The sequence below is a fragment of the Hyaena hyaena genome, unplaced genomic scaffold, assembly GCF_003009895.1.
Source record: "Hyaena hyaena isolate Hyena2069 unplaced genomic scaffold, ASM300989v1 scaffold_665, whole genome shotgun sequence".
Lineage (NCBI taxonomy): Eukaryota > Metazoa > Chordata > Mammalia > Carnivora > Hyaenidae > Hyaena > Hyaena hyaena.
The window spans coordinates 674-144,852 of NW_024081300.1; the positions used below are offsets into that span (position 1 = coordinate 674).

Here is a 144,179-nt window from a genome sequence, read left to right on the forward strand (position 1 = left end):
TTACCTCTGAGACTGAATTTGGAAGAACTCTTCCAATCACTGCTTATATACCTAACCCGTGGTCTTCTATCAACTTAAAAGGCCATGTCAGAACTCGGAAGGTGATAATTTTGCATGGCTGGCTACATACGATCCTACAGAAGATAGAAAGGGTTGGGCACAGGCTTCAGCCAGAACCTTTTTAGCTTCGGTTGGAGTAGCAGACCTTGAAAAAGCAATTCACAATCTTTCTATAGTTATCTCTACCACTCTCAGTGCTTCTATCTGAGCTTTTGAACATCAACAAACCCAAATAGGCAGCCTTGCTGAAATAGCCCTACAAAAATTCCAGAGCCCTTAACCTCCTCACTGCTCAGCAGAGAGGAACCCATGCCTTACTTGGAGACGAATGTTGTTTTTATGCCAGTAACTCAGGGAAAATAAACACAAGATCTAAAAATAATGAAGGAAAATATCCAGTTGCTAGTAGTAGTTGGCCAGGCTCCTGGAACTTGGGACATTTTTGATCAATTAAATACAGCAGGTGAGGAAGCTTGTTGAAAAGTGCATTTCAATCAATAGCTATTACTGGGTTTTTGGTCCTTAGATTACTTTTTTAATTAAATTTCTACTGTTTGGCATTAGTCAAAAAATGCCTTAGTCCCAAATGTATGTACAAAATAAAATTATTTTCCTTCCAAAGACTTTTTCTAGAGTTCAAGGGACAGTGGGAACTAAACTGTCCTCTTCAGAGGGACATAGCTGAAAATTTTCATTTTCAATCCTCCTGTTGTTCAAGAGAGGTGACTAAAATCCTACATCATTGTCCTCCTCCATGGGACAAGATTCCTGAAAATGGTCCTCCTCAGCTTAATGGGAGAAGACACCTGAGCACTACCTTCCTAAGCTCCATGGGACACGGCATACAATCTACCTAGGATCCAATTACACTAAAAAAGAAGAAAAGAATGAAAGAATAAGAGAACAAGAGAACGAAAGAATGAAAGAACAAAAGAAAGAGAGAAAGAAAAGACAGACAGAAAGAAACATGCATGGAATAATTGACCAGAGGTGTTTTCTGAAAAAGATCTTGAGCAAAAGGAGGAAATGTGAAAGAATTTCAATCTAAAATGGAACCAGAGGACATAAAAATGAGAAATCTCATGCACGCATCCTTAGGAAAACGAAACTTAAAGACTGAGAGACTGATTTAAACACCACCTACCCCAAACCTTCAACAGACTCGCCTGTAGCTGCCATAGTCTGTGTGCCCTGAATTACAATGCCTCTGCTCTTCCCAAATACACGCATCTCTTGGACAATTTTGAGCTTGCCTCAGTTTACCTCTTTATTGAGGTCAACAACTGTACCGTGTTTCTTTTCTAACTCATGGAAAATATGTTGAAATTGTGAGTCTAAATAATTCATCTTTAGGGGGAAAACACGATCCTGCCACTTACCCAAAAGCACTGAGGTAAGACAGGGCATGGGGATGTATTCATCCGAAGAATGCTGGTGTTTGAACAAGGACAGAAAATAAGCATAATACGCTGCTGTAATCAGAAGAAAAATTAGTCTCTGGAATCATTTTGTGACTAGCAGGCTTACGAGCCCCTAACTAGCTCTGTCATTTTGAGCGTTACTCATAACTCAAGCAGAGGGTTTGACAGCCCATATTCTTATGGGAGAGAAGGTGGTCCTGGTGACAGGTAGGAATATCAACTGCTTATCCCATTCTAAAAGGGCCATGTAGGGATGTAGTAATATTTTATAGAAAAGGAAAATTTTAATTTAATTTCATATTGAGATTTATTTGGTCAGTTCAAAATATTTCTTGACCCCTCAAAGAAAATATCAACCTTTGGGTTGGCAATCAGTATTCTGAATTCAAGTTGACTGAGAAGAAAATAGGAATATAATGTATATATTGTATTATGAAATGATAAACAGATTCCTACGTACTAAAATATCCAGAAAGTTCTGGGTAAGCTATCATGGCTGATAATAAGACCCTATCTACCAGTTAAAATAAACTGCAATCATTCATTTATTAATTCAGTAGGCAATTACTGAGCACCCACTATGTGCCAAGAATTGTTTCATGCCATCGTTTCTACGGCAATTACAAGTGAATAAGGCAAAGGTGAATCACCACCTTCATAAGGCTAACACTCTGGTAAAAGGAGCAAAGTGTGAGACAGGTAATAAACAGGTAAAAACAGATGAATAAGAAATGGAAAAGAGTGGTAAAAGCTATGATTAAAAACAGAACAAAGGATGAGATACAGAGTGATTGTGAGATGTAGGCAAAGAAACCCAGTTCTGATGGGATGGTCCTGGAAGACCTCTTGAAGAAAGTGACATTTAAGCTGTGGTAGTCATGGAAAGGTCTTGGCCAAAAGCATTATAAGGTGAAGGAAAACCAAATGCAAAAACCCAGAATCAGTTTGGTGTGTTGAGGAGACAGAAAGAAAGCCAGTGAGTGAGCGTGTGGGAAAAATGGTGTGAGCATGAGTGGTTCATGTTCTGCCTCAAGGCTTGGTGAGGAGCTGGGATGTCACTCGAAATGTGTTGGGTGCTACTAGAATTCTTAAACAGAAAAGCAATGTGATCCATATATTATACAGATATAAAATTTATATATTATATATTATATACTTAACATATATAATATTGTATATTATATTCATATGTATAATTTACATTATATATATATAAAATATAATACACATGTGATTTTTTTAAAGAAGCTCCATACTCCCCATGGAGCACCATGTGAGGCTTGACCACACAACCTTGAGATCAAGACCTGAGCTGAGACCAAGTCTGACACTTTACTGAGTAAGTCAACCAGGTGCCCCAGGTTCAATTTCTATTTGAAAAACCTTGCTCTAGCTGGTGTGTGGTGGGCATATTATTGTAAGGTAAGAGGGGAGGTGGGGTCACCCATTGGGTAGACACTGTGGTCATCTTATAAGAGATGCTGGCTCCTTGAACTAGAACGTAGCCATGAAGAAGGAAAGAAGTAAGCCTCAAAATCCTGTAGGGTTTTTTAATTTTTAAGGTGGATTTATTTTTGAAAGATGGAGCACAAGAGGGAGAGGGTCAAAGAGAGAGGGAGACACAGAATCTGAAGCAGGCTCCAGGCACCAAGCTGTCAGCACAGAGCCCAAAGCAGGGCTCGAACCCGTGAACTGTGAGATCATGACCTGAGCCAATGTCCAATGCTCAACCGACATTGTAGTTCGTATGTTAAGCTTTTAAGGCACTATTCTGATACTGTTTGTTGACTTTTTGACTCTTCAGGTAGACTATTGTATATTTTAACAGCTACCATTTATAAAGGATCCCATGTTGCTCTGGGCTTTACACACACTGAATTCTTATAAAAATTTCATCCCAAGCTCATGTGTGAGGAGGTTCACTAACTCCCCAAGGCCACAAAGCCGGTGAAGGTCATGGTAAGAGTTACCTAAGTCTGTCTGATTCTGAGCAAGGCACAACTCAGCCAATATGTTATAATGTCTTAATTTAACCTACCCTAGGGGCAGAGTTAGCCCAGGGAAATTAAGGTACAAGAGTTTCATCAATGGTTCTTAAAAGGAGAAAGGCAATAAAACTACCAGGAAGGGAAACCCTAGTGCAGATTCCTGGGCCCTGTCCTGAGAAGGCAGAATCAGAATCTCTAGGTTTGGGGGCTGGGGCTGTGAATTTGAAAAGTGCTCCCAAGTGACACTTATTAAAATCTGCAAAGTAGGTACTCATTCAACACGTATTTGTTGACCGAATAACTCCTGATCCAGAGGAAATATAGACCCACCTTGGATGGGACCAAGCATAGTCTCAGCCAGCCCCCTCAAATCCACTTGGAAATTCATAGTGAGATTAATACAATGGTAATGATGTGAAATACTCAGGCTTTCTGGAGACTTTCTATTTTAAATAATCACTCTTGATGAGGAGGCACTAAATTCAGTTGGCTTCCAAGCTGAGGAAGTATAGGCCACGCACCTGGTAAGCATCATATATTTTAAAGGCAAAACAATCTTTTTAAAAACTTATTTTGAGCTTTCAGCTGTTTCAGAAAACACAAAGGAGGCAGGCCTTACTCATAAAACCAACCTACCTATTAGACAGGATATACACAGTACCTACGGCCCACAACACTTTTAGGGGCTTGCAAAAATGCTTTCATTTCTTTTAAAACCAGAAGATAAACATGAACATATTCTGGCCTGGATTATATTCAATTTTTACAGATGCGGTTGTAAAATATAACTTTTAATTTTTTTTTAAATCAAGAAGCAGCCATGAAGACAACAGTGCTTAGGGCACGCAGAAGTCACAATGTGACCCCACTCACTCACAGAGTGCTGGGCCCAGGTGACAGACACCTTACCTGGCACGCATTGTATAGGAGCTGATGCTCAAACTTCTTGATCCCAAGAATGTTCTGGAACATCTCGTAGAGTTGCTCCTTGCTCAGAATCAGCTCAGAGGCTGCACTGGCTGTCATCCGGGCCTGCTGCTTCCTGGGGTCCTCTTCCCCACGGTAGATGGCATCAAACTTGGCCATCCAGGAGCTCAGCACAGTCTCCTTGCTGAGGCCATCAATCTCGGGCAGGCTGCGCACCCGCTTCTCAATGTGTTTCTTGAAGACCTCCCTGGAATCATTGGCAGAGCAGCCCCCACTCTGCACCATGCGGGCCACGCGGTCACTCTTCAGGAACACCTGAGCAAGAACAGGGACAGGAAAGATATCAGGGACTTAGTCATGGAAATGCCCGTCTCCTGAGGCCCAGGGCTGGGCTCACTGCCATTCTGGGTACCACGGGAGGGACTCAGAGAAGTCACTTATGCATGGTTTTTTTTTTTTTTTTTTTTGGCCAAATGTGGAAAAGAAAAGTAACAATAGTACTTACGAGGTTGTTAAAATGATTAAATCGGGTGGTAATATCATGAGAGGTAGATATAGTATATAGACTGTGCTCAAACTGCCTGAGTTCTTTCTCTGGTACCTAATGGCTGCGTTTCTTTCATCAAGTTAATCTCTTGGTACCTCAGTGTTTTCATCTATAAGATGGGATAATAGCAGTCTATGTCAGAGGTGGGTTTTTTTTTTTAAGTTTATTTATTTTGAAAGAGAGAAAGAACACAAGCAGGGGAGGGGCAGAGACAGAGGGAGAGAAAGAGAATCCCAAGCAGACTCTGCCTGTCAGCAAGAAGCCCAGTGCAGGGCTTGAACTCATGAACCGTGAGATCATGACCTGAGCCGAAAGGGAGAGTCGGATACTTAACTGAGCTACCCAGGTGCCCCTACATCATAAGTACTTCTAAGGGAGAATTAAATGGATTAATATATGATAACCACTTTAAAAAGTGGACCAGAGTAATGCCAGATGGCTTGTTATTATGGTTATTATTATTTTTTTGACTTTTTAAATTGAAGTATAGTCAACACATGATGTTACATTCATTTCGGGCATATAACACAGTGATTTGACAAGTTTGTATGCTATGCTATGCTCACCACAGTGTAGCTACCATCTGTCTGTATAAATGCTATTACAATACCATTGACTATATTCCCTATGTTCTGCTTTTTATCTTAGGACTTATTCACCTCATAACTGGAAGCTTGTATCTCCCACTCCCCTTCACCCCTTTTGCCCGTGACCCCACCTCCCTCCCCTCTGGCAGTCATCAGTTGGTTCTCTGTATGTATGAGTCCATTTCTGCTTTTTGTTTATTTATTCATTTGTTTGGGTTCTGAGACTCCACATATAAGTGAGATCATATAGTATTTGTCATGTTCTATCGGATGTATTTCACTTAGCATAATAGCCTCCATGTTGTAGCAAATAGCAAGATCTCATTCTTTTTTATGCCTGGGTAATATTCTCGTGTGTGTGTGTGTGTATACACCCACATACATGTCTGTTATCCACTCATCTCTGGATGGACACCTAGGTTGCTTCCATACCTTGGCTACTGGGGGTGCATATATCTTTTCAAATTAGTATTTTGCTTTCTTCGGTAAATACCCAGTACAGGAATTACTGGATCATATGGTAATTCTATTTTTAATTTTTTGTGGAACCTCCACACTGTTTTCCAGAGTGCTTCAATTTACATTCCGACCAACAGTGCATGAGCTTTCCTCTTTCTCCACATCCTCACCAACTCTTGCAAGTCAGGGTGTCTCAGCATGCTCCAGCAGGGGGTGCCCTAGCGGGGTGAGTAGAGCCGAGGTGAGGTTCTGGGTGGGGAGCCCTGAGGCAGTTCATGCAGGGTGTGCACAGGGGAGCCCCCTAGCATAGGAGGGGGATCTGGGGCTGAAGCAGGTGCGGGCCACGAGGTCGCGGGTAACTGTGCGATGGGGGTGCTCTAGCTCAAACTACCCAAAGCCAAAGTGCTGTCCACTTGGTCTATTCTGGTGTGCTCGGCACCTGTGTCACCTTGTCACAGCAGCTAGAGCTACAGTGAGCTCCAACCAGGTGTGCACAGGACTGGGGCCTGGCAGGGGGTGGGGGGCAGGTTGGGGCTGGGGGGACTAGGGCCCCCAGGCTTGCTGAGGCCAGACCCTGCTCCTGTCACATGGAGGGAATATACACTGTGCTGCCCACCAGCCTTGAGAACCCAGAGAGAATTCCAGCAACTCCCATGCCAGCTGCCTGGTGCGTTCGAAGGCTGGTCCCTTTGTATTCTACTTGCTCTTTTGTTTTCCTAGTTGCTCTTTTAAATTGTAGCTTTTTTCTGTGCCGCAGGGGTGGTGAATCTGCTCCGGGTCCCTCAATACTATCCGTTCTGACTGCAATTGGGGGCCTTGGGGGTGTGGGTCCCCTCCATCACCCTGCCCCCATCTCCTACTGTTGTCTGTGTGTTCTTTTCAGTTTTTGTCATGCAGAAGCTATTCGGTCAGCCCTCAGTTCTTCTTCAGGAGGAATTGTTCCATAAATGGATGCAGATTTGAGTTGTCTTCATGGAGGAGGGGAGTTCAGGGTCTTCCCAGGTCACCACCGTGGACGGGAACCCCACCATGGTGGTTGTTATTATATACAAGGTACCTGCCATGATGTCTGACACTTACACTTTAACCATGATTTAGATCCCATTTTATCCTCTCAATGATACTCACTTAAAACCAAACAAGTATTGGGTGAATTTCAGGTCTCCCTTCTTAAAATGTAAACTCCATCAGGACTGGACCTGTCTTGTTCCCCACAACATCACTCATCTCTGACACAGAGCCGGGCACTTTAGAAGTGAACGAATGAAGAAGGTAGGCATTATATTCAGTCTATTGTGTAGACCAAAAAACCAAGACTCCAGAGAGGGATAGGAGCTTGTTCTCGCTAACTCAAACTGGTTGATTATAAAGGGGTGTTTCTTTCCTCTTTTTTTTTTTTTTTTTTTTAACTTCACTCTGGTTCCTTCCTTCCCTAGGGGTCTCCCCTGCCTGGTGAAAGGCCCTTGGTTATTTTGCTGGGGTTGGCTGGGTCCTGGTACCAAAGCATCCATGAAGAACAGTTTACCTCTGTGCCAGTACCCACCGTTTGGAAATGGACACAAGCTACGTGGTTCTGGGGTGTAAAACAAGGTGGTGAGGCTGTCGCTTCATAGCCATAAAGAGGGAACATCTGATACTTGTGAGCTGTGTACCGGTCACACTTAAGAAGGTGCACAACTAACCTTCAAAAGGCAGAACCGATGTTGGCTTCCCTGTTGGGACTTTGGGAAATGCCCTCGTTCGCCAGGAAACGACATTGCTTCGGGGACATATCACTGCCTCCTGCTTCTTTACAAAGCCTTCCTCGGGGAGGAGAGATGTCAGGAACGTGGTCTCCACCTACCGCCAACGTAATGAACCCATTTAGAAAGAAAAAGGGCTAAGAGCTTGCTTCACAGGCAAGGGATGTGGCCTGCTCCTCTGTGCCTGGGAACCGGTACTCAGTGGAGATCTTAGAGTTCATTTAAAAATCAATCAAAGAGGAAAAGCTTCAGCTAAATCCTCAGGCCTTATGAGCCTTAATGAACTAAAGAATTTACCTGAAAATCTATAATGTTTAATGCAGATAGTTTCTCTGTCTACCTAACACACTGTGTCTCAGTTACAGGTCTGCGTCTCAAAGTACGTCAAAGTTTTAAGGCAAAGGGAGGAAGTTTCTGGAGTATAGTATTGAGGCAGGAGCTGTAAACCATAGTCCAGGCCAGTGGACCTACTACTAACTTGCTGTGTGATCTTGGGTCAGTCACCTCCCTTCTCTGGGTCTCCAATGTCTTATCTGTACATAGAACTGAATTGAAAAATTTGGAGGTTGCCCTTCCAGCTGTAATGTTTATACTCTTCTTCATGATCACGTTCGTTCTTTCTCTGGGTGCCCACTGTGCCAGGCACCAGCAACAGTGGTGAGCAAAACAGATGCAGATCCAGCCTTCATGCCTCCATGACGCCACTCTTTAATAATGCCACAGAAATACTGTAACCTGGGACAAGTGTTTTCAAGAGGATGGACGTGGGACCACATGTGTCTACTGCCGGGAATATATTCCAGCAGGGAGTCAGGAAAGCCTTCCTGGAGGAAAACTCCTTTGAGATGGCATAGGAATGATGGGTTCAAAAAAGAGAGTGAAAAGGGTATTTCAGAGCGTAGGAACAGTAAGTGTAAAGAGCCCGAGTGTCTGAGGAAGTGGGGAGAGCCACCGTGGCTGGGTCTGCCTTGGGGCAGGTTCCATGTAAGTGGCAGTGAGGAGAGGGGTAAGACCAGGGGCAAGAAGCAGCCAGATGGAGGAAGGCATGGAGGCCACGTTAAGGATACTGGTCTTTATCTGAAGGGCGCTGAGTAGCTATTGAAGGTTTTAAGCAGGGACATGGCATGATCAAATCCACAGTCTCTGGCTTTAATGGGGCAAACCAATCTGAAGGGGGCCAAGAGAACAAGCAGTCAACCAGATGGGGTGCACTTACCGAAGCACCAGTGGGGTGCAAAGGGGTTAATTCTTTGTGGTCAGCTCTAACGAATATCAGAGGTACCTTACAACATTCAATCAACAATGCAGCCATACTCTCTTCCCATCTGTCCAGACCAGTGTCCCAAAACCCGGGGCAGGCCTCCGTTATAAGCTCTGAGCACCATGTTCCTTTCCTCCAAAACCCTTCTAGAATGGCCTTTTATCTCTGTGACTGATTAATATCTGAGCTCCAGCTAGACTATAAGTCTCAGGAAGGCAGGAGTTTTAGCTGTTTTTTTCCCATTCTTTTTCTGAGCGCCTAACACAGTGCCTGGCACATAGTTGATGCTGTGTTGAATGAGTGAATGAGCAACAGCAACAAAGTAGAGTCTCAAGGCAGAGAGCCTGTTGAGATTATATCTGGATGGGAGCATGGAGGTAAAGGGAAAATAAGGAAGCACAATACACTGGTCTCTTAAAACAACGGACTGAGGCTAGATTTTCCATGAGGCATGACAACAGGGGTGAGAAATGACAATGTTGGGGCACGTGGGTGGCTCAGTCGGTTAAGCTTCTGACTTTGGCTCAGGTCATAATCTCATGGTTCGTGGGTTCGAGTCCCGTGTCGGGCTCTGTGTTGACAGCTCAGAGCCTGGAGCCTGCTTCCAATTCTGTGTCCTCCCTCTCTCTCCGCCTCTCCCCTGCTTGTGCTGTGTTTCGCTCTCTCAAAAATAAATAAAAATTGAAAAAAAAGAAATGATGATGTTGGCACATTGTTCTGAGCTGGCATCTATAACTGGCTGGGTGACCCCTAGATCCTGCACACAATCATCTGCTTCATGTAGTCCCTTCCTTTGTATAAAGGAGCCCCTCAGTAAATATTTGCTGAACTGCCAGTGGATGACCTTAGACAAGTCACTTAACTTCTAGAAACCTCACTGTCCTTTGCTGTCCCATGGGGTTAATTCAGCCACTCTTCTCTGACACACTGAAAGGACTTTGAAAGCAGAGGGCTCCATCTGTCCAGATGTAAGAAATGACTGCCAGGCCCCGGATTGAGGGGAGATGAGTGGAATGTCAGGAGTGTGAAAAAGGAGACCGGACACCAAGGAGACAACAAAGATGAAATGCCAAACAGGAGGCAAGGCAGCCACGGGGAGAAAAGGCGGAGGCAAAAAACTCATTTTCCAGGCACATCATCTGTCTTGGCCTCTCAGCCTGTCAGAAGGGAAGTGTCAGAAGGGGCTGGACCAGCCTTGCCATACAGTGAGTGAACAGAGTCCCTGAGTACCAGTGTGCTTGAGTGTCTCTAAAATCGCCCTGGGCAGCTGGGTGGCTCAGTCGGTTAAGCGTCCGACTTTGGCTCAGGTCATGATCTCGTGGTTCGTGGGTTCAAGCCCCGCGTCGGGTTCTGTGCTGACAGCTCAGAGTCTGGAGCCTGTTTCAGATGCTGTGTCTCCTTCACTCTCTGCCCCTCCCCCGCTCATGCTCTGTCTCTGTCAAAATAAATAAAACTATTAAAAAAAATTTTAAATAAATAAATAAATAAAAACAAAATCACTCCAAGAGCCCATTTGTACTGGGAGCTCTAGCTGGTGTTTTTGTTTCTGGTTTTGTTTTTTGGTGACTGTCGCAAGAGACTTCAACCGCAGGCTCAGTTCGGTGCGACACATCCATAAATCCTTCCTGCTCCTCTGCCAGCTTCCCAGACAGGTCATAATGGGAGATGGAAGATAAACAAATAAATACAGAACGGTGAAGGGCAGTCAATTCAGTGACTCGACCTCATCCATCAGTCCTTCCCTCCACCGCCAGAGGCAAGCAACGTCAAGGTTGTTTCAGGAGCACACACGCGCTTCAGGTCTTAACGACTGTACAGGGCACGGGGTTAGGCTGGCCCAGCTCCCACTTGCAGATCCTTTCCTGCTCCACAAAAGCCTGTCATTCCAACATAAATAAGAAAAATATCTACACATTAGAGTAAATAAGGTTTAAAAACACCCACAATCCACTGCGGCCTGATTGCTACTAACAAATGCCACACAGGTACTGGGAGGAGTGGACCATAGCGTCAGACAGCTCTGGATTCGAGTCTCAACTCTACCAGTTGCTGTTTTGGTTACCTGAGCAAGTTACTCAATCTTTCTGAGTTTTGGCTGCCCCGTCTTTCAAATGGGAATCCTAACAACCTTCCCGAGTATGATTGGGATAAGGATTCACTGAAACACTGCATGTGAATAGGTCAGCACGGGGTCTGTAACGATGCTTATTACATTCACTAAGAAATGTCCTAAGAGTTAGCTGTTATTTTTCAATAGAGTATCACGTAGCCATGGAAAAAGATATGATTTTTTCATTAGCATCAAAAGGTGTCCTGACAGACTGTTAAAGTAGATAATTCCAATGGGAGAGGTAAGGTGAAGCTGGGGGATAGGAGTATGACCCTGGACTGAGAACAGGATACATAGTAAAACTGATGAGAATATGTCATAAGCGTAAGTTCTGCAGAGGTAGGAAAGAAATTAAAACCCACTGTGCTAAATGATACAAATGGGTTACTACTATTTTATAATAGTTCTCCTGATAATCTTAAAAAAAATTTTTTTATTATGTTTATTTTGAGAGAGAAAGAGAGAGACAGAGTGTGAGCAGGGGAGGGGCAAAGAGAGAGGGAGACAGAATCCAAAGAAGGTTCCAGGCTCTGAGCTGTCAGTATAGAGAGCGACATGGGGTTCAAACTCACGAATGCAAGATCATGACCTGAGCCAAAGTCGGACGCTCAACCGACTGAGCCACCCAGGCACCCCCTCCTGATCATCTCAATTTAGAAATTAAATAGCTATCTTTATGTGTGTAGACACATTAAAAATACCTGAAAAGATACATACCAATATTTAATAGTGATTGTCTAGCACGATGGAATTATAGGTGCTTTTCCAACCATGTGATTTAGGGTTTTTTCTACATGGTCTATTTTTATAATTTGTATATTATATAGTTACCTTTTTCATATTCTGTTTTACTTTGTGATCACTTAAAACACCTCTTCCTACATGGAAAACTTACATCAGTTACCTTCACTGAGACAAGGAGCACGTTAGTTTCTAAAATAAAATGTACCTTTGGATCTGAAAGGTATCTTTCACCAAAAAGTAAAAGATGCTGGGGCAAACTTTGGAAGCAGATCTGGGCCCCACACCCATGGCAGGTAGCAGTAGCTTAGCTGCAAAAGCAGCTCCATTTCCTAGGTCTATACCCTGGAACCCCACCTCGACTTTGTCACCCCCAACCCCTACCTCATGCTCAGTCCCTGAAACTAGGAAGTGGATTGATTCTACCAACTTTCAATTCTCCCCTACTGTTTCTATGCAGCGGATGTGTGCTGTCCACCACCCTCCCCTCCAACCTTAATATATTTATGACATTACTGTCCAGGTGCCAGATTTAGGGTGAGGGTGTGTGCGTGTGTGTGTGTGTGTGTGTGTGTGTGTGTGTGTAATTTAATCCTGACAATAACTGTGTAGGGAGATGCTAGAACAGGTAAAGTACCTGAAGCTCAGACTTGGCTGAGGTGCCCCAGCCAGTGCGCAGAGGGACCAGAATTCAATGCACATCTTTCAGACACAAAACATCCTCTGAACCACTCTGACCTCCGCCACCTCCTTCCTTGCTCTGTGTTACCCTCAAAACAAATGTCTTTATAATGGGTAGTTACTCTTCTCCCATGGATATATATCTCTTTGAAGGCCACCGAAGAGTTACAGTGGTTTTTGCTTATTGGAAAATGGAGCTTCATTTCAGAGAAATAGCCAGATATGACCTGACTTCCACTTTTCTTAGATTTAAAAAAAAAGGTCCACCATAGAGCATAGAGACTGAATACAGTGCATCACCCAGTGTTGAGGACATTTGTAGTTTATGCCTGCCCCCCATCCTTCCCTCCTGGTAACAGTCCCTCAGTCTGAGAATGTCTGTGCCACCACACATGGCCTCAGTGGGGCTGTGAGGCATGGGAGCATGTCCTTCCTTAGCCATGTGGCAGGTTGGAACCCGAGGTTACCCAGTCAGACTTCCCCTTGTGGGTTTCAGCTTCAGAGGGGGATGGCACAAGAATGGAATGGGGTTGGCAGAGATTCAGACCAATGAGGGGGTGTCCACTATAAGGCCACCCAGCTTCCTGATATTGAGCGGTTGGGGTTCCCTCTTTTCTGTAGCTTGGTTATTTCCTTTAATGACTCTTGCTGCTGTGGTTATTACTGCTGCACTGTTATACAATCATCATCATCATCATCATCATCCCTTAATGTAACCAGTTAAATTTGTTGCTAGCAAATGTAAAATTGTTTTCTTTTTTAATGTTTATTTATTTTGAGAGAGAGAGAAAGAGAGAGTGCGTGCAAGCAGGGGAGGGGCAGAGAGAAAGGGAGAAAGGGAAGCCCCAGCAGGCTCTGTGCTGTCAGTGCAGAGCGTTAATGTGGGGCTTGAACTCACAAACCATGGGATCATGACCTGAGCTGAAGTCGAGTCAGACACCTAACCAACTGAGCCACCCAGGCACCCCCAAAATTCTGTCCTCTACAACAGTCATAGCTAGATTGGCAAAAAGCAACCAGGACTTTGTTAGAGACTGGCTAAGAACAAAACAAAACAAAACAAAACAAAGCAAAATAAAGCAAAACATAAAACAAAACAAACTCAATCGGAGCAGTTTTCACTGGCTGAAGCCCAGGTATCTAAAATGGGTGTGTGTCTGCGTCTCCCGCCTCAAACTACATCTCCACCTCCCACCAAACACCCATGTTTCCCTCCAGGGAGGCTCTGAGTGACAGACGTTTTGTAACATTTTTCCATCCACTTCTTTTCTCGGATGCCAGGACCGGCATGCAAGAGAACCGAAATGAAGCACAGTGAGAGGGCTTCCAGCGTAGACGTTTGTCGTAAAAGCTCTGAGAATTAGGGAAGGTGTGTGGGTTACGGAGAACTGGGTGTGCTCTCTGATGTCTCAGGGCCACAGCTGTGGGAAGGGGACAGAGCTGCCCAGTTGGATCTCCTAGATCTCGGAGCAAGCACCCACTTCAGCACCCAGCTCTCAAAGCTGGAATGGAAGAGATTATAGGATTAATCTGCTGCCCTGCCTGATCGGTTTTGACGATCAGAGCCGCCAGGAAAGGATAAAATAAACCTGCACGCTCTCAAGAGCCAGGGGGAACCCTGCTGTCCCTTTACCCTGGCCCAGCTCAGGTCACAGGCCTGAACGGCTTGATGCTAATGCTGGGGAGTGGGCTTCAGACTGGGCTGGAGGTGCACAGATGGAAAAAGGTCACAGCCTACCCACTCCTTTTATCTAAATTTTTTTTTTCTTTACTACTCTAGTATGCTGAAAAGCCATTACTGCTTTAGCAAAACAAGGCCGACGACCAAAATGACTTATTCTAGTGGAGTCTTCTCGGAGCTTTTTGAGGAAAAGTTGTTTTTTCCGCATGTCATTACCATTGGCAAACTGGGATATGAAGGTGTGGTATGGTGGGGTGGAGTGTGTGTGTGTGTGTGTGTGTGTGAAAGAGAGAGAGAGAGAGAGATTGAGATTGAGATCGAGATTGAATGGGGATTTAGAAGGATATCTATTGGTTTTGCTTGCAGAGCATACATTCCAACCTTCTTCCTCTGGTAAAAAGCACCCTCATTTCTCAATGACAAATCACTGCACTTTCCCTCTAGATGGTTCACTCTAGGTGGCTGAGCCTGCTCATGGGCTCCAGAGGTGGATCTGTCAGATCACAGATCCCATGGTCTAGCTGAGCCTCCATCCATTGTGATTGGCTCCAGAAAGGACACACGATCCATGTGAGCCCAACCAAGTCACCTGGGGCCTTTTGCTGGGGGCTCTCAGCAAAGAGGTATTGTCTTTGCTGATGTGGTTGCCAAGCTGGTAGGGCATGACGGGAAGCTGCCAGAATCCTCCACATGCAGAGAACCTGCCTAAGAATAAAGCCGACACAGGGAAGAACAAAGCCGAGGTCTGGGGGAAAGATACCCATCGTGCTGGGATCTTTGGAGTCTCTGGATCCAGCCACAGCTGAAACCGAGTCTATCCTAGACTTTTAAGTTGCTTCAGCAAATAAATCTCGTTTTGGGCTTAAGCCAGTTTGACCTAGGCATCCGTCATTTGTAATCCAAAGAGTCTTGACCAATACGGATACTGACAGGAAAGCAATCGGATTCTGGAGTACAGTGGAGAAAGAAATGCTAGCTTCTCCTCTGCCCCAGAGTGAAGGGAGAGGGAGAAAGGGAAGAGTAATGAACTGGGAACTCTCCCAAGGAAAGTGTTCATCTTGATCCCTTGATGAGTGACCTTTGTTTCAGTGGATTAGACTTCGTGGGAACGTGCATCTCAAGACTCTCGAAACTTTACTAATGAATACAGTAAATAATTAATACCCTATATTACTTCTGTTACTCAAATCTTAATATTAACTACTCCGTGATTTCTCAATGCCTGTTAGTCTCAGACTAAAAAGAAGCTCTTTCAAATAAACTAGTTACTCTAGAAAAAAAAATCAGCATCACTATAGATTTAATGACAATTTCCAGACTCATTAGCACAGTGATCACTATTAATTTTCAAAGTTCATTAATAGAAAGAAATGGCATTTTCTTTTAATTTATGTCATTAGTCAAATGGGTTTTCTAATTAAGACTTGCAATTACAAATTTACAAACTGGTGAATAACTCTAAACATGGAGAATTATTGATAAGGGTCTGCCTGGTCTGAACTGGCTTTCAGAACTTGAAAACAAAAGGGGGTAGAATTAATTTCATTCCCTGGCATTTTCGCAACAAAATATTTTGTTAAATAGATTTAAGATATTCATTGCCATACCATCATCATGGTGCTGAATCTCATTTCCACATTCCATTGAATTCAACTGATATACTGCATCACATAAGATAGAGAAGTCTGACACTTACTGGCAATAATGAATACTATGTGTAAAAGGAAATATAAAAGCTTAAATTTAACAAATATAAAAATGAAGCAGACTTCTAAAACAAATCCAAACAGAAATTTCATTGAGAAAATGTGTAAAATGAGTCTGTGACTGGACCCAGCAAACATCACAGACACAAAGGCTGTTTGCTATTAAACACTAATTAGCAAACCAATCAATAATATTTGCACAAAATCTAATTGCAGTCTTGCTCTACTCTTGTCATAAACAAAGCCAAGTACCTGAGCACGTGGGAAGGAGTTCGACTGAATCAATCAACTAACACTTTTAAAGCATCTACTGAGGACTGGAGACCCCGATGGGCAGAAGCATGTGTGTGGAACACAGAGAAGCAGAAGCACCAAAGTTTCTATTTGGAAATAATCTGCTACCTAATAATTAAAAACAGAAAGGAAAGAAGGAAGGAAATCCGTGAAGCAATCCCAGGGGGAAAGAAATCAGAGTTTGGTGGATTCAACTTATTTTAGTTTATTGTTATTACCTTGAATTGCATATGGCAGGATGCTATCCATTTTTCAAGGCTTAGCAGTTGGTTTCTAATGGTTTTAACCCAGCCTTGACAATGGGTATAACATTTGGGGCATACGATTCCAAATACAGAGACTATCTGGTTCATATAAAAATAAATTGGTATAAAGTAAAATGTCTTTTAAAGACCATATGATAACTTTTTAAAAATATGCACATCAGGCAAACACTGCCTATAGGAAGGGATGGTGTATCCAACCCACTAATAATGTATAAACAATAGCCAATGTCCACCTTATGGAAGAATAATTATAAATTTTAAATATACTAGTGGAATTAAATAAATCTTTGGGGTCTACAGGTGAAAATTCTGTTGTGATGTATATTCAGGAGATGTTTTCTCCCTTATAGGTTTTCTCTTAAGAACAGTACTGAGTTTTGGATGGGGTTCTAACTTACAGAAAAGAACTCACAGCACCGTTTTAATAGAAAGAACAAGGAAGCTAGTGAAGGCACCATCTAAGGAGGTGTTAACATCCTTTAGGAAGGGGTGGAGTTGGTGGAATAAAGCTCCCAACTCAGTTCAAGTCTTAAGTTGTGGCACTATAACAGCTGTGCGAATTTGAGTAACTGACCTAACCTCTCTCTGCCTCAGTTGCTTCACTGGTAAAATGGGAATATCAAGACCTAACTCACGAGACTGTTGTAAAGACTAAATGACATCATATGTAAAGCAGGCAATGTGTGGAGTGTTTTGCAAATAATATCTCAGTAAACAATTGGCTTTGATTTAGTTTTCCCAAACAAAATGATGTTATTTCTAAAAATTGTAACCAATCATCAACCCATTTGCCTCGGGAGGGATGGTCCTATAGGAGGCCAAGGCTGCTGTTCCCACTGAACAGGAGTCTGGAAATTCTGGGCTTTAGGCTTGAGCGGTCTTAACCTTCTTCTGCATGGTCACTCTTACCTCATAGTAACTCTGGACGGCGTTCATGAAGGCTTCGTCCGCCACAATCTGGGTTTCCCCGTTGAGGAAAGCCTGAAACCGGTCTTTGACTGTTTGCAGCTGCTGTTTGCTGATCTGTAAGGAATGGAGAAAGAGGGAACAGTGAGGACTTGTTCTACACAACGATTGTGATTACTTTCCGTGGAAGATGCCAGTCCCATTGGTGTGCTAGAGCTGGTGTGTATGGATGCACGCGAGCTGACTGTTACATGTGCAGGAATCTTGTGAGGTGGTTGTTAACTAAAAACAACATAAATTACAGTTAAAAAATTGTATCAAAAACGAAGGCAATGCATACTCAAAATTCAGTGCTTCCTGATCATTTTACCATTACCTGTGCTTTTGAGGTTACTAACCTCTATTGTATTTGCAGGGTGGAAATGATAGATAATGGGCGCTACCATACACCTCTTCCCAACTCAACATTCGGTAACATCTTTTTGGAAGCTAGATATGAGCCAGGATGGGAACATTTATACCATGGAAACTGGAAAACACTGTAAGTCAGGTGTTCTTGGTTTGTTGTTGTTTTTGTTTTGTTTTGTTTTCCATGAGAGATGGTTGTTGTTAAACACACCACCACACAGGCACCTCAGGGAGTCTGAAATACCTTGCTTTACAAATCTGTAGTCATCAAAACAGTATGGTATTAGCATAACGACAGACAGAGACCAACAGAACAAAACTGAGAACCCAGAGATCAACTCATGAATATACAGGCAACGACAAGTGACAAGCACACTCAATGGGCAAAGGACAACCTCCTCAATAAATGATGTTGGAAACACCAGATATTCATACACAAGAGAAGGATATTGGACCCTCTATCTTACACCGCTCACAAAAATTAACGTTAAGTGAATTAAAGACTTAAATGTAAGTCCCGAAACTGTAAAACGATTAGAAGAAAACATAGGGATAAAGCTTCTTGACATGGGTTTTAGCAATGCATTTTTGGATAGGACACCAAAGCAACAACAGCAAAAGTCAACAAGTGGAGCTACAATAGGCTAAATATCTTCTGCAGAGCAAAAGAAACAATCAGCAAAACGAGAAGGCAATTTATGGAATGTGAGAGAATATTTGCAAACCATCTACAGGATAAGGGGTTAATATCCAAAATATATAACAAACTCATAAAATAGCACAAACCCCACAAATGATCCATTGAAAAAATGGGCAGAGGACTTGATTAAACATTTTTCCAAAGAAGACATACAAATGACCAACAGGTACTTGAAAGGGTATTCAACATCACCTATCAGGGAAGTGTAAATCAAAGCCACTATATCTCATCACCTCACACCTGTTTGAATGGTTATCATAAAAAAAAAATTAACAACTATTGGCAAGGGTGTAGAGAAAATGGAACCCTTCTTCCATACTGTTGATGAGAATGTAAACTGGTACAGCCACTATGGAAAATAATATGGAGTTTCCCCAAAAAATTAAAAATAGAAGTGCTATATGATCCGGCAATTCCCTTTCTGGGTATACAGCCCAAGGACACAGATGTGGAAACAACCTAAGTGATCGCTGATGTATGCACCCACACACACACACCCACACACACACCAATGGACCAAGAGGGTATTATGCTAAATGAAATAAGGCAGACAGAGACAGACAAGTACTGCATGCTCTCACCTATATGTGGAATCTGAAAAACGTTGAGCTCAAAGAAATAGAGAGTGGTTGCCAGGGTCTGAGGGGTGGGAGAAATGGGAAGATGCTGACCAAGGCATACAAACTTCCAACTCTAAGATATAAGTTCTGGAGATTTAATGCACAGCGTGGTGACTATCATTAACAGTACTGTATTATATACTTGAGAGTTGTTAAGAGTAGATTCCATAGCCCTTTATTCTAAAAACTTGTTAGCTATGGTTAAATTTGTTAGATAATATATCTCCTTCTGGTGTTTGTTCATCGATGTTTCCCCAGGGCCAACTTAGTTCCTTACACAAGACAGGTACTTGTAAGCGCTTGTTGCATAAATGAACGCAGCGCATGAAAGATAAATTCTCTTTGAATATCCTTTAATCAGTTCTAATTTATATGAAAAGAAAGCCAGCTAAAAGCTTTACTGTTTTTACTATTATTTATAAAAAGTTATACTTCATAAACTGATAATGGGATCCTGTGTCTAACTGTTGTAGAAGAAAGAGTGAGGAAGATCATTCTGGTCCCGGCTCCATCAACCATTGTGTCATCTTGGAAAAGTCACTTACATCCTCGGAATTGGCCAGAGACTTAAAAGCCCTTCTGGAATAAGGCTGGTTTAATAAATAAATGTTACATCATCCTCAATTATCTCACTTGGAAAATGGTGATAATTCTATTGAGGGCCCTGGCATAGTAATAGCTACTTGATAACATGAATTCTTTTTTAAAATAATGAGTTTCTGTATTCATTCATTCAAAACATTTTTTTAATTTATTTTAAGTAATCTCTACACCCAATGTGGGGTTTGCTCACAACCCAAGATCAAGAGTCACATGCTCCACCAACTGAGCCAGCCAGGCACCCCAGTTTCTATATACATTTAAAGTGCTTTCATCATTAGAATCAATTTAAGTCTTGCTATAGAAAATAACGTTTAGAGCTATAGGAGACTGAAGCCTGGCTTGAGTTTTGATTCAATCAGGAAACAAAGAGTCGAGTTTTGAGAATGGACTGAGTTGGGACCTGGAGGGCTTTAGCTAATTTTGGAACTTTGGAAAAAGTGAGACTAGTGAAGTTAGGGACAGACAGAAAAGAAGTGGGTTTTTAACAGATTGATATTTTTCACGTCCTAGAGCACCACTGTTCGAGGTGAGCCACGTGTATAATTTTACATTTTCCAGAAGTCTTATTTTAAAAAGTACAAAGAAATAAGCGAAATAAATATTAATACACTCTGTTGAAGCCAATATGTCAAAAATATTATTTCAACATATAATCATCATGTAAATGATTAATGAGATATTTTACATTCTCTCTTTATACAGTATCTCTGAAATCTGGTGGTATTTTATGCCCACAGTATATCTCAATTCAGAATCACCAAACTGCAGGTGTTCAATAGTCACATGTGGCTGGTGGCCACCGCTCTGGATGGCCAGGCCTAGAGCATGGAATGAACTCACTGCTCAGCCGCGTAGGCTTTCCTGGTCTGACCCAGGATACCAGGATCCAAGGACACTGGTATCGCTGGAGTTGCACAGAAAAATCATGGTTATTTGTATGCATTTGAAAACATTTCAATTGAATTATTGGGCACCAGTTGACTTTCACATAAAAATGACACCATAACATAAATTTCTATCAAGTAGGCCAGCCTTCACCGGCCTAAGCCACAAATCCTCATAGTAGAGTATAATACCAACCAAGGCATCTCACGGAATTTACATTCAGAATTTCTTCCAACACTGGGTCAATACCAATAACTCTGCATGATCTTGGGGGTGGGATGGGGTGAGGTAACGGAGGAGGAGAGGGAATGGCCACCATCACTCCTTGCTTTTGCCTTCAGTCTCAAGTGACGGAAATAAAAGGAGGCACACACCCTGTGAAGGATGAAGATCGATTGTTGACCCAAGCCAAATCCATTATCACTCTAACCTTTGTTAAATAAGCAGAGTACTCAGTTCTTCCAAAAAGATTTACAGAGCATCTATTACCTGCCTGGTCCTACCACACATCCTGAGGTTTCTGTGGTCAGCAAAACAATTCAGCCTCTGATCTCAGAGGCCGGGCCTGAGCAATGGGGAATTCAAGAAAATAAGGGATTGTTCTCAGGGACGCCGTAGTCAAGATAGAGAGGAAAACACATACAAAACAACAACAACAACCCCACAAAAGTATGTTTTAGGATTTCAGAGGGAAGAGATTACAGAATATAAAATGCTTAAAAGGAGAGGGCCTTCAGGCACATTAACATGAGTCAGATTCAGAGAACATCCAACATGAAGTCCCATAAAACATCCCTCACTTCCCTGCATACCTCAAGCTCTCACTGAGAGAGTCAGGGGCACAGATTCTAGAAGCAGAACTATGCTTATGTCTGGGTTTTGATGCCGACCCGTCCAAGTTCACTATTTTTCCTCATTACTAATTAAACAAGCAAATCATGTGTTTAGTTCCCTCACTCACTGTGCCTCACTGGGCAAATGACTAAGCTCTCAACACCTCAGTTTTTTCATCTGTAGAACAGGGCCAATGCTGGCCTCATAGGATTGTTGTGAAGTTCATCTGGAGGTAAGTGATATATTCACTGCGGAACCTACTAGAGCATGAATGACCAGTAAACCAGTAGCTGTTGTGATGATTAATTCTCAGCTTTGAGCCTTTACACATACTGTTTCCTCGAAAACCTATGCCTCTGGGAAAATTCCAGATGTATCTTCGAAATGCAGCCCACATGCTCCTTCCCAGACTTCACTGGATGGCAGTAGCTACTTTCTCAGTACTTTGTTCATCGTCCTGAGGGTACATGTGTCATACCCTCACAAAGTAGAAGTTTATTTAGATGCCAGGGCTCAGAGGCAGGGTCAGGAGTCAGGATTTGAGAACACAGACTTGGGGTCAAAGGGATGTGGGCTCAAATCCTAGTGATAATATTCATTTCCAAGGGTAATCTTGGGCAAACTGATTTCCCTAAGCCTCAGCTCTTCATGTATAAAATAGGGATTCTAAGTCTTACTCCCAGGATTGCTGGAAATATAAAAAGAACAAAGGACGATGTGCCTAAGGAGCTTAGCACACTGCCTAGCACAAAAAATAAGAATCGAATGATACAGGGCAGACCAGAAACTAAATGCGCTTGAGGCCTCTTGTCAGCTGCTAGCTTTGTTTTGTCTCACTCTGCTCACCATTTACTCTGCTCCAGCCATACTGGCCTCTGTTCTTCTCAAGTATGCCCCACGTTTCTTCCCTGAGAGTCTTTGCATTTGCCATTCCCCCTGTCTGGGATGTTTTTCCCTTGATCTTCCCATAGCTGCCACCTACTGACCTTTAGGGTGCAGCCTAGCTAGCATCTCAAAGGAAAGTTTTCCCTGACCACCCTGTCTACACTAGTGCTGCCCTAAGCTGATGTCTGTCACATTGCTGTGGACCCTATGCCTTCACAGCCATTATTATAGTCAGCATTTATCTTCTCTAAGTTTATTTAATTGAATTTTAACATGCACATGGAAGAATGTATATCATAACCACAGAGCCTGAGAAATCTCCACAAGGTGAACTTTCTAATAGACCCGATTCTCCTGATCAAGATAAAGAACATTATCTGGACCCCAGAAGCTCCTGCAAAGTCCCCCCAGAAGTACCCCCAAATCATGGCCCCTCTCCAAAGGGTACCAGTAGCCTGACTTCTATCATCATAGATTTGTTTTGCCTGTTTTTGAACTTGAGGTCAGTGCCATCGTGCATTATGAGATTTTGCCGTGTGGCTGGGGGTAGCAATAGCTTGCTCGTCCTCATTGCTGAGTATTCCATTTTATGACTCTAGCATTATTTATTTACTCTCCTGCTGAGGGACATTTGGGTCTTCTTTCCTTTTTTTAAACTCGTGCTTGCTTTTCATTACCTATCTCCCCATAAGAACACAGGCTTCATGTGCACAAGAATCACATCCATCTTGTTGACGGCCGTGCTTCTCATGCCTGGCACATAATGGGCACTAGCCAAATATTTGTTGAGTGAATATATGAACTTATCAAGTGTTTAATGTATACCAGGCACCATGTTAGGCACTGCGGATGCTAAATGACCAAAGCTCCATCTTAGCTCTCAGTTCTCTTTCACTGTGCTCAGGGATCCCATATTCACCTTTTACTCCTCAGCATCCTTTGGCCAACTGTTATGAGTGAATGCAAACCTCCCTTAGGAGCTCACATAAATCACCAATCTGTGGGTTTATCTCTGGTTTAAAGTTAACTGATCTAGATAGGACTGAACATGGAAGGTGACCTTGCACGAACACACTGACATAACTGGCAGACGGTACAACACTAAACAGACAAAACAGACTTCAATGGGCCGCTTACACACAGAACTCTCTCTCCTAAAATAGAAGTCCATCTAAAAGCACTCAATATGTATAGAAACCACTTGTGCATCAGATCAGAATTCGGAAGTGAAGTAATGAGTTCCAAGGGCCAAAAACCTGAAAACATGAAAGGTAATTATTGCAGAGGACAGAGCTGTAGCAGGCTTTGCTGGCGCTACTGAAGCATTCTTGGTTCACCTCATTAGGCAAGGCCTGAAAATTCCCACTGCGTTTCAGGCAGCTCGTAATTTACTGCTCATTCTGGAGAAGCACGATATGGGCTACACCGGGAAGAGAAACCGGCGTGTCCTAAGGACTGGTCTCAGGAGAGGCAAGGCCGAAGTCAGAGCAAGCACAGACCAAATCCTGGCATTGCGACAAGTCCTAGGGCAAGTAGGTGACTTTGGCTTTCTCCTCTACAAACAGGAGATCTTATCTGCCTTACAGGGTTTTTTTTGGTGAGACCATATATACAAGACGGATAGCATGGTTTCTGGCATAGAGTAGAATTCGGTTAATAAAAACCATCAGGTATTATTGTTATGATTCAGTTTTGCCTTTCTGCCTTCATCAATCTTTTATGTTCTTCGATGCTTTTTTTCCCTCTCTTTACTCAGTCTTTTGAAGTTACTTTTTCATGGTGTCCTTCATTCCCTCTTCTTGGTCCTTCCATTGTAGAGGCTGAAAAGCCAAGTACTCTTAGGCCATCTCCCAGCTCTACGTAGACTTGCAGCAGGGACAGAAAACCATTTGGGGTCCTCTGGAAAAGCTTTTGAATAAAATCCTCACATAAAGGAACCTACCTGCTGATATAACCCTTTCCTTGGGTCAAGGGCGTCATAGAGATACTGGCCCTTATATTTCTGAAGACTTGAGCAAATGTTTAGAAACACCTCTCTCTGCCCTTCTTGTCATGTGAGAAAAAATGAGTCTTAATTTTTGTTGTTGTTCAAATCATGGTGTGCTTTCTCTTTCTTGCAGCCAAATGCTTTCCCAATGGATACCTGAGGCTTCTTCTAGGCCTGAAAGAAAGGATTCTTACTAAGGTGCTTATTGCTTACTATGCTTCCTATCACAGCAGCAAGTGTATTATAAAAGAGAGAGAAGCAATATTTACCCTGAAAGAATGGATCTAAAATGGTAGCATTCTAAGCATAGCAATAGGTAATAGAAAAGTTGTTTTGGGGTGTAAGGAGATCTTCCATTTATACACATAACTGAAGTCCTTCTCTAACATATAAGGTAAGTATTGAATATTACAATCTAATAACAAGAGCTATGCTTTTTTTTTTTTTGAAACCTGAAGTCTAGTTGACACACAATGTTATTTTAATTTTTTTAATGTTTATTTTTGAAAGAGAGAGACAGGGAGAGAGAGGGTGAGCAGGGGAGCGGCAGAGAGAGGGAGACACAGAATCCAAAGCAGGCTCCAGGCTCTGAGCTGTCAGCATACAGCCCGACACAGGGCACGAACTCAAGAACTGTGAGATCATGACTAGAGCTGAAGTTGAACGCTTAAATGACTGAGCCACCCAGGTGCCCAACACACAATGTTATTTTAGTTTCAAGTGTACAACGCAGTGGTTCAACAACTCAAAATCCGATGCTATGCTCAGCTCAGATGTAACTGCCTTCTGTCAGCACACAATACTATTACACTATCATTGACTATATTCCCTGTGCTGTACCTTTCATCCCTGTGATTTCTTCATTCTGTGACTGAAAGCCCATATCTCTTACTTCCTTTCACCTATTTTGCCCATCCCCCCAGTCCCCTCCCCTCTGGCAGCCACCAGTTTGTCCTTTCTATGGGTCTGTTTTTACTTCTGAAATTTATTCGTTCATTGTTTTTAGATTCCACACATAAGTGAAATCATATGGTATTTGTCTTTCTCTGTGTGTCCTTTCTTTTTAAGAAAGAAATCATTATTTGGGGGAAAAGTAGTTGTTTTTTTTTTAAGTTTATTTATTTCTTTTGAGAGAGAGCAAGAGAGAGCAGAGGAGAGGCAGAGAGAGAGAATCTCAAGCAGGCTCTGCACTGTTAGCATGGAGCCTGCCTCGGGGCTTGAATCCATGAACTGTGAGATCATGACCAGAACCGAATGCAAGATTCAGATGCTTAACCAAAGGAGTTACTCAAGCACCACAAAGAAAATAGACTTTAAAACTCTAATTCATTATAGAAGGCTAACAGGAATGTCAAGTCAATAAGCACTTTAAAAGCCGTAAGTTAGCCTAGAGAGATGAGAACAATATTTATTTAATTTCCTTTCTTTGAAGGTTATCAAAATTTATCTTGGTCCATTGATTTTATTAAAAAATAAAATATCTTCTTCCCACAACCAGATTATTGTCTGCCTTAAGTAAAGTCTTGATTCTAGGAAATGTAGAAGTTGTTATCATCCTAACCAAATATTTACTTATTTACATAAAATTCTTCTCACCTTGTATATTATGTGTATTTACATTATGCATTCTGAAAAAGGTGTTTTAAGTGAATTTCATTTATTTGGCTTGAGAAAAAAAAATCCTTCAAAAGACTTCATCATAGGACATTATCACTGAGTAATTCTGAAATGGAAGTTGAAGGGGTACAAATACTAACGGGAGAAGAAGTACAATGAGCTGGAACCTGGGACTTCTCTTCACAACATGGTTGCCAATTCCACCCTTCAAATAACACCCTGTCCATATACCAACTGTACTATGATTGACGTTATGTTTTGCCTTGAACACATAGCAAGTCATTTCATTTGTTTGTTTGTTTTTTTATTTTGGGGGGTGGGGAGAGGCAGAGGGAGAGAGAGAGAGAATCCCAAGCAGAGCATGGAGCCTGATGCAAGGCTAGATCCCCTAACCCTGGTATCATGACCTGAGCCAAAATCAAGAGTTGGATGTTAAACTGACTAAGCCACCCAGGTGACTTTTTTTTTAAACTGCATTTTTTTAAACTGAAACTTGTTCTGAGCAATGGTATCTGTGAAATCATAGGCTTTATGTGCTATTCATAGTTAAAATAGATTGGTACTATCATCTTGCATACACCTACCACATTTTAGGAAGTGCTTCTTTAGAAAAGATTTAAACATCTACTATAAAAGTTCTTGCTCATTAAAAGCATTTTTTGGAATGGCAGCCGCTATATATCATTAAGTTGTTACTACTTTTCTCTTTTTTTATAATTATTTTTTTAAAAAATTTTAATGTTTTTATTTATTTATGAGAGAGAGAGAGAGACAGCACAAGCAGGGGAGGGTCAGAGAGAGAGGGAGACACAGAATCTGAAGAAGACTCCAGGCTCTGAGCTGTCAGCACAGAGTCCGATGCGGGGCTCAAACCCACGAACCATGAGATTGTGACCTAAGCCAAAGTTGGACGCTCAACCGACTGAGCCACTCAGGCACCCCATTGTTACTACTTTGGGGGCACCTGGGTGGCTCAGTCAGTAAAGTGTCCGACTTCAGCTCAGGTCATGATCTCATGGTTTGGGGGTTCAGCCTTGTGTCGGACTGTGTGCTGACAGCTCAGAGCCTGGAGCCTGCTTCAGATTCTGTGTCTCACTCACTCTCTGCCCCTCCTATGCTTGCGCATGCACTCTCTCTCTCAAAAATAAACAAATATTAAAATTTTTTTAAAAAATAAAAAGAATTAAAACTAACTCTGAATTTTTAAACCATTACATAATAGAAAGGCCAACTAGCCATGTTATTCCTAAAGACCAATTTGTTCTGGAGAGAAAGAACAAAGGGTTCTGTGACCTAAGGGAAAGTGACCTTGCAGATAACATTAAACACTGGTTAAGCTGGGATTCTCTCAGAAAAACAATTACTTAGCAGAAGAGGAAAAAACATTAAGAAAACTGAATATAGAAACGGGGTCAGGCTAACAGTAAAATTGGAGACGGAGTGAGAGGAGAAAAAAGGAGAAAGAAAGGAATAAGAGATGCTCTACACACACCTCAGAGTGTCTGAAAAGTTGGACCGCATATCCTACCACTGAATGAAACACATACAGGTTTTTATTCTTAAGTTAATTTATTTTGAGAGAGTAAGCATGCGACCAGGGGAGGGGCAGAGAGAGAGAGGGAGAGAGAGAATCTCAAGCAGGTTCCACACTGTTAGCACAGAGCCCAACTGGCTCTTGATCTCCTGAACTGTGAGATCATGACCTGGGCCCAAATCACGAGATGGACGCCTAACTGACTGAGCCACCCAGGTGCTGTACCACATGTGGTTTTCAAAAACATAAGAATATACTTTTCTGATTTGGAGGCACTTGGGCAATATTCATCTAGATTCTTCTGACAGATGGTCAAACATAGAGCTATAGGTCCAAAGTCCTCATTAGGAATTCTTCTAATTGTGGGGTACATGGATGGCTCATAAGGTTAAGCTTCCCACTTAGGCTAAGGTCATGATCACATGGTCATGAGTTTGAGCCCTGTGTCAGTCTCTGTGCTGACAGCTCGGAGCCTGGAGCCTGCTTTGGATTCTGTCTCCCTCTCTCTCTGCCCCTCCCCCATTCAAGCTCTGTTTCTCGGTCTCTCAAAAATAAATAAAAGTTAAAAAATTAAAAAAAAAAAAAGAATTCTAGTTGCTACAAATCTCATTTTGGCTTCAAGTCTCTTTACACTCCTAAAATTTATTGAAGGCTACAAAGATTTTCTGTATATGCAAGTTATATCATTGATATGTACTTAATAGATATTAAAACGGAAGTATGAAGCATTTATTAATTCCTTAAAATAATAAACTCATTATGTGCTAACCTAAATAACCTGTTTTATGAAAATAACTGTATTTCCCAGAACAAATATCAATGAAATGAATGGCACCATTTCATAGTATTACAATCTTCTTCAGAGATTAATAGAAGGCTACTGGAATCTCATCTCTGTTTCTACATTCAATCTGTTGTGATGTGCTGTTTTGGTTGAAGTATGTGAAAAAGATCTAGCCCCCCACAAATCTGTTGCTGGAAAAGGGAGAAATAGTTTAATAAACATTCAGATAGATGTGGAGAATCTTCTTTGATATCATACCAATGTTCAACCAGTGGTATTTTCTCAAAGGTTAGTTGTAGTGTGAAATTGGAAACTACAGTTGTAAACTTTTTGTATTCTATTACATTAAAATTCACCGGTCTTTCCTACTTTTCGAAAGAATCTTTTACCCATGGATGCTTTTTTTTAAAAATACCACACATTGGTTACATGGAAAATACTAGTTCGTTAAGTTATGCAAATATTCCAACTACCAACACACTTCATTAAACAATATATAAAAAAATCATATTACTGAGGGGCGCCTGGATGGCTCAGTCGGTTGAGCATCTGACTCTTGATGTTGGCTTGGGTCATGATCCCAGGGTCATGGGATCAAATCACCCATTAGGCTCTGCAGTGAGTATGGAGCCTGATTAGGATTCTCTTTCTCTCTCCCTCCCTCTGCCTCTCCTTCTGACTTGCTTGTTCTCTCTTTCTCTCTCAAAAAAACCCAAAAAACCCGTATTACTTAAAATCACCACTGGTATCACAAAAAAAAAGTTTTGGGTGTCGGAAAACTGTCAAGCTTATAGCGATGGACTGAAAGCTCAAACTTTATCATCAGCAAAAACTACTGTCAGCTATTTTTCCTGAAGTAACAAGCTCCCTTCCTTCATTTTCCAGAAAATACCTGCAAAATGCCTAAGTATGAATAACCTCGGTTTGTCTATCAGGTGTTCCAGTAAAAGTGACATTGCATTAAACCAATAACTGACTCGTTCAGTGGGGAGCCAGTAACACAAATATCTTTTCACAAGATGCTCACTGGCCTTCATGACATAGCCAAAGTGCTTGATTGATATTTACCATTTCATTCTACTAATGTGAAGAGAGTGGGTACTCTGGGTCAAAACTTAATGCGGGTAATAATTTCTACAGCTTTCTCCTGAAGAATATTCAGTGAACCTGGGAGTTTTTAAACAGTGACCTCCTGGCTATGAGGAGGACAAGATGAGTGTGGTCCGGCACTAATGCCCTGATCTGTGCCAAGGCCCCAGCCGTTTTACTCACCGCTGCTTTTGCATCATTAGTGCAAATGTCAGTACAATTGGGAAGAAAACAATAGTGTCTTAGGATTATTAGGAAAATCATTCTAGCGGGTTATGGACCGCACTGCGGGAACCATCATGAATCAATGAATCAATGAATCGATGAACCTGACAGCCATTAATACCGCAAGGCAGCTGGCCAGGAGGAGAGTGGTACAGTCTGATCTTGGAGAAGTAGGTGCGGTGCCCTGTGTGCCAAAGTGTGGAGTCTGGGTTTAATTCAAAGCAGGATGGGAAACCGCAGAAGTGTTTCAGGCAAGGGAGTGACATGATTTGAAAGCGTGCAGCATCAGGGAGCAGTAATGAGTTCTCAGGCTCATTGCCGAATCAGGATGATGCTTCATGCAGGCTGTGACATCTGAGGAGATGAGGATTGTGAATGTCTAGCATCTCAGTTGGCAGAGACAGATCACCAGGAGAAGAGGAAGAGTCAGGGCAAGTGGGAGAAGGGATGAGAAGGGCCTTCCGGGATGGGAGTAAAAAACGAATGAAGAAAGACAGATGAGAAAATGTGGGGCCTGGTGAAGGGGAAGCAGTAAGAGTTTCTTCTGTCAATTTATAATTTAGACTCTGCTGATGAAGAAAAAGAAGATGGAGAATAAGAAAGAGGCTTAGAGGCTGCTCTCACTATAAGCACTGGGCATGTACAACAGTGCTGTCCAAAAATAGAGTCACAACAACCTATTGCAAATGAAACAGCAGATCGTTTCATTTGGCTGGAGCCCAGATTAAAAAAGACTAGCACAGCAACATATGAAATCACTAAACACCGTTCTGAATCTTACGAGGTTTAAAAGTGAACTTATCAGTAGCAATGATTTCCAGAGAAGAAGCTGAAGAAATACGAATGCAGTCCTATGTGTAGGTAATGGTAGATTCTCCAATGTACCACCCCACAAACTGAAACTAGACCTTCACTGAAGCTGATTTAGATTAAGACCCTTGCTCCATCAGTCATGAACAGAGAGAGAAGGTATCATTGACCAACAATCTACTCTTCAGGCTGCTGGGATGTTTGGAACGATGTGCAGCCTTTACTTAACGGGTTCTGACAGCCTCCATTCGTGATGCAGAATTGCAGAGGAAAAAAATAGGGCAAAGCCAGAAGGTGCTCCGCAGCTGGGAAATAACTAAAAACACAAGCATAAAGCCTAACATAAACGACGGACTTGAGTTAATAATAATGTACCACCATGGATAGGCTCATCGATTGTAACAAATGTACCGTGCAACACAAGATGTTAATAACAGGGGAGACTTGCAGGCAGGGGGATACGAAGGATGTGGAAATGGTCTTATACTTTAACTCGATTTTTCTATAAACCTAAAACTAAGCTCCAAAAAATAAAGTATACTCATTAAACGCATACACTCACACGCACATGGAAACAGATTTTCTGTAAAGGAACTCAAACACAGCAGTGCACACAATGCAGACCTAAGCTGGCACAAGGGAGAACAGAAAATCCCACCAACTGAAGCTTGTCATAGAATCCAGAAGCAGAAAAGAAAATAAAGCCACTGGTGTTTTTGATTTGCAGCACCTCGTGGCCAGATGAACCCGCTGGGTTGTACAAAGGCTTCGGGGACCTTTTCTGCAACCACAAATGAGTGCTGGCTTATTAAAATGAAATTTGTCGGGGCGCCTGGATGGCTCAGTCAGTTAAGTGTCCAACTTTGGCTCAGGTCATGATCTCATGGTTCGTGGGTTCAAGCCCCACATCAGGCTCTGTGCTGACAGCTAGCTCAGAGCCTGGAGCCTGCTTCAGATTCTTTGTCTCCCTCTCTTTCTGACCCTCCCCTGCTCATGCTGTCTCTGTCTCTGTCTCTCTCTCTCTCTGAAATAAATAAAAAACATTTAAAAAAATAAATAAAATGAAATTTGTCACTGACTTGATTCCCTTCCACGAGATTTTGTGTTACTGATGTTTTAAAGGCATGAGTGACTTAATTACCCCTACTGCATCTGAGGGAGACACAGTTTTGGTTCCTTTTGGAAGCAACCGAGAGGGCGAACTTCCCTCACGCTGAGTCACATCACTAGTCCTATCAAAGTACAGGCAGTGTTTATTTCACGCCTTGGTGAGCACGTGGGTAGACTGCATGGAATATTACTGAAACCTCTTTGAAGAAAGCTCCTTTTTTCTCCCTGTAATATTTGTCTGCAATCAGGGAACAATACGTTTTTATGTTGTGTCTAGAATATTGCCCCTTTGGCTGGTTAACCACAATTTGATTTTCATTTTTCTTCAAGTCTTCACAATTCCACTTAGGCCTTCATCTTTTGGAGCTATGAGGGTCACTTTTCCCTTTACTTGCTTCAGTGGCCTAAGCCTTAGCTGTCTATCAAAATGCTGTGTAGACATCAACTCCTTCTGATGGCTCCTTCCAGATCCTGAGCTAGACCCCCTTTCTCTGAACACCCCCATCCCCTGCCTCTTGGCATTTATTATAAATATTAATATAAACCAAGAACTCTTACGTCTGTTCTTCCTACAAGACTGTTAAAGAGAGGAACCTTCTTTTTTTAAAATCACTGAACTCTGGTCATATTAGCAGCCAAGAGACTCAATAAATTTGTGGGCCCAGCCTTTGTATCAGCATTGCCAAGGATGCTTGTAAAAACTATTGATGCCTGTGGCCCCACAAACCCCCTCACTCAGGACATCTGGGGGTAGAGGTCCCAGTATATATAAGTTTAGAAACTTCATGAACATCTCTGTTGCAAGCCAAAGTTGAGAGCCCCTGTAAGAAATACCACATCCTGAACGAACGGAAGTGTGGTGTATTTTTATATAGGATTAAAAGCTTTTCCTAGCGTCTTTCACATGGATTGACGAGTCCTCAACTTGATGGGAAAGAGAAATGAGATTTTTCTATGCAGTTCCAGAAGACGAAACAGCATCAGATTAAAAGCATAGGAAAGCCGATGTAGGAGCAACATGAGGGCAGATTTTCTATTATTTGGAACTTACGGGAAATGGCGTAGATTGCCCTTTGACACAGAGTTTCTTGTCACTGAGAGCATCTGGCTATTCAGAAGGGATTCATCATTGAACTAAGAGTTGGAGTATGTGGCTACCACAGCCCCTTGCACACACAGTTTATGGTACTTTACTCTACAGAGGCATTTCCCAATCTCAGAAATGTATACTTGGCAGAAATGAGGGGTTGTTAATTTTAATGATAAATAAACCAATAGCTTTGAATTTCCTCCTGGGAAAGCTGCTGTGATGTGCTAGTAAAGGTGAAACAACTAGATCTGTGTGTCCGTGTAGGGGAGGGAAGAAGAGCCCTGATATGTAACATTTGATGGTTTCCATGATATAAATATTCCCACCACGATGGATCTCAGGCTACCAATGTGACATGATGTGGCTCAAAACATTCCCGGAAATGTAACATTTGGTGTTGAGAATCAGTTCAAGCACACCACCGAAAAGCTGCCCTCTCTTCCTCCTTCTCTCCTATGTTTCCCTCATTTCTCCTCCTTCCTGCCTCTTCATCTTTTATCATTATATAATTCATGCTTGGGAAGAATCTGAAGTCGAGATGCCAAGAAAATTCATCTCACTCTTTTAAAATCTACAATTTTAACCAGCAGTAGCACTGCTAGGAACTTACCCAAGGATACAGGAGTGCTGATGCATAGGGGCACATGTATCCCAATGCTCATAGCAGCACTCTCAACCATAGCCAAAACATGGAAAGAACCTAAGTGTCCATCCACGGACGAACGGATCAAGAAGATGTGGTTTATCTATACGATGAAATACTACATGGCAATGAGAAAGAATGAAATCTGGCCATGTGTAGCAACATGGATGGACCTTGAGGGTGTTATGCTGAGCGAAATAAGTCAGGCAGAGAAGGACAGATACCATATGTTTGCACATATAGGTGGATTAGGAGGAAGCTAACAGAGGACCATGAGGGAGAAGAAGGGGGAAAATAGTGGGGGAGAGGGAGGGAGGCAAACCATGAGAGACTCTTGAATGCTGAGAATAAACTGAGGGCTGATGGTAGTGTGGGAGAGATGAAGGTGGGTGATGGGCATTGAGGAGGGCACTTGTTGGATGAGAACTGGGTGTTATATGGAAACCAACTTGACAATAAACTGTTTAAGAAAAAAATAAAATAAAATAAAGTCTACAATTTTTATTTGAATCACAAGCAATGGGAAATACTCATTCAGGGACAAACTATCTCCAGGGAGAGTGTTAGTATATTCCTGCAAGGCTTTACATCCCATCTCCCACTTCAATTTTAATGTTAACCTCAAATAAAAGTCATCTCCTCCAAGAAGCTGCCTCTGAAGATCCAGATAAAGCTCTAAACACCCATGGCTCCTTAAAATTGCAATTCTCCCCACCCTTGCATTTATTTGTCAGAAGTACATCTTCCCCACTATGAAGATTTGCCCAGAAGGGCTAGAATTGAGTCTGTTCTATTCATGACTGAGTTTCCTGCTCTAGCCTGATACCTAGCAGCTTCTTCAGTATTTGTGAGATAAGTGAACATATCATAAAATGCATCTGTATATATTTTTTTAAAAGCATCGGTGGGAAACAAAGAACACTGTGTGTTCCTCCCTGCTCCCCTTCCACCTTTGAGCTATGCGACTTTGGGCATATTACCTAATTCCTCCAAGTTTGCCTGTCTTCAAGTGGGGATATTGATTCTTACACCTTGGGTTCTCAGAGATGAAACTAGATACTTTATTAAGAAAAATCAGGGGCGCCTGGGTGGCTTAGTCGGTTAAGCGTCCGACTTTCGCTTAGGTCATGATCTCATGGTTTGTGGGTTCGAGCCCCGCATCAGGCTCTGTGCTGACTGCCAGCTGAGAGCCTGGAGCCTATTTCAGAGTCTATATCTCCCTCTCTCTCTGACCCTCCCCTGCTCACGCTCTCTCTCTCTCTCTCTCCTAGAAATAAATAAAAATTAAAAAAGAAAAATATAAAAAAAAAAAAAAAGAAAAATCATCTGAGGCACCTGGGTGGCTCAGTGAGTCGAGTGTCTGACTCTTAATTTCAGCTCAGGTCATGAGATCAAGTCATGTGGAGGGACCCACGCTGAGCATGGAGCCTGCCTGGGATTCTCTACCTCTCCCTCTGTCCCTCCCCTGCTTGTGGTCACTCTCTTTCTTTCTCTCTAAGAAAAAAAAAAAAGAAAAGAAAAAATCTTCTAAAATTTGGAAATAAAGGCAAAAAGTAACTGTATCATATTTTTGTTTGTTGTCATGTAGGACACTGTCTGACAAACCTATCCAAAGGTCCTCCCCACGTTCCCGCACATTCTGCAGAAGTCCAAGTCTGATTTACTTGTTTCTATTCATCAGGACCCAGACTCTGTGCAGTTAGAGATTAATTTGTAGAATATGGTAAGCTGAAAACTATGTCTGTCTGGTCAAAAAAGATAACTTCAAAGCTACCCAGCTTTATTGACCTATAGGACACTAATTAGTTTTGAATGTAACTTCATAAACTTATTTTAGCGCTTCTTTACTGGCCAACCAAATAAATCTCTCATCCCCTAATGCTCTTTGAACCAGCTTTTCTATCTCACTGGCAATTTCAGTAATAAGTTAAATAAATCTTTGATACATGTTCATTACGTATTTATATTTGAGTCATGTTCTTAGCTTCTGGAAAAATATACTTTGACAATACATAAGGACTTATCATAGAACTTGACAGTTAAGGGCTACACAGTAAGTGTTAGTCCCAATCCTCATCTCCAGGATTCAGTTTCTACATGTATAAAAAGAAAAAGTTTGGGGTGGGTGCCTGCGTGGCTCAGTCAGTTAACTGACTGATTCTTGATTTGGGTTCAGGTCATGATCTTACTGTTCACGGGTTTGAGTTCTACGTTGGGCTCTGAGCTGACAGTGTGGAGCCTGCTTGGGATTCTCTCTCTTCACTTCTCTCTGCTCCTTCCCTATTCATGCTCATGCTCTCTCTCTTTCTCTCTCTAATTAAATAAATAAACTTAAAAAATTACTAAAAGAAAAAGTTGGGCTGATGCATATCAGGGTCCAGTCTACTTCACGGTATGAGTCTGGCCGCTGATGTCAGTGGGACCCATTGGAGCCAGACAAAGGAGATGCAGAAGATGGATTTCCTGTGGGTGACAGGACAGGACAGAGGCTATTGTAGCCTCAGAAAACTTATAACAAGGAGGCGCATCTCAGGGCTGACTTCTCAGTCTCTCTGGGGTATGTTTCCTGCCCTGCGGGCTCACAGCAGACAAAACCACCAGCCCTTTTCAGCAGAGTTGACCTGCTGCCAAACGTAACAGCATCAAATCTGCAGGCACCCTGGGGGTGTGTCAATTTGGCAATTTACATTAAATGAATAAATTCCTTCAAAGACTACTAAAATGCTAAAGGTCCGTGAAGAAGAATTAGGTTACCTAAATAGCCATATATCCAATAAAGAAATTCAGCTCCTAATTTAAAAATTTCCTACAAAGAAAATTCCAGGCCCAGATGGCTTCCCTGGTCAATTTTACCAAACATTTAAGAAAACATACAGGTGGCAAACAAACTTGGAAAACAGGAGAAGAGGAAATACTTCCCAACTCATTTTACGAGGCCAGCATTACCCTACCACAAATACGGGACAAAGATGGTACAAGAAAAAGTCCAATATCCCTCACAACTACTGACACAAAAACCATTTAGGGAATTTAAATAAATCAATTCAAATAATGTATATAGGAGAATAATACATCACGACCAAGTAGGTTTTTCCCAGGAATGAAAGGTTGATTTAACAGGTGAAAATGAATCAATACAATTCATTATATTAATAACCGAAATATGTAGCCTTTTCACAAAGAACTTAGTATGTCTCCGCTCATTCCGTTCATATTTTATGTTCTGAAATGTTCCATGGATTTTTTTCATAAAATTTGTATATATCTTTTGTTGGATTAATCCCTAGATCATTTATACCATTTTGTTAATTCCAGAACTCATCTTTCCCCATATTTCAACTCTTTCAAATCAGACGGTCTCTTAGAGACATTATCTTACAAACGATAACAAAAATAACTGTTTATAGTCAATAGTTCATTAAACTTACTGGTGTCTTTTATCAACTAAAACAAAATACCAGGCCCTTAGATTTTGGAAATTCATACTAAAATATTTATGGATATAATGATGTCATGTGTCTGGGATTAGCTTCAAAATAATTCAGTAGGGAGGCATGAGGAAGATAGATAAACCGTGACATGACGATTAATAAGATCGGTAATGAGTACATGAAGTTTCATTACACTACCCTCTCTACCTTACTATATAGTTGCCATTTCCATAGTTTAGAAACAGTTTTTGTTTCTTGGGTTTTTTTAAAGTTAGGGCATGGTCTAACTCTGGTGGTAGTAGGGGTTGGGGCCAGGACAGAGAATGTCAGTGACCAGAGCTATCTGGAACAATGTAACTTCCCCACCATGATACTGCTGACTCTCAATCTCCTAACACCATGAGTCTCACTTGATTGTACTGTACTTTGAATTTTTTTTTTAATAGTTTATTTATTTTTGAGACAGAGAGTGACAGAGCATGAGTGGGGGAGGGTCAGAGAGAGAGAGGGAGACACAGGATCCGAAACAGGCTCCAGGCTCTGAGCTGTCAGCACAGAGCCTGATGCGGGGCTCAAACCCACAAACCGTGAGATCTGACCTGAGCCAAAGTCGGACACTTAACCAACTGAGCAACCCAGGCACCTGACTTTGAACACTTTTAAAAAGCTGGGTTTTGAATGTCACACACCTTAAGCCTGGCTTTTGCCATCCAGCAGTTTCTTGGGTTGAGAGCAAGGTAGCTTTCTTACAGATCTTCAGTTCATAATGCAGTTCACTTGCTTCTTAAGAGGAAGATCTTTGGCCAACCCCGAAAGGGACAGAACCCAGAGAAAGAGTGCAGCGTGATGCCACCAGCTTCCCACCTCGCATACCCTTGTGTATGGTTAACCCACCCTTGGGGGTGGTTAAGTTGATGACAACACTATTAGCACAATGAGTAGAAAAATGGCAGAAAAAAATGGCCATTCTTATTCCTCAGCAGCCTTATTATAAGGTAAAAACAAAGATCAGCTCCTCAAATTTATCAAGCCATCAGCCCTCCCCAATGTAAAATTAGAAGAAAAATATTGGATATATAAACAATCATTACCAACACTAAACCATGCTTTATAAACACAGTCTTGAGAAATTAGCTCATGATCCCTTGAAGCCATCACAGTGAGCAAGACATAGAAAAACTAAGCATCTAGAATATAAAGACAAACTCTCAAAATAAAATAAACTGATGTTATGGAGAGAGCAATTTGAAAGCAAAAAAATTGTTTTAGAAATGATTCTTTTATTGTGTGATGTCAGGATGCATCCATATACTTAACGTACCTATTAGATAATCTCTTTAAAAATTGGAAACAATTTTTATAAACATGATTAATCAGTTTTCAGAGGTTTTGAAATACAAGTTTTTGTAAGTTTTAACAAAATAGTTTAAACAAAGTTTTTAAAAAATACAATGATACAACATGTGTAGAAGAACAAAAGACTGGCATTGGAAAAGACAGCAATTTACTAACTGGATTTTAACAAAAATCTTTGCATACTTGGTGGACAAAACTGAAACACAGATATCTTGTTATCTTGATATCTCTGTTAGCACAGAGCCTGATGCAGGGCTTGAACTCATGAACGGTGAGATCATGACCTGAGCCAAAGTCGTACACTTAACTGACTGAGCCACCCAGGCACCCATGGATTTCAAATGCAGTCAGTTATGCTATTTTTCTCACTTGGATCTAAGATTCTTCTGAAGAATCTTTGCCAGGTATGACCAAGTAGTGGAAAAAACTCAGAGCTGGGCCGTTGAGTTACCAGGCCAAACACATGAACAAACATTTTCAAAAATATTGAAGCATGGGGCTCCTAGGTGGCTCAGTGGGTTAACCAACCGACTTTAGCTCAGGTTATGATCTTGTGGTTCAAGAGTTCCAGCCCTGCATCAGGCTCTCTGCTGTCTGCTCAGAGCCTGCTTCAGGTCCTCTATCTCTGTCTCTTTCTCTCTCCCCCTCTTTCTCTCTCTCAAATAAATACTTAAAAAAATTAAGAAATAACATTAATTTTAATAATCTTTTCATGGGATCCAAAATACTTTTGTTCCATTAATAAACATAACAAAATCAAACATTATTTCACCTTTGGTTCATTCTTCTTAATTTATTCCTTATATATACATTTTATTATGTACATAGTATACTAGTATAGTACAGTATATAGTATACTAGTATACTTATTAATAAATAAGTACAAAGGGGAAGTGTCCTTGAAATGTTTTACTGATGGGTATGTGTTAAAAACTTTTTTGAAGATCATGGATAGAGTGTTCAAGAGTCTTCATTTTGGAATCAGACAGTTTGAATTTGAATTCTGGGTCCATTGCCCACTAGCTATGTGGCCTTTGAACAAAATCTTGGCTTCTCTAAGCCTCAGTTTGTCTCTACAATAGACAGGAATAGTCTCTCCATCAGGATTGCTGTAAACACTAAAGGGGAAAATGTACAACGTTGTAGTTCCCTCCTCGGCACACAGAGGGAACACCCAAGTGTGAGGTGCTCTCAACACCATGATCGCCACAGTCATCACCACAAAGTAACTGAGCTGTCTGGTCAAACCATCCACGTTATGCTCTAAATAATAAAACTCAAGTAACCTTCAGTGTGTCTTTGAGGGAATATCACAGTTGTATAAGAAATCCCATAACTTATTTTGGCAGTTTTATTAAAGGCACGGCTGCTCAACTAGGTCAGGTGTCCCTCAAGGCTCACTTGAATGACATGGGGTGTAGCACGCACAGTCAACTCCGAAATAACTGAAGGGCAGAGAATGTGATACCTTTCCTCACTAGTTAGCTCCTATAATTTGTTTACAAAGTTTGCAAATGAAAAATAAGAGGCCCTCGGAAGAAATCAGACAAGGCACTGCCCTTCTCACCATACATATTCTTTCCCCTGCTTCTTCTCGGGTTCTGCTTATGCAGCTGCATCACAGTGTCCATCTCCCTAGGTTTCCTTAGATGAGGACAAACTGAACAAAGAGGAAGTTGAGATAAGTATGCACTTTATGGTGCATATACCTTGCAAGCTGGTGACTCATGGAAAATTACTCATTTCTCCAGGTCCACTCAAACAAGATTCATGTATTTTAAAGACCTAGAAGAATGACCTGGAAGACCCATACAGCTGCATTTTCAAATTCTGCCAAGCCCTTAATGTGTACTGTAGTCCCTGCTCTAGCTCCTGATTCAATGACATGACTTGTTGCTAAAGAGACTTTCCTGCAGACATGGCCTCTCCTACATAACAAGGTTATTAGTGGCCTTTCAATCAGCTGACTTGTTTATTTGAATAATCTGCTGTCTCACTCCTCTGTGTGCTCAACCAGAGAGCTAATGAATACAGGCAAAATAAATCTCCTCTTACAAAGGGAAGCTGGATTTCACTCAGATATTTTTCCAAGAAGCCTTCAAAGGTAAATTCTATTGAATTTCAAATTTGAAAGGCTAGTGGCATCGGGTATTTTTCACTGATCTTAAATAGGATGCAAAGAGGAAATAAGTTCAGGTTGTAATATTGATTGGGCTACCTATTCAATCCTCATGATTTGGGAGTGATTTCAATTGATGAGAGAATAATTTCTCAAGACTTCTGCTGAGAACAGGACTCACTTTGGAATGGCTGGTTTTACAGAGCAGACTGTGGTGGTTTAAAGCACAGGTCTGGGCTCCAGACAGAACAGCTCTACAGTTCCCAGCTATGTTATCCTGGACAAATTAATAAACTCTCAGCTTCTGGGAACAGTATCACCTACCTTTGTAGTTACTGTGCAGATTAAGTAAGATAGTATGAATAAATGCATACTTCCTGAACAAAAATAAATACTCATCTTATGTTAGCTTTTATCAGCACTGTGATGATCATTATCGTCACCAGCACTATTTACATGATTATCATGAAGTAGTCTGATGCTCTGAAGATCCAACATTCTTCTGGATCTCTGGCATGCCCCAAGCGTTTGCTATTCGACTCTGGGTTTTATTTTCTCCAAGTGGAAAATGGCTCAATAAAATCTGCTGAAAGCTTCCCCCAAATGGTAAGCTCAGCAAAATCTAATGCACTAATCTCTTAGAATTTGGAAGCAAATGTTCGGTCCATAAAATAGAACCATGGGAACATAAAACTGTACACATTCAGTTCTCAATCACTGGTGGTCATGAAGTTCTGGAATCAATGGCCACCGTTTACTGGATGTTCATTCTGAAGCTAGATTTGGTGCTAAGAGCTTTATGTGCACTGCCTCAGGGGCTCTTCCTGCCAAACCTGGGAAGTGAGCTCTGCTGTACCAAGTGAGGAAATCAAGACTTGGGGAGACCAAGTAATGTGCCCAAAATCACAGAGCCAGGATAACAGATGCCAAGTTCCAACCCAAAGCCAATCTTTTAAATAATCCCATTATATTTCTCTGAAAAGAGGAGGAGTGTGTGAGTCCAACCAGCAGACACACTTGAAAGCACTTAAACTGGCAATGGCACCCCTGTTATCATTTTCTTTGTTTTCCATGAAGTCAATACTATTTTGTCCAGACTAACTTGTCCCAGTTGATCGCCTTCTTTGAGCCTAATCAGACATCAAGTGACAGGCAGGAAAATGTTTCACAAATACGCTGGTGCAAAAAAAAAAAAAAAAGGCAGAAAAACAGTTCCACAATAAATGTGTTCCAGATATTCAACAAAGGAGGTAATCTCCATGAGATACAAAAGGGATGAAGTTGTAGTTTCATGTTTATTCTTAGACATGATTCCCAATAAATTTCCAAAAATATTGCTGTGCCATGAAAATGATAAAAACATGTCAAAGAAAGTAATGATGATAATTAATATTTATCAAGCATCATTATGAACCAGGCTTTGGGCTAATAAACAAATAAATTTTTAAGGGCCTATTATGTGTAGGATACTATTCTAGGCTCTGCAGATAGAATCTGGAATAAAGTAGCCACAGTCCAAATCCTCAGGAAGTTTATTTTTATGTTTTCTCTTAAGAGTACAAGGCTTCTGGAAGGGAATTTGAAAATTTGCACTGGAAAGCCTAAAATCTTTTAAAACATTTGCTCAGCAGTTCCACTCTTAGGAATTTACCCTAAAGAAAGTTAATTTTTCCTACAATGCAGTTCATCACAGGGCTGTTTATAATAAATAAAAGAAAATAACCATGTTACTGTTGATCAGTTGTGAGTCACATGAATAAATTTTAATATTACCACCCAATGGAATGCTACTTCAGCCACTATAAATGATTTAGAATCTTATATAATGATTCAGGAAAATGTGTAGGATATTGCAAAAGAGTATCTGATACCCATTTTTTGTGATGTGTATTTTTATAAATCACACACCAAAATATAAGGTCACATAATCACCAAATATATAGTAATGTCTCTGAGTAACTGCACTATAGCTGATGTAAATTTCATTCCTTTTTGCATTTTTTAAATTTCTATAATGAACAGTTAGCACTGATAAAAAGAAAGAAAAGAATTACTGTATAAATCTTATAGTCCTTTGTTTCCATTCCAGGCAATTTGTTTCTGAGATCTAATGTCTTTGTGTATATCTTTGACAGGATGCATAGAAATGGAAGTGAAAGGGTTATATTTTAGTGATCACTATGTCATTCAGTCATAGATAATCCAGTGAAGAAAAAGAAAACTAGATTCAAGTAATTCAGCAAATAGCACTGTGTACCTAACATCAGCTCTAACTAGCATCTACTGAAAATTGTATCTCCTCTTTGAGCCTTCATTTACCCATCAGCAAAATGGGAGGCTTGGATAAAATGATTTCTAAAGATATTGTCCATGATCAAATAATTTTCCTTATTCTGTTGGCAATGACTATGGCCTCTAGAGCCCAAGGCATTCATGAAAGTTCAGTCCTTGATAGAACTATGTGTGGATAAAAGTCATAGTCGTTTAAAAAAAAAAAAAAAGGACCAGAGGGTGCTGGGTTTGTAGACCATCCTCATAAGTTTTCCAAGTGTCATTAGAACATTTTCAATAAAGTTCTAGTGCTTTTGGAGTTGTGACAATCCTGTGGTTTTTTTTAAAAAACGAATAACAAAAAGTGCCTTTTTCTTTCTTCTCAAGCACTGGTGTTGGATCCTAAGTAAAAAAAGAAGAAGAAGAAAGAAGAAAGAAGAAAGAAGAAGGAGAAGAAGGAGAAGGAGAAGGAGAAGGAGAAGGAGAAGGAGAAGGAGAAGGAGAAGAAAGAAATGTATTCATCAGTATTCTTTATGCGATATTGTCATTTCCCATCAAAGATTCACGTTTCTGATATATGGATAGGATATTCTATGAAATAACGAGAAAAGTGACTTTTTCAGGCCAGTGAAATATGAATGTACTCGGGTCTCTTGAAGTGGATTATTTCTCCATATTAACTTTATATTACTTTTCTATATTATAATATGCTATAGAATATTCTATAGTAATGTGGTCCAATAGGACTTTTTGTGAGGAGGAAAATGCTCTGTTTGCTTGTCTAACACCGTAGACAATGGCCAGATGTGGCTCTTTAGCACTTGAAATGTGACTAATGTCACTGAGAAACTGGATTTTAATTTTGTTTTCATGAATAGCTACATGTGGCTTGTGGCTAGCACCCTGGACAGCTCACACTGGTGCTTTCCGATGCAATGCAAAGTGCAGTCCACAGGCCAGCAGCATCAACATTGCCTGGGAGCTTATTAGAAATGCAGAGTCTCATTCCCTACTGAAACCTAGTGGACCAGAATCTGCACCTGCACCCCCAGGTGATTCATAGGAAGGCTAACTTATAGGAAGCATTACTCTAAAGACAACAGTTCACATTTCCATTTCATTCCAGAGGTCAATCAAGCACCCAGTGATTCTTCCGTCACCAGGTGCCAGTATCTGTCCACAGCCCCAGGCACTGGACTAGGCACCGGTGGGAAACTAGAGAAGGAAACAGAAAGGGCACTAGGTGGCAGAGGATGGCAGGTAAGAGCAGGAGCTTTGGATCGAACTGTTCTCCGAATACCCCTTTCTAAAAGGGCAATTCAACTGACTTCTCTGAGAAGTTTCTCCATCCTCTAAATCTTTGTAAAGATTAAATGATACAATGCACATTAAGTGCTTATTAGCACTTTTCTGGCACATAGCAAGTGCTCAATAAATGGTCATTTTTGTTCTTAATTATCAAGGCCCTTAAGATGCAGCTATGGGACATTCACACTCTTCAACCAGTTCTTTAGACAAATCCTCGCAGTAGATGGGAGTGTAAACTATAGGCCATGTTGAAAAGACACCGTGGCTTCTCATGGGGCTTCATTCTCCAGGAATACCACTCTTTCCAGGTTCAGCAAATACAAAGAAGTAGATCCTCTGTGCATATATTTTTCATTAAATGAAATATCATAACTATGGTGAATAGTAAGTATACTGTTCACTGTTTAAGGACCATGTCCTGTGCCACAGAACTAGCTAAAGCTCCCATGGTGATTTGTTTATTTAACAAACATTAACTGATGACTTAATTTAGGGAGGCAATATTTACAGAGATTTAAAGCATGAATTCTGGAACCCAACTACCTGGATTGGAAACCTAGCTCTACCACCTACTAGTAAATTTTTCCTGTGACTTGGTCTCTTTACCTGTAAAATGGGAATAAGAGCAACCCAACAACCTCACATGGCTGTCTATAAATTATATGAGATGATATTTTTAAGGACTCAGGAGAGTGTCAGGTGCTTGGCAGCTCAGTAAATATAATCTAGAAAGACACTAGAGGTAAATAAAATAAAACATCCATCTACCTTAAGAACTAACTCAGGATGAGTACCGAGTGTTGTATGTAAGCCAGTTGGACAATAAATAATATTTTAAAAATAAATAAAATAAACATTAAGAAAATAACTCAATAGCCAAGTGACTTTAGAAAAAATGCCTAGGGGCGCCTGGGTGCCTCAGTCGGTTGGGTGTCCGACCTCGGCTCAGGTCATGATCTCGAGGTTCATGGGTTCCAGCCCCATGTTGGGCTCTGGCTGACAGTTGGCTCAAAGCCTGGAGCCTGCTTCAGATTCTGTGTCTCCTTCTCTCTCTGACCCTCCCCTGCTCATGCTGTCTCTCTCAGAAATAAATAAAATATTTTTTAAAAATGCCTAAAGCTTATCTGTCCAGGGAGTGTTTGAATGTCTTTTTTTTTTTTTTTTTTTTTTTTTAACAAATTAGTTCTGACCCCACTTTGCTCAGTTGTTAAACCAAATGTTGCAAGAACTTGTGAGTGCCAGGGACAACAAGCATTTACGATTCTAGTGAAACCTAACACACCACACTGTACATGGTGCAGATTATGACGCTGGTAGCTTTCCTCTGTGGTCTCTCGGTGGGGAGTCAATGCGGCTGTTAAAAGTAAAACCATTATCTGTATGAAACAGGCTCCTTTTGGGTTCCCTGTAACTGAATCTTCTCAGAAGGCATCTAACAGAGACCTGAATTCTACAGAGTCAGATTTTTTAAAGTTTATTTTTATTTATTTATCAAAGTAATCTCCACATACAACATGGGGCTTGAACTCACGACCCTGAGATCAAGAGTCACACGCTCCACTGAATGAGCCAGGCAGACGTTGCATGGAATCAATTTCAGTGGTGCTGCTGACCAAACTTATCCATGAGCTGATTTAAAAATTATGGAAGTAGGGCACCTGGGTGGCTCAGTCGGTTAAGCGTCTTACTTTGGCTCAGGTCATAATCTCATGGTTGGTGAGTTGGAGCCCCATGTTGGGCTTTGTGCTGACAGCTCAGAGCCTGCTTGGGATTTTGTGTCTCCTCCTCTCTCTGCCCCTCTCCCACTCATACTCTATGTCTCTCAAAAAGTGAATAAATGTTAAAAAATTTTTTTTTAAATTATGGAATAGATTAGAGAAAAAATTCCGCATTTGAGCTAGTATATGCAGCAGACCACGCCATTAAGCATTCTTTCTCATTTGCCGGCCCAGAACATCGATCTTCAGACAGGCAGAGTATTGTTACCGGGGTCCCTTCCCTTTCTCATCCTGACCCCAGCTGCAGAAAACTTGGTCGTGTCACGTGGATTAGGGATGGTGTTATTCTGAGGGTAGTTAATCTTGTTTTTAGAAAATTTCAACAGATATATTCAAGGATTTACAATTTGCAGAGAAAATTAAAACTAAAACCACCCTGAGCACAAAGGCATGTGTGTGTGTGTGTACATGCATGTACACGAATATGTGTGTGCATGTGTGATAATTTTGTTTCTCAGAATCACTATTAGGAATTATAAAGTGTAGCTAACACTGGAAATGCCTTTGAAAAGCGGGAGCGCCAATGAACAGCTAACTTGGTGAATGAGCCTGTGAGCACTCTCAGCAACCCCAGCAAGCCGAAGTCTGAGTATAAGCCACGACTCTTAGGTGGCCAGCACACTTATGCCCCCTTTTTCTTAAAGCCCTGAAAACCATACTCACAATCTAGACCTGCCAAAATGAATGTATGAATAAATGGGTTAGTTTGCAACCCAGATGATAACTAGTTAAAATAAAAAGTATGACAAAGCCGGGGCACCTGGGTGGCTTAGTCGGTTAAGCGTCCGACTTTCGCTTAGGTCATGATCTCGCGTTCGTGGGTTCGAGCCCCGCATCGGGCTCTGTGCTGACTACCAGCTCAGAGCCTGGAGCCTGTTTCAGAGTCTGTGACTCCCTCTCTCTCTGACCCTCCCCTGCTCACGCTGTCTCTCTCTCCTAGAAATAAATAAAACATTAAAAAAAAAAAAAGTATGACAAAGCCATGATTAAGACCCTGGGCTCTGCAATCACTCTGGGTTCAAATCCCAGCTCTTCTACTGAGTAGTTAGGAGACCCTGGCAGGTTACATAAAGCCTCTAACATTTTCCCATATCTGGAATGGGGACAGCAATATACCCACCTGGTAGGTAGTTGTGATAAGTAAGTCAGTGATAGAAGCTTGCTTTTACAGCAGCACGTGTGGAACTACTGTGCTAAGCACTTGTCATATATTGCCTAATTACTCCTCACACCGGCCCCCTGGAGAGCACCATTATCTCCCCCTCCTCCCATGTTAAAAATGAGGAGACAAAGTCACACATACTTGGTAACTTGCCAAAAGCCACAAAGCTCGTAAGTGCAGGAGGTAGGATTTGAACTCAGTGAGTCTATCTCCAGAGAACATGCATTAACCATTGTGCTATGAGTTGCGTGGCACGGTCAGTGGCATAAGTAATTGAAGCCATTAGTTTTTATTGTTACTGCACTTATGCTGGACAGTAATGAAAAATTGAGAAGAAACCATTGCTAATGTCCCTTAGGCCATTACCTGCCACTTCCTAGGGAACAGAGGTCCCTGCTGGTATATTTTTGTGGCCTAGAAAGTCTGTGGTTTGTGTTCACAAGGCAGGGGCACAGTGGTAAAGCATGTAAGAGCCCTTCCTAATCAATGTTCTGGCCTCTGTAGTTTAGATGAAGAATTTTCCAAAATCTAATTTCTCTCTTCCTCTTTCGCACATCAGTTTATAAAATGTGGGAGCTGGTAATTAGCCCCTTTGGGGGGCTCTCCTTCAAGTTCTTGTCTCCCTGCCAAATGCCCATGGGCCAGAAGGGGTCCTTTCTCTGGGAGCTCCTGGGTCTTCTATCTCTGTTACCAACAAGCCACCCTTACTTTCATGGACCATCTCCCTTCTGACCTCAGGCCCTCCAATGTGCCAACCTGACTTACATATGAAGACAGGACTTCTTTCCCTCAAAATCTTGGACTTTGTTCCACCGCAGGGCCTTTGCACACATTAGAATACCCTCTCACCAGCTCTTGGGAAGGCTAGCTCTCCTTCCTATCCTTTGGGTGCCATCTCCAACATCTTCTTGAAGAGGCCTGCTCTGCCCATCTGATATCAGCCTCTCTCCCTACCACCCTTTCATTCCCTTCACTTTATTTCCTCATAGCACTTAACTTTCTTTTTAATATTTATTTTTGAGAGAGAGAGAAAGCTAGAGACACAGAATTGGAAACAGGCTCCAGGCTCTGAGCTGTCCACACAGAGTCCTATATGGATCTCGAACTCACAGACCCTGAGAACATGACCTGAGCTGAAGTCAGATGCTTAACCCACTAAGCCACCCAGGCGTCCTTGTTGTTTTTTTTAAATAATCTAAGTATATGTCTTAGAAGTTCTGTGAAGTAGGGTCTTTATTTATCTTGTTCATCACTGTACCTCCTATATTAGCACATGGGTGCTCAATAAACAATGATTCAACAAATATATAAATGTGCCCCTCTCTGCATTAGCTGTATCTCTCAGACCTGTCTTCCTCCCTTCCTAGAATTGTATTTTTAAGATCTTTCCTGACTAGTGAGGAAATTTCCCATTTCATGCTTTTCCTCATGGGTCCTCATGTATTGATTTATTCATTCAACAAATGTTTATTGAGTCCCCACAAATTTCCAGACCTGGGGCACAAAGATAAATAAAACACATTTTGGCCCCTATGGAAGTTTTAGCCTATTGGGCGAGGTAGATGATTTCAACAGAAGATTCCCTCTACCATTGGTATTAATGAGTACACAGGATTCTTAGCCAAACGTGTGTAGTGGGTGGGAGTGGGAGTTCCACTTCCTGCAGGACATGAAGGAGGAGCTGATTTTTTGCAAAGCAAGTGGGAGAAAGTCAAGTACAGAAATGTATTCCAGGTAGAGGGAACAGTATCAACAATGGTACAGAAATTGTGATGGTGGGGAAACTCTAACTGGTTCAGAATTAGATGGTTAAGTGTGAAGAAGAATGGCATGGGCCCAACCATGGATGGTCATGAACTTGAACTTGATCCTGTAAGCAACGGGGAGCTACTAAACATTTTATTCAGGAGAGTAAATCTAGAGGGAAGGTATTACATTCTTTGGGTTTTAAAAAGCAACCTTAAAGCTTCCTTTCCTTGAGCTCGTGAAGAGCAGCAATCTGCACTTGGTCAAGTTGAGAGGGGTGATGAAGTCAAAGAAGGAGTTACATAAGAAGACAAAAGCTGTGTTCAAAAGCCATTAAAATCTGTTCTGCAGCAGTCATGTAGCAGACAGAGTCTGGGTATGGGCGTAATTGCAACACTTTTTTGATACTGGCATCATTTGCTTAAACTAAAAGATGATTTCACTCTGATTGGAAACCATTTCTGATTCAACTTAAATGGCCTGCATAAATATTTTATAACCACTCAGGATCAGCATATTTTGAGAATAAGCTAGACTACTTAATAAACTCATATGCTTCTGTGCTGCAGAGAAAAAAAATAAAATTTGAAGAAATGAAGGGAATGTTGGAATCAAAAGATGTGTGATGGAAATTCTTTGAACAAACAAACCATTGCTGAGACAACACTAGTTTCCATTCGCTTAGTATTTAGTAATCACCTACTAATGAAATAAATCCTGGCCTATTTCTAAGTTGAACTCATCAATTTTTTGAGTCTGTAAGCATGTTTATATTTACAATTTCCCCAATTGCATAATTTTTCCTTTGTTCTAAGAAAAAAAGGAAGTGAGAGTGCGAAACAGTCTAGGGAGATTAATTATGTACAGAGTTAATCTGTATTATCCAACCCAAAAGTTTTCTTCTCACAAAATCAAAATTGGAGGTAGTGAGCTGTTCTACAGGGCATGTCCCAAGAAATGACCTTTAACTCCATCCTTTTTATTCCTCAGGTATGCCGCCATACTTTTTTTTATTTTCCAGGTTGTTCTTTCTTATACAACATGCCTGCAAACTGTGCCTCATGGCTATGTCAGATTTTCTCAGGGATAGGGGCCAATATGGCTTCTACATGGCCACTCAACATCCAACACTTTGCATGTAAGAGATTCTCGAAACACACTGAATAATGAGTCAATCAGTCAATCAACTCTCATTTCCCTTTTCTCCTGTCTTGTATATAAGATACTGATGTAAAAGCAAATTTAAAAGGTTTCCTTTTTTTAAAATTTTTTTTACATCTTTATTTATTTTGAGAGAGAGAGACAGAGAGTGAGCAGGGGAGGGTCAGAGAGAAAGAGGGAGACACAGAATCTAAAGCAGGCTCTAGGCTCTGAGCTGTTAGCCTAGAGCCTGACACGGGGCTCGAACCCATGGACTCTGAGATCATGACCTGAGCTGAAGTTGGACGCTTAACCGACTGAGCCACCCAGGCACCCCAAAATTTAAAAGGTTTCCTAAAAGTTACTTGTAACAAAAGACTCTTTTAGGACTGCAAAATGTGCATATGTATTTTTTTAACACCATTATGAAGAATACAAGCAAAACTTCATAGCAAACATTCATGCATTCTATAAATACCGAGTACCTGCTGCATTTTTGGCACTATTCTAGGGACTATGAATACAGGGAAGGTAGACAATATGCACATAAGTGTTAAGTAAATTAAACATTCCTCACTTAGATGAGTTAAATGAATGACATAAACAGGACTAACAAATTTCTATTCTTTTTTGTAAAGCTCAGTCCAAGTGTTACCCATTGGAAGCTCCCCATAATGTCCCTGGAATAAGTTAGCTACGTTTTCCTATATTCTTCATTACATTTTCCATTAGGCTTTTCCCTATATTTGTCCATTGTATTCTAATCACTTCACAATCTAATAACAGGCTGGCTTGTCAGTATTTATACCAGAATACTAACAAAAATCTCACACATAGTAGATATTCCTTAGGAATTTGTTAAATGAATGACCTGCCCTGGCTCTTAAAGTATCAGAATCTCCCAGGGGCTGTCAGAGAATCCACTGAGTCTTTCTGGACATCAGAAGGTATTTTGGCACTAACCTCACAAGCCACTGCTGATGTTATCCTATGGAATTGCTTATCCAACTTGGCTATTTATTTTCCATCGTTCTGTTTCAATCGTCCATCTCTGGACAGCCCACATGGGTCATATATTTCAAATTGCCCATGTTCTCTGGGAGAACAGCAGCGTTTCACATCATTGCTGACCACACTTTACCCCCATGCTTTGAGGGGCTATGCATTTCTTAAGTAAAAGGTTGACGTGCCAAATAAGGGGGGTAGTTGCCCAGAGTTAACCCAGGACTCTGGCTTTTGTGATGGAAGATTCATATGTCCAGTGCTGGCTATATAGCCTGGTGGGGAAATGCTCCAACTCTGAAGACAGACTGCTTAGCTTCAAGTCTACACTCAGTCACCTACTCTCCCAGTAAGTTCACCATGAGTGAACTTTTCAAGAGTGAAACAGTCACCTTTGACATCTTGGTAAGAAAAAAGATGACTTCTATCTATTTTCATACAGCAACTTGTTTCTACCATGGCAAATATTTAGGTGTAAGTGTTTATTGTAGAGCAGCAAGATCATGTTAGGGTTAAGGGCACAGATTCAGGAGTCAAACAGACGTTCATTCAAGTGTGGGCTCTGCCATTTTCTGCACATGTGACCTGGAAAGGTTGCTGAACCTCTTTGAATCTCTACTACATTTAGGTATAAATGTGGATAAGACTATTGACTTCTAGGATTTTAATGAAAATGAGATGAGACTATGTGTATAAAGGGCTCAGCCCAATGGGAAATGGGAGATGAATATATATTCACCACCACCGCTGCTACCCCATCATCACCACTGTTGGGAAGCGATTCTCCAAGGTGTTTATGATTTTTGTGATCACTTTTTTTCCTGGTACTCTTGGGAGGATGTTTATACTTTGGAAGAGAGATAGTGTTTCTCTGCAGGGTGAAAGGAAGATTTTTTTTCCTGATCAGGATAATAAAGATCCCATCTACCACCAGAACAGAGACTGGGGAGGTTTGCTGGCAACACCTTACAAGATTGGGGTTTCTGAAACTTGGGGCTCCTCAGCTGGAACACAGGCCTACTGAATATGCAGTACCGACCTGGCCTCCTCCATGTCACCGCCATCATACTTGAAAAACATGGGGAACCAGTGTGAACAGGAATCCTCTGCCCCCTGCTGTGCCACGAGTAGCAAAGTCTTTCATCGTTGACACTGGAATTTTGTGTCATTGGCCAGCATCTACAAATCTCTGGTAGGTTAACGTGTTATCTCTCAGGCAGAGAAAAAATCTCAGATCCTTCACAGTTCTTGATACTCATCATCATCATCATCATCATCATCATCTTTTCAGTGACAAAAATGTTAATATGGAGTAATTACATTGTTTCATTGTAAAAATGTTAACATGGAGTAATTACATATTTTCATACTAATGAAAACAAATATTAGTATCCTTGTCCTAAGTGAACCTCCTTGTAAGATTCAGGGTACCACCTCCTTTGAAGGCACTAATCACTTACTTCAATATGTGTACTATGACTAATTTAGTATACCCCCTCAGAATCATGTACAAAAGCAAAAATTAAAGCAACTGGGAAGGTATTTTCTTTTCTTTTTTTAAGTAGGCTTCACGAACAGCACGGAACCTGAACTCATGACCCTGAGATCAAGACCCGGGCTAAGGTTAAGAATCAGATATCCAACTAACTGAGCCACCCAGGCACCCCAACTGCGGGGACATTTAAAATGTCAGTTAAGTGTGTGTGCGTTTGCTGGACATGAGTTAACCCGATTGATTATACAGCACTACATTTAGGTTACAAATTGCAGATTTGTGTTTTCCTCATTAATATAAACAAGTCCATTTATTTGTGATGTTTTGAAGGCACGGAGTTCAACACCCAGCCAGTGTGCAATTTGGTATATATATTGCACTGCTATGATCTTGTTGAATGTGTTTCTTAATATCTTTTTTATCTATGTCATTTTAGTTAAATGATTTGGAATAAGCCAGAACAACAAAAAGATTAAAACATCGCTCCCAGAAAACTCATTTACAAAACATTCTTCCTTGATGTCTCAGTAATAAAACTATGTTAGACCTAGAGCCCCCAATTTAATTCCTCTTTTTTCTATTTTTCTATAAAGCCCTCTTTTTCAGTGTGAGAGGAACACATAACCTTGCTATATTTAAGATGGTAGGCTAGGGGAGAAGCATGGAATCAAATGATTTAAAAGGACCTTGGTTCATGTCCTCAGTCTCAAGGTTACTAACCTTGGACTGTGAACTTCAATGACCTCATCCATAAAATGGCATTATAACACATACCTCAAAGACTTATGAGGTAAGAGAAGTTTAACTGAGAACATGAACACTACTTGAAAGAGTGCCTATAAAATTAAAAAAAAAAAGAATAAATGATATATTTCATACACATTACTGATGCAAGAATTTTTGGGCAGATATAAGGCTGAATTAAAAATAATCTCTGCCGACACCTGCTTTTTGGCTTATGACGTCTGCTTACTCTGAATGGTTAAAGAAGAATTAAATGCACTGAATTTATATTTGTTTGCCATGGGGACGAAGTTATTAAAGATATTTTCTTCTGTACTGCTCAGTGAGGTCTCAATGAAGACCCAGGGAAAACATTTTTTCATGCCTAACTGCCCAGATGATCTTGTCTTGCTCAAGGAATTTGTATGCTTTTACTTTATTAACACAATCAGTCATATAAATTGCCTGTTTTGCTATGGACACCGGGAAGCTCTAAATGAAAGCTGTGGCTTGATGTTTAAAATCCAGGAGTTCCAACTTCATCATATTAATCGTGATAATGCTAACAACCATTTATTTAACTGGAATCATGTGCCAGGAGTTTTTCATAAGTCATCTTGACTCTTCACATTGATCCTAGGAAGTCAATGTAATTACTCCATGTTATAGATAAGAAAGCAGGCTTAGGAGAATGAAGGACTTTGTTCAGCATTATAAGGGAAGTGAAGCTAAGATTTGAATCTGGATGGTTCTGACCTCAAAATTAATGTTCTTCTCACAATGTCCTATTACTTCCAGGTTTGATCATCTAGCCTAACTACAGTGTCCTGGATCCTGATTTTTCCCTCTTTATAGTTATTTGTTTTGTTGGACAATCCCGAAGGCATCACCTTCACACGACACTTCACTTGTGTTAACATGACTTTCTGTCGAGTGAGGATTTCATGAAGACAAAGATATAAATTGGCAAATTTACCCTCCAAAGCTGAGGTAAATAGGAAAAGTCTATTCTGTATAAGCAAATAATACACATACCAGTGGAAATTAAACATGATTCAATGACAGGACATCTGAATTCTGACAGGACATCTGAATTCTGAATATAACCTAGTATTACCCAGCACAGGCGGCAGCCAGTGATGACAAATTAAAGCACATGTGTACACTTGTGCTCACATACAAACACCTGTCATAACATACAACCCTGAGCTTCTTGAGATAAAGTCAGCCTGTCTGCTGAGCTTGGGCCCATGTTCTTTCTTTACTTGTCTCACCTAATGTATGTCTATTCACTCTTCATATCCCTGATCAGCCTTCATATCTACTGAGCAGCTTTCCACTCTCCTCACTCCAAGACTAGGTCAAACTTTCCCAATCACCCTTGAGGCACCGAGCACCTTTCCCTTCCAAGTGGTGGTCAGATCTGTCACTTGACGTTTATTCATGTGATTCCTTGATTGGCTTCTCTCTCTTATCAACACCTGAAACTCCATGAGGACAGAGAAGGTAGAGCCTAGCCCATGACAAACACCCAATGCATTTTCAATGAGTTAATCAGTACGTCCTTGGCTGCTATTCTTTGATGGTTATACAGTTAGAGACCTTGGGTGGAATGAAAAGGACTCAAAATACTCAATACAACCCAGAAGTTGAATGAATTAATAAAACAAACCAATATTTATGGCCACCTATTATGTGACACTCATGTTAGGCACCCTCTCACTTTTGGAATCAATCTGAAGCTAGCTCACTATGGTATATCATTATTGCTAAAAGTCAGTCACAGCCATCCTTCCTTTCCCACCATCCTGTGGGCCACAGCGCTGACCCAGGCAAAGGATGCACTCTTCTGTGTCCCAGCTAGGTCATCACCATCCACAGTCTACACTGCTAAGAGGCACTAGTTCTGACTCAGAGGTAGTACTGCCTCAGGGTCACTGGTAGTGCTGAGTGGGCTTCTGAGAGGAGCGAAGAGAATCCTCCTAGATGGAGAGGGCTAGAAGGCAGAGAATGCTGGCCTCCGCCATAACCTGCCTCGACTCCTACATTTCTACTCTTCCACCTAGAAGACCTGTTGCAATGCTCAGGAAAGCTGAACCACAAAACTCTGCATTCACTGCTCTCGGCGGGTGATTCATGAATGGGTATAGCCATGAAGTTCAAGTACCCACTAGCTGGGGAGGAAGGAAACCATTACTCTGAGGTGGTTGATCTTTGTGGAGAGAGCCCAGAAAAGAGCCTGGAAGTTAGCAGCACAGTCATTACTGGGTAACGGGATTTGAAGTGTTTTAATTTTTCTCTTTTTCTATAAAGCAGGGGTTCTCAACCAGGGAATGATTTGCTCCCCTTTGCCCCATAAGGGACATCTGACTGTGTCGGATATTTGTCAGAGCGTGGTTTGGGTTGTTACATCTGGTGGGAGAGAGGAGGTTGCAGCCAGCCTCTGGTGGGTAGAAGGCGTGGTGACTGCCAAACATCCTACAGTCAACACACTTGCCCCTCTCCTCTCAGCCCCAACCCGGGCCAATGGTGGTCAAGTTGAGAAACGCTAACAGCTACGTGACCTGGGGTTTCTTAAGCTCACTGTGCATCTGTTTTCTCATCTGTAAATTTGGGCATAATAATAGTTCTTAGTTCACAAGGTGAATGTGAGTATTAAACAAGTTACCATCTATAACATGCTCTCTGCCCACAGAAAATGTACATTAAATAGGAACAAACATCAAGTCCCTGCCCAGCATAAAATATACGCATTTTCTCACTGCTTTTAGAATAACTTCAAGCTCTCCATTGAGCCCACTCTCTTATTCAGGACATCTTATTCCACACACTCTCGCTAGTGAAGCCTCACTTGTCAATGTTTATCCCCTGAACATACCCGATTTTTCCTGTCTGGGGGCCTTTGCACATGCTAGTCCTTTTACTTCAGCGTCCTTCCCTTGCCTTGCAAATGGAAAGCCCCTTCACTCCAGCTTGCCTTGCATTAAATATCCCCTCCTCAAAGAGACTATCTTTGATCAGATAGTATAAGGAGGACTCAAGTTTTGTGTTCCATCATGGTTCTTACCACTTTCACACCTCTGGTCACAATCAGCCCTTATAATTTGTTTGCTTACTTGATGAATGTCCCTATTCCACCCCCGCCCCCAACCAGACTATATGCGAATAGGAACTGTTATGCTTGTTCTGCTTAGCTAAGGACTGGAGGAAAAACTCAATCATGAATTAATGAACTGGAGAGCTGGGAGTATCACCCTTCCTTTGAGGTTGGAGGAAATGAAACAAATAGAAAAGTTCCAGAACCATCTTGAGGTGAAGGGGCATTGTGTTTTAATAACCTCAACTTTCTCAAGAGGCAAGTCTACTGTTGCCAGGGGCAACGAACTCTGGGTAGACTGGCACTGAGGTGAGGGGCAGGGAAAAGTGATAATGGGAGAGAAAAAAACACAGTCAAACTGTATGTAAGGGCAGTCCTCAATTAAATTCATGTTTAATTCCACTGACCTATTTCACATTCATTAGTTTCATGAGTTTGTGGCTTTTGTTTTCTATAGGAAAGAGCCTCACCAGAGGTGGCAGCTGCAGAAAGAACGTGTTCCACACATTGCTCCCTGGTGATTTGAAACGCCCCTAGAAATAGCTCTGTATCGTTGCTGCCTTACAAATCTATAACATGTATTTGACATAAGTGCTTTAATACTGGGTAGTTGTATTTGGATTACAGCCTATCACCCTGATCTTCTTTTTTGTGTATTTATTTATTCAGTTAGCACTGCAGAGAGACAAAGTCACGGAGTGTTGACATGTTACATACATAATATCGCCCCATTTTTTATGGAAGAGGGGAGGAGAGAAATCTCAAACTTATTGAGTAAAGAATGGAACAATAATCAGGGACCTTAAGAACCAGTATCAAATAATATGCAGCCCAAGGATGAGATGGAGAGATGAGAACATTCTAGGCCAGGGTTTCTCAGCCTTGATACTACTGGCATTTTGGGTCAGGTAGTTCTGTGCCATGGAGGGCTGTCCTGGGCATAGTAGGACAGGCTTCTGCCCACTAGATGCCAATAGCACCTTCACATTTGTTACAACCAAAAATGTCTCCTGATGTTTCAGACTTTTCTCTGAGGGGCCAAACTGCCCCCAGTTGAGACCCACTAATACTGAGAGTTCATTTGATAACATTTCTTCAGCATTTCTTTCTGTGCTGGGCATACTATATGCATCATCTCATTCCCTCAAAAGTGGCCTTAACGTAGCTATTAAGCTCATGTCCCTTTCTCTAAGAAGAAACTGAGGCCACATCATTTCATAAGTGCCCTTGATCACAGTTAGGAAGGAATGAGAGCATGACTCAAACTGGGGTAGGTCTGATCCCAAACCTTACCTCCAAACTACTATGCTATTAGGAAGAGTTTTTCTCAATCTATGTTTAAAGATGGACTGTCAACATGTTATGAATTGTGTTCAATCAGTTTCAATTCCTTTCCTTGCACAGACATTTATGGGCGCCTATTAGATGTAAAGCAGCTATAGTAATTGACTGGGTTGGGAAAGTTCTGTTGCTCACTCTCAACTTACTTCTCAGATCCATGTTCTGCCTTTCTCTTCTCTGCTTTAGGTTTAGGGATGTTGATTTCTGTGGACTTTCTTAATCAGCTTCCTTGTCTTCTAGCTTCCTCTTGAGCTCATCAAATGAGAGGCATCAACAGGAGGTCATAGGGTGGGATGAGAGAGAGGTTGGAGTATTGATTCTACTGACCCCCTTCCTGTCCGTGGTAGTTTGGCACTTCTCTACCTAAAGCCATAGCTCTTCCTGGGTGACCCTCTCCCCTGCTTCTTAAGCCACGGAGCTAAAGGCTCCCTGTTGTCACTAGTCAGTGTGCTTCTTCATCCCTACGGGTCTCCCTGACTGTGCCCACTTTTCCGTAAATAACCCCTTCATTCTGCACACCTCAGACACCCAGTCGGAGTGAGCCAGCTGTTTCTGGCTAGGGCTCAGATGACTGATACAGAGGGATGAAAGGAACTAATAATGGCATAGAACCTAGCCCTTGTCCTGGAAAATTTGCAACCTAACTGGGGACAAATCATTCAAACCAAACAGCTTGAGTGATTACATTGTGAGCAAAGAAAACGAGCGATGTATTAATAATAGTGGTCTTAGTAAAAACTACAATTTACTGATCATCTACTTTAAGCCTGGGTATTTAAAGCCTTTCTCTCACTTAATCCTTGCAATAATCCCGTGGTGTGAGTGTTATTGCTCCCATTTATGGTTGAGGAAACAAGATTAGAGAGATTAAGTCATTTGTTTAAGGCCACACAGACTGTAACTGTGGACCCGGTTACTGAATTTAGGGATCAAAAGAGAGTCAGCTTTGACTAACATTAACCTCATTTGCAATCAAATATAATTTTTTTTTTTTTAAAGAAAGCAAGCCTCAGAACAAACAAGTATTTTAGAGAGAACTGTTTCCAGTTGAAAGGTGTTAATTCAGATGACACTAATTCAAAAATTGTCCTGACTCAGGCAAGGACTCTGCAACTCTTTCTGAAAGAGAAACTGAAATAACTATTTCTTCTCTAACATTTATAGTCTTAATTGAGATAGTAAAAGCTGCAGTCCAAAAGTGATCATTTTTCCAAATCAAGGGCTTTGAAATTAAGAACGGTTTAAATGGGCCTTTAACTTCCAGATTAATTAACTCTTGCACTTTACAGACATGGGGTTCATGATACATTTCTGCATAAAATGGGCCTATCAGGGAATAAGGGATTTTGACCCCAGAATTTGACCCCACAGTTTCAGTGCAGCAAATGTTTTGATTACAAACATACAAACATTAATTAGATTTAAATCAGCACTGGAGACTCTTAGTCAAGGAACTCGTTTCTCAGGTAACTGTCATTAAGCCAATTTAACTCCTGAATCAAGTTTCTATCCAACACAAGTCAATCATCTCCAATTTTCCCATTTTCATTTTGATGTTCTCAAAATTATTTTCATAAGGGTGAATTCATTTCTTTTTAAATACAACAAAAGCTTAGAGCCAGAGAAGTAAATTGTAATAATTGGATATAGGGGCACCTGGGTGGCTCAGCCGATTAAGGGTCCAACTTCAGCTCAGGTCATGATCTCATGGTCCATGAGTTCGAGTCCCATGTCAGGCTCTGTGCTGACAGCTCAGAGCCTGGAGCCTGCTCTGGATTCTGTGTTTCCCTCTCTCTCCCCTCTCTCTCTGCCCCTCCCTGCTTGTGCTCTGTGTCTCTCAAAAATAAACAAACATTTAAAAAAATAAGAATTGGATATAAAGCACACTTGAATGAGCCAAGTCAAACTCTCAGTAACATCTCTAATATTTAACAAAAAGAATGGTCTAACATTTTTACTTCATTGCTCTCTCCTCTCGTTTCCTCCGCCTCTTCCTCCCAGCCAATCGTAAGGAAAAGCAACCCTTTCCTGCATTCCTTCAGGGCTATGCATTGCATAATCACGAGTCTTAGCTGCTTGGCGCTTTCCTTCCTTAGAAGCACACGGTGTCCACTGCAAGCTTCTAGAAAATGTATGTGTTTGGCAGTATGGATTTATATCTGTTGTATTAAAATAATCACAAAAACCAATATAAAAACAGGGTGCAACTAAATAGATTTAACAATCTTACTGGCTTCTTTCAACGATGCATGAATGGGATATACCAAGGATTGCCAAAAGCTCTCCATTACAGACTTATTTCAATCGTGTCCCATCCTTCAAAACCCAGCTTTGAAAACCTATTAAACTCTTCCTGAAACCTTCCCATGACCACCTCTCTTCCTTCTTTCCAAGGTATGCCACCTAATTCTTTGCCCAAGCAACTGAACAATTGCATCAGATTATCATTGGTAACTCACAATTCTTTTTTTTTTTTTAATGTTTATTTATTTTTGAGAGAGAGACAGAGCACAAGCTGGGGAGGAGCAAAGAAAGAGGGAGACACAGAATCAAAACAGACTCCAGGCTCTGAGCTGTCGGCACAGAGTCTGATGCAGGGCTCGAACCCACGAACTGCAAGATCATGACCTGAGCCAAAGTCAGACGCTTAGCCGACTGAGCCACCAGGCGCCCCTCTTACAATTATTTCATTGTAATTCTGTTCATACATACAGAACAAGTGTATGTATGTATTTCATACAGAAACTAGTGTTTATGACAGGCTCACGAATTGATTTTTGTTACTAAGTCTTTCTCTCCACAATGACAACATCCATTATCTCTGAGTGTTGTAGTTTTAAGCAAATTAACTTATAAGCTATTAAAAAAGACAAAACAGTCTGGGCACATGGGTGGCTCAGTTGGTGAAACGTCCAACTTCAGCTCAAGTCATGATCTTGTGGTTGTGAGTTCAAGCCCTGCATCAGACTCTGTGCTGACAGCTCAGAGCCTGCAGCCTGCTTCATATTCTGAATCTTCCTCTCTCTGCCCCTCCCCCACTCATGCTTTTTCTCTCTGTCTCTCAAAAATAAACAAACAAAATTTAAAACATTAAAAAGAGAGCGAGAACAGGCTCAAAATGAACTCACTTGTGCTAAGCCCCAAGTCAGCCATCCAAAACTTAATACCAGCCTAATTGCACTTTCAGACTCTCTGGAGAAGTGTAATGGTCAACCAGTCAATCTAGAATTACCTGGTCAACACTAGTCAGGGAATCTGCCTGATAGATCCCTGCCTTCTCCCAAAGGAAGGTAGCTTTGCCTGAAACAATACACTCTTTGCTGGAAAAATCTTCTTGCCCCGCCTCCTTCAGCTAATGTCTTCCATGTTGGTACAGCTCCTGGGAGCTCCTTTCTAACTGTTAGATGGGAAGCCGGCTGATTCGGGCATCATTGGAAAAAGCCAGTAAGGTTGTTATACCTGTTCATTTGCATTGTTTTTTAACCTTAAAAAAAAACAGAAGGGACATTATGTTGACGTTCAAATTAAACTTTAAAAATACTATATTCTGCTTTAAAACTTTAAACTGCCTTTTGTTTACCTTCCTGCCCTCCATGACTTAAATGTCTCTTATCTAGCTAAATGCCCTCCAGAAGATTAAATATTATGTTCATCCTATAACAAATTATATACAAAATGGAAAGTATGTCATTAAAACGTTTTTCTTTCTGAAAACACTTTTACCCAATATTTATTCGAAAATTCTGTTCTGCAAAATATTTACGCAATAATGTCAAATGAAACAGGCAGGATGCAGAGTTATATCAGTGTAGTCAACTACCAAAAGGTAATATGCAGAAATAGTTGGATATGGAAATGTGCAAAGATCTAAACATATTTTTCTCTGGTGGTGGGAATACGCAGGTGAATTTTAAAATTTAATCTATTTATTTATTTATTTTGAATGTTCATTTATTCAAACGAACAGGGAGAGACAGAAGATCCAAAGTGGGCTCTGTGCTGAGAGCGGCAAGCCCAATGTGGGGCTCAAACTCCCAAACCATGAGATCATGACCTGAGTCGAAGTCAGATATTCTACCGCCTGAGGCATGCAGGCTCCCTAAGCTTATTTTTATATACTTTTTGCATGAGTACATTTTACACAATAAGCATTTTAATTTTGCTGTTATAATCAAATAAATATCACTTTTCAAAAGCCCTTTTACCTTCCTATATTGGCTGACCTTCAAGCATGAGGCGATACAATCTAGCTAATATCCCCAAGGTTAATCAGCTAGTGAGTGTCGGAGCTGAAGTCTGAACCCAGACACTGTCATTCTTTTCAGAAACAATTCCTCCCTGCTAGGACACGAGTTAACAAAAAGTCATCTTTTATAATCTGAATCACACAAGTCTTCTGGCTTCAGATGTTCATGCAATCCCATTTTAAAGGCCCCAAAAGAAAACAAACAATTAACTGGTTCAAAATGTACCCTTTCCATAACATGAGAGAACACCCCCATGCTCTTTTAGGAAAACTATGTTGGACCCCTTTCTGAATTTTAAAAGTCAATTGAGGGGATTCCCCACCATTCCATTTGAGATAGTGTTCCAAAGCATCAGCCGGAAGGCACAGCTCAACAGGTAAGTGATTTCTGAATGAATATGTAAGACCTTCCCAGAACATCCGTGGTGACCCTCCTGATCCTCTGACTTCTTGACATAAGACACAGGAGTAGAAGGGCACTGGTCAAAAGTGAAAGGAGGTCATGCTCTATAATGTCTCCCTTCCCTCCCCAAGGTTTACCTTCTATACACTCACTGTGTTCTCTTGTCTCTACCACTTCACTCTAAGCTCTTTTATCATTGAATCTCCCTTGCTTTGCCTAGTTGCTACCACACAGTAGAAACTCAATGAATGTTTACTGAATGAAGGAATGAATGAATGAATGAATGAATGAAAGATGTGGGGCTCTTATCTTTAACCAGGGATAAGAACAATGAAGTAACTAGGCAAAAGATAGTGGCAACCAAATTAAGCCCACATATGCCATGGAATCTGTGGGTAGATGTGAAAAGTAAGTACTCAGAAAATAAGCACATTTGAAAAACTTCTTTTTCCCATCCTGTCACACTCATCATTTTCTGGGCTGAACCACCAGTCTTGGTTGGAAAGGTGATGTCAAAGTCGAAAAGCACAACAGAAATTTAATGTGAGCCACCTATGTAATTTTAAATTTTCTAGTAACTGCCTTAATAAAAATAGATGAAATTAATTTTAATACTTTATTTAACCCTATGTACCTATGATATTATCATTTAAAATGTAATCTGTATCAAGAGTTGTTCCGACACGGGTGCCTGGATGGCTCAGTTGGTCAAGTGTCCCTACTCAGCATCAACTCTTGATATCCTGATCTCCCCTTCATGGGATTGAGGCCTGTGTCGGACTCCTCCCTGAGCACAGAGCCTGCTTGAGACTTTCTCTCTACCCCTTCCCTGCTCAGGCTCTCTCTCTCAAAATAAGTAAATAAAAATTTTTAAGTTGCTCCTGTGATACAATTTTTAATGATTCTTCTAAATCTATGTCTAATTTACATGTACAGCACAGGTATATAGTTTGTCAAAGTTTACTTAAATCCCGGAAAGAAATCATACTACTAGAGAATCTAAACTTCAGTTACTGTGGAATTTACAATGCCTGTGAAACTGGCAAGCCATATTCTGAAAATGCCACCGTCAGTTTGTTACTGAGAGAAAATGTTTCCAATGAGGCTGGAGGAGCTCTGTGTGCTCTGTAATCATTAGGGATTATCTCCTTAAAACTTAATTGTCAAGCAGGGGAGTACCCACTCCCTTCCTCTTTCCACTGTTTCCATTACTTTAAAGATCAAAGCAATTAGTTGAAGATATGAATCACTAAACAAATTTTAACATTTTCAAAGCAAACTCAATTCTGAGCGCCCTGCAAGACACAAACGTCACAAAACAGATTTTGCTTTACTTCTGTCTTCTTTTTGGTCCTTCTCTTAGCAGGGCCCATCAACCCTTTTGAAATTGTTGTCCTTGAAGATGCATGGTTTTTGAAAAATACTTAAATTTCTGTTTCTCAGATTTCTGTGAGACTACAGTTCTTCAGATACATGGAGGCAAAATATGTGGGTATAGATTCACCAAAAGATCTGTATGAGGTTGATCACAACAATATGCAAAAACTGTTAAGAGCCCAAAACTGCAAAAACAAAAAACAAAGGAACTACCTATCACCATTAGAATGGGTAAAAACTTAGGAGTAGAACCAATGGAATATCTATGAGATGAACCAACTACTGCTGCACGCCACAACAGAATGAATCTCACAAACATGTTAGTAAGAGAAATGAACCAGATACCAAAGACACCTCTTCCCTTTTATGAAGTTCAAAAACAGGCAAAATAAATCTGTGATGTCAGAAGTCAGAAGAGTGGTGACTCTTGGTGGGGGTAATGACTTTGAAGGGCTCCAGGAGTGCAGGAAACATCCTCTTTCTTGATCTGGGTGCAGATTACACGGGTATATACATGGAAGGTCTGTGCGATTATCTGTATGTTCATTATACTTCAAAATTGTTTGCATAAAAATAACAGGATGCATAAGAAAGTCAGAAGCTTGGTGTTAAACACTTCTGCCTCATGTGTTTCTATTTTGTTTCTAATTTGTTTCTAATTTTTTCTCATTTATTTTTGAGAGAGAAACAGAGAGAGGGGAGCAGATAACCAGGGGAGGGGCAGAGAGACAAGAAGAGAAAATCCCAAGTGGGCTCTGTGCTGTCAGCATGCAGCCTGATACAGGGCTCGATCCTATGAATCATGAGATCATGACCTAAGCAGAAATCAAGACTCTGACACTCAACCGACTGAGCCACCCAGGCACCCCATGTGTTTCTGTTTTAAAGACCAGTCACCCTTATGCTGTCTCATGTTTCTACCTTTTTGAATTTCTAAGTTAGCTGAGATATAACAACTAATACGGTTTTAGGAAAAAGACATTTTTTTTGTCCTCTGTGTCTATCTGTGTCTTTTGTTTTCTCTGTCTTTCTCTTTCCCTCTTGAGGCTACCGTTCTTGAGGTACGCACATCCATTAAACTTTCCTGACTGAATTAGAACAGCTAGCGCCGTCTCTCTAAACTTCAAGTTTATCTTTTCATTTTGGTGCCTGGGACGTGAACAATTACAATCTTTGTTGTCAATTTCTCATTTCATTTTCCAATATGAGCTAGAGTAGAGATCAATTTTTCTCCACCCAACTAGCTCCCATGAATAATGGCCAGGGAAGATGGATATATTTTTATAAAGCTATAAATTAACATCTACATGATAGATACTCTGACTCTGTCTTGCTAGGAATGTTTAGCATATTTCTAAGAAATATAGGTATGGCCAAAAGTACAAAAATGTTACATACACCAAAACCTATATACATGTAGTGGGAAAACACTTCTTTCCCATTTCACCTGCGCCTGGACCAGTGCCTCTTTAGGAAAAGGGTAATCTAGCTGCCGGTTTTGTATGTGGTCCCCAAGGAAGTGACGACATTTTGGGCTTAGAGGATGTCCCCATTCCCAACTATCCTCCAATAAATTTGTTTGCAGAGGTGAGTAATAGTCTCTGCCTCCAACCGAAGTAACTTGTATTAAAGTTACCTATTGCTTTTTGTAATTTTTTAAATATTTATTTATAATTGAGAGAGAGAGACAGAGCACGAGCGAGCAAGGGAGGGGCAGAGAGAGATGGAGACAGAACCGGAAGCAGCCTTCAGGCTCTGAGCTGTCAGCACAGAGCCTGATGCGGGGGGGACTCAAACTCACCGATCTTGAGATTATGACCTGAGCCAAAGATGGACGCTTAACTAACTGGGCCACCCAGGCGCCCCTAAAATTACCTCTTTCAAACCATCGTATGAAAACTACAGCACAGGACTTACCTGTTTGCAGTTTATGAGAGTCAGTGACAACACTACTCCAGGCCAAGAAAAAGGAAGAAATTTTTCCTGGATGGCAAGTTTAAAAACATAACATAAAAACAAAAATCAGGCATGGTTAAGTGCATTCTTCCCGGCACTGCTGGGTAAGGCAACCCTGTATCTGCAGAAAGTTACCTCAGTGCAGAATAATATGAAATTGCGCGTTCAGTAAGCCTCACGTTTTTCACAAGAGTTTTAAAAATGCAGTTTCCCCTGGAATAAAATCAAACAGGGCCAACACATAGTCATCACTTCTTTCACATTTCAGCATCCTGTGCAAATCCTCCCTGACACACACACACACACACACACACACACACACACACACACACACCCGCCCCAGCTCTCAAATCTCCAGTCTGCCATGACAAGGATAATGGAAATCTACCAGCGACCCAGAAGCTGCCCAGGTGGGAGCCTGGGTTTTCCTCCTCCCTCTCTTTATCAGCTGTTTCAGCGAGAGCTGTAAATGAAGTAAAGGATCTGGGGTGAACTTTTCATGGTCTTTCTCGACCTTGACCTAGTGGGAAAGAGCAGGAAGTGAAACCAACGTCAGATTAGGTCCCTAGAGCAAAGATCGTTTGGAGACTCAGGTTTTGAACATCTTCCTTCCATAGGATTGAAAATATCTTCCCTCACTTACATGGAGAGTGGAAAGTTGACTGATGAGCCTTTCTAAACACTGGGATAACAGAGTATTTGATAGACACTGTATAATTTGTTTGCTTTTGCTCTCTGGCTAACTTTAGAACCTCATATCTTGAAAGGTCAAGTACACAGTATTGAAACTTTCTTGCTCAGGAATGGTGGGCATTACACCGCAAGCACATCCTGCTTTCCTAAGAAAGGAAGGGCCTCTGCATGACCCTCCAGGAATCCACATCAATCAGCATTTTCAATGAGATGCATTCAACATGCCATCTTTGTATTAGCTTATTAAGGCATGGGGCTCCTTGGAAAAGAGAAATAATCAACTGGCACACTTTCAGATGCCTAAGTTGGTATAAGCTTTGATTCCTTTATCCTTCAATCCCCTGAACTGAGGATTCTGGACTTTCTTTTAAAGAAAAAAATGTCTAGGGCACCTGGGTGGCTTATTGAGTTAAGCGCTGCCTCTTGGTTTTGACTCAAATCATGGTCTCATGGTTCATGAGATTGAGTCCTACATCAGGCTCTGCATTGACAGCATGGGGCCTGCTTGGGATTCTCTCTCCTTTCTGTCTGCTCCTCTCTTGCTCACTCTTTCTCTCTCTCAAAATAAACTTTAAAAAGCTTTAAAAAGACAATGTCTAAGGTTTATCAAATATTTGGGTGGAATTATTTGTTTAATCTTTTCTATTGAGGGTCATTAGGGGTCCTAAACAGAGAGGTGGTTCAATATATTCTGTGAATCAGTATGAAGTTTCAAGGAGTTATTGAGCAGAAGCTTAACATTTGGGGTCAGGAAAGTTGTCTGCTAGACAAACTGGTATGAAATGAATGTTAACACAAGGTATTAGTTGTTTCCAAAATGACTGTTCTTAGGAAAAAAAAGTGCAAATTTCATATAGCCCTCCACATTCCAGCGTCCACATTTCCCTTTGAGAGAGGGAAGACAAAATGTGGCTTAAGACAATGAACTCAAGCACGCTTTACCAGCTATAGTGATTCCTTCTCTGCAACTCAGATGTGGTTTAAGTGACTATGTCCAACCAGGGAATTTTCTAGCTCAAGTTTCACATTAAAATTCAGTGTTTGGTTCAGGGTGAGAAGAAAACAACACACTGGGAGTCGTTTTTCAAATGTGTTCCTTGACAGTCTAAAATAACCACCAGCCCAGCCCCTGGATGGGAAAATGTCAAGTTACGGCTACCCAGAACAGTTAAAGTCTTAGGAAATTCACCCGTTACCCATTCATGCATGGTCTTCAAACTTGTCTGCACTTCAGAAGCATGTAGGGACCCACACTGGACCTATTGTATCAAAATCTCAAGAAAGACTAAGCCAGGAACAGTACTTCCACAACCCAATAATAAAAATTCCAACAACCCAGCTTCATTTTTTTTTAATGTTTATTTTTGAGAGAGAGAGACAGAGAGACAGCATGAGCAGGGGAGGGGCAGAGAGAGAGGGAGACACAGAACCCAAAGCAGGCTCCAGGCTCTGAGCTGTGAGCACAGAGCCCAACGCAGGGCTCGAACTCACGAGCTGTGAGATCATGATCTGAGCCAAAGTTGCGTGCGTAACCAACTGAGCCACCCAGGCGCCCCCCAGGAACCCAGCTTTAAAGATAAGAAAAGACTCGAACAGATGCTTCACAAATGATTATGTGTGAATGGCTAATAAGCACATAAACAAGTTAACCTCATTAATCATCAGGAAAATACAAATCAAACTACATGAGACCATGGTAAGCCTGTATAAAGAGCTAAAGTTCAAGGCAACCAGCCAACGTTGGAGAGGATGTAAAGAACCCATTATCTTTCACATAGTGCTGGGAGGTGTGTAAAAATCACACAACCATTCTACATAATGATTTGGCAGATGAGATACACACATACCTACCTTACAAGTCAGCAACTCCACTCCTAGCGATTTACCCAAAAGAATGAAAACTTAAGTTCACAGAAAAACTTGTGTGGGCATGCACACAGCAACTGGTATTCATCATAGATAAAAATCTAGAGAGAATCCAAATGCCCATAAAAGGAGAATGGATATATAAATTGTGTTGTGGCCACATAATGGAAAACCACTCAGCAGTTAACAGGAATAGATTGCTAATGCACGCTAACATGGGCGAACTTCAAGAGCATTATCCTGAGTGAGAGGAAGATAAGCAAAAAGACCACACATCATTTGTGTCCCTTTGTATCATGTTTTAAAACAAACTGCTAATTTTTGGTGAGATATGAGAACAGGAAGTGGTTCCAGGAGACTGGGGTGGAGTACAGGGGGCAGGTAGGTAGAGAATGGCTGCGAAGGGGCGTCAGGGAACTCTCCAGGGTGATGGAAACATTCTACATTTTGATGAAAGCATGGGTTACATGGGTGCACACGTTTGTCAAGACAGGGTGATCTTCTGTGCACCTGACTGGGTGTCAACTCACTCTCAATGAAGATTAAACAGAGAGAGAAGTCTCCCGAGTGTATTTACAGTGTGAATTTATGTCTGTAAACCACTATAGCAAGAGATATAAAAGAAAAGCACTGCAGAAGGATTTTCAGGTTTTGCTAAGAATTTAGTGACAATGCTGTCAACATTTTGTGGAAACAAGAATTGGAATTAAAATAAGGACAGAGAGAGGAAGGGAGAAGAAGGGGGAGGGAGGGAGAGGGAGAGGAAGGGAGGGAGAGAAAAAAAATGTGTTATAGTAAAGTGTTGATTCGGCAGGTCTGAGATATTCAAATCCTGCACATTCCAAAGAAAGATACGCACCCCCACCCCCAGCTCCTAGGAGATAATTTCTAAGCCCTTCGAACACCCTGCCTGGTAAGAGAGTTCTTACTTACCCTGGGCCTTGTACCAGGCCAGATAGTTTACACTAACAATGTGATTAATTGTAGAGCTGTGGGCTCTACTGTAACACTGTGACCTCTGGAGAGAGTAGGGACTGAGTGACTAACATAAGCCATGTGGACACTCCAAGCCTATGTGACTGACACCCCAGAAAAACCCCGGATGTTGAGGCTCAAGTGAGATAGTCTGGCTGGCAGTATTCTGTGTGTGCTGTCACACACTGTCAGGTGACTCTTTGAGGAGAGCACACCTGGAAGCCGGTACCCAGTCTGCTCTACGCATCCTTGCTGACTTAAATCCGTATCTTTTTGCGCATATGTAAATATAACTACATATTATATAATATCTATATAATAACTATAACCAGGCTTTTCTGACTTCTGTGAGTCCTTCCAGTCAATCACTGAAACCGAAGGTCATCTTGGGGAGCTCAGAGAGAGTCAGACACACAGACACACACATTCGCACACAATGTAAGCAAACTGAAATTCAAGAAATAAGGCAAGTCTGCAGTACAAATGGGAGCAGAGGGTTTTGGCTATTTATATTGTGGTTATATTTGGTTAAGCAGAAGCCCAGTGCTCCAGGACAGATTATATCTTACCACCCAAGAGATACAATCTGTGTTCACTTAGGGGAATGGTCTAGAACTTTCTCTGCTGCCTCCATTTGAGAAGGTGCAGGTGGCTACTATATAGAGGGTGCTAAGATTATTACAACAGTATACTACTGAGCACTATAATAAGGGAGACAGTGATTTCCTGAAATATTGCGCAGGGAGAGAAGCAGACAGTCCCAGAACCCTCTTTTTTTAATGTTTGTTTATTTTTGAGACAGAGCGTGAGTGAGCAGAGGAGGGGCAGAGAGAGAGGGAAACACAGAACCCCCAAAGCAGGCTCCAGGCTCCAAGCTGTCAGCACAGAGCCCAACACAGGGCTCAAACCCACAAACCGTGAGATCATGACCTGAGCCAAAGTCAGACACTTAACTGAGCCGCCCAGGCGCCCCAGCAGCACCCTCCTTGACCTGGCCTTGCCTACCTCCCCAGATTCCATACATCACCCTCCCTTATCAATTCCGTCCAATACTCTGTATATTTCTGAGTCAGTCCCACGTTTTATTCCCTCACAACCCACCTTAGGAACTGCAATTCTTATTCCGTAGTCTATGTTGTTAATCTTCTTTACTGAATCTGAGCTCTGGAAAAACAAGGACAACACCTGTAGGTGTGTAATTTACCTCCAGCACCTAGGTTAGACCTGACGTTGACAGCAACACTATCTGAGAGAGAAAAGGCCTGAACAGGTTACTTCCTTGAGAACAGCTCGCTCTTCTCGGTCTCGAGGCATTGGCATGTGCTGTTCTTTCTGTTGGGAACAATCTTCCCTTTCTCTTTCCTGCTAGTGAATTCTTACTTATTCTTTTCCCTCATTTTACACATCCTCCACAGAAAACCGCCCTCAGATTATGTAGATTAGGCACTCTTTCCATACTCTTCTGGATTCATTGTCTACTGCTATATAATTACCTCAAACATAGGAGCTTAAAACAACACCCATTTTGTCTTACGGTCCTGTGGATCAAAGGTCTGGGTAGGATCAACTTGGGTACTCTGCTTTAGGCTTGCCATTTTCATTTCCTAAGGCTGAAGTAACCAAGTACCAAAACTGGGGTGGCTTAAAAAACATAAATTTATTCAGTTCTGGAAGCTAAACGTGCAAACTCAAGGTGTCATGGCCATGTTGCATGGGAGGGCTCTATGGACCTCTTGGTCTCTCCCAAGCTATCATAGCCCCAGGCATTCTTTGGCATGTGGTAGCATTATTCCAATGCCCACTTTCGTCTTCATGTGGCCATTCTCCCCTGTGTCTGTGTCTTCACATGGCATTCCTCAGGTGTGCCTGGATCCAAATATCCCTCTTCTTACATGGACACCCATTATTCTGGGTGAAGACCCACCCTCAGGACTTAATACCTTAACTTGACCGAATCTGCAAAGACACTTTCTCCAAATTAAGTTCTGTTCCCAGGTACTGAGGGTGAGGGCACCAATGTTATCTTTTCATGATGGACAAAGTTCAACCCGTAGCAGTCTCACATGGCTGAACTCAAGGTGTCAGATGAGCTGAACTCTTCCCTGGACGCTGTGGGGAAGAATTCACTTTCAAGTTAACTCAGGTTGTTGGCAGAATTCAGTTCCTTGCAGATGGAAGACTGAGGTCTTTGTTTCCGTGTCGGCCATCAGTCAGGGGCAGCTCTCAGCCTCTAGAAACCACCAACATTTCTATCTCATGGCCACCTCCAACTTCAAGCCAATAACAGTGCATCAAACCCTTCTTAAGCTTGGACTCTCTCTGATTCCTCATTTTTTGCCCACTAGCTAGAGAAAATACTCTGCTTTTAAAGGGCTCATATAATTAGATTAGGCCCACTGGCATAATTTCCCTCTGGACAAATAACACAATCAAAAGAGTGATACCGTGTTACATCTGCAGGTTCCACACATACCCAAAGCAGAGGGAATGATGCAAAGATGATGATTACTGAAGGTCACTCATCATTCTGCCCACCACCATGTTCCTTGCCAGTCTTTTCTACAGCTTTCCTCAAATGTCTAGTTACTTATTCAAAATTTGTCTTCCATGTTAGATTGCAAGCTCCAGGAGAGTGAGGAATAAATGTTCATTATTCACAGCTGATGCTATGAGCACCAAGGAAGAGACTGGATGAATGACTCAACAAATGGATGGATAGACAGAAGGATGGATGGTGAAATAGGCAGACGGGAAGATGGATGGATTTCTCCTAGTTCAACATAATAACCAACCCATCAGCTTGTTTATTGTGCATGGAAACATTAAGAAACACAGTCCGGGCTGATGGGACTTTTGTTTTCAGGCAGGAAAATGATGGAGAGAAATTCGATTTGCAGATTAAGAACCCAGATGTCAAGGTTGCGATAATGGACCCAGAACCTTGACTGATGACGGTCAGAAACTTACAAATACTTAAGTTCTGTCATCATATGAGAAATGGCTTACCATTTATTCTGCCACTTTCTCTTGGTTTCTCCAGAAATACCTATTACCTTTTCAAAAAATTAATAGGTGCAGACAATTGTTTGACAGCTAATGAGAAAACAATGTGCATTTTGCTGCTGTACTCAGTTGATACGACTTAAACCAACAGGCATTATGTTTTGCTAAGACTAAAAACCTACACGCAGCCCTCCACTGAATCACTAAATAGATAAACAGTCTTCTTGTAAGTACAAAACCCCAAATGAGCTAGAGAAGAAATTTTTTAAGATATACAATGCTGCGTTTCTGAAGAAATCATTGGAATTGCGTATTTCAAAGTTAATCACATGTCAGAAGTCTATCCTCATCAAGGGTAATACAAATCGTTACCTTTAATTATATTTCCCCCTTGGGCGATTCGATGCAGTACTATTTTTAATTGAGTTTTTAAAAGATCTCTTTAAAAAAATATGTAAGAAAAGTGGTTGAGGGCAGAAAGCCTGGAGCTGATAGAACAGCAGACTTCAAAGAGGGGGCAAGATCAATGTGTAACTCCAGGATTAAAATACACAGCTGTAGTTTGCAAATTTGAATGCATTTTAAGGCCACCTCCTCTCTCCACCCCCTGAAGGCCTAATCCCTTGATTGACAGTTACAGTTCTATCAGAAAACCAGACTGCATTTATTCTGGGGCACTGAAGGAAGTAAGCCTTAATCTGTTTAATCGTTTCATCCATGATTTCTTTGAATCAAGGAAAGCAATTACTATTTCAATTCCTGCTGGTTGCCTTTCCTAGGAATGAACTGATTGGGGTTTAGAAGTCCTGTCAGTTGCATCTGTGCTGGACCTTAGGGGGCTCTGGGTTTACAAGATGCGTGACAGCCTAAGGCAACACTTCCCGTGTTTTTCTGCCATGGCTCCCTGCTGTTTTCCTCCATCTGACCTCTCTTTGCAGACATTACATAATGCATGAGGGGGGAAATGGCCTGAAATAATCTCAGTTTAGGAAGATTTGGACAAAGAACCAAATTCAAATTGACATCCAAGACTGCTATTGCCATTGGCAGTCAAGTGTTCTGACTCTGAAACGCTTTTTGGCTTGTGTTTTGGTACCTGTTGCTACAACTTAAAAAAAAAAAAGTTATACATATGTGTGTGTATGTATCTTTGAAATGATATATATATATATATATATATCATTTCAAAGATATATTTCAAAGCCCAGCCAGTTTTTTGACAGAAAGCTTAAGCTACTGATGTTTGTATAATGCCTCGATATTCAACAGTTATCATCAGTTTAAAATGCGGTCGATTATACCATTAGTTGCATCAATGGATTCAATAACACCTTCAATCAGGAAGTCAAATATGAGGCTAGAGCAATAAATCAGAGCTTTATCCTAGGCCATGAGACTATTCTCTCCAATGCTGGAAGTCACAGCATGTCAAGGCTTTGGAAAGTGGGCTAATAAAAAGAAATCAAGGGTTGCATGCAATGTCAGGAAGTCCAGGACATTGGAGATTATTAGAATAATCCCTCAGGTTCACACCTGGGGTTTTGTCTCATAAAAACATTCATGGAAGGGGGGGTGGGGTGCCTGGGTGGTTCAGTTGGTTAAGCATCTGACTTCGGCTCAGGTCATGATCTCACAGTTTGTAGGTTCTAGTCCTGTGTCGGGCTCTGTGCCAACAGCTCAGAGCCTGGAGCCTGCTTCAGATTCTGTGTCTCCCTAACTCTGACCCTCCCCTGTTCATGCTGTATCTCCCTCTCAGAAATTTAAAAAATTCATGGGAGCCAAGAAAATAACATTTAAAGTTATTTTCTTTATATCCCTTATAGCACAAGCAAAATATATCAGTACTATTTTTTTTTAACATAGTTCTGTAGCCTTAAGTTTATTCTATCAAAAGCTGATGTTATTTGGTATATTTAAAAAGAACAGGCCAGGGACTGAAATATTTTAATTTGCCTCTCTAATGAGAGGTTCTCTGAAGTTCTTCTAAGAACATTTGTTTTTCCAAGCTTCCTTTTTCCACATTTTCTCCCAGAGACACATGTTAAAAAAAATAGCACATAAGGTACACCAGCCTGATGAAAATCTTATGTGTTGGGGGTGAAGCTAGCAGATAAAGAGCCAAGAAGTGTGTATAACTTACATGTGTGCAAGCCCATACATTTGCACATGTATCCATCATGAAACCCCTAACTCTAAATTTGTTTCTAGGGGGAAAATTGCTTTTAAACTGGGAAATATCAATATTAGCTGTGTACCCTTGTCAAATATGCATAATAATTTCACAGCCTTTTGTTTTACATAGCTCATTCAGGTTTTTTATTTTTTTAAGAGAGAGAGAGAGAGAGAGGAGAGAGAACAAACAATCAGGGGAGGGGCAGAGAGAAAGGGAGACAGAGGATCTGAAGCAGGCTCTGTGTTGACAACAGAGAGCCCCGTGTGGGACTTGAACTCATGAACTATGAGATCATGACCTGAGCCAAAGTTGGACACGTAACTGACTCAGTCACCCAGCTGCCCCTACACGGCTTGTTTAGATGTTAATCAGGGTGCGAGTTTGTAGAAAGTCTGAGAACTCAGGATTTTGGGGGAAGGTGGGTACCTGGTTCCTTATTCACTTGAGGGGAAGTAGCTTCCTCTGGATGAATCAGGTATGTTAGTAGGCACTTCATGTCCCTTATATTAAGGGTTCCCAAAGTGTGATTCCAAAGGGATGAGAGGGGTTCCCAAAGAGTGATCCCTAAACAGGCAAGCAGCAGTACCAGGGAACCTATTAGAAATGCGCGTTATTTGGCCTCACCAGAGAGGGAATCTGAAACTCTGGGGTGGGGTCCAGCAATCTGTTGGGCTAAGCCTTCCAGGTGATTCCAATGCATGCTCATGCCTGCCTTATGAGGTATGAGTTATTCTGAACATCTCCAATCTCTTATAGGTGCGAAGGTGAGGTCATCTGTTACATCGCTGGTTGCTTTGGGGGCTAGGATTTAAACTCCAGTAGTCCAGGCTTCCATTTCCATTATACCTTCAGTACAGTCACTGTCAGCTATAGAAAATAGCTTCAAACTTTGAAATCCGCTCCCCCAGGCCCGGCCCAGAAGTGAAGCAGCTTTCCAGGCATAGGGATGCGATGGTCCTTCCTATGTGTACACCTGCAGTCAAAGCTCTTCTTTTACCCTCACCCTTCAATCTGACAGGCACAGAATTGCACGCTTGAGCTGAGAGAGATTAGCACCAGTTAAAGTGGCAGGAGAACTGTCCAGGTTAACAACCACCTCTTCCAACTTCTTGACCTCAAAAAATTCAGACTGTAGCCTCCTGACTATACACAGACTTACAAGTCAATGAAACAGGGCTGCTGTACTTGATCTTCTATCTTAATGTGACCCTGAGACGTTGCTCTTTATTCCATCCCAAACATTCTGAGCCAGGTAATGGAAGAGACAGTACCGGTAGAAGTGTAAATCAAAGAGGTTCTTGTGGGGTATTGACATTGTCAAGACCATTCTGTTTGGTTATGTTTTCAGTGGATCAGAGTTATCAACAAAGTTTTTTTAGAAGAGGGGTTTGTTGCACTAGGTTTATATTTTCCTTAAAATTGGTGCCATAGTGCATGCATAACTGCTGAGATAGGAGTAAGGTTGGTGGACCATATTAATTTCCTGGGTGTGATACTGCATTATAGCTGTGTACGAGGTTACCATGGAACAAAACTGGGTGAAGTCATGTCCATCTGCACCAAAGGGATCCTCTCTGTATTATTTCTTACAACTGCCTGTGAAGTTACAACTATCACAAAACAAAGAAATTAAAATATTGGTGTCATGTTGGGTGGAGTAAATGGATAGATGCAGGTCAAAGGGCACAAACTTTTAGCTATAAGACGAATAAATTCTCGGGTGACATAGCTTGGTGACTACGGTTAATCATACTGTATTGTATACTTGAATGCTCAAGAATATTACGATCTATACTCAAAGAGTAGATCGTAAGAGGGGCGCCTGAGTGCCTCAATCAGTTGAGTGTCTAACTTCAGCTCACGGTTGGTGGGTTTGAGCCCGTGCTAGCAGCTCAGAGCCTGGAGCCTGCTTCAGATTCTGTGTCTCCCTCTCTGTTTGCCCCTCCCCTGCTCATGCTCTGTCTCTCTCTGTCTCTCAAAAATAAATAAACATTAAAAAAAAAATTTTTAAGGAATTGGTTAAAAAAAAAAAGAGTAGATCATAAGTGTGTTCACCACACAGATACACAAGAGACAATGTGTTAATTAACTTCACTGTGATGATCATTTCACTGTGTGTGTATACAACCTTGAAAGATTATGTGTACAATGTAAACATATAAAAATTTTTATTTGTCAGTCATCCCTCAATAATGGTGGGAAAGAGTTGGTGTCAAGGTAAGAAGTGGTCTGGGGAAAGTAACCTGGGGCTGCAAGATTTCTGATCCTTAAATGCCATGGCTTCCAGGGCCTTCGAGTCCCTGTAGCTCCCGAGCAACTGAAAGGGAGCCTCTCACATCATCTCACCCGTTCACAGGAGTCACTGAAACCCACGTGCTTTTGCTCCCTCTCAGGGAGGGTCTCCTTGATCTGGTAATTAGGGGGCACATCAAGCACCCATCCCTAGGACTGGTTGCTAGGTAACATGGCCACTCTGCTATTTTGGTACAGTGTATCCCAACCTATTTCTTCCTCAAAAGGGGTGGACAGGTTGTGGGGAAGGATCTTTGTTGGAAAGAAAACTGTTGGTTGCTGCCTATTCCGTTTGTTTTTTTTTTTTTCTTTTTCATGAGCTGCCAGACAGAATATTTAAAAATACACGTAAGCTGTTTTTGGGAGCCACGAATGCCGCATCCACTGACTGCCTGTTAATAGTTTTTGGTTTTTTTTGTTTTTTTTTAAATTTTTATTTCTAGGGGAGAGAGAGAGAGACAGTGTGAGCAGGGGAGGGTCAGAGAGAGAGGGAGTCACAGACTGAAACAGGCTCCAGGCTCTGAGCTGGCAGTCAGCACAGAGCCCGTCGCGGGGCTTGAACCCACAAACCGCGAGATCAGGACCTAAGGGAAAGTCGGACGCTTAACCGACTAAGCCACCCAGGCGCCCCTGCTTGTTAATAGTTTTGATGGGAGGCTTAATAGAACATACTGGCATTTCAGTAGATAATTTGATTGCAGACAGTATCTGACAATATGGTACAGGTCAAGGGAAAGGCTATTTCTTGACTGTTTTCCCCCGGTCCTATGAAGGAATCTCTCCACTTCATAACTGGAAATACAATATCGTCCCCACTCACATCTTTCCAGGAAGTCTGAAAACAGCATGGATGTTTCCTTTAGTAGTGAGGTGTGAAACCAAGGCAGACTGGCCTCTTTTCAAGCAAAAGTTGGGGCCTGGACAAGATAAAGGTATAGTTCTATTGGAAACACTCATTATGTCAAAGATATAACACTCAATCCCCACAACATTGATGATGTGGGTGTTTTAATCATATTATATAAAACAAAACATTAGGAAAGTGAGTTGATTTATCCAAGATCCCACAGCCAGTATGGATGCAGTAGGGTCAGGCCTCAAGCAGGATGCCTTTGGACCCTAACTTCAGAGCCTTGGCAGTCACACTGTGTATGCTGCCTAGAATTTTCTGTTCCTCTGATTTTCCTAAAACTCTATAAATAATCAGGAAAGTATTCTTTTGAGTAGCTCTGATATTGAATTAGACACTGGTAAATGACCACTGTAGTTGACAATTTCAAAAATAAATACACCTTGGGATTTTTCCTTTGAGTAGAAAGAAGCAAAAGACCTTAATGGATCAGAACAACCCTCTTGGCCCAGATGATCTAGATTAAGCCGTGTTAAAAAAAAAAAAATGAGAGAGATTATAGATCTGTACAGCTCACAATTTGCTGTAAAGAGCTTTGCCTTTCTTTGCCACTTAGCATAATGGTTATAATACCTCCCATGCATATGATGCTTTAGGGCTTACAAAGCACTTTCACATATATTATCTGATTTGATCTTCATAATAACCCTGAAAGCTGAGTAGGGCATTTCATAAGTGAGGAAAATGAGGTTCACACATTGCCTAGAGCACTCTTTCTTAAAGGGGGGAGTTCTGAGTTTTGTCTAAGACAATGGGGCTGTCCTGGGTGCATTGCAGAATGTGTAGTAATCCTAGGCTCCCACCTATGAAATGCTGAGATCTGACTAGGCATGGTCACAACCAATCCACCATCAAACCACATTTTCAAATGTTTCCTAGGGGGGCTGATCACCCCCACACCTTATGGAGAGCCACAGATATATGGCTGGGGTCGGTATAGGGTCATGCTTTTGTAAGTCATGAAGCGTGGGCTCAAATCTGGTCTCCAAATAGCAATTCCAGAATTCTTTTTACCATAGTGGTGTTTTAAGCCATAAAACGTCTAGTAGCCTAACCAGGGTAGGGTGGTCTCCAGAAAATAGTTCTTCCCATTGTGAGAGTCATCAGGGAGAGGACTGTAAACTACCTAGGTAAAAAAAGATAAGAGTATCACCAAAGAACTGAGCAAATAACCAATCAATCATTGAGATAATTCTACCTTTGACGAAAAAATCTGTTTTTTTAACATAAGTTTCTGGAATCTGCACCAAAGGGAAAATGGATATAGTAGAGCCTTATAGAACACAAGGAGGCAGGTCTAGATTTACCTTGCATATCAATAATCTTTTCATATTCCATTTAATTTAATGATGTGTTTACAGGTGGAGAGCCAAATTAGATCTTTATATAAGTATGCTTTTAATAACACAAATATATACCAACGGATCTGTATAAATTAGCTTTTCTACTTCTTATTCTGCTTAGAATCTATTTAATATTTCAATTTCCCTGTAGAGAATGCAAACAGACTGCTTACAAACCCAATCCTACCAGGTCCCATTAAATGGAAATGTTTCCTTTGGCCTACCCGTGTTTTTATTAAGAATTTGATTCTCATTTCCTTTAAATGATCAGCACATGCTCCATATCATCATCTCCACCACTCCCAACTGTGTCCCATTTAGTTTAATTTTTATTTTCTTATATGTATCATCTGTGTAAGTAGCTGGATTTGATGGCCACATAGAGGTGCACGGTCTAGGGTTGATTACACAAGAAGAAAAGTTGAGGATTCGTGACAATCACGGCATACCACAGTCTTAGAGGCCTGATGCTAATGACTTAAAAGTGTGCAGGCTGCATGTACCCCAATGTTCATAGCAGCACTCTCAACAATAGCTAAAACATGGAAAGAGCCTAAGTGTCCATCAACAGATGAATGGATCAAGAAGATGTGGTTTATCTATACCATGGAATACTACATGGCAATGAGAAACAATGAAATCTGGCCATGTGTAGCAACATGGATGGACCTTGAGGGTGTTATGCTGAGCGAAATAAGTCAGGCAGAGAAGGACAAATATCATATGTTTGCACGTATAGGAGGATTAGGAGGAACTTGACGGAGGAACAAGGGGGAGAAGAAGGGGGGAAATGATGGGGGAAAGTGAGAGGGGCAAACCATGAGAGACTCTTGAATTCTGATAAAAACTGAGGACTGATGGATGGAGGGGAGGAGGGATGGGCATGGAGGAGGGCACTTGTGGGGATAAGTACTGAGTGTTATGTGGAAACTAATTTGACAATAAACTATTTGTAAAAAAAAATTAAAAAAACAAAAAATAAAACCAAATTACATATAAAAAATAAATAAAATAAAAAAACTCAAATTACATATAAAATAAATAAATAAAATTAAAAAAATAACAGTGTGCAGGCTGGGACACCTGGGTGGCTTAATCGGTTGGAGCTTCTGAATCATGATTTCAGCTCTAGTCATGATCTCACAGGTCATGGGATTGAGCCCCACGTGGGGCTCTGAGTTGACAGGGTGAAGTCTGCTTAGAATTCTCTCTCCTGCTCTCTCTCTCTGCCCTTATCCCGCTTGACAAGCTATCACTCTCTAAAAATGAATAAATAAACTTAAAAAAAGTTTGTAGGCTTTTTACCTTCTGAAAACCATGGTTTCCCAGCATAAGAAAATAAGACGATTATTAGAAGTTCACCCATGTCACGGAAAAATTGAATGAATGATGAATGGTTACATGTGAAAGCATTTTGATAAAGCTTCAAGTGCCACATGTGCTCCACCCACAGACTATTTCCCAATGGTCTATGATTTACTAAACACTCTTAGTTCTTGGATTCTGATCCAATAGGAATGAACAAATCAAGGCTTCATGGAGATACTTTAACTCTTTAGGCTTTCTATTCAGTGTTAATGAGTACTCTACTCATTTTTGACAGCCATCCCTTTGAGAGAGGACCAAAAAAATCGTTTGTATTGAGAAAAATGCAAGATGGAAAAAGAAGTTGGAGGAGAGGCTATTTCAGCAACGCACTTGATTCATAATATTCAGGAGCAATCCCTGCCCAATAGCCCACCTGCTGTCAATAAACTGGGGCATCTCCTCAACTGAAAGTTTTTCCCTCCCTCCTGTCTTTCACTATAAAGTAGGTGAGTTTCTCTTTTTTTTGCTCCTAAAACATCCTGTGCTTTGTTCTATTAAGGCACCTGTCACAGTACATCGAAATCATTCCATTACAGAAGACCATAGCATCTTCACACAATCTCATCTTGGGTGGAGGTCTGGCACCTAGTGAGTTCTCATCTCTGAGACCTTTTGAGGGATGCAACCAGTGGTCACCTTTGAAAACCATTCCCTCCCCTCCAGCCTACAGCAAGTCACCAAAGTTGCTTCCGTTGGTTCTGACATTCTTACCAATCAGGATCATCTTCAATATAAAAAAGAACATTTACTTCTGAGTTCCAACCTTTTTCCTAGTCTATTTGAATCCCAGTCCTCTGACAGCCATCCTTTCTTTCCCCCTTGGACATGCTTATCAGCCAAATACATACATGACGTAGGGGAGACGCTGAAAATGCTTGTGCTGTTGTCTTCACAGCCCCTTCCTCATTTTTCCCTAGAAGAGTAATTGCAGGAAAAACAAGGAGAGAAGATAATGGCTACGCTTAGTGCTGGGAGCTAAATTAATTAGAAACTCCACAACACTACTCAGTCATAAACAAAGTCTCCCTACAGGAAATCCATTCTATAGCTGCACACACATGATTTAAGAAATCTTTCCATACACGGCCTTTTCAATAACGTTAAAGCTATTACACTGAGCGATGGGGTGTGCCGAACTGGACATTTCTCTCCTAAGATCAAACTCCACATGTTCTGTGGAGATTCCATTAGATTATCCTTAACATTAGGGGAAAAAATACACACAAGAGATCATCTCATCCGAGCTTAGCCTATAGATGCCATAGGATGGTCCTGTTACCCTGTCATACACCCTCACTTGCATGAGGATGCAAATTGTGCATTTTACCAACTGTTAGCCATGGATCAATTCCAATCTGCTAGGGAGGATTTATTCCTTCATATGCACAAATGTCAGAACCGTTGTGTTTCCTAGACATACAATTGTAGACAAGTACGTACATTTTAACGAGTGTAACAAGGATATTTGCTTGATAACAAACCCCCACCGTTTTAAGGGCAGTGGGGCCTGGGGCCTCCCTAGAGTCCTGGGCAGATTTTAGACAGAGATTACTCACTTTTAACCACAGGTAGAATGACAAGCATCCTAATAATTAATATCTATTGTGTGCCATATGGCAGGCACTGGGCACAACTTTCCAGATGCTTAACCCTCACAAAAGCTCTTTGAAGTAGATATTATGATCTTCACTTTCCAGATAAGAAAACTGAAACCCAGAGAGGTAAAATAACTTTTCCAAAGTCACACAGATAATAAACAGCAGAGTTATTTACTGCACATGGGCAGTCCACAATCTTCTCACCTGCATAGGCTGCTTCTGTGACCATAGTCCCATTATTACGGTATCGGGTTAGAGAATCAAGATGGCAGTTTTGTCCTTTGGAATGAGCAGTGGGTACAAGTCTTAAAGCCTGGATTGCAACCACAGCTTCATCACCAAATTCCTATGAAGGCAGAGATAAATGCCTTAATTCCTCTTAACCATCAGGATTTTATTTGATTCTGGTATTGGGAAACACAAGTTGTTTTTTGTTTTTTCTTTTTGGTAAAAATTAAATAAGGTCATAAATATGGTCTTCTAAAATGTGAATTCCACGAACATCGTTGCCCACACACCTAGAACCACAGGAGGAAGTGTAGAGTGAATGAATAATGCAACAATGGAAAAAATGCTCCAAAAAAGGCATCAAATGCAGCAAATATCTATTGTGTGGCTGATCAGAACTAACTACCCACTAGGTTCTGCAGGCCTCACACAAATAATTACATTAGGCCTCATGACCACCTTCCATGTAGGTATTTATAGTCTTATCCAGAGGAACCAATAAGGACACAGATGCACAAAAGCTAAGTGTCTTGCCCAAGTGTGCGTGGTTAGTAAGTTTTAGAACTAGTTTTTAAGTCCAGGTTCCCTCTGGTCAAGTTACATTGGGACCACAAAGATGAATTGTGCAACTGGTTCTTTCCATAATGAGCTCAGATCTCATTGCCGGAGGTAAGCCACATGCAGAAGGAAAAAATTGAGACCTACTGGGCTAACAGTTATAAAAAGCAAAACAAGGGGCGCCTGGGTGGCTCAGTCGGTTAAGCGTCTGACTTCAGCTCAGGTCATGATCTCATGGGTCGTGGGTTCAAGCCCTGTGTCAGGCTTTGCGATGACAGCTAGCTCGGGGCCTGGAGCCTGTTTCAGATTCTGTATCTCCCTCTCTCTCTGACCCTCCCCTGCTCACGCTGTCTGTGTGTCTGTCTGTTTGTCTCTCTTTCTCTCTCAGAAATAAATAAAACATTAAAATAATTTTTTTAAAAAAGTAAAACAAAACAGTGGAATGAGAATAATTCTGAATGGGTCTGTCAGGGTTAGTGTTTCTACATCTTGGCACTGGTGGTTTAAATTCAAAAAAACTAAAATATCCCAGGTGACTGTAATGTGCAACCAAGTTGAGAGCAGCCAGTCCATGCAAATCTCCTCAAGAAGTGCTTTGTGGAAAGCGTGAAGGGCTACGTGAAGCATCACTAGAGTTTTAGAGGCCCAGAGAGCTTAAATGTCTTGCTCAAGGCCACACTGCATAACACGTCAAAGTTAAAGTGGAATCCAAAAACCCTTCTCCCGGCTCTTCAAGAACATTTTGAGATAAAGACGCTTTGCTATGTGAGACAACATAAACTGGAATGGGGAAGGTGACTCCATTCCACTGGAGGACAGTACAGAGGATAAATTCAACCCTCGGAGCAGAGTTTTCACCTAGCATCATAAATTCTAGCCTGACGTGCACTTGTTACCGGTAGGATGAAGAAATGGAAGAATCTGTTTAACGCTGCCTCTCCTCCCCTCACTCATCATCAGCTTCTGATGTGAAAACACGAGGCTTTGCTTAGTCCGTATCTATGGAACCTGAATGTAAAAACACAAGCTTCTGTGGCTGAGGCACTGCCTGGCATGAGAGATGAAGCCAACTTTTGCAACTGCTGAAAAATTTCCCAGACTTACAGTCATAAAACTAAAGGGCAGAGAAGTAGGGCCATCTGCTTCTTGCTGGCTATGGATTCATCTCTGCTTGGATGGAATGAAGAGGCCCTCCACGTCTTTAAAACAACAACAACAACCAACAATTTCTTGTTCATTTCTGGAGGAACTGCTCCTTCTAGGTAGGGAGTGTTTTAAATACGTGCATGTGTCTAAAATCAGGACAGAGTAGGAGAGCCACAAAGTCGCCTTTCTGTCCCCAGTTCTCCAACAGTCTGATCTTAGGAAGAGCCGAGGCTACTTTTCCAGGCTGGGAGGAGATCACAGGCTTTCCTATTATTCTCGATTTTTAGCCAATGATCGTTTCAACAATTATGGCTGCCAGTCCCTTTGAATTCTATTTTTATCCCAGAGGAGATATACATTATCTAAGTTCTGAGCCTTGCACTGGTATAATATAAAATGAGATCTTAATTAATATTAGAAGAACAAAGGTTTTCAAAGTGGGCTCTGCAGAGCACGGTAGGATGCTGGGATCCCCCCGGGGGCGTAAGGAGACAGAGAGAAGCCAGAGTTGAGCGTGGGCTCACTCTTCTCCCTCTGTACCCCTTCTCCCCAAAAGAGAGCAGCTCCATTTTTATCTGTTTATCTACTGGGGTTCTGAATAAGACTGTATTTGAGAAAACGACTTCAGTTACTAAGAAAAATTAACTGGAGAAAATGATCAGATCGCTGACCATGTGTACGGTATAATCACATTTGTCAAAAGATGTACAAAATTTAATATTCATAGAAAAAGGTACAAGGAATATGCATATTGAATTGTCATCTCTGTGGATGTGATCAGTAATGAGTCATATTTTCACTAATTTGCTTCTTTGCATTTTCGAGGTTCTGTCTTTGTAAGGAGGAACAATAAGCATGAATGTAGGTAAAAGTAAAAGTCATGTTTTCAGTTAATTCAGACCTGTGAAGACTCCTTGGCAGTGTGAAGTTCAGTACAACTTGAGAGTTGCTCTTCTAGGTGTGTTGGCTGAGGACAGCGCCCAGCAGCCGGTGTGCAAGCATCCGCTTTGGGGCACTTCTACACCAAATAGGGCAAGCTGTTGGCTTTCTATTGAGCCCACCCTCCATCCCTCTGGCAATGACTATTTCCAACTGGATGGAAATGGGACATCCAGGAGCAGGCAGTTCAGACTAAAAGAACAGCCTAACACATGGACAGATGTCCTCATTTTACAGAGGAGAAAGCACACATGTCCTCATTTTACAGAGGAGAAAGCACACAGAAGTGATTGCTGAGATGCACCACGAAGGACTGGATCTTACTTCTTTGGAGTTCTTCTAAATCAACTGGGTGTAGTTTGTGCTTCTTCAATGACAAACTGAGGCAAAAGCACAGTAGTTAAGGGCACCAACTCTGGGGTCAGGCACCTGTCAAGGCCCTGGCACCACCCCTGACCATCTGCATTCACAGACACATTATCTATCTTCAGTTTCCTTATCTGAAACATCAGGGCCATCGCATTACAGTAGCAGGGTCCCAGCAAGGCTGAGATTCAAAAACCCCATGCATGTCAGCGAACATGGGGCCAGATCTAGTCTGGGCGCACCAAACAGTTTTTAGTATGTTGAGTATTGTTATCATATTTCCTTTGCTCATCCTGTCTATCTGCTTTTCCTGGAAGTATCAAAATTGCATTTGATTTTAAGTGCAGCCACATTATAGGGAGTGAGCCAGCAGTATAGGTAAGTAGCTTCCTTGGCGTTCGAGAAAACTAATGCAAGAGATGGCCATGTTCTCCCAGTTATAACTCTCTTAAGCAAATATACCCGGGTAACAGTGAATTGTCTCATAATCCAGGCTGTCACATCAGAGTTAAAGCAGAAGTTTAAACATCTATTTTCTATTTGCTTGGAAGAGAGGATAATATTTAGGGGAACAAAGCTCACTGGAATACAAAAGGTATGATGAAGCTGAGATCCTTATATAATTTAATTAGAAAGTTTCTCACCCACTGCAAACTATAAATCCATTTTAGAAGAAACAACCCTACAGTGGAAGCTTCTGGCTTGGGAAAAGGAAGTGAGAGCACAATTTTGTTAGCTTCATGGGAATAAGTGAAGAGGTAGCCAATAGTCAGTTATCTTTCCCCCATTGAGTACTGTCTTGAAATAAGACCAGTAAGAAGCAATATTGCAGGCTATCTTGCAGCAGAGTAAAATAACCAGGAAATGGTAAGGGGACGGTGTGTCAAATTCAGCCAATTCCACGGAAAATGCCATACTTAGGTGGAATTTTCAAAAATCCTATTTTGACCCAGGTATTCAGACAACCTGCAAACTCAATCTTCTTGCATCACATCTGTTCAGTGATACCCAAACACCTTCTCCTCCCTGTTACTTTTCATTTCTGAGTCTGTGATGTGTTTCTCCTTGGCTTTTTATGCAGGAATAGGGGGCTGTGTAAATTAAACATCAGTTTCCTTCACCACCACACTTATACACCTTGTAATCATGAATTACACAGGCCGGTATCGACGGCCTTATTATGAGAGAGTGCAGCTGCGTGGACCTCACAAAGCAAACACGGAAAGTCAGAGAGGGGGCAAAGCCAAGCCTCGTAATCTTGACAGGAGGAAGTGTCAGTCATTCTTCTGTTTACCAGGATGTTTACCAACATGCATTTCCAACATTTCAGGGAAACTCAGCTTCCCTATCCTGAGCCTAGACTTGACAATGCCCAATGGAGTTAGAAATGAAAGAGAAAGAAGCTGAAACTGTTTACATTATTTTTGAAAAGCGTTTTGGATCCAACTCATTTGGCGGGGGCGTCCAACTCATCCTTCTCTCTATCCTTCCTCTCCTTTCTCCTGCCCTCCTCCGTCCACCACTGGATCTACTTAGACACCCTGCCTTGAGAAGACTTATTGATTGAATGATTCAATCACTACACATTTGTTGAGCACCTTCTGGCTCATCCCATGCTCCTTAACTTCTGGATACACACTGAGCCACCTACGGAGACTATAAAATTATACTGATGGCTGGGTTTCTGGATCTTTCAGAGCTCCTGGGTAAATGCGGTGTGTACCCCAGGTAGACAATAATTGGTCTAAACACATGGAATTTATAGACAGTCAGGAATTTCTCCTCCTCCGTAGGAACTTAGTAATTATCATGCAAATTCAGACCTAACTGGAAAAAAAAACAAAGCTAAAATATTCCTAAAACCATGCTGTCCTGTCCTTCTTCCTTCCTTCCTTCTATTCAAATATGTATGGAGTATGTGGTTGCGGCAGAGACCGTGCACTGTCCCCCAAGAGTGTATGGTCTGGTGGGAGACAGAGACAATACAAATAAGACTGGAGTCAGAGGGACCCCAAAAGTAGGGTCCTTTGGCCACCCAGGACGCAGGTTTAAGAAACAACCTTTTTTTTTTTTCTTTTAATTTTGAGAGAGTGAGCACATGAGCACACTCAAGAGTCAGGGATGGGCAGAGACAGAGAGGGAGAGACAGAATCCCAGGCAGGATCCGAGTTGTCAGCAAAAACCCCAATGTGGGGCTCGAACCCATGAACCGTGAGATCATGACCTGAGCCAAAATCAAGAGTGCTGGAAACAGCCCACATACATACACCATATGAGTGTCGGTGTATGTGTCTGTGTGTGTACACATATGTGTGACTATATAAAAGCAAGGGGACTCTAGTCCCCCTTTGAACTGCATGTCCAAAAGCAGAACCATAAGACAGCACTGTGTATCTTTAGAGCCATGAAGTTTATCAATGGGGCTGAGGTCAAGGATACAAGCAAGACTTGAGAAGCGAGATTCAGATTGCAAAGCAGTATCATTTGCTATGCTCAGGAGTTGGGGCTTCATCCTGAAAGAACTTCTGGAGAACTTAAAACTAGTAAGGATTAGATTTTAACCTAAGTCCTGGAAACTTCTTTTGCTAACAGAAGGCATCAAGGACACATCTGCTCATGCCAGGATGTTTACAGTAAACAACTTCTCTGCCCATCTTTTTGCCTATGTGGACACCTTGCTGTTGAGCCTGAATTTATTAAATATTTTTGTATATAACCCTTTAAGATGACGGAGGAAGCCTCACACCATTTCTTGCTGCCCGAAAGACCTTTAGACCCCTTTTCCACGTAGTACATCAACAATAGTAATGCTGACAACTTCTGTTGCATTTTACGTGCCAGGGAATTTACATATATTTCATCCTTATAGTAACCTCTGTCAGGGTGATATTATTATTCTCATGTTACGTATGATGAAACTGAAGCTCAGTGAAGTTAAGTAACTTGCCTAAGATCACACAGCTTGCATGTGACTAAGCTGGGATACAAACTCACATCTGACTGCGAGATTAGGACTCTCTTATCTATTTTAAAAAATGTGTATTTCTTTTTGAGAGCGAGCGAGCACAAGCAGGGAAGGGGCAGAGAGTGAGGGGGACAGAGGATCCAAAACAGGCTCTGTGCTAACAGCAGAGATCAACATGGGGCTCGAACTCATAAACCGTGAGCTCCTGACCTAAGCCAAAGTCGGACACTCAACACAGAGTCACCCAGGAGCCCCAGAGCTCTTTTATGTTAATTAGTTCTCCACCACACAGAGAGAACCCCTGCTTTGGCTCCCTGCCCCGGCCTCCCAGCAGAGGAGAAGTTATGAGAACCACAGCATGAACTATCTGCTGAGCCACCTACAGCAGCTCTATGAATATCATCCAAAAAGAAAGATGTGGAAACTATAGCCAGTTCTTTCCAGTTATGCTGACGGAGCATCATGAACATTAACTGGAGTCCAGGCATGTGGACCAATCTGAGTTTATTTTCAGAGTAGGTTAATCTCTGGAGAGACCTTCCAGAAATTAAGTGGAACAGTCCCTGATTCATAGCTTGCGTTACTCAATGTTCCAACCTCTTCCTACAGCTGTTTCCTTTTAATCTTGCTAGCTGCCCTACATCATGTTTTACAATAAATTATCCAGTGACTCAGTGCCAGGATATAAGGACATAGCAAAGTAATAGATATTTATTGACATAAGAAGACTACAAAGCAAGCTCTCATAGAACAAAGAGTATGGACTTGGTCAAACACAAATTTAAATCTCTGCTTCACCACTTAATCACTGAGTAGACTAGGAGCAAAGGACTCATCTTCTCCATGTCTCAGTTTCTTCATCTGTAAAATGCACAGGACTGGTGGCCAATAGACATAATTCAAGACGGTTAAAGTCCTGCCACACAGTGAGCCCTCGACCAATGTATGGTTTCTCCTCTTCCGGATGTGGGTACAGACGGATTAATTAAGCATTAGTGAAATAGTTCCCAAAATGGCCATGGCAGAGCTGACAGAGAGGATTAGCTTTACATGCATGGACTAGCTTTTAGGAAAGTGGATGTCACTTTCTGACATGGGTGAGAAATCCACAGGCTCCTTAAGTGTGTCACTGAGCAGTGAGTGCGGAACACGCAGCAGCTGTGCAGACTTGAAGAGACGTGGCTACTCGTGGGGCAGTCCAGGGACCAGTCAAGGGGCTGCGTTCACTACTGTACATATTAGTGTCCTCACTGACAAACGGGTAATGAAATGACGAGGCTTGGAGAGGCCTCCCAAATGTGTAGGTTTCCTGGTTTGACAAAGGTGGGCAACACTAAGTGCGAGGCAAGGAAAACAGGTGGTTTGTAGAAGGCAAATTAAAAAGTCAAGTTCAGGGGCACCTGGGTGGCTCAGTCGGTTAAGCTGCCCACTTCGGCTCAGGTCATGGTCTCACAGTTCGTGGGTTCGAGCCCCATGTCGGCCTCTGTGCTGACAGCTAGCTCAGAGCCTGGAGCCTGCTTCAGATTCTGTGTCTCCCTCTCTCTCTACCCCTCCCCTGCTCATGCTCTGTCTCTCCCTCTCTCTCAAAAATAAATAAACATTAACAAATTTAAAAAATAAAAAGTCAAGTTCAGGAGGCAGGAGGGAATGAATTATAAACCAAGCGATACTTAAAAGATCAGAGTCTCGAGATAATTTGTAGGCAGGAAAACCCAATGTTAGGGTTGTTTAACTGGAGTTTTCAAGCAGGGGAATCCTTCAATGGCCCTTAGGGAATCTATGAAATTCCTAAAACTGTATGTAAAACAGTGTATGGGTACATGTATTTTGGGGACACAAGGCATATATTCCTCAGATTTTCTAAAGGGTGAAAAGTACAGATTCTATGTTCAAATCCTGAGTCTGCTCATTACTAGCTTTGTGACTGTTATGAAAATTACTTAACCTCCCTGGAAATAATAATAAAACTTATCCCATACCGTTGCTGTGATCATTAAATTAGTCAATATTTATAACACACTGATAAAAGTACCTAGAGCATAGTCAGTGTTCATTAATAATAGTAAGACTCATCTTGGATGTAGAAGGGACTGCTTGGACCCTTGATTTCTGGGTCTTGGACAATCCTTGCCCTAAAATTAATGAATAAGTCACTTGAAAAGTCCACGCATCGGATGTCCAATATACAAAATGGGATGCCTCCCAGCTCTCATACTTTTGAACATCTGCTTTCCTCCAGGCACTGGGCAGGCCCTTTAAATATAATATCCCTTCACCCAGAGGAATTCATGGCTTAGGATGGGCAGGTAAGTATAAAATAAACACAGATACAGTTGACGCTTGAACAATGTGGGTGTTAGGAGTACCAACCCTCCCCACAATCAAAAATCTCTATGTAACTTCTGACTCCCCCAAAACTTAACTCTCAGAGCCTCAGAGACCCCCAGACTGGCACCTGTGACTACGTATGCTCAGCTGCACCTGCCACAGGTTTTGAAAAAGGAATGTTTCACTCTTCATGAATGACCTTTGCTTGGGAGTAGCCTCAGCCGCTCCAAAACTCAGTCCAAATTTAGATGCCCAATGGACTCAGTGGAAGGCAGCAGATAGGAAACCACATAGCTGGATGAAGAAGGATGGAGGAGAGCAGTGTGGGAGAATAACCTGAAAATGACTCAATGTCACAGTTAGGAATAGAGCCAAGGGAAATACACTTTCACAATGGGACTGAATACTTTTAATAATATGACCAATGAAAAATTCAATCAGATGATGAACGGCCGTAAAATCCAGAAGCAGAAGGGAAACAGTACCAAGAAGGTCTCCTTGGACCAGAGAGGTAAAGTTTGTGTAACTTCTGTGAAGCCAGAGAAAAAGAAAAACAGGAAGCATTTGATGTCATCAGGTGAAATTGGCAGCACAGAACAAAGAACGTGTGAATTATCACTAAGTTAAATAAAAAGAGAAGGAAGTAAAACAAACAAAAAGCAAAACAAAACAAAAAACCCTACCTGACTCCTAATAGCCTACCATTGACCAGAGGCTTACAAATAAGATAAAGTTGATTAACACATATTTTGTATATATATTGTGCTGTATTCTTACAATAAGCAAGCTAGAGAAAAGAAAATGCTATCCAGAAAATCATAAGGAGGAAGAAATACATTTACAGGACTGCACTGCATTTGTTGAAAAAAATCTGTATATGAGTGGACCCGTGCTGTTCAACCACAATGTCGTTCAAGGAGCAACTGTAATTATAATTCACTAGCAAGTTCAATAATGGAGATATAATCAGAGGATTATGGGGTCACCAACGAGAGATGGTAATTCAGTTGTGTGGACAGATGAGTTTCAACACCCGTCCAAGAAAGCTTTGTTTAAAGAGGTCAAATTTCAGGGGGAGGTAATGGTCAGGGTCTTTCAGGCAGAGAGGATTAGTAAAGGCCAAGAGATAAGAAACAACACTGCCAAGTGGGAAGGACCATGTGAATTCATGGTACGGGAGTCCAAAATGTGGGGTAAGAAATGGTGGGAAGAGAATAGCAAGGGGGTGCTAGACCAGGAAGGGCCTGGATGCCTTGGTGAGGAGCTACGATTCATGGCGGCTGGGAATATTAAGGGTCTTACAAAGAGGGGTGAGTCTGGCAGAAGTGTGAAGAACAGGTTGGAGAGAACCAGAAACAGAGGGAAGGAGACCAATTATAAAAGGTTTTAAGATACACAACGAAAGCAATAAGGATGGCAAGAACTAAGGCCAAAGAAAGCATTTACTGGATTTGCGGCTGCTAAGGAACAGAGGTGCATGCAACATGCAGGAGATGAACATGGGTGACGTACTGATTGACTGATTACATACGGGATGCGAGAGACACACTCAAATCTACCCACTGAGACTTCTAGCTTGGGTGAGAGGTGCGTGCTGATTCTGACATCTGAGATTAGGAGAATGAGGGGATGTGCCGGCGGTGATGAGCTCAGTCCAGGACAAACCGAATCGGAGCAAATTGAGTGGGACATATTTAGTGAATCCAGATGAGGTCTCCAATAAAGATTAAATTAGATAATGCACATGGACTGCTTCGTGAACTACAAAAACTACCCTCGTTATCACTGCCATTAGCTTACAGCACGAGCCTCACAAATTCTTACTTAATCTCACTCATTCTTAAATTTTTCATCCACTTCAGCGGGGATTAAAAACTGCCCATCATAGGGGTATCTCTAACTTCAAAGATATTTGGGTATAAAATAAAATTGTCTATAAAACATGGGGTTCTTTGTGGAAAGACAGATAAATCCAACATAATATTATCCGATCTTCAAAGAGACGAGGCAGTGTACAAGGAGTTCCGCAATATTTACTAAGTAAAAGACGATTATAGCTCTGAAATGCATGGTTTAACACAACAGTTACATTGTCATGAAATTTTTAATCATGTAAGTGATAATTTAGTTTTCCTTCCTGTCAAATGTCTATTTTAGAGGATTCTTTCCTAGACAACAAAGTACCGTGTATGTTTTTCTAGGTGTACGTTTTGTGGGGGAGGGGTATGTATTTGAGTGTTCCTGGAACCATGTTTCCCCTCACATTTGCTGATTGGGAAAAAAAAACAATTAATATAATTAACAGCCTGACTCTCTGGAGCTAGTTGGTAAATCAAAGCTGAGGAAACAATACTTTTTATACAAAGTTTTCACACTTTAAAATAAACCCTTGATATCCTGATCGGCAGGACAGGCTCACAGGAAATAATCAAAAGAAAAAATTAAGAACCAGCAATTATCCCAGGCATTTGGAGAAATCTGGCTCCCAAATAAAGCATATTCTTGTTTGCATATCTGATTTTCTGGATGACTGCCAATCCTCTGCGATACACTGACCAAGTCAGGAAACCACGAGAGAGTCATTTAGTCAAAACTCTCTTTTAGAATACTAATAATCTTGGAATCTCCGAGAATCAGACAGTCTTTATATTCATTCATCTAAAAGTCCATTCACTTTTGAGCAAAAAGATCATTTATTCCATTCTCCATTTCAAGGTACTAAATGAGATTCCTACGTTTCTCTGTGTAACACTCTCTATTCTTTAACAGCTGATATTACTGGCAAATACATCCTCTGAGTCTCATCTAAATCCATTGTTAGATACCAACCAGCATACGAAAGGTTGAGAGGAAAACGTATTGACTAGTATGAGAAAGAGAAGGAAAACCTTTCAGTCCAAAAGACACAAAAGGCAGGCCGCTAGCTCAGAGGACATGTGGCACACCGAAGGAGCTTGTTTCACAGTTATCTTCTCAGAGAGGGAGAAGCCCTTATTTCCTAGGTACTCACGTTGGCAATTCAATCTACAAGACATAAAATAATTCACACCGAAAGGGAATGAGATGGAAAATCCTTTGGTCACCTGACATCCCCCTGTAATACAGGAACTTCCATAAGAAGACATGTTGAAATGACGTCTGCCATGTATAACAGTCTCTCCCAAATATGTCAAAGTATCATGCCCCTCTGCTTTGTACTTCTCTTCCCCTAGAAGGAGGATTGAGCAAAATGACTTATTTCCTCTAAGTGAAGGTCATTGTTCACTTACTACTGTCTCTGTAACACCTCTCCCATTCGTGGGCTTCAGCAATGAGTGGAGATACAAACAACCACTATCCTCATACTAAAACCAAACATGAAGAAATTATTTAAACTACATCCAAGAAGCAGATAATTCTATTTGAAGTAAACCAAGACATCTGGGATGATTTATATAGAAGACAAAAATCTACAGAGACCTCATTCATGACTGGCCAGGAGAGCCGAGTGTTCACATGTCTATTTGGCAATAATAAGACCTGACACTGATACAGCCCTTGTAAGTTCCAAGACATTGTTCTAAGCACTTTATAAATATTATCCCATCTAATTCTCCCAAGGACCCAATGGGGTAAACAGTATCATCCCCATTTTTCAGATGAGGAAACTGAAGCACGGTGAAGTCAAGTAACTTGTTCCAAATCACAAAGCTAGTAAGTGGTAGGGATGGAATTAGAACCCAGGTAGTCTGGGTCCTAACTTGGTACTCAACCACCGTGGAGTGAGGATTTTGTTCATTAAATGTGTCCATTATATCAATCAAGAAAATCCTGTTTTTAATTCCACAACAATAATGTGTGTTTAATTTTCTGCAGGATCATCTCAGTTATCCATGTTATCAACATCATCATCAATATCGTCATATGAACAATAACAATAATCATAAGTGCTTTTTAATTTTTTTAATGTTTGTTTATTTTTGAGAGAGAGAGAAACAGAGCATGAGTGGGGGGGGGGGTGGCAGAGAGGGAGAGGGAGACACAGAATTCGAAGCAGGCTCCAGGCTCCAAGCTGTCAGCACAGAGTCGTATGCGGGGCTCAAACTCATGAACCATGAGACCATGACCTAAAGTCGGAAGCTCAGCTGACTGAGCCAGCCAGGCGTCCCATTCCTAAGTGCTGTTTAGTACATGTCAAAGATGTGCTTTGCCTAGAATATCTCATTTAATTGACCTCTCATAAAGATTCTAGCCTCATTTTACAGGTAAGGAAATTGAGACATGAAGAAGTTAAGTATCTTTCCTATGGTCAACAACAAGGAGGTAGAGAAACAGAAATCCAGACCCCGTGTCCCATGGGCTCCAATAATGATACACTGCTCTATCGTACTCTCTTTGCTCAGAATTATGATAATTTAAAAGTTTGACACTCATCTTCGTGATGCTTAGGATTAGCTGTACATGTGTGTGTGGTGCACATGTATTGCTACTACTTGGCCACAGTTCACTTTGAATGTTCCTGGACCCATACCCCATGTGCCTGAATAACAGTTTAGATTCTTCCTAGCCACTAGAAGGCATGGTGTTTTATGAAGCATGTGACAAATGTGCTTAAAATAAAAATGACAATTAATCATCAAGTTTAGTGTCACTATCAAGCTCTGGTATAATAAACCTTTTTCATCTGTGTTTTCTTAGATAATTAATTTCCTTTTTTTTCCCTGAACTGCAAAAACATTAACGGGTAATTCTATCAAGGATGATCTCTCCCATGAAACAAATGATGTAGTTTAAAATTAAAGTAAATTAATCTTCTAAGTATCTTAGGAAAATAATCATTTCAGTGATTGTTAATAATCACTATTAAACAGGAAACAATTCCACATTATTTCTTTACTCTGTTGATGACTAAAACCACCTGTATTTTCTATTATGACTAAAGTTAATAAATGATGAAGACACATGGCCAAGAAACAGAAATATGTGAGATATTTATGTTACAGACAGCACCTCATGTTTGTATTTTGAAGAGAGATACATATGAATTATAAAATATCCCCAAATAACAGTGACATAAATAAGATAGTAATTGAGGGGTGTGTGTGTGTGTGTGTGTGTGTGTGTGTGTGTGTACTGGCACACGTGCACATACAAACTAATGCTGATGGTAAGCAGTGCAGAGGTGGACTCAGGCTCATCTGGACTGGGAAAAAAACCCAGTTATTTCCATTTTGTTGCCCCCCATCATGAAAACAAAACTTCTGCCTTATGGATCACCATGGCTGCTAGAGCTGCAACCATCGGGTCAGCTTTCTAGCCAGCAAGAAAGAAAGAGAGGGCATAAAATGACACTTCCTGGAAGTCACTTGGACCTCCGTGCTTACCACTGATTGATCAGAATTTAGTCCCGGTGTAGTACCTAACTGCGAGGAGGAAAGTGTCTCCATTTTGTCTCCCATTTAAAAAAAAAGTCCCTATTATTAGGAAGGGAAGAACAAATGTTAGAAAAAAGTTCAAAGTCTTTATCAGGACTCAGGAATGTAAAAAGATCAATACTCTTTTCCTTTAAAATAAGACATTCCTCTTTGGCTTTATTGGTATTCTTCCCTCCAAAACGTAGGTCTTAGGGCATTGTATGAAATATAAAAACATAGTTCATATCGCACAATCCAGAGCTGAATGGAGATATTTTATATGTAGGAGTGAATGTTACTGCCATGCTCTTTAAAAATGTCTTTCAGTCTTTACCACTATTGTCTAGGAAAGGAGGGGGAAAAAAGTACAGAACCACACCAGAAAGTTAAGATTAGACCTCTTCTTATAAAGTTAATTAGCATCAATGTCATCCATTAGCATAACCGTTGGGTCATCAGGTTTAAAACACTGAGCTAACACTGACATACAGCAACCACAACCCGGCCTCACAGCCATCTGGGCCAGGGGCCGGCTCTGTCCACCTGGTACAGTCAGGGCTTCTCCACCACACCAGGACACATGGAGCCCACATAAGGGACACCTGTGGAGCACCTAGCTCTAATGGCCAGGGGGGATTGTACTTCTAGGCCCCACAGGACAGCGCCTACATAAGGCCACTCTTTTGAGAGCAGGAGAGTACCTGAAATACCTAATATACACAAACAAACATATAGAGTTGGGCAGAATAAGGAGACAGAGAAATATGTTCCAAACAAAGGGCAAGAAGACCACCCAGGAAAACAATGATATGAATGCAGGTAAACAATCTACCTGACCAAGAGTTCAAGTCATATCTGCACAGCAAAGGAAACAACCCACAAAACTAACAGGCAACCAACGGAATGGGAAAAGATAGTTGCAAATGACATATCAGATAAAGGGTTAATATCCAGAATCTATAAGGAACTCACCAAACTCCACACCCGAAAAACAAACAACGCAGTGAGGAAATGGCCAGAAGATATGAACAGACACTTCTCCAAAGAGGACATCCAGATGGCCAACAGACACATGAAACGATGCTCGGCGTCCCTCCTCATCAGGGAAATACAAATCAAAACCACACTGAGATACCACCTCACGCCAGTCAGAGTGGCTAAAATGAGCAAATCAGAGAACTCTAGATGCTGGCGAGGATGTGGAGAAACGGGCACCCTCCTACACTGTTGGTGGGAATGTAAACTGGTACAGCCCCTCTGGAAAACAGTGTGGAGGTTCCTCAGGAAACTAACAATAGAACTCCCCTATGACCCAGCAATAGCACTGCTAGGAATTTACCCAAGGGATACAGAAATGCTGAGGCATAGGAGCACATGTACCCCAATGTTCATAGCAGCACTCTCCACAATAGCTAAAACATGGAAAGAGCCTAAGTGTCCATCAACAGATGAATGGATCAAGAAGATGTGGTTTATCTATACCATGGAATACTACATGGCAATGAGAAACAATGAAATCTGGCCATGTGTAGCAACATGGATGGACCTTGAGGGTGTTATGCTGAGCGAAATAAGTCAGGCAGAGAAGGACAAATAGCATATGTTTGCACATATAGGAGGGTTAGGAGGAACTTAACTGAGGAACAAGGGAGAGAAGAAGGGGGAAATGGTGGGGGAAGGGGAGAGAGGCAAACCATGAGAGACTCTTGAATGCTGACAAAAACTGAGGACTGATGGATGTGGAGGGGAGGGGGGATGAGCACTGGATGTTATGTGGAAACTAATTTGACAATAAACTATTTGTAAAAATAAAAATAAAAATAAAAAAAAAAAAAGAGTTCAAGTCATAAAGATGCTTACCGAACTGAGGAGAGGAGGAGATGAACACAAGAACTTCAACAGAGAAAATATAAGAATGTACCAATCAGTGGAAGAAAATAAAATAAATGAAAAATACATCAGAGGGAATAAACAGCTGGTCAGATAATACCAGAAGAGTAATCCGAGACACAGAGTAGTAGAAATAACCCAAACTTGGGGCACCTGGGTGGCCCACTTAGTTAAGCATTTGACTTCAGCTCAGGTCATGATGTTGCGGTCTCTGAGCTGGAGCCCCAAGTCGAACTCTGGGTTGACAGCTCAGAGCCTGGAGGCTGTTGTGGATTCTGTGTCTCCCTCTCTCTCTGTCCCTCCCCTGCTCATGGCTGTCTCTCTCTTACTGTCAAAAAGAAATAAAACATTAAAAAAATTTTTATTAAAAAAGTATCATCCAAACTGACCAGCAAAAAGAATTTTTAAAAGTGAGGATGGTTTAAGGGGTCTCTGTGACACACATCAAAAATACTAACCTTCACATTATAGGGGTCCCACAAGAAGAGAAGAGAGATAAACAGGCAAAAACTTTATCTGAAGACATAATGGCTGAAAACCTTCCTAGGGAAAGAAACAGACATCAGGCTGAGGAATCAGAGAGCATTCCACACAAGATAAACCCAATGAGATACACATCAAGATATATTATAATTAAAATGTCAAAAATTAAAGATAAAGAGAATCTCAAAAGTAGAATCTAAAAATCTAAAGAGAAAAAACCCAATTCATTTGTATAATGGAACACTATAAGGCTGTAGGCTGATTTTATAACAGAAATTATGAAAGCTAGAAGGGAGTGGCATGGAATAGTCAAAGTGCTAAAAAAGGGACTTAAAACAAAAACGACTCAGCAAGTTTATCACTCAAAGTTGATAGGGAAATAAAGCATTTCCCAAAAAGCAAAAAATAAGGAGTTCATCACCACTAAAATGACTTCACAAAAATTATTACAGGGACTTCTTTACGTGAAAAAGAAAATGCTATAACTAGAAATAAGAAAATACATGAAAGAAAAATAACTCACTGGCAAAGGCAAACATACAGAAAAGGTAGTAGGCCAACTGCTTATAGAGCTAGTATAATCTCAAAATGGACCAAGACTTAGCTATAAAACCTGAGGCCATAAAACTGCTAGAAGAAAACATAGGCAGTCAGCTCTTTGATATTGGTCTTAGCAATATTTTTTTTTTGATCAGTCCCCTCAGGCAAGGACAAGAAAAGCAAAAATAAACAAATGGGACTAGGTCAAATTAAAAAGCTTATCAACAGTGAAGCTTTTAAACCATCAACAGAATGAAAAAGCAACCATCTAAATGGGAGAAGATATGTGCAAATGATATATCTGATAAAAGGTTAACATCCAAAATATATAGAGCCCATAAAACTCAGTTTCAAAAAGGCAATCTGATTTAAAATTGCACAGAGGACCTAAATAGATATTTTTCCCAAAAAGACACATAGATGGACAAAGGCACTTGAAAAGATGCTCAACATCACTAATTACCAGGGAAATGGAAACCAAAATCAAAAGGACGTATTACCTCACACCTGTTAGAATGGCTAATATTGAACTATAGAAATGATCCCTGGAAGTATAGTCTTCAGAATGGCTATTATCAAAGACAAATAATTACAATCATTGGTGAGGATATGGAACAAAGAGAACCCCCATACACTATTGGTGGGAAGGTAAATATGGGCAGCGACTGTGGAAAACTGTATGGAGTTTTCTCAAAAAATTAAAAAATAGAACTACCATATGAACCAGCAATCTACCTCTAGGTATTTATCCAAAGAAAACAAAAACACTAATTAGAAAAGACATACGCACCCATATGGAGCATTATTTATAAAAGCCAAGATATGGAAGTCACTTAAATGCCCATCAGTAGATGAAAGTGGTATATTCAACATACTAATAATGCAAATCAAAAAGTGGATTCTCAGTACACTATGTAAACTAGAGACAAAGGTAACTACTCTTTGACTGTTGGTGTTATTAACTATGTGGCAAAGTGATCAGATTATTTCAGACAAACTCCCGGTCAACCCCAGCTAGGCTATTCAAGGTTTTTGACTGCAAACAAGAGAAACTCTTTCTGGTTAACCTACAATTTTATTGTAAAAATATTGGGTAGGCTCCAGGATCTTTAGGAAGGCAGAATGGGTTTGGAAAATGGGCAGGAACAGAAGTGAGGCTGCTGAGAAACAGTTCATTCGTGGAAACAGTCAGGGGCATTCACCAGCACAGGGTGGGGCTTTTAACTCTTTTCCTCTATTCCCACTGGAAAAGAATGCGATCACTGCTCATGGTATCAATTCTAAAGGGTTCCTATTCCTTTGCTTTGACGGTTTCCACTTCTTGTTTCAGAAGGAAATGCCCATCCTATGGGCCAATCTTAGGTCAGGTTTTCAGGCTCTGTCAGATAGCATCTTGAACTTCTGTCATACAAGACTGAGTCCCACTGAGCTGACAGTGTGGAGCCTGCCTGAGATTCTGTCTTTCTCCCTCTTTCTCAAAATAAATAAATAAACTAAAAAAAAGAAGAAGAAGAATATCAAGGCCCATATCCCGAAACTCACATCTTTACAATTTTCCTTAAATAGAAGTGTCCAGATGTTGGACAGTCAAAAATGTAGCCCTTTGCAGAGAACCTGCAATTTACCAGATGTGTGACCTTGATCAAGTTTAACTCTGAATCACAGTTCCATTACCTCTGAAAAAAAAAGATAGTGAATAAATACCTTATAGGGTCATCATGAAGATCAAATGAGATTATAAATGATAATATCCATAGTGATTTTTTTTTAATTTTTTTAACGTTTATTCGTTTTTGAGAGACAGAGCATGAGCTGAGGAGGAGCAGAGAGAGAGCGAGGCACAGAATCCGAAGCAGGCTCCAGGCTCTGAGCTGTCAGCACAGAGCCCGACACGGGGCTCGAACCCACGAACCGTGAGATCATGACCTGAGTTGAAGTTGGACGCTTAACCAACTGAGCCACCCAGGCGCCCCATAGTGAATGTTTATATGATAGCCTAACATGCAGTTGTGAGGAAAGACAGGAAACATGTTTGCTTCCCTCAACATTAATACGATACTGATTTTCATGGCTGTTATTCTTACCATCACAATTATCAAGAGTGGGTTTTGAGAACTTAGAGTCCAAATTCCATTTAAGTCCTATTTCCCTGAAGTATGTGATGTAATTGGTTGATAGATCTCTTAAATTTCTTTTAATCAACTTCTCTTCTTTCCTTACTTTCTCCCCTTTTTCTTTCTTTCTCTCTATTTTTCTGTTGTGTTGTTGTTGTTGAAGAGACCTGGTGTTTTTATTCTGAAGAGTTTCTGACAGCCCGAAATTTTCTGAATTCATATCCATCTGGTATGAGGCAAGTTGCTCTGTCGCTTGTATTTCTTCTAATTTTGTAGTGAGATGTAGATGACTGATCAGATTCTAGTTCACTTTCCTAGCAAGAGTATTCTGTGGGCAGTATGTTGTGTTTCCATCGGGAGATACAGAAGTCTAGTGATTTCTCTATTTTGTCAGTACTTATGACCACTGCCTAGACCCATTAATTCATTAGGGGTTGCGATTCTATCATTCCTTCTTCAGAAGTTATTTGAAAAGCTCTGCAGGGAAAAACTTCCCCTTATCTGATTGACCTAAAGTACAGTTACAAGGAAAATGCTTACATCTCCCTTTATTTATCGGTTTTCAAGATGTATTGGTTTTCTAACATCCTCCAAGAGCTACCAATGAGTGTTTTAGTATTCTTACTAACTTATGCTTTTGAAAATTGAGGAGTTTCAAACCATTTCAGTTATTATCCTTACTAATGCTTACTTTGCCCATTTTTGGCCAGCAAGAGCCTTTTTTACTAGGTTCCTGGGTCCCTTTGAAATGATGTAGTAGCCTTCAATAGCTTTATCGATAGCTCCTTTGCTTTTTGACATGACAAAATGTTCCTGCCCCGGCACATCCAGTTGCAAAATCCCATCAGCACTGTCTTTGAGATGACTTTTACATCCATCCTTTTTTTTTTTTTTTTTCCTGTGCCAGGAGTCAAGTTCAATTCATAATGGGTGACTTGGCTCCATCATGAGACTGTTAACATTTTCTTTTTAGTCTGATACCCTTTCTCTAATCTTTCCTCACCCACACCTCAGGAACTCATCCCCCCCAAAAAACCTCTTAAAGGCATAATTTTATCCCTTTTAAAAATCTTACTAACTCTGTCCCTTCTTACATATAAGGTAATCCCAAACCCACTGACCTGATTTTGGAGGTTTATATGATCTGGCCCCAGCTAGTCCCCTTTCACTTTGAACTTCCAGAAGCACGTCCTTTAGTCGACGCAAACTGTATCACCACAATTCTTTAAAAAGGCCCTGTACTTTTCTACCTTCATAACTTTGCTTCGGCTGATTCATAATTTCCTACTTTTTGAAATATCAGTAATATTTCAGGACTCAGGTTAGAAACTACCTCCTTCTGAGACCTTTCTAAACCATGGACCATCTTTTTTCTGACATTTTTCCACTCAGTATTTCTTACGTTGGTTACTGATCCCTATGCCTACATAGCATTGAGTAAATGAGTAAATAACTACAAACTTAAAATAACACAGATCAGAGCTCTATTACTGATGTTTTCAATATTCAATTATTCTTTTATTTAAAATAATGTTTAAAAGATACCAGACTGATATCTTCTGGCATCTTTTTCCCAATTCTCCAGTGATATGTAAATGCACTACAAGCCCTAGGAAGCCTACCTAAGCAGTGGTTCAAATGCTTTATCTTGCACTTGACATATTAATTTTGCACAAAGGGAATGAACTGAATTCCTAAATAACGGCAGAACAAACGGGGAAACATTACTCTGATCACTGCCACTTTTATTACCTCCTTCTGTAGGCAGAAAAAAAAAAAGAAACCTCCAGTAAGTAAAATACAATTCTACCAAGTCAAGTCAAAATGGATTCCATCAAACTCAATCACGCTGTTTTCTGTATTTATGGCCTATAGTCAAGAATACAGTGGTATGTTGTGAGAAATCATCTAAAATATATAGGACAAAATAAGTAAAAAGAAAGATTGAATTCTTTCTTCTTGATGTCATTTTATCCTCAATTTGTGGATGCTCCCATTGGCATGCATTTCAGTAGATTCAAGGCCATTTATTTTTTTCAAAGAGGCTTTTTGAAGTGAACTAAAATACCGAAATCTCAGCTCATCAAGTTTTTAAGTGACTCGCTCTTCAACAACTTCAACCTACAATTCCATGCTTATTAAATTATGCAAATTGACAAATAGGATCCTTGTGGTTGGAATGGATAGAATAATATTATCAATATTCCTGTTAAAACAATAAGTTTCACTCTGTGCATCCCTTTCATATAGTTTCACCCTGTGAAGGTCATAGCAAGCAATCAATGTACCTGGTGGCAGGCACATTCATCTTTTTTTGTGCAGTGAATTTTACTCCAGAGTTACTAATATAAAGAGTATAACTTTAAGCTTCAAATTACACATGGCTGAGGGAGGACTCATTAATGACATGTGGACAATGCCTATAGGATTGGATGTTCCCAACTGTCAAGGAATATTAAGAATAAGAAGAGTATTATTGGCTATCTTAGGGGTTTTATTACGTGGGTGAGAAATACCACCGGGTTAGGAAGTCTAGCTTGCAAACGACTACATTGTATCTTTTGGTTGGCTGGGATTGCCCTGTCTTAACTAAAATGGTGTTCTGTTTTCCTTACCTTCTTCCTATAAGAGCTCCTACTCTGAGCCTGAAAACATTTCCCCTTTGTGGATGACAAATTAATTAAAAAGCCAAATAATAGTGAAATGAAATGGACATAGAGTACTAATTTCTTGATTTTTTGAAAGTTGACTGCTTCTTAGTATTTTATACGTTTTTATCTCAAAGACTCAAAAATGAAAATATTTATTCAATCCATTTTAAACCTTTTAATCTAAACCAAGCTATTTAGAATGAACCCTCTTCAGAATAAACATGGGTTGGGGCTCCTGAGTGGCTCAGTTGGTTAAGCATCTGACTTGAGCTCAGGTCTTGATCTCATGGTTTGTGAGTTCAAGCCCTGCGTCGGGCTCTGTGAGGACAGCTCAGAGCCTGGAGCCTGCTTCAGATTCTGTGTTTCCCTCTCTCTGCCCTCCCCTGCTCATGCTGTGTCCATGTCTCTGTCTCTCAAAAATAAGTAAACCTTAAAAAAAATTTTTTTTAATAAATAAATAAACAGATCTCAGCATGGAAATTGGACTCCTCTCTCGGGACATACTTAATTTCATTAGGTGTAAGTTCCAATTATTTTCAAAGAAAACTATAATAAAATTAGTTGTCCTGATTTAAAATTTTTCAAAGTTTATGTACCTGAAAGTATAAGCATTGTGTTATCTTGCTGTGTATAATAGTAACACAGAAGTCAATGTTAACAAATGAAATTAGGAGAAAAGATAAAACATATGGGGCGAAAAAAGCACAATTATGATTTTAATTTGATAATTCATTCTCAAAAAAACACCAAAAATGGCTTAAAACGATTTAAAATGACAAGTAATGAATATAATATATATATAATATTCTTTGTGCATGCTCCCCAAAGATGAAATACTGCATATATAAGAAAATAAAATCTTCTTATCCAATGCAAGCAGGATAGTATTTGTTGAAGTAATTTTAAAAAGATAGTTGTAGAGAGTCATAACATGTAAGGCAACAAACACCTAATTTTACTTAAAGTTCATAATTACTTGTTTGCTGCTTTTTGGTGTAGGGTCACAACCTTGCCTTTGAGGTACAGGTTACCTCATTGAAGTTCCACATCCTCATTAACAGCTAATATGTAGTCTATGATATCCAGTTTTTATTTCTTTAAAAAGGAGTTAAAAAAATAAAGATTTAAAAACTTACAAAGCAATGTGACCAAAATCCTTTTGAGTTTTATGACTTTTCCAGTAACCAAAATGCTACTGTAGCTTTGCCCAACATTTAAACGTCATTGAATTTTCCCAAGGCAATGAATTTGGTTAATATAAACAAAGACTACCCCTTGTTTTCACAATCATATCTGTTGTTATACAATATTTAATTGAACTAAGAAATTACAGTAACTACAGAAACTAGGTTAAACAGGGTTGGGAAACACAATTAACTCTTGATGAGTTGATCGGAGTGGGGCAGCAATACTCAGGTATGTTAGAGAGTAAACCCTTAGTCCTGAGCACCTATGGTTTGCTGAAGGAATGTTGTTTTGGTTAATTTGGTTTCCTAATTTATTACTTAGGACTAAATTTAACAATAAATATTAAGGACATATATGTTTAAAATTATAAAAACAAACTGAGACACATCAAAAATATTTAAAGTAGTGCCAAGATATTCTCAGTTCTTAGCCAGAATTACTCAGTATCATAAAGCTTTCTCTACATTAGTCTATAAATGCAATGGAATTTCAATCAAAATCCAAATGATCTTTTAGTTTCAAACTGACAGAATCATTAGAAAATATTTTCCCAAAGAATAAAAATTTCAAGAAGAGTCAGGGATATTGTGAAGAAGTGTAATAAAAAAAATTTTTTTTTACATTGATGTATCCTAAAATCCATCATAAAACTACAGTAATGAAATCATAGTGGTTACAGTGTAGAAAGGGAAAGTTAGATTAATGGCTTTCTACCAGGAACCAAACAAACACACACACACAAACTTACATATTAATAAGAATGTTGTGTATTTGATAAGGAGCCATTTAACATAACTGGAGAGCAAATAGGTTATTTAATCCATGATACTGAGACAACTGGCCAGTTGTTTGAAAAGTAAGTTGGTTTCATATAGTTCATCATTACACCATAATAAATTTCACAGGAGTCAAAAAAGTAAAGACACAAAATGAAGCCGTAAAGTAGCAGAAGAAAATATGTATGAACAGTTTCATAATCTTTGGGTGGAAAAGGTATTTCATTACATGAAACCTAGAAGCCATAAAGAAACAGTGTGGTTAGATCTTATTACATTAAAAAAGGTCTGTACAGCTAAACAGAAATAGGCCAACAACGTAAAAAAAATTAAAAAGATCCAACAGAGGACAAAACAAATTTCATACATATGACAAAGTATTAAGACGACTAAAATAGAAAGCTCTTAAAAACAAAAGATAGAAGGGGCGCCTGGGTGGCTTAGTCGGTTAAGCATCCGACTTTCGCTTGTGGTTCGTGGGTTCGAGCCCCACGTCGGGCTCTGTGCTGACTGCCAGCTCAGAGCCTGAAGCCTATTTCAGAGTCTGTAACCCCCTCTCTCTCTGACCCTCCCCTGCTCACACTCTCTCTCTCCTAGAAATAAATAAAAAAATATTTTAAAAAAAGATAGAAAAATGGATGCAGCAGGGAATATATAAAGAAGAAATATAAAGAGGTAATGACCATGTCAAAAGGAAATATAAATACAGAATTTAAAAAATTACCCATCAGGTTGCCAAAGCTGGCGGGGGGAGGAGGGGGAGGGTATGGTGGAGAGGAAAGATGTCCAGTTTGTCTAGTTTTAACATGAAAAAATAGATGTGCTCATGTCTCATTAGTGGGAATGTAAGTATTTACCAATGCTTTGGAAACTGGTAACAAAATTTTAAATGAACATGCTTTTTATATTAAGCACATATAAATTTGGAGAATGTAGAAATTTGGAGAAATTATAGAAATATATGTACACAAAAATCTTCACTGTAGAATGCATACAGTAGTAAGAACCAGAAATCAATAAACTAGTTGAATAAATTATGGTGCATCCATATATTAGATTGCTACAAGCTATTTAGGAGTTATTTTTATATTTACTGACATGAAAAGACTTCCTCTATATACTGCTGTGCAAAAAAGCAGGCTACAAAACAATATTACAGAATTATTACTTTTATGTAAAAGTATACATCCAGGTAGGTAATATATTTTATATGTAAACTGTATGTCTTTGGGTGGTGGGGTTAGGGGATTACTTTAAATTTTACTTCATATATTTTCATATTATTTGGTTTTTCTGAATGTTTTATTCTTATAGAAAAATATGTAAAATAATTGAAGTGAGACTAAGAAGATCTCATTGAACTTACTTCATTTTTAATGTAATATTTTAATATTTATATAATATTTATAATGTATATATAATAAAATCTGACTTTGTGCTAAGACAGGATTTATACAAATCAACAAACTTTTTTGGCCAAATTATGCAAAGAGTTAGAAGGAAAAAGTTATTCTTTGGCTTCTTACATGGTAAATAGATTTCTATTTCTACTTCTGTCTGAATCTAAATAGGCTAAATAAATCAAAGACTTCAGCCTTGATCATTAAAGTCCCAGAATTCCTGTTTTTTATTTTTTTTAAGTTGATTTATTTATTTGTGAGAGACAGGGTGGGGGGGAGGGAGAGCAGGGGTGGGACAGAGAGGGGAGGGGAGAGAATCCCAAGCAGGCAGGCCCTGTACAGTTAGCACAGAGCCCAAAGTGGGGCTCAAACTCAAACCATGAAATCATGACCTGAGCTGAAGTCAGGAGCTCAAGGGACTGAGCTATGCAGGCACCCCCCAGAATCCCTGTTTTGAAAAGAAATACAGCATAAAGTAGACTAGTTTGGGCCAAAAGAAAATTCCAATTCAAAATGACTTAAACAAGGAAGGAATCTACTATAGTATTAGAAATCGATAGGAAAGGTGAGCTCCAGGTTTGGCTGAATGTTGTGGTCCAACAGTGTCATCACAAACTCAAGTTATTTCCATATCTCAACTATTATTTTTAGTCCTGGCTTCAGCCTAAAATGGGGCTTCTTATGGTTCTAAGATGGTTACCAGTAGCCATGACAGCCATGCTTGTGGTCCATCAAGAGAAGAGGAGTAAAATTTTTCTCCAAACATAAAATACAAATCCTTCCCTTCAGTCTGATTGGGCCAGTTTAGGTCACATGATCAACCAGAAGCCAATGGTATTTCCAGTACAATGTAATTTTTTGATGGGCTTACACTAATCTGCATCTGTTTCTGAAGCTAGGGATTGGGGGAAAATTATCTGAAAAAAACTAATTCTGTTTGGAATTGGGGTGTGAATAACAGGTACATAACCAAGTGTCTACTACATAGACCATATAGAGTTTTTAATATTTATAATGTACAGTGGATAGTTTCATTTGAATCACCTCAATTGGCTGGTCATACTGATTAAATTCACAGGGTAATTCTACTGATTACCCACGTCACTTTAGTAATACGTGTTGCTTATATGAGTTTGGGGTCATGGAACAAGTGAAATTTTTCAGCCAACTTAACATAAATGTCTCATTTATGCCCAAAGATCCCAAAAGCATTTCATGTAGGCAAATAAATTCGTTGTCAATAAAATTTTAAAAATATACCACATTCTCTAAATATCTGGGTTGCTATTTTATTTCTAGAAAATCTTAGGCTTTCTTTTAATTCTAGGAGTAATTATTTTTGTTCTGAGAATGTAGCTCAATGAGAAAAAATACTATTGAATAATAGATTGTGCAGAAACAAAAGAGTATGACAAAGGATAGTGATTAGAGAAAGACTTATATGAAAGTGTTTGGATGAGTACCCAACAGAAATACAGAGTTCTGAGTGGAGAAGAAATGTTGTTGATCATAAATGTCCCAAAATTTTGGTGTACACAGTATGTATAATGTTGAATTTCCAACAATGTCATTTATTGTCAGCTCATAAGTAACATACACTTAATTTGGCATATTTAATTCATGCTGCAGCAAACCTGTATTTCTTCAGTGAAAAGTGGGGAGAGCAAATGACTACCTTATGCTCTTCTGTAAGAGCTGAACACAGCCTTCCAACTCAAATCCTAATTGAATATTGACTAAAAGATAGCTTTGAGCTCTTAGCACATAGAAATTAAAAGGCAAATATGAAAAGCTCATTGAACTAAACAGCAGATCCACAATTTTTTCGAACTGGTGCTCTGGGGAGGTAGGGTGGGTGGGGAATGTGCTTCTGATTAATTACAACAACTACAAACCTTAACCTATGTGTGTTCACTTTGAAGGTCTATAATGCCGGATCATAATACACAGCAATATATAGGCTACCTGTGAAAAATAGACAGTAGAAAGAAAGCTTTTTCTTTTCTCCCTCTCTGGGGAAACAGGAAGGGTGGCAAAGGATGTCGAGCCGTTGCCAAAGCTCATAGGAAGTTGTTTCTAACTTGGTCATGGAAAAAAAGCTATAGAAAATCATGTCCTTTGCAAATAAGACATTCTGCTGGTGCTGACAATATTCTTTGGAAATTCTGAAGCCTCAAAATGCCTCATAAGATAACACGTCACTTCGAGACAAGGTCAATGCCAATCACTCCCCATCTGGCAATCATCCAGATGTCTGCATTATATTTGACTGGTCCCATGCCTCAGTTCAGGGCTATTTCCATTGGAGCTACTAGGAGTACAAATTATTTTCAGAGGCTCCTGAATATAGGACAATGGACAAAGTTCAATAGTATTCAATATTTACCACCACCTGGTCCCAACCTGCCTTTCCAATCTTACACCTTCTGAGTGCTCTTTGCTCTGGCTTTGTGTGGCTTGTGTGACTTTGCTCATGTTGTCCCTAAAATATTGTTCTGCTTCCTCATGTTCAGATTCTGTCTATTCCTCAGATGCAAAGAAGCCTTCTCTGCGACACCGGCTGTGACCTTCTGGCAATTAATGTGATGTGTTGAAGCCTTTGAGATATTATAATAACCTAATGACCCAGGAATATAGGAATCTTATCTTAGACCAAAGTCACCTGTCTTCTCAGGAAAACTATACACACAGATAACAGTGTCAAAAGAAAATCAAATTCCCTCTTTATTATTAGAATTTTGGAAGACTAGACCATAGTATGGAACCTTTCTCTACCCCTATGTCCACATCCAAATCATATCATCTCTATTAACAGATAAAAGGTGTTATTACTCAAGAATGTGCAAGAAGAGAGACTACTGGAAACCATATACTTCCCTTTCAAAGTGAGAGACTCTGATCACTAATAAATGTAGTCCAATAACTTTTCTTAAACACTACCACTAAGATCACAATCTTCCTGAGGAGGATTACGGAAGGACAGAGAGTATGAATGTTCCTAGCCCCCTGGGTGTCTATGCAAAGGGGGATTTAGGATGGAATCATACGGTGGTAGGGACAAATCTGATTCTCTTCTAGTCTGTTTGGGCACTCTTACAAAATTTTTGCTTCTCAGAAATGCCACAAGCCAGGCCCCCTCCTCTGTCCTTCTGTGGGCTAGATGTGAGTCAGCTTACTGTGGGGCTCATGGCCTTTTGGGGCCAGATTAAGCTCCATATGAATCCTCAAGGTCAGCTGGAACCTGAAATGGAATCATGGGTACATTTTCTGAAATCACACTAGGTTTACTATCATCTTTGTCCAAAAGTCATTATGTTTTTCATAGTGTTAGGCAGAAGTGTTTTGGTACTAGAATATTGGTCACTGAAATTAAATATAAAGGGCAGGTAATTTGTTTTGCATATTAAGATTTGTAAGAACAGAAATGAACACTCATACCCCACACATTTATGACAAAAACATAACAATTACTCTGATCAAATGAAGGCAGTCATCAACCACTGTTATAGCAAAATGTTTTTGAACTAGTGATCAAAACACTTCTACATATAAGCATTAATTTTCTGAGATTTGCTACAAACTTCCCCACAACACTCTAAAAATGATGTGTGCTGGATAAAATGTTCAAGCCTAATTGGAGACCTTTTCTCACAGGGTGAAGACATTTACATTCTTCCTTTCTCCTCTCTCCATGCTTTCCACACACTTTGCTTAGATTCATCTTCTTAAAATATTACAGTGGTTATGTCTCAGTTGTGCTCAGAATTCTTCAGCGGCTCCTCACTGCCTACAAGATAAAATCACCCCCATGCACAGCAAAGGAAACCATCAACAAAATGTAAAGGCAACTGATTGAACGGTAGAAGATATCTGCAAATGACCTTTCTGATAAAAGGTTAATATCTAAAATATATAAAGAACTTACGCAACTGAAAACCAAAGACCAAAGAGTCTAATTAAAGAATGGGCAAAGGACCTGAATTGACATTTTTTCCTAAGAAGACACACAGATGGCCAACAGACACACAGGAAGATGCTCAACATCACTCATCATCAGGTAAATGCAAATCAAAACCACAAATGAGTTATCGCTTCACACCAGTCGGAATGACCAGTATCAGAAAGACAAGAAATAAAAAAGATTCTCAAGGATGTAGAGGAGAGAGAATTGTTATGAGGCAACTATTGTGGAATACAGAATGGAGGTTCCTGAAAAAAGCAAATATAGAAATACCATACAATCCAGCAATTCCATTACTGAGTATCTGAAAACACTAATTTGAAAAGATATATGCACCCTATGCTCATCATGGTGGCATTATTTATAATAGTCAAGATATGAAAGCAATCTAAGGGTCTATTCATAAATGAATGGATAAAGAAAATGTGGCATGTATACACAATGGAATGTTACTCAGCCATAAAAAGGATGACCAAGTTATACAAATAGTTTTAAAAGCAAGATTGAAAAAATCCTCCCAGTTTTATTAATAATCCAAAAATAAATGGATGTGAGGTACATTTTAATAAGTTTACTGTGAGGTGGGTAGGCCTTCAAAAGTCTGCAATGGCCTCAGCCATCTTCCTGTGAACTGAGGACTGACAGCATAGCAGTGAGCCCTCAAGGCTGGTGTTCTATAGTTTTGCCCAGCCAGTGGGACCACTTTGCCTGCCACAAAACAGGGACGGAGGAGACATGCCCCACTGCTCAAAAAAGGTTGTTTTAAAGAAAAAAATTAGATCATCTCAATGAACATGCTATAAATGGTAAGGAACATTTATTACTCTTCTCTAAATAATCATGAAGTCAATAATCATGAGTTCTGCATCATCAATCTATTGAGTACCTACAGATATACACACTATTGATCAGATACCAGAGGGTACTAAATGAAATCATCTCTGTAGAGTCCCAAGAAAAAGAACAGCTCTACATTGAAGTAAGGTGTGCTAAATGCTTCAGCAGAGTTGATAGAGCGTATGGCTAAGAGGACAGACCAGAGTCGGAACACCTGGGCCCCAACCCCTCTCTAAACTATATGAGTGACCTGAGATGAGTTTCCTAACTGCTTTGCCTCTTGGTTTTCTTGGTATTCTTGGTTGGGTTGAGACGATTAATACAGACCTTACAGAGCGACAGTAAAGATTAAATGAGATAAGGCTTACAAATTTATGCAACAGTGACTACCACAGGAGAAACGTCCCATAAGCAGTCATTATTCATTCCTGTTCTTTATAATGACTACCTACCATCATCCACCTAGAGAGTGATAGAAGGCAAGGTGGGGAGAGATTTTCAAGCAGGAGGAACTGCATGTGTAAAGACACGGAGGCACAAAAGAACGTGGAACAGTATAGGGAGGCCAAGTGGTTTAATAGGCTGAGGCTGAGAGGGTGTGCAGAAATACAGGAGTAGAGCCTGGCTAGGGAGAGGGAATCCATTTAGGCCATACAGAGGGGTTTATAGCATATCCTGTCCAAGAAACAGAAAGCCACCCAGGAAGTCTGAGCAGAGAAGAGTTCTGACTGGGTTTGTGCTGCAGAAAGGTCACCCAGGTATCTGGAGGAATGTGGGCAGGAAAGGAGGCAGAGAGAATAGTTAGAAAGCTATTGTTGCAAAAGCCCATGAAAGCGATCATGGGGACCCAAAGCAAGCCACTGGTAATGAAGATGAAGAGAAGAAGATGAAAACTCGCTCAGGAGGAACATCAACGGATGTGTGAGGCCTTTGGTGGCAAGGATGAACAGTAAAGATGTGAAGCTGAGACGTGCACTACAGTCTTAAACTGCTTAGTTATAAAGTAGCACCACTAGGAGATTCACTGAATCAGAAAATAGAGGAGAAAGAGACTTGGTGAGAAATCCTATTGTTGGGGCGCCTGGGTGGCTCAGTCAGTTAAGCGTCCGACTTTCGCTTAGGTCATGATCTCGCGGTTCGTGGGTTCGAGCCCCGCGTCGGGCTCTGTGCTGACTGCCAGCTCAGAGCCTGGAGCCTGTTTCAGAATATGAATCACACTCTCTCTCTGACCCTCCCCTGCTCACGCTGTCTCTCTCTCTCATAGAAATAAATGAAAATATTTAAAAAAAAAAAAAAAAGAGAAATCCTATTGTTTGGTGGGCTCAAGACATCCCATAGGAGATGTCATGAAGGTCAGTGTTCTTCCAAGTGCAGTCTGTAGACCTGTGCCATCCATGAAACCACACCATTGGCAGCCCTGATGTAGGGGTTTGGAAACCTGGTGAGAGACTCACGCTAGAGCCAAAGATCTGAGCATGGGATGTATAGGGATGTCAGTAGCTAAAACCGTCCTTAGCGGTAAAATGGCCCAGAGAAATGATATAGAGAAGGGGGCTGGATTAGTTCAGTATGGGTGCCATACACAGTACCACCAACTAGGTGGCTTAAACCTAAATTTATTGTCTCCCGGCTCTGGAGGCTAGAAATTCAAGATCAAGGTGTCTGCAGAGGTGGCTTCTTCTAGGCTCTAAGAATATATTCCATGCCTCTCCCCTAGCTTCTGGGAATCTCTGCTGTTCCTTACTTGAAGAAGCATTACTTGAATCTCTGCCTTCCTCTTCATATAGTGTTCTCCTTGTGTGTGTCTCTATGTTGAAACTTCCCCCTTTTAATAAGGACACTAGTCATAATGGATTAGGGTCCTCTCAAAGGACTTTACCTTAACTAATAACATCTGCAAAGACCTTATTTCCAAATAGGTCTCATTCTGAGGTACCGAAGATTAGGACTTCGACATGAATGAAGGCTGGGGGCTGGGGGAGGGACACAATCAACCCACAACAAGGGCCAAGAATGGAGACCTAATAAACACCAATAGTTAAGGCTGAGATACTCACTACCTCCTGCCTTATGCTAGAAGTTACGTTCTATCTTGGTGCATCTCAACTTCTCAACCAAATTGGTAGGTTCTTAAAGATCAGGAAGGCTGCTTAAAACGTCTTTGCATATTTTGCCTCCAGGATTTAGTGAGTTTCTTGTATGTAGAAGTGGCTCAAAACAATGTTGTTTGATGATGTATAACAAACAAAAATTGAATATGGAAGAGCCCTCAAGAAATGTTTTGAACACAGTATGTTATGACACACTGCCTTATAGACAACAGTTGCTGCACTTGTCAGAAAAAAATCACCAAAGTCGATGTTCGAGATATATTTTAACTCATTTGTTTAAACAATTCAATGTCTACCATCCACACCAAAAGGCTGTTTTTCTGCATGGGCAGCAGAAGGCACAATTATTTGCAAAAACTTTCTATGTTTTTTCTTCGCTGTCTTAAGTGGTACAATAGATGCCCTGCACCACTCTGCGTGTTTGCCAAAACCCCATTGTCTTTTTGAAAGCAATATATCCCTTGGAGGGTATGTAACTTAGCCTGTGCTCCTGGAACACTTAGGGATTTTTTTTTTTAATTCATCTCTAAGTATCTCATGACTTTCCTACTGCACGGAAGTAATCCTGAGAAACACCACATAACCGGTTGATCTTTTCCTCCCATAGGCTGCTGAGAGGCCACATATATAGATGTTATCAAGTTTCTCCATTCCTCTCGATTTTAGAAAAGTACTCAGAAGTTGGGAACATCTGGGGGCTTGATACTTCAATTTATTTTTCAAAACTCTCGTTGTTTCCCTTGTTAAAATGAAAAGAATGGGTTAGCAAAGTTGAGTTTCCCTTTGACTAGTGAAAGGCATCATAAAAATTGATATCTAACCAGTTTTACGTTTTTAGAGATACTTCACACCCATGCCATTCTTATTAACCACATCCAATATACAAAAGCACTCGTGGGATAGTTACTATTTATGTATATCCTAACTATACTCAGAAAGGACTTTAGGGGCGCCTGGGTGGCTCAGTCGGTTAAGTGTCAGACTTTGGCCCAGGTGATGATCTCACGGTTTTTGAGTTCAGGCCCCGGGTCAGGATCTGTGCTGACAACTCAGAGCCTGGAGCCCATTTGGGATTCTGTGTCTCCATCTCTCTCTGCCCCTCTCCCACTCGTGCTCTATCTCTGTCTCTCAAAAATAAACAAACACTAAAAACTTAAAAAAAAAAAAAAAAGGACTTTAGACATCTTACAATAAGAGAGAAAACAGTCCCCAAATCCCATAATAAAAACAGACAAAATCCTATTTGTTAATTTTTTTAGTGTTTATTTATTTTGAAAGAGAAGGTGAGCATGCACAAGCAGGGAACGGCAGAGAGAGGGAAAGAGAAAATCCCAAGCAGGCTCCAGGCCGTAAGCACAGCGCCATGGCAGATCCCATCAATGGTGAAATCATGACCCCAGCCCAAATGAAGATGTGGAGTCAACCAACTGAGCCACCCAGGTGCCCCAAAGTGTATTTGTGTCTAAACCTGTAGAACTTAGAGATTCTTTTCGAAAACCTTGCCAACATTCAGACTGATATTTTAATTAGCCTAACTTTCACTAAAAAGCTGTTGACTACCCATTTTTTTTTTTCCTTCAGAAAGAAGTGAATCAAATGAAACTTACTAAAGAACATATACCCAATATGGAGATTCAGTTCTTACTTTGGTTCTTTCTGACTTAATGTTTGGCATCTTAAAACATGCCCTACGGTGATTCAATTGGGCAGGGATGCAGCCATATCAAGAAACTGATAATTGCTTATAGTCTTTAAAAGAAGATACTTCTCTAGAATATCTCCAGGTGTGTTCACTGTTGGTATAAACAAGCTAAGCTGGGAAGTAATCGATGGTACATTTCTGCTACATAAATTATTTTGAAACCATTTGTTAATTGGTCAACTCTTCATGTTTTCCACCGAGAAGCTTTTATAAAAGTAAACAAGCTGTGTACCTATGATAGAAGCCGAATGTGTTTAAGGCTGTTTCACTTATTCTTCTGAGAAGCTCCCTAGGGATTTCAAGCGTGGAATTTCAAGTGTAATGTTCACAAGTCCCTACTTTGTGCCAAGTACGGTTTTGGGAAATGGGTAATCAAAGGGCAGTAAATGTGGTCCCTGTCTTTGGGGTTCTTACAGTCTAGTGGGACAGAGGCATACACACATAATTTAAAGGTAATGTACGGGAAGTAAAGTAGAAATAGACTAGGGAGTTGAGAAAGCACTTAGATTTGGGTAAGGTTTCCTGGAAGAGGTAACACCTGGATTAATTAAAAGACAAAGAAAAACAAATCAGGTAAAGAAAGGTGAGAAAGATGTTCTAAAATAAGGAACAGCATGAGCAAAGGCACTGTAGTACAAAACGGTACGGGGCATCTGGTGGACAAAAATGCAGGAATACTGCTATTTTTGTTACTGATAGCATTTGCTCAATATTTACTCCACATTCATGAAGTGTTAAGCAACTAATGTGCTTTTTTCTTGTAATCCTTGACATTATTCCCCCACTTTCCAGATGAGGAAACTAAGACTTAAAAGAGATTAGACAGTGTTCCCAAGGTCATCGAGCCACCACATCACAATACTAACCAGGGATTTGAATTGGAGACTGGTGTGACCTGCAGAGTTAGTGAAATGTTTCAGTTAAAAGGAAACAGGGATATATTGGACCCTCAACCCCATCTATTCTGTAAAACAATGCCACAGTGAGAACAACTGCCCTCTAGGTCTACTTAATCTGGTCAGTAATGATAACGATCACAATAATAGCAGTAGTGAATATAAGGCTTGCTATGGTCAGTACTTGACACATATTAACTTTCTCAGTCCTTTTACAGATAAAAATAACCCAATCCTGCACACATCACCTTGAAATAACAAGAACACTTATGTAGCACTTACCACATGCCAGACATTCTTCTAAAAGCTTTAGTATATTATCTCACTTCATTTTCCTAAGAACCCAGTGATAAAGGTACTCTGATTCATGGAGTAAACTGAGTCACACAGAGGTTAAATAAGTTGCCCAAAATCACAGAGGCAGTTTTGGAGTACAGCCAGGGAACAAATCCAGGCACTCAAGTTTCTGAACCTACATGTTTAACTACTGTTCTTCGGTGTCCATCATATGTTAAGTGCAATGACCAAACTTCAAAACACAGGCTGACTTCATCCCTCTTTCTTTACCTGCTAATAACAGTGAATTCTATCACATGCTTGGATGGATAAACGAAAAAATAGCAAAGTAATTCTGATCATCGGCTCTCCAATTCTGCAGAAACTATAAATCTGATCCTAACAAGGAAACTGTTGCCAGAGACAGAACAGAGAGCTCCAAATTCCAAATCGTTTTCTTGGATGTGTTCCAGGGTCAGGGTCAGACCATCAATATCTAAGCAACAACAGCAAAAAGATATGGTGGTGGCAAGAACCAAAGAGCTAGTGTCTTACGGTCCAGATGTACATGGTATCCACCTTAGAATGAGCAGAATTTTGGTTAAAAATGATCAATATTTCATTATTGAAGTGATGGCTTGGTAGTCTCATTTCTATTGCTTTTTGCAAACTCATAAAAACTCAAACCCAGCCTCATCCTTCCGGTTTAAGAGAAGCCAGAAATACATATTTTTTGGTGAAATAAGCTCATGGTTTTATATGTGGATAACTAATTCAAAAAATTGAAAAAGGCATTGTAAAAAAAAATACCTGTGGGTCACTCTTAGCCCACAGGTCACAGTTCATACGCTCTCATTAGTTTGGAGTCTTATAACCCTTTTTTTCCCCTTAAATTTACATATTAATTTTTGAAAGAGTGAGAGAGAGAATGGGGGAGAGGAGAGGGGGCAAGAGAATCCCAAGCAGTCTCCATACTCAGCAGGGAGCCCATCGTGGGTTCAATCCCATGACCAGAAGATCATGACCCAAGCCGAAATCAAGCGTCTGACACTCAGCCTACTGAGCCACCCAGGCACCCCGTAGGCTTAGAACCTTTTAAGATCTCACCTCCTCATCTGAAAATTTAGTTGGACAAAGTGAACTCTAATTTCATTTTCATTTCAGACCCTTCGAAGATACTGCCTTACCATGCAATGCAAAAACAGAGCAAAGAGAAGTCTGAAGGCAATTCTAAGTCTTGATCATGACAAACCACATTGCTCAGAAAGGACTATCAACTACTATACAGAAAGGACACACTGCCTGAAGCTTCCCCATTTACCTCTTTATGGGAAAGATGAAGAAATTACCCAGAGACAGAAGTTGACTTGCCTACAATCAGAGGTTGATTAGTGGTACAGACTGAGCTCGAACACTGTGTCCTGTCCCTTCCCATTGTGTTCCTTTTGATTTAGCCACTTGAGTTTGGTTTTTGTAACTTGCAACCAAAACACCGGGACTAGCTGTGTCCCACAAACAATCGCTCCTTTCCACATCCTTGCCACCTCATGCTCTTCTCCAGACTGGGATACCGGTCTTTCCTTAACGCTTATACAAATCACACACATTCTTGAAGACCTAACCCTAATCTATTTCCTCCATGAAGATTTCCCCTACTCTCATAACCAATCCCTTGTGCACACATGCACATTCTCTTCCCTTATACTTGAGTATTTGCAATCTGCATCTTACAATTAAACACTCTCTTATTCCCAACTTACTCGACATGTAGAGAATGTATCTTCCAGACTAGAACAGAAGTTCCCCAAGTCACGTACACATCTCACAGGTATCTTCTGGTAACCAAGCGTGGGAGAGTGCTTGGTAAAGGAGTTACTAGTCACCTATTTAGAACTTAGTTCTAAGTTAGTAGAACCCTCTTACTCATTCCAGTTTAAGCTGTGTAGACATCTGGCCCCAAATCAGAAACACTGATTATATTTTAATGCAATCGCCTATGACTATATATTAGGTTTGCTTTCATAGGGGAACTATGAATCATTTGACTTTCACCACTTTCACCACTACTATTACAAAGTAGAATTCTTCAAGAATGAAGGATTAATTTCCTTTTTTCTTCAGTCCAGTTTTAGGGAAGCACAAGGCTATTCCAAGAATGTAATAAAGCAAGAGCCTTCTTTTTTTTTTTTTTTTTTTTTGCATTCTGCATCTTCAGAATTTCTCTGCTAGTACCAGTGCAAAACAGTTCTTGCCCATTGCACCAAGGAGATTGGAAGATGCCAGAAAGCATATATAAAGATTTCAATTCTTTTCCTGATGAAGAGAGAAATGATTCTTTTTGAAGGAATGCTGGTTTAGTAGTCATTTCATTTTCTCAAAAGGCTAGAGCATTTATTTTTTAGAATCCAAATCATATGTTGCACTGACAAAGCAACTCTTAAGAATTCTTAAGAATTTAACCCAAATGCCCCAAAACATACCTGAATGGATGAACCACTATTATGGATTTGAAGTATCTACACATACTCATGCACATATATAGTTAACTAGGACTAGGTCTTAAATTTTAGGAAAAGCATGGGCTCTTGAGTCATGACCGACTAACAAAGTCAAGTAAGTAAATGAATAAAGACAGAATTTGTACGGCTAACACCATAATGTTATGGTGACTCAACATTAGCCATAATTTCATGGCAAGATATAAGATGAATCACATAGAAATGAGTAGCTTAAACTTACAACACATTGGTCTAGTCATTAAGTCCTCGTGAAAGAAAAAGGAATTCATATAAAATAAACAGGATGTGGGGCGCCTGGGTGGCTTAGTCGGTTAAGCATCCCACTTTCGCTTAGGTCATGATCTCGCGGTTCGTGGGTTTGAGCCCTGCGTCGGGCTCTGTGCTGACTGCCAGCTCAGAGCCTGGAGCCTGTTTCAGTCTGTGACTCCCTCTCTCTCTGACCCTCCCCTGCTCACGTTGTCTCTCTCTCTCTCTCCTAGAAATAAATAAAAACATTTAAAAAATAAATAAATAAAGAGGATTTTAGGATTGCCCGATCCCTCATCTCTCTCTCTCTCTCTCACACACACACACACACACGTATATACACACCCAACATTCATTTTGGACGTTTATAAACCAGACATTATAATTCCTAGCGAATTGAAAAATTGGTCATGTCAATCTAAACATTAGACAAAATTGTTTACAGTGCCCGCTTTTACATTCCCTCAGTAACATCCATAAGTAACTAGTTCACATGAGGTAGCCACTCATCACCGTTACTACATAATTTAGAAACATATGGTACAGCTTTGCCATGCCAACCACTAGATATTCACTTTCTCATTATGACAAAAGAGAAAAAATAAAAAGCACAGAACAGTTCTTCACATAGTTGTTTATGAGCTGCTAAAACATTGCGATAGTTTGAAACCTAGATTTGTTTTTGTCATTAATTACCTATTAGCCTGTTATATTTAGATTCACTGTCACACAAGAAAAGTAGACCTATAAATGATAAAATACAATTTCACATAGTCTATTTAAAGCCCCTTCTTTTAACTAGGGGGATGACTGGAATGACCAGGCAATCTTTCCCCCAGGAAAAGTGAAATCAAAGTAATTAACAAAATGATCCAGGAATGGTACTTCTCTCCTTCTGCTCTTTTCCAGCTGTTTTTCTAAACTAAAATACCTTTTTGTTTTCATTTTGTTTTTGTTTTTGGGGGGTTTTGTTTTTGTTTTTGTTTTTGGCCTTCAGTTCAAACCATATAGAAAGCCTGACAATAGTCTGGTGTTCTGATTGACCAGCTAAAAGTTCAGCTCTCTCCTTCATACTCTTTATAAGGTTAATATCTAAATGTCCATTTTGTCCATGTTGATTATTTGATAGGTGCCCAAAGGGAGAGGAGCAGATCTCTCAACTCAAATAGAAATAACTCTGGGTAAAATAAAAAGTACACCTGACATGTTGTCAGGATGCTCGGGTTCTCTTTTTCACTCTAGAATATTTCTGGCCAGTGTCGCATACTATAAAAAGACAGGATTTGAAATCAGAATACCTCCGTGCCTCTCTTCCCACTCTTTGTCCTATCTACATAGTGCTCCAGGCAATTTATAAAACATTCTGAGTCTCAGTGCTCTCTTCGAAAAACAAAGATGGTAATTCCTACACTGTTAGAGTTAGGAGAATTTTAAATGATCCAAGAACAACAACAACAACAAAAACACAAAAAAACAAAAAAAACAAATTTAAGTAAAAACTAAGGAAATTTCAACAAATTACCTATTTTTGTTAATTATGCTTCAATATTGGTTCTTTAACTTGAAGAGATGTAACATACTATTTTAAGATATTAACAGGGGCGCCTGGGTGGCTTAGTCGGTTAAGCGTCCGACTTTTGCTTAGGTCATGATCGCACGGTTCGTGGGTTCGAGCCCCGCGTCGGGCTCTGTGCTGACTGCCAGCTCAGAGCCTGGAGCCTGTTTCAGTCTGTGACTCCTTCTCTCTCTGACCCTCCCCTGCTCACACNTTTGTTGTAGGGGCGCCTGGGTGGCTTAGTCGGTTAAGCGTCCAACTTTCGCTTAGGTCGTGATCTCATGGATCGTGGGTTCGAGCCCCGCGTCGGGCTCTGTGCTGACTGCCAGCTCAGAGCCTGGAGCCTGTTTCAGTCTGTGACTCCTTCTCTCTCTGACCCTCCCCTGCTCACACTGTCTCTCTCTCTCTCCTAGAAATAAAACATTAAAAAAATAAAAAAAAATAAAAAAAAGATATTAACAGGGGTAAACTGGGGCTGGAGCATTTAGGAACTCTGTACTATCTTCTCCATTTTTCAGTAAATCTCAAACTCTTCTAAAAAAATAAAGCCTATTTTTAAAAAATGATCTAAGTGAAGTGCCTTGCACATAGTAGGTGCTTGAAAAGTTGCAGCCAATGTACGACTACACTATTTGGTTTTAGAAGGTGTATATTACACTCTGTATGATTTTTTTCTTCTCCACCTCTATTGGGATATAACAGACATATAAGATTGTGTAAGTTTAAGGTGCACCGCATGACTTGACAATTCAATCTTTTCTTCTCCCCAGTCTGGCAACTTTTTCACAGGTAGTTCTCTCTGGCTCCCTCCATGTAACTCTATTCTCTTTTCTGCATCATTTTTCCTCTAGCTCTTTCTAACATCCACTTCTGTGTATAGTTTACAACCAGTTTATATTTCCCTGAGACTCATTTAAGTTTGTCCATCTTATTTGTTAACAGGCCTTAAATTTCACCACGATGTTTATCCAAGTATTTCATTTACTTTCAATAATTGCCCATTTAAAAGAATACAAAGTTCCAAGTTTTCTACTTGGAGAAAAATAGCAAAACATCCTTTCCCATAAAGACACTAAAAACTTAAGGACACAGAAATGGAAAAGCTTGTTTTCTTTTGTAATAAGGAGACAGACATTCAGCTTCCCAGTAAAGCCAAACAGCCCTGAGGCAGCTTTGCAGGAATATGCATTTAGCACTAGTTTGCTGCAATAACTAAAAATAGTTTGACCAAATGCCAGTGTTATCAATCTGTCTCGTAGTCTCTTTGATGTTAAGGTCATGTGTAAAAACAGAACCCACCTGCCCCCTCAAAACCACATCTTTGAATGGATTCAGGTAAACCATGCAATCAGACCAGAAAAACTTAACCTCCCCATGATCTTTTCAGGTGGCTGGAGTTTCTGCTTAGAAGAAATGGGCTACTGTGAGAATGGATTTCTCTCCCCATTCCGGTGCCGAATTTAAGCCTCTATTACAAGGACAGAGCTCTAGGGCCTTTTGACTGATAAAGCAAAGTTTTAAGATTTTTTCTCTTTAAATCACAACAGTTTTCACTGCCAAAGGAACAGGACATCTTTGGTCGGTTGACATGTCCTCTGCTATCAAGACACAATTATAAAAATTTCAAGCTAAAGCTTGAAACACCAAGCCTTTATGTGGACCCAATACCCAACCTTACTAGGAAATCCAAACACCTTTATTGTTCTGAGAATATTTTTGTCTAGGAGAGTCCGAAATAGATGCTGAAGAAGGGGCCACTGCTGAGGGGCAGAGTGGAGTGTAGCCTGCCTCCTATTCCCCAACCAGGAAAGGAGTTGTATTTTTAATAAAATCGATACCCAAGCTTGTGATGGCTGAAATAAACCATCAGCGCTAGTTGGTGTGTGTACATATAGAAGCAAAACAAACAGAGAAATCTGTGCTAACTCAAGATAAGGGTGGATAAATATAGGAAAACCTAACACTCTACTACAGCAACATGTAATTCAGTCTTAAATGGCAGCAACCAAGAAATTCACTATTTGAAGAAACCGTCCCTGTGGGGGCTTCAACCGGCTATTATTTCCAAGTGAAACTGGCAAATTCACTTAAGAGACAACCGAATGCCGACTTTCTTCCCTCACTCACTCCAACTGGGGACCTGACCTCTTCAGGTCCCGCCACTCCTCCTCATCCCGCAGTCACCTCCCCGCTCCTCTCTCGGGCTGGAGAACAGCAGATAGAAAGAGGCACTTTTTCACATCAAAGGCACTCCGGAGCCGCCTCAGCCTTGCCCCAGCCTCAAACACAAAAAGCTTTTGATGCCTGTAATTGCGAAGCTTTTTGCAGCTGCACTTTATCAAGCCCAAAGCGGCTGGGCTGGGCGGGCCTGGAGGAGCCTGAAGGTGGCGGCGAAGTCACCTTGGGAAGAGGAGAAGCGGGTCAAAGGGAGGAAGGTGGCGAAGCTGACCCTGGCCGAGCGACGGGAGGGCGTGCCCCGGCTCTGAGGTCACTGAGGAAGGGGAAGGAGGACTGGGTGGAACCTCAGCTACAGGGAGGGGGTGCCCGAGGACCCCGCGGCGACCCTAGTCGGGATCAGCTGACCCCAGCGAGGGGGAGGAGGATGCCCTTCGCGGAGGGACTGGAAGCTTCGCCTTCCGCGCTGGCTTTCTCCCGCCTGCCCCTGCGGCTCCCCCGGCCGGGCGAGCCCAGCGCTGCTCCGAGGCGCTCGCCTCGCTCCGCACCGGCGCCCCCGCCTGCCGGGTGCCCCCGCCCGCCGAGCGCACGCCCAGGAAGGCGGACCCGGAGCGGAGCGCAGCCGCCAGCCGCGGAGAGTGCGGCGAGCCCGGCCAACGAGCCAGGCCTCTCTGGGCGCCGCGGGCTGCAAGTCACTCCCGGAGCCTCCTGGGTCATAGAGCGGGACCTTCCCGCCGCGCTCCCCTGCGCTCCCGGGCGGCGACACGAGGCGCTGGGGTCCAGGCCCCTCGCCGCTCCCCGGCAGCTCTAGGCGCGCACGGAGCTGGGCCGGGCCGCGGAGAGGGGGCCGCGTAGCCCCTTCCCCAGGGCGCGGTCTCTTCCTTCTGCTCCTCCTCGCCAGCTGCGCCGCCAGCTCCCATTGTTCGCCCCGCCCGTCTGGCGACGTCCCGGCGCAGCTCCCGGGGCCTCCCAGGCGCACCTACCTTCTGCTGCCGGCGAGCCATGTCGGTGGGCTGCTTGGCGTTGAAGGGGTAGGCGATGCAGCGCATCACGAACACATAGAGCTGCAGCCTCTTCTTCCTCTCCTCCTCCTCCTTCTGCAGCCGCTCCAACTCCTCCTTCTCCTTCTCGCTCACCACCGACGGGCTGGGGCTGGAGGGCCGGCCGCCACCGGCGCGGCTGCTGGGCTGCAGCCCCCCGGCCCCGCCGCCGCTGCTGGCGCCGCTGCCCCCACCGCCGCCGGCGCCCACCCCGGCTCCGGCGCCTGCACCGCCGCCGCCCCCAAGCCCCGCGCCGCTGCCGCCGCCCGAGCCTTCGCTGGTGCGGCTGGGAGACAGGCGCGCGCCGGACGCGGCCGAGCCGAGCACCTCCTTGCCGCTCTCCTCCTCCACGATCTCATCCGATTCCTCTTCGCTGGACGAAGGGTCCAGCATGGTGGCGCCTGGGGAGGGGGGTGGTCCTTGGAGCCCCGGGCTAGGGGTGCAAAAGATGGGGGGCGCTGGAGGCAGCTGGGGGTCGGCTCCCCGGGATGGGCGCTTCTCCCCAAATCAGGGAGCGGGCGCTGCTGCTCAGCCTCCGCCGCCGCGACTGCTTCCTCTGCCCGGCGATCCGGAGCTGGGCTCAGACCCAGGAGCGCGAGGGGAGGAGGGGAAGGGAGAGGTGCGTCCGTGGACCCGAGGTGGGCAACGGGGAGAGTCAATTGCGAGCCCCGAGCTCGCAGCCGGATACCATCTGCAGCCGCTGAAGGAGGCGCCTCCAGAAAAGATGCCGAGTGTTGCAAGCTGTCGATGCAGCCAAGAGCCTAAGAGGCATCTTGCCGATTGGGGAGGGAGCGGCGCTTACGTGTTTATTGGCTTAACTCTCCCGTGTCCGCTGCGTAAAGGGTGGCTGCAGAAGGCTGGAGCCTGGAGAGCGTGGAGCGGCCCGAAAGTCTCAGAGCTTCAGTACCCTCTCTAACAATTTCCCACACTCCTCGCTCTCTCCCCTTTGTGGATAATTTCTTAACTGATACCCAGTTATCTTGGCCTCGACCTGTCTCACCCTCCCACGGACTAAAAGTTCTTGGGGGGGGGGGGAGGGGAGGAGGAAGAAATAACAAACCCGTGAAGACTTCTTGTTAGCGAAGAGTGGGCGGTCTGTTTGGAGACACTAAATCCCAGGGTCTGGTTAAGAGGAAGTCGGGGAGTTGCCTCCTCTCCCCAGGCTTCTCACACGTGGGGCGTGGGGGCAGTGGGGCTTAGCAGCACGTTTGTCCCACCTGTGTAAACTTTGATTCCACCAATTTACGTTCATTAAAATAAAAGTGAATCAAATTTTGAGTTGATTGGTGTAGGGACCATGAAGCTCAACTATTTAAGTAGAAGCCCCGCCCTTGCCTACCCCGCGAAAGCTATGATGAATATTCTTCAATTCCAAGAACTGGGAACACTTTCTGCTGAGGTAAGCATACTAGAGAAATAGAAAGGGTTCTAGTTGCTCAGCCCTTTCTCCTTTCTGGCTGCGGGAGGATCTGCGTGGAGGAGTGGGGACCCCGCTCTCAGACAAAGACTCCCCAAGAACTCAGCGGCATCAACATCCGATATGTTGACTTTTACTGTCTTCATCCCCGCTTCTCGGTTATCTATTAATTCAAAGCAGCAGATGGTGCCTTCCTTCCCTCTGCTCCTTTCACTTAGGCCAATAAACCCGGCGGACAAGGGAGCTGGCCAGCGTGCTGAATCTAATCAGCGACCCGCAGATGGATTGAAAACAAACCAACACCAGCCACCCTTGGATCTTAGGCTATCCAGAGACCTTTCTCCACCTCCTCCCACCCGCATCTCCTATATTTATGCATTTTCTAATGCTCTGATTATTCCTAAATAGTCGTTGGAGTTTATTATAAAAGTGTAGCATGAATTTAAAGTTTCCATCACATCTGTCTATATGTATTTTCAAATTTACCATGTGTTTTACAGTAGGCTTTGATATTCAAGTGAAGCTTTCTAGCTAATTTGAGAGTTAAAAAGGGACTGAAAACAACATTTAGCTCCACCAACAATCCTGTTTGAGGTTTTGAAATAAGTAATATACGTATAGCTTATATTTGACTTCACCACCATTCTCACTGCTATAGCCATCACACATTCTGTATCAATTTAAAATAAATCATCCAACAATGTGGCAATTATTACAGTGTTGCAGTCTCACATTTTAATCATTCTAAAGAAGTAAAAGATGTTCAAATAAATCATGTTCTGGTTTCCCTGGAAAAGAAAATATAGTAGGCCAATCAGTCAACAACCTGTATTCAGCACGTTTTTATAAAGTAAACATTGTTCTACTTGCTTGGGGTAGATGGAATTTTTAAAAGACATTCTCCTAAACAGTCTATAATCTCCTTTGGGAGATACAACATAAACATATGAAAAAGATTGACAGCACTTATTTCAAGGCATAATATCAACAAATCCAAGTTAGTAAACTGCTAAAAGCTTGCATGAATGAGACAGCCAGGAATGGGGAAAAAAATCCTGTGTTTCTCAAAGAAAAGAGTTAAATTTTAAAGGAACCATATGAATGAATGGCAAAGAGAGAAGATATTATAAGTGGAAAAAGTACTTTGCAAACCCATAGTGGTAAGACAAAGGACCAAGTCCAAGTAAGATACAGAGTGTTATGGAGATGGGGTATGTGTAGGTAAGGGGGAGATGAGGAAAATAAAAAGAGCTGAAATAATAATGCATTTGGCCAAGGGGAGGGGTCATGTTTAGGACCCAAAAATGAACTAAGTTACCTAGGGAGATTATGGTGATTTCAGGAGGGAGTGCTCTTCAAGGCCAAACAAAGGCCATTTACCAGTTATATATTTCTTCTTTAAGCAAGCTGAGGCATTTAAGTATTATCACATTAGATACTGAGAGAAGAGTGACCATGAATTCTGTCTTCAGAACCATTTGGAATTTCTCAATTGCTATAATAAAGTTTTGTTTAGTATTTTTACAAATTCTTTTTGGCATTATATGAAGTATCTTTCCCAATTATACTCATTAAAGCAAAAATTCAGTGTCTACATTTTGTTAATCATATAAACCTATGATTTGAGTCTTAAAGGTAACATTGTTTAGGTAAATCTAACGATCTTCTCCATCTCATGAGTCTCCAATCAGAGAGGCTTAAACAGACATTACGAGAAATATTTTCACAATTTTTTTTCAAATGGTGTGTGTTCCTGTCTTTTAAAATGTACATCCTTTCAAAGATATCATTTACCTTAACTAAAAGTTAACTCAAAGTCCTTGTGGCTATTGTAACTCTTTGCTACTGCTAAAGATAAGACATGCCAACCAGAACTTCTTAGACACTTAAACAAGAGTCGTGGCTTTCCTAGATACAAATTTGGATGAACAAGAACAAAAATAACCCCAGAACATATCCAAAGGCTCTTAATATCTGTCTACCTTTTGTTAACATCCATGGTTTTATTTTTAAAAATATACTTCTACCATAGAGTCTGATACAGACAAGTATCTATATCCTCAAATAAGTTATTTTATTTTTCTCTTAAATGTTTATTTATTTTGAGAGAGAGATAGCACGTGAACAGGGGAATAGAAGAGAGAGAAAAAGAGGGAGAGAATCCCAAGCAGGCTCCATGCTGCCAGCATAGATCTCACAGACTATGCGATCTATGACCTGAGCCGAAATCAAGAGTCAAACACTTAACCGACAGAGCCACCCGGTGCTTTAAGTAAGTTATTATAGCTGCTTACATGTTTGCCCCCACATCCAGTTCTGCTCTGTAGGAAATTTGAATAACCTCAAGATGATGGAATAAATTTTAGTCAGCCATCTGGAAACCATATAATGAAAGCAGAAGTTATAATATTGATTTTTGAAATCCCACCTACTAAAAGCAAACATCTAGAAGAGATGGAAGTGACTGAAAAACTAACTCAAGTTTTTCTTATCTAGACCTAGAGTTGCTCCATTCTTTTCTGAAGGGTTTACTGTGATGATGTAAAAGACCACAAGTATGAGGAAATATCAGAGTCACTGGCAATTGACAGACACTTTGGTGTCACTTATATTCACTTTCCTTGGAATGACAAGATAATTAAATTAGATGTTATATTAAAAGTATTTTTCAACAAATTAAAAGTAGAATTATCGTATGATACAGTAATTCCACCACTGAGTATTTACCCAAAGAATATGAAAACATTAATTTGGAAAGTTATATGCACCCTATGTTTAGTTGCAACATTACTTATAATAGCCAAATTATGGCAACAGCTCAGGTGTCCATAAATAGATAAATGGATAAAAAATATATGGTGTACATACAATAGAATATTACTTGGCCATAAAAGGAGTGGAATCTTGCCATTTGCAATGACATGGAATGAGCTAGAGAGCATAATGCTAAGTGAAATAAGTCAGAGAAAGACAAATACTATCGGATTTTACTCATATGAGGAATTTAAGAAACAAACCAAACAATGGGAAAAAAAAAAGAGACAAAAAAACATAAAAGAGACTCCTAATTACCAAGAACACACTGGTGGTTACCAGAGCGGAGGTGGGTGGGGTGCAGAATGGGTAAAATAGGTGTTGGGAATTAAGAATACACTCATCATAACAAGCACTGAGTAATGTGTAGAATTGTAGAATCACTATATTGTACACCTGAAACTAATACAACAGTGTCTATTAACTATACTGGAATTAAATTTTTTTAAGCATTTTTCAACAGGCTTTAGATTTAAACATTTTTTTTCAACTGGTGAGAGAAGGACTTATACATGAGATGACCAGAACTTGGGCACAAATAATCAAAAGCAAAAAAACGACATTAAAACAAACAAACAAACAAAAAAATCCAGGAATAGATCCTTAAATAATATTAATTTAATCCTTAAATAAAATGATTAAAAATTAATCCTTAAATAATATTTGCCTATTTATTTAGTTGATCTGTTTTGTTTTGGATAATATTTTCAGGGACTTAGAAAATGGGTATTTTCTTTGAGAAACCTACTCTTCATCATTACTCTTTATCATTTGATCAATCTTACTAAAGTGACATGAAGGGAGTTAGGATACAGTAAAAGGATAATCATAAGACTAAAAATAATAAAATCAGGTCACACAAAAACATTTTCCTTCGCTCCAGGCAATAAGACATGTTTTAGAATGGGAAATAATACTACCTACAGGAATCGATTTTGGAAAACCGCCTTATTAGTGAGAATAAAGAAAAATGGAAAAACATATTTTACAATAAATATTTGACTTGTGGGGCGCCTGGGTGGCTTAGTCGGTTAAGCGTCCGACTTTCTCTTAGGTCATGATCTCGCGGTTCGTGGGTTCGAGCCCCGCGTCGGGCTCTGTGCTGACTGCCAGCTCAGAGCCTGGAGCCTATTTCGGAGTCTGTGTCTCCCTCTCTCTCTGACCCTCCCCTGCTCGCGCTGTCTCTCTCTCTCTCTCTCCTAGAAATAAATAAAAATATTAAAAATAAATAAATAAATATTTGACTTGAATTCTGAAAGCCAACTATTCACAAGGGTAATCACATTTCTTACATACACAATATCTTTTAATAGAAGTGGGGTAGATGTGGTATAGATGGAAATGTAGTATTTTCTGGTGTGGACAGAGCACTATGTGAACAACTGAGTCTTTTGCATGGACATGGATACGGAGATATGCCAGCATATCAAAGAGGAAAAAATGACCCCATATCTGTTACCATGTAAGACATTAAGTAGATAATTTGCCCAGTTTACCAATTCTCCAATTGGGCTTACTTTGGTAAATGCTACTATCATCATGTCTTCACCTTCTCAAAAACATTTTCTGGGTTGATTATCTGAATTATATTTAATTGTTTCTAATTGGCTTTAGACTGGGAAGTTTTCTGGGGATTGTACATAGGAATGACCGAAATCAGGGTGTTTTTATATTAACATGTTTGGTTTCAGTTTTAAATAACTGAAAATAGCAAGTTCCTTCAATGTGGGTTACCCTAAAATATATAGATCTTTTGGATGCCTTGTCTTTTGGAGGAAGAAAGGAGTAGGGAAAGGTTGAGAGAGGCGTGGTGAATGAAGAGAAACTAAGTTAAAATGTAAGCATGGGTCCTTACGAAGGGGGTCCTGATACTATCATCTAGGTCTGGGGTCTATGAAGATACACATATTGGAGGAAATGCTCTAAATTAGATCTACTTACCTACATGCCAAACCAAGCTAGCTAAGGGAAATTCATAGACTAAGGCCTGGGCTTTGCTCGTAAGAGTGCCCTTCTTCCTCTTTCTCTTCTTCACAGAGTGACCGTGACTCCGCTTCCATAGTAGAGTCCATTATTCCAGCCCCTTGTCTGTAAAAATGCCATTATTTTTCTCTAATTTCTTTCATCAGAAGAGACTTCCTGCCCAGTGTGCTTCCAGAAGAATATTTAGGGAGATGACGACATGCTGTTATTTTTCACTTACAAGTTGTACCTAATGATTTACCATGAGGAGCAGTGGACTTCTATAAGACACTAAGGTTCAACTGTAACAGGGTATGGAATACTCCAACCACACACTTATGAATATACAAATCCCATTCTTTCATTGTCCTTCATCCTGTGTAGCTCTTGTGAGGGAAATGCAAGGAACAAATGCAGATGAATCTCACAATGCCACTATGATGATTACTGGGCCAGGGTTTAATACTCCCCCCGCACAGAACTCTGATAATGTTTGAGTGAAATGTATAACTGATACTTTATATCTAAGCAGAACCTCTACTTTCATAATCTAGAATTCATACTTTGATGTTTTATTACTTCCTGGCCAGTTTCAAGATACAGGAAACTGAAATAACAATTAGTACCATTAGGCATGCCTAAAAAAAAAACAGAGAGATAGGCATGCCCCAAGATTGCAGGCCTTGAATCCACTCATCCCAGTCACATGGAAAAAGAACATAGAAGAGATATATGTGGGTGCCACAGCTCTTCAATGCACAGCGACCTGCCCACCCATAAACATGCCTCAACTGGCATATATCATCTAATAAATCTGATTAATATGCCCTCTTCTTGAAAAGATAGGAAGTAGGAAAACGCCTGGCAGAGAGCCAGAAGCTTGCCTTTCTTCCCACAAGATCATAATCCAAACTACCACCTTTCATCAAGTGGCTCAGGTTCTCAGCTCCTTGATTATTCTGCAACCAAGAATCTCGATGGACCTCTGTATTTGTTTTTTAACAGTGGGTCTCTATCAGGTATATTTATTTGGAATTCTGGCACTTTTCTTGGCAATGTCTTTGAAGGAGATGATGAATTAATACATGAATGTGTTTAGAACAAAGTCTAGCCCGTCGTAAGCTTCTGATAAATGCCAGTGGAGATGGTGACGCTGTTAATAGCCACTGCAAAATTTTATTCCAAATAACAGGGCTAGGCTCCCCACCCCTTTTGTTTGGAAGGAGGGGGAAGGGACATGATTTACTAAAGCCGGTGAAAAACCTCTTGCCCCTCAAGAGAAAGGCAGTTGAGGTCTGGAAAGCTGTGGTAAGCTATGAGAATCAACACAAGAGAGACAATACAAGTCTTGGAGGGAGTGGGTGTTGTGATCTTCCAATGTAGATTGAATACCTGACCCCAACCCCTGCTCTACTCATTCTGGTATTTTGGTCTACTTTTACATTTTTAGAAGATAACCACCATAAGAGTAGAATTAAGTGAAAGATAGGGCAAAGTAGAAAACTTGAAGAGTTGGCTAAGATTTTAAAAAGAGCCCTCGGAATGTGTTTGAGCAGGCACATCAACTGCTATAGAGAGACTCTTCACTTCCTTGCAGGGCAATATTCCGTCACACCAAAAAATGACCCAGCTACAGACTTCCTCCAAATTAGTGAAAATCAATGTGCATTTCAATCAACTCATCATAGGAAATGCAATAAATGTTTAAAGAATATTCTGCACTCAAAGTCACCTTACAGTGGAGAAACTGCAAATAGTTAGACCTAAATCATAAGGCCTTCCGTGTCTTTGCATTATTATTTATACTGCACAACAAAATGAGACTCCTATGAGTCACTTGTACTTTTTCTGTACTGTCAGCCAGTACAACGGTAAAACAGCACATTTACCCTGCAGTGACCATAACCCATTTGATTACTTCAGAAAATGTGTGGAAAAGGGAAAACAATGCATGTGTGATGATGCCTTCAGGCAATAGGTTGAGTAATCACATAAAACTGAGTAATCATTTTTTTTTCCTCCCATGCATGTGTATAACCTCTAATGGCTTGACAGACAGCGGAAATGACTTCATCAGAGGGTAACTTCGTCATGAGGCTCAATTATTTATTCAGAGCTATTGAGGACAACTGAGTCTTCAGTTCCTGGCTGACATCTTACTATTTGGGGGATGAAAACTGGTGAATGTTCAAACTGTGCCCATATTCATGATACAAAATATATGACTTTAAAATTAATCTCTCAAAGGAGCAACTAGTTAAAACATAGGAGCCTGCTAAAAACAGGCTATAGTTAAAAACTATATAGCCTGCTAAGGGTTGGTTTTTTACCTAAGTTTGCCCAGGTTAACTGGCATCTATCTAGGCGATAAAGGCAAACTTCTAACATCTGCATATTGACTTTATATTCCATAAGTATTGATGCAATCCCAGGGTCAAACATTTCGTCTTCTTGGGCCTCTTAAGTACCTTTGTTATTGCCATGGTTTATTATTTTTCCAAATTCTTAAAGATATGATTCACTGAGTAAAACACGTCTAGGTACCTCCTGTTTTATTTACTGAGCTGTTTCTAGAAAGAAAGAAGACACTCAAGAGTCTAAAACACCAAATTTGGCATTTGAACATGGGTTCAAATCCTGGTTTTACCAGCTGTGTGACCTGGTAAAAAGACAGTTGCTTCTGTGATCCTCAGTTCTTCAAACTTTACTATTTTATTTTTATTAAAAGTTTTTTTAATGTTTACTTATTTTTGAGAGAGAGCACACGTGCGCATGCAGGTGTGTGCACAAGCTGGGGAGGGGTAGAGAGAGAGGGAGAGACAGAATCTGAAGCAGGTCAGCAAAGAGCCTGGGGTCTGGGCTTGAACTCACAAACAACGAGGTCATGACATGAGCCAAAGTCAGATGTTTAACCAACGGAGCCACCCATGCACCTCTCAGTTCTCCTACCTTTAAAGTGGCAATGAAAGTACCAATAATGCAAAGGGTTTTTGTGAAGGTTAATCAAGTTCATGCATTTAAAATGCTTAGCACAATATCTGGCACATGTTCAGGAAAGGAAAGAAATTATCAACATTATAGATGAATTTCTGTCCACTGAGTGGACAGATTAAAAGAGATATGTCCACCATCTGCCTTCCACAGAGGACAGGTCCTATTGGAGAAGTTTCTACAAAAATTGCGCTTGGTTATCAAGAACTTTACTTTTCATCCTGAATAAAGTACTTCATTTGAGATAATGTATACATGAAGTTATCATTTTATATTTTGTCAAAATTCATCTCAAGAAGAACTTATTTGCCAAAGGACCATGAAATAAGGATGTTATAACCAGACTTGTAATGAGGTTGACATTCCTGGAAGAAAAAAGAAAGAAAAGGCCATTCAAACATTGCTTTTTGAGGGCTCAGCAAAATCGCTTTCAGAAAGAGCTTCCCCTAGCTTATATTTGCATAACAAAGAGATTCCCCCACCTTCCTATAGTCTTATTTGCAGATCCCAAATGGAATATTTATTAAAGTCTAGATGCAATTAAACCTTTTGTGAAATTAGTGTTTGATCATGAATAGGGGTGAGTCAGAAAGTCTGTGAACATAAAGTCTGTGGAACATAAAGGGGAGTATACAAGAAAGCATTCTTATCTTATATTTAGCAATAACATTCAAATGACAAAAAAAGAGAGAAGATTTTAGAGTAAGATGAAGTTTTCCACTGAGTGCATTCACTGCTAATCTTCCTTTCTTTGTTTATTGCTCTCATTAATTCAACTAACATATGCTAGATGTTGGAAGATTTGCTTATAAAATGGTGATGGGAAAGGTAGTCTTTGCCCTAACCTAATCTGTCTGGATTCTGAGTGCTTTTGTATGAAAGGAAAATATAGTGAGTCCTCAAATAGTAATGTGTGTTTCATTAACATAACAAAACCATGTTTTAGATTACTACAAAAAGATGCCTTAAAATCTAAGCTTTTTTATTTTACTCCAGAAACCTAAAAGGAAGTCTGTTCTCACCTCCATTATTGTTCTGAATTAGGATTTTTTTTTTTACAGTCTATATTCTACCATGAATATTTCAACAAAGAGGTGGTTCCTAAGGAGTTTACCTTAATCTGGAAAAAGGTATTTGGGGGGTAGAGGAAGGGTGACTTTTTTTTTTTTAGCATAAAAGATGTTTTAAACTACTCAAATAATGTGTCCATAATTCCAGAGAAACCAGAACAGAGTTATACATTTGGATAGCATGACTGAGTAAGAGAGAATAAATTTCCTTTTACTATGATTTTGTAGACTTAAAGTTCCCAAAGTAATTCTTTTGCCACCTGACCTTATTTTCTTTTGCAAAGGCAAAACAAATCAACTTGAGAGAAAAAGGAAAGGAAAACAATAATCTATGTTTTCATGTTCCTGGGTTATTTGATTCCCTGGTAGGTTTGTCTCGCTTACTTATCATCATACCAAAATATTCATAATTTAAAAGTTGGCAGGAAATGAGACTGCAATCCGTCTGTCCCTGTTGGAACATATCAGGGAATCAGGATTTTCTCTTACCCCAGAGATTCCTTTCAGCTTGAGCCAATTTTCAAGCCTGGGGATGCTAAGTGACAAGAATTATATGTGAAATCTTAAATAAGCCAAGAGTTCTGGTGGATGCACCCTGGAAGTGTGTTCCAGAACCTCAAAGGCATTTCAATTCTGTTCATTAAAACGTGGATGTGTTTTTAACCACTGGGACCAGCATTACTTGTCATTTAAGTTAGATGTTGTGATCTCAGGCTCTGGTAATCCTTATCATTTATGGCAGTTTTATGGGGACTTCTAATACCACTTGTTAAGTAACTCTTGACTTTAGAGTTCAATTATTTTTTCAGTGATTTATTAAAGATGCATTGAGCCCCTATTATGTACCAGCTTCTGTGTTAGATCTTAAGCCAACTGTTTTGCTCCTGAGGGACTCACAGTCTATTTGGGAATAAAGGCAATAAAAGAAAAAAGAATAATGTCCTCTGGAAGGTTCGAGGATAGAGCTATAAATCTTGAGTGGATGAGGAACTAGAAAAGCAGAGTTGACAACAGACAACAGGCTATAGTCTCCTATGTTGGAAAGATAGAAAATGTACCAAAGAGGGTGATCTGGGGAGACTGTTTTGAAATATGTCTCTAGGATAGTTCTAGAAATGGTTTAAGGCAATATCTTTCTAAATGAAGGGGAACACAGCGGGATTTCTGAGCAGGGAGAAATATGTGAGCAGAAGCTCAAGGGCAAAGACCAGAATTGTATACGGAAGGGTCTGCTCAGATACTGGAATCAGGCCTGGGTTCAAATCTCTCCTCTGTCACTCTCTAGCTAATACTGAGCCATACAGAAATTTCTTACAGGAGGTGAATCTACTTACACCCTGCTTTGTTTTTCTAATTTTACTTTAGATTTTCATGGTTAGCTTTAGAGAATTTTAAGATTAAGTAACTTTGAAATTTGCCCTTTTTGGGAATAATAGTAATGACCATAATGATAAGTGTTGTAGATGATAATAATGATGATGAATATTATTATTATGGGGTGCTTGCTTCATCTGTGCAGATACTAAGAGTTTCATGTGTTTTCTCTCTCTCTCTCTCTTTTTGATAACAAGTGCCTTGTGGTCTTGATTTTAATTTGGGCTGCTAGACATCTCGGTACACTGTAGGGCGAATGAGCTTCAAGGATTGCTCCCTGCTTATAGGTTGGATTCCACTCATAATAAAGACTACATTAGCACAGTAACCTGGATTCTGATCCTGGCCACAGTACATGATAAATACATGTGTCTTCAGCAAGTTCCTTAATGTTTCAGGTCCCAAGTTTCCTTCGTATGGTATTTACTTCATAGGATCATTCAAAGGATTAAGAAGTAAGGGTCAGGAAATGGATCTATTGGATCTTATTATAATCATCGTATATTGTTTTTCTCCATACTCCTGAGAAATACAGCAACTATCAACAAGAGCACAGCTCAGGGCCCACCTTTTGCTTTTTTTTATTTTTCAATCTCCTCACTTTAAGGGAGGGCTTCTTAGTAAAGGTATTTGATCTTATAGAATCAGTCATTTTACCACTTTTATACTGACTCCTTCCATGAGACACTGTTCAAGTATTTTAAACTTCATTTGAGGGAGAAAGAGAGCATGAGTGGGGGAGAGGGGCAGAGAGAGAGAGGGAGTGAGAGAATCTTAAGCAAATTCCACACTTACCACAGAGGCTGAGGCAGGGCTTGATCCCATAATCCTGAGATCATGACCTGAGCTGAAATCAAGAGTCAGTCGCTTAACCAATTGAGCCACCCAGGTACCCCAAGACACGATTCAAATACCATTATGGACAACTCTCGCCTTATCCTGTCTGTTTCTTAGGAAGACCCTTCAGCTCAATTCACATCTGTTAATAATTTTGTACTCCATATCCCATTAATTATTTCTAGTATCTATTTCCCATCCTTTCCAAATTTCAGTTAAGAAATCTTGAAACAGTTTTTCATTTTTCCTTTGTTCCTCCCATGGGCATTATTTAGCCTCAGAGCTCAAAAGATATGGCAGTAAAATAACTACTATCCCCATTACTAAAAATGCAGAGTCTGGTCTGTAATAATAAATTTCTCACAGCACATTGCCATCACTGGTAGCACAAGGGACAGCCCAACCTTTAAAGTCCACAAATAGTATTAACCACAAATTGCATGAAAGTGACTTTTAGTTGAATTTGGAAAGAAACTTGGAGCTTCTGGAATTGCTTAGGTAAATCTCTCCCCATGAACTAGGGAAAAACAGGACCTAATTGCTCTGATAATGAGGTGGGAAGAAAAATGCAGAATTATATGACTTCTGTCCTTAGTTTTTACTTCCCCCCTCAAATTTGAACACCATACCTTCACATGGGACTTCCCATGAACATCAGAGGGCATTAGAAGGCTCTACTTTGCATCTGTTCATGGGAACTCAAAACATCTGCCCTTACCATTGGGCCATGGGTTTCAAATGTTAGTGTGAATAAAGGATGCCTGGAAAGAATCTCAAAGATGGACATTTCTGGGCCATACCTCCTAGATTTTGATGTATTAGGTCTGTGGTGGCTTTTTGGAATCTGTGTTTTTGTCAGATGCCCTAGGTAGAATTGGTGAAAATAGTCTCTTTCTTCCCTTGGAGAAACACACCTTACGGTATTTTCATTCCTGACATATGTGTAGAAGATACGGGAAATATGTGGGCATTAGCACTGGGTGTTATATGGAAACCAACTTGAAAATAAACTATTTGTAAAAAAAAAAAATAAATTAAAAAAAAAAGTATAGAAGATATGGGATATAGATCCCAAACTATTACTTCTACAGGAAATACTGTATGGAACATGGAAGAAAGATGTTTTCTTCTACACATGTAGGAAAGAGATTCCTTGAGGGGAAAAAACAACCAGAATGGGGTCTTATTGGCAGTGTCGTTCTGAGGGAGTTAGAATGAGGAGATACCAGGCCCAAGAAAATTACGTTGTCCACAGATCACAACCAGTCCTGAAGGGTTTGCCTTCTGATGGAGATTGGTTTCTTCTCTCTTTTTTCTCCACTCAAGCCCCAGGCTAATCTAAGCAGCCAGAGGACTTCCCTGCCCTGTTTCAAGTTGTCATTCTTGGTACTCCAAACCCTACTTCTTACTCTCTAGGTTCCAGGTTTCAGTTTGATGGAAACAGAATGTGAACACCAGATGTATCCCTCTTGGCAGAGTGAGTCTGGGGGCTTCTGTGGCCTTGCCCCCTTCCCATCCTGAGGGAGGAGGAGGAGCTGGCTCACTACGGAGAACCAGGAAACTGGGGCTAGAGTTTCCACTCAGGAACAGAACCCCTGTACACAGTATCCAGGCAGATAACCTCTCAGTATACTAAGGCTTCTGTCTTACTCTGTTTAAACCATGGAAAAATGAGTCAGGGCCCAGATAAAAAATTTTCTTCTGGGTGCTGCTCAATGGGAAGGGTATTTTAAGAAGGGAAAGCTATTTTTAAGGATTACTTTTATTAGTCTATTGATTCCAGACTCAGAAATGGGTCAGCTCTCCTCCTGTGCTGCTAACAGTATTTTTGAGAAGTCGTTAAATAAATGCAAAGTCACTAATTTGCCACTTGGAGTCCTGACCCACTCTTACGCTCTGCCGAGGGTAAGAGATGATTTTGCTCTTAGCCTATTTTGCTGTCAGCCTATTTTTCATTCACTGAGATTCTCTGACCTCTCCATCCCAGGTTAGGCAGTCGGCAGCCCCAGCGGGATTCTCAGACTCAATCTACAGTTATTTTAAGAATTTAAATTACATAAGCAAAGCCCTATTTAGAATCCCTTCTTAGGGTCAGCTCCACACAGGACATCATTAAAATTGCTGCCATGAGCATGTGAGTGACTTTTGCCATTTGGTCTTCTATGATGAGGGTTCCAGAGGCTGCTACCATGGGAAGGAGGGTGTAGGTCATCTGACCTCTGCTCCTACAGAGTTGCTGGGAACAATACTCTTCGCACTAAGAAAATGTCAGAGGGAAGAGCCTGCTTTGGTAATAAAAAACAGAAACTCAACTCAAAGTGGCTTAAATAAGAAAAGGCAAGTCTGGGCTCATCAACCTAATCTAGGAATAGAGCTTCAGGCACAGCTGGGCTGGAGCTCAAGAGAAATAAGTCATCAAGAGTCAGGCCCTTTGTCTTTCAGTTCTGCTCTGCTTTGTGTTGACTTTACTCCAGGTCAGGCCCTCCCCTCTGCCCCCCACCCCCATAATGTCCCCTGGCAATTTCAGATAATGTCCTTACTGTAAACGTCCTTTGCAAAGAAATACAGGCTTTCTTTCCAAGAGTTTCCTAAAAGTTTTGACTTGAACTTCATTGGACTGATTTGAGCCAAATGTCACTTATACTACCATGGCAGGGGTGTGCAGTGCTCTGAGTAGTTGGTCCAAAATCACATGCCTGCCGTTAGTCAGAATCACCTACTGAAGGACATGGATTGGGAGGGGAGGTGTGGTTCTCCAGAGGAAATAAGTGCTCAGTCCTCAGAAGAAAATCAGTGGAGGTTGGGAAAAAAGAAAAAACAACCCGACTACAGGCAACTTGATTAGACAGAACAAATGATGATTATGAGTCTCTTGATGAACTTCTGGATCTGGGGACACACGCACTACGCGCAGAGCCCTCACATCCCCAAATCTCATGAAGCCCCTGAAATATGGCCAAGAGAAGAGACGCAGAAAAGTAAACCCTGTCATGGAACCATCTACCTGTCCTGCCAGAGAATCTAGTCTGCAGAAGGCCAAGATTGCAGCAACAGTGTGGTCCATTTTATCTCTGCATATCACATGATATCATTCAACAAGAGAAAAACTGCTATTCATTAGTGAGTGTCTACTATATGTCAAGTGCTCTGTTAGGTGCTATATACCATATCCACATGCATGCACACACACACACACCCCACACACACACAGAGCAAATATTGCTGATCTATACATATGATTTAGATTCATATTGCTTGCCTATGTATACAACTTAAACTCACTGGGAAGGGGGCAGTGGAATAAATAAAAATCCTAAAGACACAACAGTGGTAAAAAAAAATAAATAAAACTTCTTGAGGATAAGACATATATCTTGTTCATTTCTATATCCTTATTATTTTTAGTATATTCTGCATACTACGTAAAGTACTTTTAAAACCCTCACTTCTTACAACAATGCTATGAAATAGTTGTGGTTTTTAATCTCCATTTTACAGATAAAGAAACTGAGGCACAGAGAGGATACACAGACACTAAATGGAAGAGCTGGGATTCAAGCCCGGACAGTCTAACTTCAGTTTCTCCTATGAAGTGTAGTAATTCTTGGGGTGCCTGGGTAGCTCAGTCAGTTAAGCCAGGCCTTGATCTCGGGGCCATTAGTTCAAAGCCCCACGTTGCGCTCTTTGCTGAGCATGGAGCCTACTTTAAAAAAAAAAAAAAGGTTGGGGAGGGTTACTAATCCTTATTCATCTAAACATGGAAATAGGGATCTAGCTCCTTGACTCACAATTTTGGCAAAACTATACAGCAGAGAGATGCTGTATATCTGTGCTGTCTAATATGTCATTGGCCACATGTGGCTATTTAAATTAAAACTAATTGAAATTAAATTTAGTTCCTCAGTTCACAAGTCACATTTCACGTGCTCAATACCCACATGCAGCAAGTGTAGATAAAGAACAATTCCATCCTTACAAGAAAATTCTATTGGCTAACAATAGTTATTTGGATTCTAAATGCCATTTCCAATCTTGACATGGGTGAAAAGAACTATTTTTGGTAGAGCATCCCTACCAACCATGCCAACTTCCCTTCCCCATTTTCAGTCCATTCCTTCCTCACTGTGAGCAGCTGTGTCCTTCTGTGCCCACTCCCTATATATTATACATACTGTCTGCTCTGGACACATTCACAGTCACATAAGGCTAGACACGTCTACAGTCACACAAGGCAGGAATCTATAGCTCATAACTGCCACCCCTTCTTCAAGTTCTACTTGAAGTTTTAAAGCAGGAAATCTGGCTGCACTGCAGGCAGGAAACCCTGGTAAAGGTGGAACTGGACATAAAACTCTGGGTTTGATACCCTATAAGATACTGCCTGTGTGGTGTAAAGCCCAGTCTTTGGAGACATAAAGACTGGGGTCTGAATCCCAGATTATCACATATGTATGAAAGCACCTTGGATACGTGACTTGACACTGTCATCCTCACCTGTAAAATTGAGTTAGTACCATTTAGCTCATATTAGTGTTGATGTCCTTTTTAAAAAAATTTTTTTTAAATGTTTACTTATTTTTGAAGGAGAGAGAGAGAGAGCATGAGTGGGGAAGGGGCAGAGATAGAGGGAGACACAGACTCTGAAACAGGCTCCAGGCTCTGAGGTGTCAGCACAAAGCCCAACGCAAGGCTCAAACTCACTACCTGTGAGATCATAACCTGAGCTGAAGTCGGACACTTAACCGACTGAGCCATCCAGGTGCCCCAGCATTGACGTCCTTGACATGGCATCTAGTAGCCAAAGAACTGACAGCTGCTAAGGTCACTATTATGATGACTGCATAACTCAGGTGACCCATAGTTCTTCATTCTTCTGTCTTAAACCAATAAGACAATACCCTGAGCCAACTCTCAATAGACCATGATCTTAGGTAACTTCTAGGACATGCTGAAGTCGGTTTTGGAGACATCATGGTAACCCTCGAATTCCTCTGCCCTGGATTACATCGTCAGAACAACATGGGTCAACTGTGTCATCTTACAGTGTTTCTATCTTTGTTTTATTCATTCCAGGCATGACCACAGGCCCTTCTTTAGACCTTCAAAACACAATGACAACCAGGTTGTGGTATTCAACAGAATAGGGAAGGAAATTACAAAGCAGAAAATGAAAATTTAATGTTGGATAATAATTATTACTAGTTTTAGTGTCTATAGATTGTGCACTTTCAAAAGGATATCCCAGCCCTCTGATCTATCCCCATGTTACAAGGGCCATCCAAGCTCCTTCACAGGAGAACTATTTTGACCATGAACATATTACCCATGGCTTAAAGCCAGAGCTATCCCTTATCCCAGAGCTAGAAAGAATAATCCTGTTCAGGTCAACCCAGTACACATTGGCCTCCATACTTGTCCTGGGAAGACTGATACAGGCAAATAATTTCTACTTTCTAATCTATTCTTTGAAACTAATTTTAAGTTATTTAATTTTTTGAGAGAGAGCATGTGCACAAGCAGGAGAGGAGCAGAGAGAGAAAGAGAATTTTAACTAGGCTCCACACCTAGCACAGAGCCCAGTGCAGGGCTCTATCTCATGATTGTGAAATCATGACCTGAGTTGAAATCAAGAGGTGGACACTTAACCGGACTAAGCTAACCAGTCACCCCTCTACTTCTTAGTCTTGAGGACAATAGGCAGAAAGCAAGATAACACGGTAGCTAGTGAAAGGCTAAAACAAGGGAATACATTTGCTGATTCCTTAACACCCTCAAACCCGCATACTTGTGTACCAAACCTATTTATTCATCTCAAAGTAGGTTGAAGGAAATTTCTTCTCTTCCTTCTAATCCTCTTTGCTGTTCTTTGATCTGCTAGTTTGTTCCAGGCTGCAGAGCAATCAGGAGTTAATGTGGTATTCACAATGTGGTTTGTTTAGGTGCCTGAGGCTCCTCAGCATTGGCTTCCAGTTAAACCACAGACTGGGTTTCATGTTCGCAACCCTTTTCTGCAGCTTTGATTCTAGTGCCATGGCCCCTATTTATCTCTCAGAGTCAGGGCAAATGGGCCATAACAAGAACAGAAGGCTCAGGAGAGGAAGGCAAGCAACTACTGAATGGAAGAAAATGCTTAAGTGATCTCAGAGAAGGGCTAAAACTTCCTTAAGGAATTACCACATTCGAGCAGCACTTTCTGAATAACAACTCTCATTTATTGAGAGCTCGCTATGCACCAGGCACTGTGCTTGCACCTTGGAAGGCATGAGCTTATCTCATTCTCCAGTTGGTCATAAAAGTAGGTACAGTATCCCCTTTTTGGAAGCTGAAGCTCAGAAGGCAAGCAATGGGATCAAGGTGACCCAAAAGTAATCAGGAAAGCCATAGTCAGAGGTTGGTTGACTCAGAGCCCGTGTTCTCAACTTCTATTCTTAAACAGGCTTTAGTGTTCTCCCACATATGTTAATTTACTGAATGCAGTGAACTAAAGAGACCAGGGACAGTATCAGCCCCATTTTGCTGAAGGAAAATGAAAACTCAGAGTTTACACGACTTGATCCATGTTACCTAGATTTCCTGAGTTCTAGTCCAATTCACCTCCATTATATTGAACAGAAGTGGCTACATTCCAGCTATGATTGTTATAATACAAATTCTTCTCCACTGTGCATTTGGAAAGCTCACTGGGGCTAATCTGTCTTCATAGGTTTCTACTGAGGTAAAACATCAGTAATCATAAAGGAATTTTGATATTCATTATAAGGATTCTAATATCTCGATCGGGTTCCAATTTAAGAAAATGACCTTCTCCCCTTTCCCTAGTAAGCCTTCCTGAGGTCAAACAGTGTTACAATGCCCTACAGATAAATGGTCACTTTCCTTTTGTTATTCATATTCCCCCTAACTAATATTTTAGAAAAGTGCTGCTATTTCCAAAGGCTACCACAGCCCGCAGTCAAAAGAAGTTTCCAGTCTTACTTTTTTTTTTTTTTTTTAACATTTAGATACCTTGATTCTTCAAAATAGGAATAATTAGTGGTGGGTAAATCTCAGAATTCCAAGGAGGAGACAAGCACCCTGGCTAAGTTACTAATAGAAACCCCTTTTCCTTATTCCCCTTCCCATGAAGTTGTCATGTAATACAAATGGACCGTGATGGAGAAGGGCCTAACAAAGTTACCTTCACACCTTGATTTACAAAATCTCTGTTAAAAACGCTTTCCATCAAGAACTTTCCACTTTGCTTGGTCCTATGTGGTGGAGGGTGTTTATGCCAATAGATTTACTTTGGATTCTGCTAATCATCATCTTTTTATGTTACTACGGGACTCTGAAAGTGTCCCAAATATCAAAAGAGGAAAAATGGTTACTTGTGGTTACTATTGCCTTTACCTTTGGATTGCAAAGTGGGTTGCTTTCTTGAACCAATAATCTCATGTTTGGGTATTTCTCTTATAGAAATAAAGCATCTATGCATATCTATTTATAGAAAAATGTAGATATCAAATATATAAATGAGATATTTACTGTAACACTGTTGTATGGAAAACAAAACTGGAAACAAAACCCACCAATAGAGGGATGATCAGTTGGTTGATTAAATGATGGCACGTTTATACCATGAAGTACGACATAATTATAAACAAAAAGAGTATTTTAGATCAGTATGCATTGGCCTGGAAAGATGTTCGGGATCAAACTTTCAAATAAAAAACCAAGTTTTAGAGTAGAAATATAATCATATTTTTGTAAAATATTGTATCCCAAATCTATTTATGAGCATTTATGTTTTTGCTTTTGACTGAGTAGGATACCATGTGAATGATACCCGCTAACCCATTAACATTGGATTGGTTACTTAGAGGGTGGGGGGAGGGATGCTTGAAGGAAGGGCATATTAGAAACTTTTGTTTAACTTGTTATGATATGTGCATATTATACTTATTCCTGAAAACAAAAATCCTTTAGGATAAGTTCAGTAATAAAGGGGAGGGAGTGCTTTAGGGCAAAGATGGTACCTGCATGTTGCTTCGTGCCAGAGTTCTCTGGGAGGCTAGCATG

At 40.8% G+C, this 144,179-nt stretch overlaps 1 protein-coding gene across 1 annotated transcript; it reads right to left on the reverse strand.

Moving 5' to 3' along the window:
* Window positions 1-4,378: 4,378 nt before the first annotated feature.
* LOC120220088 (calcium-dependent secretion activator 1-like) lies at window positions 4,379-70,006 on the reverse strand (the record flags this gene model as incomplete). The annotated part of the gene is made up of 5 exons (XM_039217089.1): window positions 69,962-70,006; window positions 69,788-69,850; window positions 65,541-65,672; window positions 17,381-17,494; window positions 4,379-4,711 (listed from the first exon to the last, which is right to left on the reverse strand). Coding segments are annotated over exons 1-5 (687 nt in total), but the record flags the coding sequence as incomplete, so codon positions are not given.
* Window positions 70,007-144,179: the final 74,173 nt, after the last annotated feature.